The 133,940-nt window shown below is 40.0% G+C and overlaps 1 protein-coding gene and 2 pseudogenes across 3 annotated transcripts; 1 reads left to right on the top strand and 2 right to left on the bottom strand.

The window, feature by feature from the left end:
* Positions 1–12,173: 12,173 nt before the first annotated feature.
* On the bottom strand, positions 12,174–12,787 carry LOC308427884 (ADP-ribosylation factor-like protein 6-interacting protein 1; annotated as a pseudogene). Its single transcript has one exon. The product of its transcript is annotated as an ADP-ribosylation factor-like protein 6-interacting protein 1 (transcript).
* Positions 12,788–31,290: 18,503 nt separating this feature from the next.
* MICU2 (mitochondrial calcium uptake 2) lies at positions 31,291–109,270 on the bottom strand. Its single transcript, XM_080926721.1, has 12 exons — positions 109,050–109,270; positions 81,684–81,822; positions 67,878–67,909; positions 67,044–67,119; positions 58,838–58,885; positions 57,072–57,154; positions 48,840–48,905; positions 44,271–44,368; positions 40,758–40,929; positions 34,021–34,129; positions 33,525–33,682; positions 31,291–32,422 (listed from the first exon to the last, which is right to left on the bottom strand). Exons 1-12 carry the CDS (start codon positions 109,257–109,259, stop codon positions 32,318–32,320), a joined length of 1,296 nt encoding a protein of 431 aa, XP_080782847.1. The 5' UTR covers positions 109,260–109,270; the 3' UTR covers positions 31,291–32,317.
* On the top strand, positions 39,479–40,154 carry LOC308428007 (eukaryotic translation initiation factor 5A-1-like; annotated as a pseudogene). Its single transcript has 2 exons — positions 39,479–39,482; positions 39,634–40,154. The product of its transcript is annotated as a eukaryotic translation initiation factor 5A-1-like (transcript).
* Positions 109,271–133,940: the final 24,670 nt, after the last annotated feature.

Raw genomic sequence — 133,940 nt, 5'->3', positions numbered from 1 at the left:
AGGGAGAAGCACATACGGGCTTTGCCATGATTGGTTGTCACCAGTCTGCTGACACCAGAGGCCTTGGGATTGGCCGGAGATAGGTTATGTACTGCGCATGCGCAGGGTGCAGCACCTTAGCTGACAAGAGCATTACTATATATGGAGTTGTTTACCTCAAACCATGAGGGAGCCAGTGCCATCTTGTAATGGCGTCCTCATTCGGCTCCCCACACAGTTGTGGCAATAGGTTCCGTCCCAGTGAGGTGTGGGTAGCTGGGTGGATTATGACAGAATTAGGATTGACAGAAAAACTGGTATTAGGAATGCTGTCTTGGGACTGGGGGGGTGACTCAGAGGTTAAGATCACTAACTGCTCTTTCAGAGGTCCTGAATTCACTTCCCAGCAACCACATGGTGGCTCACAACCATCTGTAATGGGATCCAATGCCTTCTGTTGTGTCTAAGGACAGCTACAGTGTTCTCATATATGTAAATTAAATAAGTATTAAAAAAAAAGACTGTCTTTTTTAACAAAATGAATGGAACAAGTGAAGAGAAGAGAATTCATATTCTGAACTAAAGCAGAACTCCAAAACATATAAAGAAATCTAATATTGAGAAAGGATGCAAGTAAAAGGCAGCAGCATAGACGGGCAGCTATGGTGGAGCATGGCGCCTGCCTTTTGAATCCCAGCAGCGGGAGATCTTTGTGTGTTAGAGGCCAACCTGGTCTACAGAGCAAGCTCCAGAACCGCCAAGGCTACACAAAGAAACCCTATGTCAGAAAAACCAAAGAGGAGTTGGGAGGTGGGGTGAGGGAACTGGGGGCAGGGGGTGAGGAGTAGGGAAGTGGGGGGAGCAGAGGATGCTGGGCGCCTAGGGGGTTGGCTAGTGGTAGAACATACAACCCACACACTAGAGGGCCCTCCTTAAACTCCAGGAAAAGAACCATTATTAGCCCAGGAACCGTGAAGTTGCCATGAAGCCTCTGAACAAACAGGCCTTGCTAAGCTTCTGTTTTATTACCATTAAATCATACCTTTCCTCCTCCAATCACATCCACAAAAACAGATGGCCTTCCCTGTTTGTATCTTCATTTCTAAAGGCTCCAAGTCACATAAAATATAATAATAAATACATCTGGATGCTCTCCTGTTGCTAACCTTTTATTATAAGCGCCTCCATGATGGAATTCACAATGCATGAGGAATCATTTCTCAACACACTACCCACATAAAAAAATTTTTTTTGAGACCTGCAGGAGGGCCCTGTCTTGCTTTAGGAACAAATGGCTCTGTAGAATCTGTAAACCTAAAAAGGCAAGTTGAGGTGTGTGGAGTATGAGAATATAGAGTCAAAGGCAATTCACAGATGCTCACTGAGGAACCATGTTTTAGATTCCCAGAACACCTCACTGGTGTTTGTGTAGGGGTGGAGGGGAGGGGGTGGGAGACGGGGAGTGGGGGGCAGGAGTTCTTGTGCTTTTTGAGTTATTGTATGTGTGCTAGGGAGTTTATGTAGGGCCTCAAGAAAGCATGTGTTCCAGTCCTGTACCCTACTTTACCTTCAGCCTGTGTATAATAAATCCACAACAGAAAGATACAGATAACTACACTGATTAAACCAATATATGTATTGTATTGTACAATACAGTACCTGATGGTCAGAGTAACCTTACAACATTTGTTTTGACAGGACTACATTAGTTAGTTTTCAGTTTCAGATACAACATGACAATTAATTTTGACGTATGCCTTCCTCAGTTACTTTAGTTTTTTTTCTAAATATTATTTTGGTTAATACATCTGGACCGTGGTCAGGGTTATGAAACTTTCAAATGTGTTGTCAAGGCCAACATGACTGTTGGGGAAGTAGAGAGCTGAGAACTATCTAAGCAACCACAAAATGAGTCAGGACAAGATGGTGTTATGTCAGTCACTTCACATGGATGGGTTATCATAGATTAAAAAAAGAAAAAGTGTATAATAATTAAAGTGTTTGAAGAAGACAGTGCTGGATGGTGATTAGCCCTGGCTCAAAAGTAATACATCCACAGAGAGAATTGTGATAATCACAGGGTATGGCCCCAAGGCTGCCACATTTCCTACCTTCCAGGTCCTGAGTTCTGTAACAGAGTCCCAGATCTTAACACAATTGACTCCATGATGGAAGTGTCATTCAGGCCATAAAACAGCACACAGACAGTACCACCGGCCAATAATGAAAGCAAAGTCCTAGCCCATTAAAGTTAGTAGTTTTGGGAAAGTCCCTAAATGTACTACTAACCTTGCTTTCTGGCTTCTGTAGATCTGCTCCTGGCTAATGACTCTTGCTAACTGAGTTGTGTCAACCCAGGACATGGTTTTTTTGCACTTAAAAGCTCACCTTGAGAAAGGCTTGGTGCTGTACTGAGATCCCAAACACCCAGTGTAGTCACCAACTGGCTAATAATAACTTTCTATTGGCTTAAATATGTATCTGAGCAGTCTTCTCTGGTGGATACCCCACAACAAGCTCCTATGTTAGGGTTCCCTAAAGGAACAGAAGCAATGAAAACTGCATATACACATACATACATACATACATACATACATACATACATACACACACATATACATATTTGACAACTTAGAATCCTTGAGGTTTATGTGGTCCTTGAGGCTGTGTGTCCCAGTGATCAGAGAAGTTCCAACAGTATCGGTCTCTCACTAGGCTTCCACCTTATAGGCCCTTAGCTGCTTGGTCCACAAGGCAGGGAGCCACAGAAGTGCTGGTGTGGTGCCAGAAGCCTAGAAGGTTTCTAAGGGTTGGTGGATCCCTAACTGGTGTTGAAAGCTTGCAGAAGCTGGTTGTGAAGTCAGTGATGGGAGCTGTAGTGACAACAGAAAGAACTAGCAGCAAGAGGGAAGGTCAAGGTAAGATGATCTTTCTTCTTCCCAAGTCAGTCATGCCAATCAGGAATACTGTTTGGGTGATGATCCACACTCAAGTGATTCTAATCTGTGCCAAGCTGACATTAAAACTACATCCTATCTTTAGCACCACAAAACCAAACAGCACAAGTGGCAGAGTCTATTCTGAAGTTGCTTTATTATTATTATTTATTTTGTGTCTGTCTGGTTATTTTGGAGGGGGTATGTAGGTCAGTCTAGTCCTGAACTTTCTATCTTCCTGGGTTGTTCTAGGCAGTGTTGAAGTTACAGCCATGTGCCAGCAAGCCTCCCTGTATATGTGATCTTTATATAGATGGGCTTCCAGAAAACTGCAGGGTTAGATACTTCTTGGTCATTTGAGATTCATTTGTGGAGAATTCTTTATTTAGCTCTGCACCCCATTTTTATTTTGGATCATTTGATTTGTTGGTGTCTAACTTCTTGAGTTCTTTATATATTTTGGATATCAGACCTCTGTCAGAGGTAGGATTGGTAAAAAATCTTTTCCCAATCTGTATGCTGTAGTTTTGTCCTATTTATCGACAGTGTCCTTCACCTTACTAAAGTTTCATGAGTCCCATTATTAATTGTTGACCTTAGGGGCCTAAGCCACTGCTGTCCTGTTCAGGAAGTTGTCTCCTGTACTGATGAATTCAAGACTATTACCCACTTTCTGTTCTATTAGATTTAGTGTATCTGGTTTATGTTGAGGTCTTTGATCCATTTGGACTTGAGTTTCGTGCAGGGTTATAAATATGGATCTATTTGCATTCTTCTACATGCATACATCCAGTTAGACCAGCACCATTTGTTGAAAATGGTTTCCTTTTTCCATTTTATGATATTAGCTTCTTTGTCAAAAATCAAGTGTCCATAGGTATGTGATTTTTTTCTGTGTCTTCAATTTGATTCCATTGATTAACCTGTCGGTTTCTATACCAATACCATGTAGTTTTTATTACTATTGCTCTGTAGTACAGCTTGAGATCAGGAATAGTAATACCTCCAGAAGTTCTTTTATTGTTCAGGATTGTTTTAGCTATCCTGAGTTTTTTGTTTTTTCATATGAAGTTGAGAATTGTTCTGTCAAGATCTGTAAAGAATGGTGTTGGAATTTTGATGGGAATTGCATTGAATTTGTAAATTGCTTTTGATAAGATGGCCATTTTCACTCTGATGGTCCCACCAATCCATGAGCATGGAAGATATTTCCATCTTCTGATGTCTTCCTCGATCTCTTTCTTCAAGGACTTGAAGCTCTCGTTATACAGCTCTTTCACTTGCTTGGTTAGAGTCACACCATGGTATTTTATATTATTTGTAGCTTTTGTGAAGGGTACTGTCTCCCTAACTTCATTCTCAGCCCATTTATTGCTTGCATAGAGGAAGACTACTGATTTCTTTGAGTTAATTTTGTATCCAGCCACTTTGCTGCAGTTGTTTATCAGCTGTAGGAGATCTCTGGTAGAAATTTTGAGGTCACTTAAGTATACCATCATATTACTTGTGAAGAGCAATACTTGGACTTCTTTCTTTCCAATTTGTATCCCCATGATCTCCTTTAGTTGTCTTATTGCTCTAGCTAGAACTTCAAGTGCTATATTGAAGAAATAGAGAGAGAGAGAGGATAGCCTTATCTTGTACCTGGTTTTGGTGGAAATGCTTTAATTTCTCTCTATTTAATTTGATGTTGGCTATTACCTTTATTGTATTTAGGTGTGTTCCTTGTATCCCTGATCGCTCCAAGACTTTTAATATGAAGACTGTTGAATTTTGTCAAAGACCTTTTCTACATCTAATGTTTTGATCATGAGATTTTTTTTCCTTTCAGTTTGTTTATATGGCAGATTATAATGATCAATTTTCATATATTGAACCCTGCATCCGTCAGATAAAACCTACTTGATCATGGTGGATGATGTCGTTAATGTATTCCTGGATTTGGTCTGCTAGTATTTTATTGAGTAATTTTGCATCAAAGCTACTGTTTGTATTAGTTAGGGTTTTACTGCTAACTGCGAACAGACACCATGACCAAGGCAACTCTTATAAGGACAATATTTAATTGGAGCTGGCTTACAGGTTCAGAAGTTCAGTCCATTATTGTCAAGGCAAGAGCATGGCAACATCTAGGCAGGCATGGAGCAGGAGGAGCTGAGAGTCTTCATCTGAAGGCTGCTAGTAAAAGACAGTAAAAGACAGATTTCTAGGCAGCTAGGATGAAGGTCTTAAAGCCCACACCCACAGTGACATACCTCCAACAAGGTCACACCTCCTAATAATGCTACTCCCTTGGCCAAGTATATACAAACTATCACATTATTCTATTGCTATTGCTGTGAAGAGACACCATGACCAAGGGATTGCTTACTGTTTCAGAGGTTTAGTCCATTATCATCAAGATGGAAAGAAGACAGGCATAGAGCAGTAGCTGAGAAGTTTACACTGATCGTAAGGGAGGGAGGGAGGGAGGGAGGGAGGGAGGGAGGAAGGGAGGGAGGGAGGGAGGGAGGGAGGAAGGGAGAGAGAGAGAGAGAGAGAGAGAGAGAGAGAGAGAGAGAGAGAGAGAGAGAGAGAGAGATTGCCTGCCTAAAAGCCCAAGAACAGCAACACACCTACAAGGCCACACCTCCTAATCCTTCTAAACTGTGAACTAAGCCCACAAATGTCTGAGCCTATAGGGGTGGGGCATCCTCACTCAAACTATCAAAGTGACTGTGGGCTCAGCTCTTCTTCCCTGTATATAGGGATTTGTAAACCCCTCCACTCTGTGTGTGTGTGTGAGAGAGAGAGAGAGAGTGAAAAAGAGAGAGAGAGAGAGAGAGAGAGAGAGAGAGAGAGAGAGAGAGAGATGGAGGGAGATCCTTTATCAGTTTAAGTGTAAGTCATCATTCTTTAGTGAAGGACTTGGGTGGAGCCATGGAGAGCAGGAACAGACTTTGGTGGTGAATTAGTTAGCATCCTCATTGTTGGGACAAAGTACTTGTCCCAAAGCAAATTAAGGAAAGAGATGTTTATTTGGCTGACAGTTTTAGGGTACAGTCCTTCTCACACAGTGCAGCATAGCTGTAGGAGCTCAAGTGTGTTCCTGGCTCCCTCTCCCCTTTTGAGTTCAGGCCCACGGAGCGGTTGCATCCGCATTCAAATAGATCCTTTTCGCTTCAATTAATCTAATATAGATAATCCTTCACAGCCATGCTCACAGACTTGTCTCCTTGGTGACTATGTGTTGACAATAAACATTAATCATAACAGGTGGTGTTGAAACAAAAATGGGACTTTTATCTCAAAGGGAATAGAGATAATTTAATCCAGGGTCATATGTAAATATGGACCAGTAACAGATTCCTGTTGCCCATTTAGCAGCCCCCACTCCCCACATGGTAACAGTTTTATATTGTTTTTACAGTAATAGAACAAAGAGAATTATAAGTCAATGAATTTAAAATAAACACACACACGTTGGTGGAAATATCAGGTAGGCATTTTACAGCACATTGGGAAAATATGCTCTAGGTTTCCAATGTGATCTAATAAAAATTGTCAACCTTTGTGTTGGTGGAAGATTTACCAAACAGTCACAAGGATTTTAGATAATACATAGAGGTGGGTTAAAAAATGGTCACTGACAGAGCCAAGGATAACCGAAGATAATAATTGGATTCCCAACCTGTAACATCCCCTCCCAATCATTAGTCAGGGAGGTTTGAAGAATTTATAATGTAAATGGAATAGTCAGTTCTCAGCAGGATGAAGGGAGGTGCAGAGAGACAGCTGAGAACACAGAGGCAGCACCACTGGCAGAGGTCCTCTCTTCCTCAGCCAAGCTTCTCGGCTGCTGTCTGCTCAGGTTTCCCACTCACCCTGCCCACAGCCACACTCACCTACCCCTGGTCTGTTCCACAGTGTGATGTCCATTCTTGCTTGTTGACTTAACGACATCTGGAATTAACTAAAACTTTCACATCTGTGAGGGATTTCTGTTAAATTTTAATTGAAAAGATCTACTTCTAGTCTGGATTTTTGAGGCAGGAAGACACACCATTAACCTGGGCCACATCTTCTGCTGGGAGTATATGGAAGTATGTCCCTACATGGAAGAAAAAAAGCTTTTGCTGTTTGTGTGGGGTCTGAAAGTCTTTCCATTCTACCAGCCCAGGGATACCACCACCCACAATGGGCTGGGCCCTCCCCCCTTGATCACTAGTTGAGGAAATGCCTTAGAGCTGGATCTCATGGAGGCATTTCCCCAACTGAAGCTCCTTTCTCTATGATAACTCCAGCTTGTGTCAAGTTGACACAAAACCAGCCAGTATACCTGGGTTCTATAAGAAAGCAGGCTGAGCAAGCCAGGGAAAGCAAGCCAGTAAGTAATATCCCTCCATGGCCTCTGCATCAGCTTCTGCTTCCTGACCTGCTTAAGTTCCAGTCCTGAATTCCTCTGGTGATGAACAGCAATGTGGAAGTGAAAGCTGAATAAATCTTTTCCTCCCCAATTTGCTTATTGTTCATGATGTTTTGTGCAGGAATAGAAACCCTGACTAAGACAATGACCCTACTCTGAGTCAAGTTATTTTTCTCTGTCAATGACTGGCAGGCATGTTATAACACCACTATGAAATAGCTGGCAGGCCTGGTGCAATGGCTACAGCTATGCTGGGCTGGGGAGCAGACGTCAATACTTTGCCTGCTTGCTCTCACTGGTAAGTTCATTCCCTCACTGGAATTTAGAGTCTACTTCTTCAGGATTCCAGCATATACCAAAGACCAGCTGAGACATCCAGCCTCATGGACTGAGAAACTACTGGATTCCTGGGTCTTCTGTTCATAGGCAGTCATTGTTAGAATAGCTAGACCACAGCCTATAAATACACATACATACATACATACATACATACATGAGATTCCAATAAATCTCATGTATGTATGTATGTATGTATGTGTATATATGTGCACATGTATACACATATATGGGATATATTTTGAACTATATATTTTATATGTGGGGCATATATATATCCATCCCTGATTAAAACACACAGTTCGTTGCCACATTCACTCAACAATAGAGTCTCATTCCCTGAACAAGTGGAGAGAGGAGTCTTTGCTTGTCAAAGCCTTTATTTACTTTGCTCTTCTTTTGTTTGTGTAAGACAAGGTTTCTCTATGTAGCCATGGTTATGGAATTCTGGAACTTCTGAAACTCTGTAGACCAGGCTACCCTCCAACTCAGACATTCTCCTGCCTTTGCCTCCCAAGTGCTAGGAGTTAAGGCATGCACCACTAGCACCTGGCTGCTTTTGCTCTTCTTGATCCCTTGGTCAGACTGAGCTTTTAGAAAACAAGCTAAGCATGTTGGGGGTTTGAGGTGATTCTCCACTACATAGTTTGAGGGTAAGCTGGGCTACATAAAACCCTCAGGCCATTAAAAACAGAAAAGATCATCTGGTTTACCTGACACACTTGAGACTTTGGTTTTGGTTTTGTGGTACTAGATTGAATCAAGGGTGGCACACACCTTGGACACCTGAGCTGCACTCCGGCCTTCTCTATACTTGTTATTTTGAGACTGGGTATCACAAGATTGCCCAGGCTAGCCACAAACTCATTTTGTAGCCAGGCAGGCCTAGAACTTGCGATCCTCCTGCTTCAAGCTTCTAGCATGGTTTGGATAGGAGGCCTATGGTACCAGAACTGTCAACTTGATTAATTTTAATGGTTTGGCACTGTTGTAAAGCCCCTTATAACAGCTCTTCATCCCTTCCAATGGTCTGGGGCTCACTCCACAGCTTTTATTTTTGAAGCTCAGCATCTACTTGCTCAGGTATACTCTTCTCACTCCTTCCCATTCGCTAGGCCTGGCTGTTGGGGAGTTCTTATGACCTGACAGTGATGGGTCATAGCCTGGACCCGTCATGGGCCCTGGCAGCCCTATCAAGATAGGTTGAGCCACCCATCCTCAATTAAAAAGGCAAACAACAGTGAGAAGCAGAGAAATGAGATTTATCCACATGGTTACAACAGGAAGAGAAACAAAATGGCTCAACGACTACGTGTCCTGGAGGGAGCAAGGGTGGCCTAACTATGAGCCAGCCCCAGGGAGTAGGAGCTGGAGAACTAACTGTTCCAGTCCTTCAAAGGCAGAAGCACTTGGGAGAGTGGGCCCTGTGCTTCTCCCAGGCCCAGATCCAGGGCTCTGAGTTGGTCCACCCCATAGTATCTATATTATCTGTGCTGGTGAATTTTTACACAGTGGATGAAAACACGCTTCAGTAAACAGTTTTAGCTTCTGGTGGTTTTTATTTTCTCCCCCTTAAAAACATTTGTTTTTTTAACTTCCGAGTCCATCTTTTACAGGTTAGTTGGAAAATATTACAGAGAATTTCTGTAGAGGCTTCACCCAGCTTTCCCAAATGTTAGCTTATATAACTGCCGAATATTTATCCACACTCAAAAATTAGCTTGTCCAACAGTATAACCTAAGCCACACACTTCACCAGGATGTCACAGTTCCCATCAAGGCCCATTTTCTGTCCCAGGACTTCTCACATGTGTGTGGGCCTTGGGCCTTTTTAGTCAGCTCTAGTCTGAATGTGGTTTTTCAGTCTTTGTTTTGCATGATAAACACTTTGGAAAAGTACTGGCCAAGAGGACCACAAAAGACAAGGTAGTATTCTCACTTGTGTGTGGATTCAGAACAATCACATTCACAGGATCAGAGAGGGGAATGGTGTTTACTGGAGGGTGTGTGTCTGTGTGTGTATGTGAAGAACATTGGTACAATCTTTCCAAGAGGCAGAATGGATGCATTTTAGTTCTTCATGACAGCACAATGATCAAGTCAGTATTTTGCATGTTTCACATTGTCCCAAATGCTCTACCTATAAAAACAGGATGTGAGGTAACAGGTGTAGTAATTTGATTCAACAGTTATTTTTTTGTGCATATATACATATACACACATACACATTTACACATACATACATACACATGCATATGCACACACACACACACACACACACACGGCCCCTCAGTACCATAATATATGCTTAACATTTATTTTGGCCCATTTGCTATACTTAATTTATTATTACTGTGTATGTGCATGTATACGTACTTAAAGGATAATTTTGTGGAATCAGTTTTCTCTTTCAACCTTCAAGTGCATCCCAGGGATTGAATTCAAATCACCTGCCTTTCAAGGCAGGTGCCCCTTCCTGAGGTGCCTCTCACAGGCCCCTGTCTATTTATTGTAAAGATTTATAAAGTGACTCAAATGCCAACACTCTTTTATTTAAAAGAAGAAAGAAATGAAAAAGAGGGGGAAAAAAGTCATTCTTGAAAGGAATGAGCCACTTTAGAATTTGAGGACAAGTCCTGAGTGGAAAGAAAGAAGCTGATGCTCATGGAGGCAGAGGCAGATTAAGCTCTGTGAATTGAAAGTCATCTTGGTGTACATGTAAAGTTCCAGGCCAGCAAAGGCTATAAGGAAACCTGCAGCCCTGGGACACCAACCCCAATCCAAAATAAACAAAATGAAACATGCTGTTAGGTATTTTATAAAAAGTCCCTGAATTTGGGTTCATTTGGTGATGATTTCTCACGACTACACTGAGGGTGTGGATTTTTTTCCTTTTTTAAAGATTTATTTTATTGGTATATGTATATGTGTACCTATGTGAGTTTTTATGTGCACTGTCAGAGTGAAGGTGCTCACAGAAGCCAGTGAGTATGGGATTCCCCGGAACTGGAGTTACAAGTAGCTGTGAGGTGACTGACATGGGTATTGGGAACTATTGTTTTAAAAAATAAAATCCCAAACATTCAATTTACTAAATGAAGACTCAGGATGCTGTGGTGAAAGCCTGCTAGCTCAGAGAGGCAGAGAAAGAAATCAGCTGACTGACCTTCCTACTTTATGATGTCCCAGAAGGAACATGTACTAGTCACACATACACATGCAGGTAGGAAGGCAGGTTTATTAACAAGAAAACATGTAAAATCAAAGTGAGTATCCTGAAACGTTAAAAACCAAACTCACATGCTACAACAGGTGTCACTGCTTACAGTGTGAGGGAGGTGAGTGAACAGAGGCAGACACACAGACAGGTCCAGGCCCCACAGCATCAGTGCAATGGAGCCACAAACTGTGTTACAGCTACTTCATGGGCTAAGGAGTTGTTCCCAAAGGTGTCCTATTTTGGTCCTCAGAGGTTTGGTTCTGCAGATTTCAACTGCTCTAAAAGCCTACCTACTGAGAGGGCAGGAGATCACAACAAACTTAAGGAGTTGCAAAAGCTATGCAGACCAGGGTCACTGATAAGCAGTGTGCTCTCAGCTGCAGCCCTGCATTTTTCTGAGAAATGTCAAGGGGGAAAGTCAAACACCAGTAAACACTGTTTCTCAAGTGCAAAGCTGGAGTGACTGAAATAAAGCCAATAGTACGAAAACAAATGAGATTTTTCCAGGCTTACTTTTATAGCCTTTTTCTTCTGGTTTTAAATAATAGATAATCTAGTTTTCTACTCAGCGAACAAAAGATACTTTTATCCCTGGCTGGCTTACAGTAAAGTCACAAGCATTTTAAGTCAGCTGAAAATCTGGAACAAAGACACTGCTAAAATCCCCAAATACAATCTTCTGGAAGCTTGTTTCTCAAAGGCCATTATGGACTAAGGAATGAGATGTCAGTCAAAGCCTGTCAGATTTCTCATAGGAACAAAGGGGCAATGCTCCCCGAAACTGCTGTGTTTTGTACAAGAGGAGCTTACACACACTAGGGTGTAGAATTAATCTTATTTCATGGGTATTCTCCCACAGTGGAAAATCAGGAATGACTCTTAAGTGGTCTCTTCATCAGAAGTGGTAAACCTGATCTTTGTACTTACAGGACAGTTGGTGAAGCAGACTGTGGAAGCAAACAGCAGAACCGGTTCCTGTAGCCACAGACCACTACCTAGAATACAGCTAAAGCAAACATCAAAAATCATGCAAAGTCACAGTTCACTACAAAACAGTAAAGCTCACCACTTTAGTATCTTAAAGGAAGTTGTCAAAAATAAAAATTCAATAAAACAAGTCATTCTGATGGGGATGTACCCAGATTCACTGACGCTAGACACAGCACAAAGCCTGGCCTGTGAGAATCCCAATTAACAAGGGCAGAGTGAGGGGAGGAAAAAGCCACTGTAACATTTCAGTGTCCAGACAGCACTGGACAACTGTTCTCAGGGCCAGGCACACTCCCGGGCAGACACACTATTCATTCTTCTTTTCTTTTTGCTTGAGAGGCTTGTTTATCTCCCTTTTGGCCACTCCAATGTACTTCAAAATGATTCCATGTTGGTTTAGTCCAGGAAGCAACAGCACAAAAGTCACAATCAGGTAGCCGAGAAGCAGGTTGTGAACTTGCTGTCCTACCCAAGCAACCACAGCAAGAGAAATGATCATGGTCATGAAGTACATTTTAGGCTTTTTTTTTCCTTTAGCGAAAAGAGGCATTTCCACCAGCCCACAGCTCTGCATGGAGTTTTTACTAGATTACTGCAGATTTCAGGGAATCTCTGCTGCTGTTCAGTGGCCCATTTTTTAGAGCCAAAAATCCTTGGTGCTAGAATGGGAACGAGGTAGTCAGCCAGGCACAAAAACATAACAAAACAGGAAACACTGGACAGCACAGATAGATGGAGATAATAAATAATCGGGAACAGCAGGGAGGGCACACTCATGATGGCAGGTGGAAACCAGGCTCTTTCTCATCAAAGGACTTTGTTAGCCATCACCATCACCTCTCCCCAACCTTGCAGCTGCTCTTCAAGACTTGCAGTCTCCACAGCCAGCAGGTTGCTGCTGTGGTTATCCCCCTCTACCATCATTCTAGACGCATGGTTATCAATGAGCACAAACACACTACCCAGACACCACCAAGGCAACCTGAGCCAAGGCCTTACTTCCTAATAGCACCACCCCCTATGGACCATTTTTATTCAAACCACCAAAGGGAGGAAAGGATTTATTCTGCTTATAGTTAAAAAATACAGTGCATTATCTAAGTCAGTGCAGGGACGCAGAGCAGGAACCTCGGGGCAGGAACCGCAGTAGAGGCCATGGAGGAGTGCTGGTTATTGGGTTGCTCCAAATGGGCTTGCTCAGCCTGCTTTCTTATTGTACCCAAGACCACCAGTTTAGGTGTAGCACCATCCACAGCAGGCTGGGTCCTCTCATATCAATTATCAATCGAGAAAATGTACCAGGATTCTGACAGGACTGTAACAACATGAAGTGCCCATGAACAAATCAGGGGGAACCCCATCTTTTGCACATATGCTAGAACTGTGAATACAAACAGGAAGCTGACAGCAGCTGTGATAGATCAACAAAACCATGTGCAAAGTGAGTGACCTGATCATTCATGCAGAAGTGCAACTACAAAATAGGTAATGTTCTTCATATGAAGGAAGGAAGGAAAAGAAGGGAGAGAAGGAAGACGAGGAAGGAAGGAAGGAAAAGAAGGGAGGGAAGGAAGACAAGGAAGGAAGGAAGGAAAAGAAGGGAGGGAAGGAAGACGAGGAAGGAAGGAAGGAAGGAAAAGAAGGAAGGGAAGGAAGAGAAAGGAAAAAGAAAAAAAATGTTATCACAGGATAGCTCACAGCCCAGTCTGGTAGGACATTTTCTCAACTGAGGTTTCCTCTTCCAAAGTGACTCTAGTTTGTGCCAAGTTGACATAAAATCTAGGCAGCACAATGGCAAAAGCAGTTTATGCCTTCCTCAACCACCATCACCTGGGGAGAGTGTTTTTCTCACTATAAAGTTACAAAGAAATTATCCACAGTGTCTGGGCAAGCTAGAGGGAGAGGAACTGGACTATAAATTTGAAGGAGAAACCTGTTCACACCAGGATCAGTCAACACTCAGGAAGGAGGTAGTGGAGTTTACAGAACCATATTTCTCTATTAAATCTCCACTAGTGACTTCAGGACCAACGAACCTGAGCGTGTCTCTTCTTTTTTCCCCTCTCTGCCCAGTTTCCCACGCTCCCTTTCTTTTTCCTTCCCCTCTCCTGTCCTCTCTTCTCTCTCCTCCACTATTCACACTCTTCTGTCCTTTTTCTCCATAGTCCCCAAAGATCTGTCTCCACCATACCAGCTAACTCTGCATTGCTTCCTGAAGTTGGTAGATTCCCACCTTCAGTTGCTACATTTATTTCTGGTTGTAGCCCAACTTTTCCTGGGGAAATGTGTGTGTTTCTGGGAGTTGGGAATGATGGGAAATTTATCCACTTAAGATAGGGCAATGATGATAAACCAAAGAAATGATTCCTCTCAAGTCTAGTGTGGGCTTTGCTCTTGGAAGCATTTGAGAGGGGTTTCTTACCCCAGCGCTGGTGACTTAAAGATAGCTGAGATCATCAAGAGTGCTGGTGGTGATTCAGGCAGCAGTGTCCTTGCAACTCCCTGAACAACTCCTGAGGCAGCAACCAGAAAGCTTTATCTTCCCAGCAATTATCACTGCTTCTAGAACCAAGGGGCGGTCTCTGTGAACCTCACATTATAACTTCCTAAGGTTTCTGAGTCTCTAAATTGCATGCTTGCTTTCTTCTTTCCAGAAGAGAATGTTTCAGTCCAGGGAGAATTGGTTACACATCTCTAGTTTGGTGAGATGTGTTGTGTCTGACTTTCTGGAAATCTAAATAGCTTGTGGTCACTTGTTCATTGATCAGTCCAGGCACTAGGTATTGATGGCCTGTGAGCCATAAAGAAAGTCTGGACTCAATTTCTGTCATGGTTAGCATGGATTGATGTCACAGGTCATGCAAAAGGCTTAGAGTTCCATGATCAGAAAGAATTAGGCCTTTGGGAACATAGAGATTCATCATCTCTGTGGCTTGACATTTCTATAAGGTCACTCAGATTCACAAGTCTCTGAAAGCAAAGCAGAGTGAACCTGTTGTCATGGATACTGAGAGGTGCAGGTGGGGAGTGCTTCAGGAGGTGGCAGAAGAGGCTATTGAAATGGCCCAAGTAGCCCTATATCCTGTCTATGCTAACTCCCTTTGGGGGACACTTAGGTGGGATACAGATTCTGCTTTGTGTCATGATTCAGCTTAAAACAGTTTTCTTGCCTAGATCATAGGATTCTGAAAAAGGGATTATATCTGGTTTGCTTACCACTGTGACCTTGCACAATGTCAGGCACATAAAAGATACCATATGATAGTCATTGAATAGTGCAAGTAAATTCATAAGTGATATGGAATTAGAAAGGTTCATGCTTTCCTTATGAAAAATGTTAATCTTATGATTTCAATCATTGAGGTCTTGAATATGATGGTTAGATTTAGTTATCATCTTGATATATAATGTATGATCACCTGGGAAGAGAGTCTCTGAATAATTGCTAGATTGGATCAGCCTGTGGGCATGTCTATGAAAACTGTCTTAATTTATGTGAGAAGACCCAGCCTACAATGAGCAGCACCATTCCCTTGGCAGAGGGTCCTGCACTGAGTAAGAGGGGATAAGTGGAGCTAAATACAATCAGTCAAGCAACAGCATGCATACACTCATCTCTCCCTGCCTTTGACTGTGGATGTGATGTGAACCAGTGACTTCCCTGAGATGAACTGTAACATGGAATTGTGGGCAAAAAGGTTTTTTGTTTTTTTTCCTCCCCAGGTCATTTTATCACAGCAACAGAAATGAAACTAGGACCATTATCCTCCATTGTGTTATTAAATTACTACTGGGCTTACTTTACATTTTCAAATACAAGAGACATTTGTGACTAGAGATTGAACTACACTGTAGAAACTGATAAGGTTTGTTTTTGTTGTTTGTGGTGCTGGTGGGGGGTACCCGAAACCTTGAACATGCTGAGCAAGTACTTTACAATTAAACTTCATTCCCAGCCCTAGAACACAGTGAAGGTTAAACTGACTTTGAAGTCTGTGTTCGGATTTTTAGTTGCCTTACTGAGGCATAAGGAGCTGGAGGCTTCGGTCTTGGAAATGGGGAGCCCAGGGATAATTCTCCTAGCTACATCACTGCAGAGGGCATCATGGAAGGAATGTATATAAAAGGGAGATCCAGTAGCCAGGCAGTATGCCTGAGTGCTTTAGACTCTAGACACACTGTCTTGTAACTATTCACCATCACAAGGAATCCATCAGTGAACCATAAGAATATTTTAGTTCTTTCTGAAGGCTCCAGCACCCCACTTCACCTCAGTGATCTAGCTATCTCCTGTTAGTCTCAGTTCTTCTGAATCCTACCACCTTTAGACATCACCCCACTGGGGGGGGCAATATGCATTTTTTGGGTTGTCAAATGACTTCCAAACCATAACAAGGTCTTTTAAGTGCATGGTAGGAAAAATACAAATTGTAGAATCAGATATTTGGGCTCAAGTCTTAACTTCATCTTTTATTAGCTATGAGATGTTGCAGAATTTGTCTGTCACCCTCAGACTCAGTTCTCCAACTCTATAATAAGGATAGGTGCCATTTTCATGGCATTTGCTATGGGGATTAAGTGAAACTTTATGCATAATACATGTATATATGGGTACAGTAAGACATAAGTAGCTGAGAGTGGTATAAACATTTAATTCCAGTTCTCAGGAGACAGAGGCAGGCAGACCTGCCAGTTCAAGGCCTGGTCTACAAGAGTGCTAGAGCAGTTAGGGCTATAAAGACCCTATCTCAACAACAAAAACAAAATAAAAATTCTTTCACATAGAATTCACAGCAAAGCACAGAATATTTCAAAGGCCAACTGAAAGAGAAGAATACTTCAGGTGGGTTTGGACTTGCCACACCTTGCTGACAAGTGCTCAGAAGAAAGAGCAGCTTCGGCTGGGTGAAGAGGAGGGAAATGACCTGTGGCCTTTGTTCTGTGCGGTGGTTTGAGTGAGAATGGTCCCCAAATGCTCCTGGAACTATTTGAAAATAATAAGGGGACATGGTCTCATTGAATTAGATGTGTTACTGGGGTCTGGCTTTGAGGTTTCAAAAGCTAGCCCATTCTGAGTGTTTTCTTTCTCCCTTTGTCATGGCTGTGTCTCAAGATGTGAGCTCTCAGCTACTGCTCCTAGGCCACGCCTGCCTGTCTGCTGCTGCCATGCTTCTCACCCTGGTGGTCATGGACTCTAACCCTATCAAAGTTTAAGCCCCAAACAAAAATTTCTTTTTTGCAAGTTGCCTTGTCATGGTGTCTTATCACAGAAATAGAAAAGTAACTAAAACAGCCCGCCCTCTGTTTTTATTTCCTAGCACAGGGTCATTGTATCAAAGTCTACATTAAGTACTATAATAGAGGGGCTGGAGAGATGGCTCAGTGGTTAAGGCTGCTCTTCCAGAGGATTTGGCTTCAATTCTTAGCACCCACATGGCATCTCACAGCTGTCTGTAACTCCAGACTTCAACAAACGAAGGCAAAACACCAATGCACATAAAATAAATAATTTAAAAAGCATAATATAAAATTTGATTTAAAAATGTTTAAAATAGGTATCAGGGAATTTTAATCAAAGAGAACACTGGAGTAACACAGAGAAATTTCTGCTGGTAGCAGCTACCATGTTCGGGGCCTGAGCATGAAGGCAAGAGGTTGGAGTTATTGCAATTTAGAAGCTTGAAGGAACAGTTAGTTCTACATGCTTAGGAAAGGATGCCCAGAGGCAGAGGCTAGTGCCTCGGGTGGGGTTGGGGAGAGAACAAACAATGAAGTTGGTTCTAGGCTTGCCAAAAAAAAAAAAAAAAAAAAAAAGGCAGCCAGAGACTGGTACTGCGGGATAAAGGCTGAAACTGGAGATATCACTGGGCTTGTCTTCCAATACCAGACCTGAAGCTTCCCTTGTACTGCTCACTGTGGACCTGTGGGCAGAGGTCAGGATGCTGCCAGCAGGTAAAGGCAACCAGCATCCCCAGGTCACTGCCTAGCATCACACAGCCCAGTGTGTGTGGAAACGGGATGCTGAAACAGTGAGACAATGCGTTTGCCCTCTGCAGGATCCTGAAACTTAATTTGTATACTATCTTAATGAGGGTTTCTATTGCTGCAATGGCACATCATGACCAAAAGCAAGCTGGGGAGGAAACGGTTTATTCAGCTTATGCTTTCACATTGCTGTTCATCACCAAGGAAGTCAGGACAGAACTCAAACAGGGCACGAATCTGGAGGCAGGAGCTGATGCCGAGGCTATGGAGGAGTGCTGCTTTCTTGCTTACTCTGCTTTCTTATAAAACCCAGACTCACCTGCCCAAGGATGGCACAACCTACCATGGGCTGGGCACTTCCCCATGATCATTAATTGAGGAAACACCTTACAGTTGTATCTTAAGGAGGCATTTTCTCATTTGAAACTCCCTTCTGTCAGGTGACTCAAGCTTGTGTCAAGTTGACATAAGATTAACCCAGCACACCCTCTCACACTAAGTGGTTGACAAGAATTCAATCATATAATCTACCTACCCATTATCATGGTGCTAGATACTCATGTGGTTTTCAGTATCTGAAATGATGCTGCAACAAACCATCTTTTCCTTCTTGTTGGATCATAAACTTTTGTAGTTGGGGCTAGTGACACAATTATGACTCATATATTTGAGAAGATACTGTTTTTCTTTTTCTGGGCCTTAGAATTAGTGTTTTTGTCACCATTAAACACTTCTCACATATAGTCTGCAAACTTGAGTGGTATAAGCAAAGCGTCGTCATCTCTTATTTCACTCCCTTGGAAGGAGACTGATTCTACCAAAACAAAGGTGGGTACCTAGCAGGCACATGGGTACACCATGTTTAGGAAAGCTTTGGTGCTGATGACTCTGAAGTAATTTCACAAGGCCAAGCTTCCTTTCCTCTTCAAATACAGCCTGTTGCTGACAGCAGGCACACATTTTTTTCTGAGCACATTCTTGCCTCACCAGGGTGTGGCAGTCCACGGCTGCCTGCAGTGTTTCCTTTCAGACAGCCTTTGAGACAGTCTGTGCCTTGCTCTACATTCTCCTGTGCTAGTGCCTAGGCATGGTTTTGGATTGCAAGGGTGCCATCTTGTGGAAATTTTGTATTGAATTCTATTTCTTTGAAAGTCACTGCGGTGATTCCTGCTATCACTTTTCTCTGTCTCATTTATCCTATGACACTGACCTGGTTGTACCTTCAATTTGCACTCTACATTTTGAGAACATGCATTCTTTTTTTCATGATGATTATTAATGTGCCTACATTAAAAAGTAATTTCAATTAGAAGTTTTTAACTTATTTATTTTTTTACTTATGGGTGCAAGGGCCATGTGGAGCTTACAAGGCAACTTTTGGGAGTCAAGTTGTTTCTTTTCAATATGTGGATCCTGAGCACTGTAACCAGGTCATTAACCTTGGCAGCAAGGGTCTTTAATCACTAAACCATCTCATAGGCTCCTGAAATTTTATTTAGTTTTGAGACAGGGTTTCTCTCTGTAGTCCTGGCTGTCCTGGAGCTCTCTACGGAGACCATGATGGCCTTGAATGTAAAGAGATCCATAATGCATATGTATGTGGTTGTTAGAAAATAACTTGTGGGAGTTTAGTTTATCCTCCCACTAGGTGGGTTCCAGGGCTCAAACTCATATTGTCAAGCATGGTGGTAAGCACCTCTACTGTTTCTGATTTATATAAACTATGGTTGTTATAGGTCTCACTCCTTATGTCTTCAGCTTATTGTGTGGACACATCCCTGCTCTTTCAGTTCTAACTCAATACCGTCTTCCTTGACACAATTTATTTCCTTGGTGGATACTGGGTCAGGCAGTCGACAGGAAGCCCCTTGCAGCTACCCTTGTGCATATTAGCATGCTTCTCTGGGGACATTTGTGCAAGAGGCAGGCTTGCTCTAAGTTTCCTTAAGATAGCCAGAGTGTAGTCAGCACACACAGGGATCTTGTTTTCCTGAGTCCATGCTAACATTCATACATCACATTTCTATTTTTTGTCAATCTGATAAGTATGAATTGGTGTCTTGTCTTAATGTGCATGCTGCTCACTAACGTGCTCAGAGCTTTTGTGGGGACTCAGGTCAATCTTTGTGCTCCCTCTCCTCCCAAGGTGAGTATAGTCATTAGATACTTTACCTCTTCTTCTTTTCTCCCCACTCCTTTTCTCCTCCCTCCCCTCCCTCCGTACCTCCCTGTCTATCCCTCCATCCTGCTGCTGCTCCTCTGTTTCTCTTCCCCTCCTTTCTGACACAGCATCTCACTTTTTCCCAGGATTGCCTTAAACCCTCAAACACAGTGTATCTTCTTCCCAGCTTCCTACATAGCTGAAATTATAGGAGCCTCCCACTGTGCCCAGCCTTTTGGCTTGTTTTTCTACAAAATTGCTAGATATTCTAGAGGTCATTTACTCAAGGGTATCTCAAAAATGTTAATTTATCTGGGGGCATATTTCCAATACAATTGTGCCTGAACTACTGGTTACATGTTACTTTATTATTATTTTTTTTGCAATTCATTTGTATTAGTGTTTTATGCTAAAAAAAAAAACCAAATGTGTGGCATGAGCCTTTAATCCTAGCACCCGGAGGCAGAGGCAGATGGATCTCTGTGAAATTGAAACCAGCCTAGTCCAGATACTGAGTTTTAGGACACCCAGAACTACCTAGTGAGACCCTGCCTCAAAAACAAAGCACAAACAAACCACATATGTAGGAGCCAGTTCTCTCCTTCACTATCTTACAAATGTGAAGTCCTGTCTTTGCTTCCTGTCTCAAGGAGGAATGTGGCATAACAGAGATGAGCCACCATATCCAGTCCTACATGTGGGTTCCAGAGAGTAAACCCATGGCACCAAGCTTATGCAACAAATGCTTTTACCTGCTAAGCTGCCTCACTTGTTCCTATACTTAGGATTGGTCATCATCCTGATGCTGTTAGGATGTAGTGAAGCCTTTAGAAACTTTACTCATGATGGACTGTGTGATCTGCAGGACATGTAAGCTGAATTCAACCCTTTCCTCTCCAAGCTGATTTCAGTCATGCTGTTTGTCACAGCACAGGAAACAAACTAGAAGAGAGATTAGCACCAGGATCAGGGAATACTTTTCTCACAGAACTAACCATGGTGCTTTTGGAAGGACTGTGGAAGAAATTTGGGGTTTTGAGCTATAAAACAATTCAGTGCTCAGAGCTCAATGAGCTGTCATGGGAGCCTGGAGCCTGGAAGGTAGGAATATGGAGAACAGACTACAAGAGATGGAAGAGAGAATCTCAGGGGCCAAAGACAACATTGAAAACATAGACAAAACATTCAGAGAAGATGCAAAAACCAAAAACCTCCTAACCCAAAATGTCTAGGAGATCCAGGACAAAATGAGAAGAGCAAACCTAAGGATAATAGGAATAGAAGAGAGTGGAGAATATCAATTAAAAGGCAAAATATCTTCAGCAAAATCGTAGAAGAAAACTTCCCTACCCTTAAGAATGAGATGACCATGAGCATAAAAGAAGCCTACAGAACTGCAAATAGAATGGACCAGAAAAGAAATTCTTTCCTACACATAATAGTCAAAACACCAAATGTTCAAAATAAAGAAAGAATACTAAAAGCAGTAAGGGAAAAAGGACACGTAACATATAAAGGCAGACCAATTAGAATTACACCTGATTTCTTAACAGAGACTATAAAAGCTAAAAGACCCTGGACAGATATCATACAGACTCTAAGAGAACACAAATGCCAGCCCAGGTTACTATATCCAGCAAAACTCTCAACTACATTAGATGGAGAGACCAAAATATTCAAGAACAAAACTAAATTTATACAGTATCTGACCACAAATCCAGCCCTACAAAGGATAATAGAAAACTCAATACAAGGAGGGAAACTACACCCTAGGAAAAGCAAAAAAATAACTAAGCAAAAAAAAAAAAAAAAAAAAAAAAAGCAAAACAAACAAACAAACAAACAAAAAAACCAAAAGAAGACACACAAACATAATCCTACCTCTAACAACAAAAATAACAGGAAACAACAATCACTATTCCTTAATATCTGTTAACATAAATGGACTCAACTCTCCAATAAAGAGATATAGACTATCAGACTGGATATATAAATAGAAAACAGCATTTTGCTGCATACAGGAAATTCATCTCAGAGACAAAGACAGACACTATCTCAGAGTAAAAGGCTGGGAAAGAAAAAAAAAAAACCTTTCAAGCAAACAGCCCCAAGAAACAAGATGGAGTAGCCATTCTAATATCGAATAAAGTAGATTTTCAACCAAAAGTTATTAAAAAAAAGATAAGGAAGGACACTTTTTACTCATTACAGGGAAAATTTATCAGCAAAAATGCTCAATTCTTAACATATATGCTCCAAATACAAGAGCACCCATATTCATAAAAGAAACTCTAAAAAAGCTCAAAACATACGTTGCACCACACACAATAATAGTGGGAGACTTCAACCACCACTCTCATCAATGGACAAATCATGGAAACAGAAACTGAACAGAGATGCAGTGAAACTACCAGAGGTTATGAACCAATTGGAATTAACAGACATCTACAGAACATTTCATCCTAAACAAAAGAATACACCTTCTTCTCAGCACCTCACGGTATATCCTCCAAAACTGACCATATAGTCGGTCACAAAACAAGCCTCAAAAGATATAAGAAGGCTGAAATACTCCCATGCATCCTATCAGATCACCATGGACTAAGGCTGGTCTTTAATAACAACAAAGACAACAAAAAGCCCACATACACATGGAAGCTGAACAACGCTTTACTCAATGATAGCATGGTCAAAAAAGAAATAAAGAAAGAAATTAAGGATTTTCTAGAATTTAATGAAAATGAAAGTACAACATACCCAAACCTATGGATGTAATGAAAGCAGTACTAAGAGGAAAACTCATAGCTCTGAGTGCCTCCAAAAGAAAACTGGAGAAAGCATACACTAGCAGCTTGACAGCACAACTGAAAGTTCTAGAAAAAAAAGAAGCAGATACACCCAAGAAGAGTAGACAGGAGGAAATAATCAAACTCAGAGCAGAAATCAACTAAGTAGAAACAAAAAGAACCATACAAAGAATCAACAAAAAACCAGGTGCTGGTTCTTTGAGAAAATCAACAAGATCAATAAACCTTTAGCCAGACTAACTAGAGGGCACAGAGAGAGTATCCAAATTAATAAAATCAGAAATGAAAGGCAAAACATAACAACAGAAACTGAGGAAATTCAAAAAATCATCAGATCCTATTACAAAAGCCTATACTCAACAAAACTGAAAAAATCTGGAGGAAATAGATAAATTTCTAGACAGATACCAGATACCAAAGTTAAACCAGGACCAGATAAACCATCTAAACAATTCCATAACACTTAAAAAAATAGAAGCAGTCATCAAAAGCCTCAAAAAGAAAAAAAAGAAAAAAAAAAAAAAAGAAAAGAAAAGAAAAGAAAAGAAAACAAAAAAACCCACCAGGACCAGATGGGTTCAGCGCAGAATTCTATCAGACATTTATTGACGACTTAATACCAATACTCTCCTAACTATTCTGCAAAATAAAGTCAGAAGAAACACTACCCAACACATTCTTTGAAGCCACAATAATTCTCATTCCTAAACCAAACAAAGACCCTACAAGAGAACTTCAGACCAATCTCCCTTAATAAAATTCTTGCAAACTGAATCCAAGAACACATCAAAATGATCATTCACCATGATCAAGTAGGCTTCATCCCTAGGATGCAGGGATGGTTCAATATATGGAAATCCATCAATGTAATCCACTATATAAACAAACTCAAAGAAAAAAAAAACCCACATGATCATCTCACTAGATGCTGAGAAAGCATTTGACAAAATTCAACACCCTTTCATGCTAAAAGTCTTGGAAAGAGCAGGAATCCAAGACCCATAACTAAACATAGTAAAAGCAATATACAGCAAACCAACAGCCAACATCAAACTAAATGGTGAGAAACTTGAAGCAACAACACTAAAATCAGGGACTAGACAAGGCTGCCCACTCTCCCCCCTACCTACTCAATATAGTACTGGAAGACATGGCCAGAGCAATTAGACAGCAAAAGGAAATCAAAGGGATATAAATTGGAAAGGAAGAAGTAAAAAATATCACTATTTGCTGATGACATGATGGCATACTTAAGTAACCCCAAAAATTCCACCAGAGAACTTTTACAGCCAATAAATAACTTCAGGAAAGTGGCTGGATATAAAATTAATTCAAACAAATCAGTAGCCTTCCTCTACTCAAAGGACAAACATGTTGAGAAAGAAATTAGGGAAAAGATACCCTTCACAATAGTCACAAACAATATCAAATACCTTGGTGTGACCCTAACTAAGCAAGTGAAGGATCTGTATGACAAGAAATTCATATCTCTAAAGAAGAAAATTGAAGAAGATCTCAGAAGATGGAAAGATCTCACATGCTCATGGATTGGAAGGATCAACATTATAAAAATGGCCATCTTACCAAAAGCAATCTACAGATTCAATGCAATCGCCATCAAAATTCCAACTCAATTCTTTATAGAGTTGGAAAGAGCAATTTTCAAATTCATCTGGATAACAGAAAACTTAGAATAGTGAAATCTATTCTCAACAACAAGAAAACTTCTGTGGGAGCCACCATCCCTGACCTCAAGCTATATTACAAAGCAATTGAATTAAAAACCACCTCTGGTATTGGTACAGAGATAGGCAGGTAGATCAATAGAGCAGAATAGAAGATCCAGAAATGAACTCTCACATATATGGTCACTTGATCTTTGACAAAGGAGCTGAAAACATTCAATGGAAAAAGGACAGCCTCTTCAACAAATGGTGTTGGTTCAACTGGCAGTAAGCATGCAGAAGAATGAAAATAGATCCTTTCTTATCTCCTTGTACAGAGCTCAAGTGCAAATGGATCAAAGATCTCCACATTAAATCAGGTACACTGAAACTATTGGAAGAGAAAGTGGGGGAGAATTTAGAACACATAGGCACAGGGGAAAATTTCCTAAACAGAACACTAATGGCTTATGCTCTAAGATCAAGAATTGATAAATGGGACTTAATGAGATTACAAAGTTTCTGTAAGGCTAAGGACACTGTCAAGAAAACAAAATGGCAGCCAACAGACTGGGAAAGGATCTTTACCAATTCTATATCTGATAGAGGTCTAATGTCCAATATATGCAAAGAACTCAAGAAGTTAGACTCCAGAGAATCAAACAATCCTCTTAAAAAATGGGGTAGAGAGCTAAACACAGAATTCTCAACTGAGGAATATTGAATGTCTGAGAAGCACCTAAGGAAATGCTCAACATCCCTAGTCATCAGGGAAATGCAAATCAAAACATCCCTAAGATTCCACTTCACATCAGTCAGAATAGCTAAGATCAAAAATTCAGATGACAGTAGATGCTTATGAGGATGAGGAGAAAGAGGAACACTCTTTGAGTGTTAATGGGGTTGTAAGCTGGTACAACCACTCTGGAAATCAGTCTGGTGGTTCCTCAGAAAATTGTACTACCTGAACACATAGTACTACCTGAAGACCCAGTTATTCCACTTCTGGGCATATACCCCAGAGATGCTCCAACACATAATAAGAACATAAGCTCTACAAGGACACTGTAAAACTAACAGACTATGAACCAACTGGAATTAATAGATATCTATAGAACACATCATCCTAAAACTAAAGAATACACCTTCTTCTCAGCACCTCACGGCACCTTCTCGAAAACTGACCACATAATTGGACACAGAATGAGCCTCAATCGATACAAGAAGATCGAAATACTCCCATGCATCCTTTCAGATCACCATGGTCTAAGGCTGGTCTTTAATAACAACAAAGACAACAAAAAGCCCATATACACATGGAAACTAAACAATGCTCTATTAAACGATAGCCAGGTCAAAGAAGAAATAAAGAAAGAAATTAGGGATTTTATAGAATTCAATGAAAATGAAAACACAACATACCCAAACCTATGGGATGCAATGAAAGCAGTACTGAGAGGAAAACTCATAGCTCTGAGTGCTTCCAAAAAGAAACTGGAGAGAGCATACACTAGCATCCTGATAGCACAGTTAAAAGCTCTAGAACAAAAGGAAGCAGGTACACCCAAGAGGAGTAGACGGCAAGAAATAATCAAACTTAGGGCAGAAATAGACCAAACAGAAACAAAAAGAACCATTGAAAGAATCAACAAAACCAAGAGCTGGTTCTTTGAGAAAATTAACAAGATTGATAAACCCTTAGCCAGACTAACTAGAGGGCAAAGGGAGAGTATCCAAATTAACAAAATCAGAAAGGAAAGTGGAGAAATAATGACTGAAACTGAGAAAATTCAAGAAATCATCAGATCCTACTACAAAAGCCTATACTCAACAAAGCTGGAAAATCTGGAGGAAATGGATGAATTCCTAGACAGATACAAGATACCAAAGTTAAACAAGGACAAGGTAAACCAGCTAAATAATCCCATAACAACTCAAGAAATAGAAGCAGTCATCAAAAGCCTCCCAACCAAAAAAAGCCCAGGTCCAGATGGGTTCAGTGCAGTTTTATCAGACATTTATTGACGACATAATACGAATACTCTCCAAACTATTCCAAAAATAGAATCCGAGGGAACACTACCTAACTCATTTTTTGAGGCTACAATAATCCTTGTTCTTAAACCACACAAACACCCTACAAGGATAGAGAACTTCAGACAAATCTCACTTATAAACATTGATGCAAAAATACTCAACAAAATCCTTGCAAACCGAATCCAAGAACACATCAAAACGATCATTCAACATGATCAAGTAGGCTTCATCCCTGGGATGCAGGGATGGTTTAATATATAGAAATCCATCAATGTAATCCACCATATAAACAAACTCAAAGGAAAAAAACCACATGGTTATCTCACTAGACGCTGAGAAAGCATTTGACAAAATCCAACACCCCTTCATGTTAAAAGTCTTGGAAAGAACAGGAATCCAAGGCCCATACCTAAACATAATAAAAGCAATATACAGTAAACCAACAGCCAACATCAAACTTAATGGTGGGAAACTTGAAGCAATCCCACTAAAATCAGGGACTAGACAAGGCTGCTTACTCTTCTCCTACCTATTCAACATAGTACTGGAAGTCCTGGCTGGAGCAATTATACAGCAAAAGGAAATCAAAGGGATACAAATTGGAAAGGAAGAAGTTAAAAACATCACTATTTGCAGATGACATGATAGTGTATTTAAGCGACCCCACAACTTCCACCAGAGAACTCATACAGCTGATAAACAAGTTCAGCAAAGTGGCTGGATATAAAATTAACTCAAACAAATCAGTAGCATTCCTATATTCAAAGGACAAACATGTGGAGAAAGAAATTAGGGAAAAGATACCCTTCACAATAGTCACAAACAATATGAAATACCTTGGTATGACTAACTAAGCAAGTGAAGGACCTGCATGACAAGAACTTCAAACCTCTAAAGAAGGAAATTGAGGAAGATCTCAGAAAATGGAAAGATCTCACATGCTCATGGATTGGAAGGATCAACATTTTAAAAATGACCATCTTACCAAAAGCAATCTACAGATTCAATGCAATCTCCATTAAAATTCCTACCCAGTTCTTCACTGAGTTGGAAAGCTCAATGTGCAATTTCATATGGAATAACAAAAGACCTAGAATAGGGAAATCCATCCTCAACAACAAGAAAACATCTGCGGGAATCACTACCCCTGACCTCAAGCTACATTCAAGGCTATTGTGCTGAAAACTGCATGGTACTGGTACAGAAATAGGCACGTGGATCAATGGAATAGAATAGAAGATCCAGAAATGAGCCCTCATGTATATGGTCACCTGATTTTTGACAAAGGAGTTGTAAACATTCAATGGAAAAAGGACAGCCTATTCAACAAATGGTGTTGGTTCAACTGGCACTCAGCATGCAGAAGAATGAAAATAGACCCTTTCTTATCTCCTTGTACAAAGCTCAAGTGTAAGTGGATCAAAGGTCTCCACATTAAACCAGGTACACTGAAACTATTGGAAGAGAAAGTAGGGAAAACCTTAGAACTCCTAGGCACAGGAGAAAATTTCCTGAACAGAACACCAATGGCTCGAGCTCTAAGGTCAAAGATTGACAAATGGGATTTAATGAGATTGCAAAGTTTCTGTAAGGCTAAAGATACTGTCAATAAAACAAAATGGCAGCCAACAGAGTGGAAAAAGATCTTTACTAACATATCAGATAGAGGCCTAATATCCAAGGTATACAAAGAACTCAAAAAGCTAGACACAAGAGAATTAAACAACCCTATTAAAAAATGGGGTACAGACTTAAACAAAAAGTTCTCAATCGAGGAATATCGAATGGCTGAGAAACATCTAAGGAAGTGCTCAACATCCTTAGCCATCAGGGAAATGCAAATCAAAACAACCCTGAGGTTCCACCTCACACCAGTCAGATTGGCCAAGATCCAAAACTCAGATGACAACAGATGCTGGCGAGGATGTGGAGAAAGAGGAACACTTCTCCACTGCTGGTGAGGTTGTAAACTGATACAACCACTCTGGAATTCAGTCTGGTGGTTCCTCATAAAAATGGACATAGGACTACCTGAGGACCCAGTTATTCCACTTCTGCGCATTTACCCCAGAGACGCTTCAACACACAACAAAGATACATGCACCACAATGTTCATTGCAGCTCTATTTATAATAGCCAGAAGCTGGAAAGGACCCAGATGTCCTTCAGTAGATGAATGGATACAAAAATTGTGGTACATTTACACTACTCCACTATCAGAAACAATGACTTAACAAAATTCTTAAGAAAATGAATGCATCTAGAGAATATCATCCTAAGTGAGATAACCCAGTCACAAAAGAACAGACATAATATGCAGTCACTGATAATGGGATACTAATCCCAGAAAGCTCTGAACACCCCAGAAACAACTCACAGACGGTGTGAAGCTCAAAAAAGAAAAACAAAACAAAACATATATTTTAATTAAAATAGAACTGTATCACATCCCCCTTTCCTTCCTACAGCCCTTCCTAGTCTCTCTCCTATCCCCTCAAATTAAAAGCCTCTTTTCCTATATTATTGTTACATACATATATATGTGTATATATATGTACCCACAATAGTACAACCTTAAAAATGTATCTGAAATAAATAATAAAAAAAGACAAGATAACCATATTTCCTATTAGAGATATATTTAAAGATATTTAATTTATTTATAAGGTATAATTGTTCTTAGTTTTAAGAATATTTAATTCAAAAGTACCTGGGTGAATGATAGTATGGTATAAAATTGAATTATCTTTCCCCAAGATGATCAAACTCACCAATTTATAAGAAAGGTAATTCTGCTAGAAGCTGGTTGAAATGATAATCTAATGGTAAACAGAAGTCATAGTTTAATGCCCAGAGAAAATAAAAAGAATGTGGAAAGTGGAGACATAATTTTAGCATTAAGGAATAAGATACAGATGCATTCTAACATTGTTTCTGTCAGCAAAAGGTGATTATAACAGCTTATATTGGTGAAAGTTTATTTTAGAAACTTCCATCATAAATTAGTATGATAGAAATAATCATTTCTTGTGTTTTCTATGGAGCTAAGTTTCTGTTTCCTGGAAAACTTGTCTCTATGTGTTGCATAGTTCATTCTTTGTGTTGCAGGTTTCCTTCTACCAATTTGTAGCGATTATGTTTCTAATAGGGGGACTTGAAACTTCTGGAAATCAAAAATTGTTTTGTTGTTGATTTGTTTTGTTTTCTGTTAAAACCTCCATGTCTCTTTCTTTGAAAAATAAAAACAAGGAGATTGAACTGCAAAAAAAAAAAAAAAAAATCTGTACATTTATCTGTTTTTTTAAAAATAAAGTTGTTTAAATAAAAAGGAAGAATTTGGGGTTTCTAATTTGCTGGGGTTGTGATTAGTAAGAGACCAGCACCACTGAGGTGTAATCTGGGAATTGTTTCCTCAGGGTAAGCACACAAAAGCTGTGGTCAGAGAGGGACTAAAGCTGCATCTCAATTGGGGGCACAATTTCAGAGTCTTCTGTGTAGCACTTGGTTTGGTGGTGTGAGAGCGGCAGGGCAGGTGTCTATAGAGAGGTTTGGCACCATGAAACGCCAAGGGTGCCATCATGTCTTCTCAGGTGTGTGGTTCCACTTATACAACTTCCAAAAATCATCTGTCCTCATCTTTTGCATTTTGCATGTGTGTGCATGACTTGTTCTTGCTGCTTTCTAATCCAACTCTGAGGAAGATCACTTTGCATAATTTTTGTCTTGTTTTCTATTGTCTTTTCATGTGCTTTTGGCATTGTATCTTAGAAACCAGAAATTGTTCCAGTGACATGAAGCTTTCTGTTTTCTTCCATTTAGTGCATTGATGCACTTGGAGTTGATTTTTTTTTTTTTAAGATTTATTTATTTTATATATGTGAGTACACTGTAGCTGTCTTCAGACACACCAGAAGAGGGCACTGGATCCCAATACAGATGGTTGTGAGTCACCATGTGGTTGTTTGGAATTGAACTCAGGACCTCTGGAAGAGCAGTCAGTCCTCTTAACCATTGAGCCATCTCTCCAGCCTTGGAGCTGATTTTTTGTCTATAGTAGAAGGTAAAGATTCAATCTCCCTCTTTTTCATGTGGATATCAAGATTTCCTAGCACAATTTGTTGAAAAAAAGTAATTTCTTTACTTAATATTCTGGGCAGCTTTATTGAAAATTATCTGACCATGTCTGTGAGGGGTCTCTACTGTAGTCCATTGGTTTTGCACTTGTGCCCAACCTTTTGGTACTGAGATACATCACTGCCATGTCTTTAGTCCCAGCACTTGGGAGACAGAGGTAGGTGGATTTCTGTGAATTCAATGGAGATCCTAAACTATATATTAAGGTCTAGGCCAGGCAGAGTAACATAGTGAGACCCTGTTTCAAAACAACCCAAGACTCAATCTACAACAGGACCAAAAACAAAACAACAAAAAAAAAAGTCATGGTTTATGATTTTTGGGTTGTCGTGACACTGTTTCCATAGAGACATGGATAAACATTTCACCAGATAAAGGACAGGGTGCTGGAGAGAGATGGCTCAAAAACTTAAAACACTTGCTGTTCTTGCAAAGGACCTGGGTTTGGTTCCTAGCACCCACATGGTGTCTCACCATTCATTGGTACACACACACACAAGGTATACATACCTATGTGTTGGTAAGACACTTATACACATAAAATAAAATAATATGAAAAAAACAAAACGAATGAATGACAGACCAAAATAGCAATAACACCCAAGTCTAGCTTGGTGAACCAATGGGTTTATTGGGATTACTTAAGAAACATGGGGTTATTTACAGGAGCACAGGCTTCCACATACACATGTGTTTCTACCTGTATACACATATATAAACATGTACATACATCTCCACATAACATTATTTCATATTTATTTTATTGCAAACTACTTTATAGTGCCACACTGAATGTTTCCCATAACCCAAGACACCTTACTTTATGAAACCTTGATATTATGATCATTGTGTGTGTGTGTGTGAATGTGTGTATCTGTGTGTGCAAGAGTAGCTGGAGATGGAACTGTCTGTTGCTTGTTAGGGAAATACAGTACACAGCTGTGTCCTATGCTGGCTGAGCCTCTGCACCTATGTGTCTGGGAGAAGACACTATACTTATATTTCACAAGCATGGAAAATTTAAAAAAGAAATAATTTTTTTGTATCAATGTAAATACTTTATCCTGCTTCCAGATAGGACATTGACACATGTTATTTTCAAGGCAGGGAGCAAAGAAACACTGGAGCAAGCATTTAACTGCAATTACTCCCTAGGCCACCATGGCTTCTGGGATTGATACCTGCTCGGGAACGATGTCCATTCCCTGATGGACTTGTTTGGCCCTCCAGAAAGCAATCCACATTCTCATATCTAAGCCCTCAGTGCCAACCTCGGCCTTCAGCTTCCTAAAGCATCACTTTGCATACAGGCTTTTAACAGAGCTGTGTAAAAGAATACTTTGTGTAATAAAAATTCACCAAGACATTACTGAATCAGAGCTAGTGAGATGGCTTATCAGGTAAAGGCACTTGCCTAACTCTTGACCTGAGTTCAACCTCTGGGACTTCCATGGTAGATGGAGAGACCGGGCTCCCACAGGTTGGCCTCTGACTTCCCACTATAGCACACACTTATTCACCTCCCCTCATCCCTCCAAAATTCCCAAATCAGAAAATGAGTACATGGCATCTTCACACTTCAAAGCAACTCAATGAAGACTTACAGAAAAACAGCCAATTCTTTGACAAAATATTTCTGGCACCTTGAGTTGTATTCTATCTTCTAAAAAGGGCCCCTTCCAGCTTGTTTCCAGGCTTCCTTTACTCCCTTAATGCTTTCCTTCTTCACACACTTCCAGTACTCTTGCACACTCTGCTGCTGTGACACCTGTCATCCAGAGAGAAAGATCAGCAGTCACTGGTGTGGCTAGGCACAGCTGCACAACCTTACAGCACTGTGGACTGCCTTCCCACACTTCTCTAAAGAAAGCTGAAGTTCTTACATGCATAGGCCAAATGCATGTAATGAAAACCGTAGTTATTAACTTCCCCCAGACTGCATGTGCTGTGGGAATTCTTGTAGATGAATTTTTTTCTAAGTTGTTATGAATACAAGTATTGCATTCTCGATAACTCCTCTTTCCTGTCTCTCTCTGATCCTAATTCTTTATTATCTGTGTAGATGCTAATACAAACAAAATTCTGGGCTTTACTTGTCCCTCAGAGTCCAGCACATGACTATGAGCAGCCATGATGGATGCTGAGAGTTGTCTGTGTTTTCTAGTTAGTTCCTAATGTAGATACTGTTGGCAGAATCTATTAGTTTTCTTAATTATATAGATGAGGTATCTGAGGCACAGTAAAACAAATTGGCTTTTCAAAATTCATTAGTTAATACATGGCAGAATAGTATTTGAACCTGGAGATGGGTAGGGAGTCCAAGGTCAGACCCAAGGTCAGATCCAAAGTCAGAGCCTAGGCTGATGTCTGAATTTAAATTCAGATTTTTGTATGTTTATGTGTACAATGAACGTGTAAGTTTGTGCATATGCATATATGTCCAAAGTGTATGTGCAATGCATGTGTGCAAATACGTACAGTGACAGAGGTGGGAGGACAGCCTTGGGTGTCATTCACTGGCTTGAAGTTCAAAAAAGAGGCTAGTCTGGCTAGATGACAACTCCATAGCCCCACAGTCTTTGTCTCCCCAGAACTGAGAATCTAAGCACTTGCCACCATGCCTAGCATATGCATGGAATCTGGGGGTTGAACCCAGGTCCTTACTAACTGATGTTTCCCCAGACTCAGGTTATTTTTAAAGCAAAGAAAATACTAAATACCATTTTTTGTAAAAGAAAGTTCAGTGTTTTGGTTATAGTTTATAATCTGTGTATTAACTTCCACTTAACATTTTGCATTTTCCCTAATTCTAGGTTTAATATCCTTGTTGCTAACATGTTGAAAACAAAACAAAACTCAAGATGTTTTACCCATAAACCTCGATGCATTCTGTTTTTCAGTACTCCAAGAAACTCCCCATGGCTGAGGCATTCGTCCCCATCCAGGTCAAAGATCTTGAAGACAGTGTCCAGAAGATTGTTTGAGAGCTCTTGCCCAGTTGCCACTTTCACAGCTCTCTTGAATTCCGCTGAAAAACAAGACAAGAAACTGCCAATAAACCAGGTGATTTAGTTCAAGTGGATCTAACGTATACTTCCATCATTTGAGAATTAAACACAAAAATACCCACACGAGTGTATGCAAATTCTGCATTCAGCTAAGACATATCACAAAAGCAAAGGAGTCATTTTACTTTAATCATGGCTCCCAGTAACATGGTCAATTCCACTCCCTTCCCACTCCTGAGACTAAGAAAATAAAAGCAAATAAAGTAATCCTTGAGTAAGTGCTTACTGCTAATCACCATCACCTACTGAACAGTGAAACTACATACAGACAACAGAAATTAAATGATTTGTATCTTACCCAGCCTCACGGGGCGATGAGCTAAACTAAACATTTGCATGGCGATAGCAAAGTCTTCCAAATGCGTTGCAAAATGGCAAAAGGACTTGAACTCATCCAAACTAATGCTCTAATAAAAAAAAGTTTTAAAATTACCATTTTGTATATACATCAAAATTATATTAATGGATAGTTTTCTACCCTAAAGCCTATGAATTTGTCTCTAGGCAGGTTGATAAATATTGAAGACACAGAATAAGAACTAGATTCTAGAGTCAAGGTGGGTCCCTGTGTGGATCACCCCTAGTTGCCTTCCCATTTTCATTTTGAAGATGAGGATCTTCTAGCCCTCTTATAAGGAGGCTGAGCAGTAAAGGGAGGTCATGGGTGGGCTGTTTTCCTGAAAGGCTGACATCTAAGGGACATTAGTATTCATTGCTGTTCTGTGGACATGTGCACACACTCACAGAGCAGCAGTCACACAAGGACATAGGACACTATGTGTAAACTGTGAGACATTTCATCAAAAACAATCTAAATCCAGCCTTGCCATTACTTTGATCTTAGAACAGAGAGAAGGTAGGTTTCTGGCTTTGTGACTATGACCAAGGAGACTAACACCCTGTTCAGCAGGCCTATTTAACGAGTGTGCAGGGCACTGAGAAGAGGGCCTATACTGAAACTGCAGCTCTGCCATCTACAAGGTGTATGATCTTACCCTAAATCTCAGGTAGGCAACTCTTATGTTCCTTATCCAAGGTCTATGAAATAGAACAACTTCAATGTGAATGTTGGTTTATTTAATTTTGTTATCTATGTACTTAAAACCAAACGAACCCAAGTTAAAAAGCTACTTTTTCCAGTAAAAACATATCAGAGAGGGCTGGAGAGATGGCTCAATGGTTAAGAACACTGACTTCTTCCAGAGGTTCTGAGTTCAATTCCAAGCAACCACATGGTGGCTCACAACCATCTGTAATGAGATCTGATGCTCTCTTTGGCAAGTCTGAAGAAAGTGACAGTTGTATTCACATACATAGAATAAATAAATAAACCTTAAAAAAAATCAGAGAGAAAAATTTCTCCTTCAAATGATGTTGCCCAGATTTCAAACTCTTCACCCTTCTCGCCTCAGTCTTAGGAGTAGCTGGGTTACAGGTACTCGTGAGCCACACTGACAGTTCTTAATCTGAAGGTAAATTCTTCTGGGTTTTGTCTCTGTGGGTGGGCCTTGGCGCCCTCCTCTGTGCACGTGAGTCTACCTAGTCTGCACTGCTCTCAGCCTCTGTGGGTCTTTGTGGAATAACCAAAGATTTATTTGTAAAACTGCAACAAATTAAAAAAATGTTTTTTCTTATATTTATGATGCTGTTTGTGCACCACTTGCATTCTGGGTGTTCACGGAGGCCAGAAGGCATCAGATTCCCTGGATGGGGTTCTAGACAGTTAAGAGCCACCATGTGGGAACAGAAATCGAGCTGGGTTCTCTGCAAGGGCAGCTGGTGTTCTTAACCACTGAGTCATCTCTGCAGTTCCAAAAAAAAAAAAAAAAAAAAAAAAAAAAAAACCCCAAAAAAAAAAACCAAAAAACAAAAACAAAAACAAACCAAAACAAAAAAACCATAAAGAATATATGTTTGAGGTAAAGACCTCTAGGGGTAGGAAGGGTAAGGAGTCTTTCTTCCTCCTCTGACCCCACTGCACAAGCACTGATGGTGCCTGTGTGCTTCCATAAATGCATGGCTCTTACAAAAGTGGCTGTGCACCCTACCACACAAACTGCCCATCTCAACCCCATCTCAACTCGGGAACAACCTTACCAAACATTTCTGCACTTTGCGTTCTTTTTTCCCTCCCTTAGTGAGTTTGTCACCACAGTTGGGAAACAAGGAGCATTTCTTTGTATATCATGTCATACCATGATCTTAAAACAGGCTTGGAGTACAACCCTTGTGACGTCCTCTTCTCTCTTTTCATCATTCTGAGGTTGAACTCAGGACCTTGTGCAAGCTGGGCTCTTCTGATCAGTAAAAATGGCATCTTTCTCGTTACCATCTGAACTTGTACAACCTCACAATGAGGCTTTACACTGTTAATGTGTGATTTCTCTCCTCGTGACTTTATGTCCTCTCCTGGTGAGGGTTATTGTTGCTGTGATGCAACACCACAACCAAAGCAACTTGAGGAGGAAAGGGCCTGGTTCAAACTTTCACATCACTGCTCAGCATACAAGGAAGCCAGGACAGAAACTCACACAGGGCAGGAACCCAAAGGCAGAAGCTGATACAGAGACCATGGAGGGATGCTGCTTACTGACTTCGTTCTCATGGCTTTACTCAACATGTTTTCTTATAGAACCCAGGAATACCAGCCCAAGGATGGTACGACCCATAGTGGGCTGGGCCCTTTCCCAACAATCACTAAGAAAGTGCACTACAGGCTTGCCCACAGCCTGATCTTACGGAGACATTTTCTTTCTTGAGGCTCTCTCCTAGATGACTTTAGTTTGTGTCGAGCTGATATAAAATCATCCACCATAGGTCCTTTCCCTACATATCTTGTGGGATGCTGGGTGGCCTATTGCTGTGGGAGACAACACTTCTTAAATATCTTTTCAACAAGGGCACTACTGCCTCTTTTGGCTCTTGAACATTTTTCCAAGGATGTATGTATCACGGACAGCCTTGAATAGTGTTTTCCCCAGATAGACCACAACTTTGCTTCCTGCCACATGCTGAAACCAATCCTTCCTTCTGCAGCAAAGGTCAGGACACCTTGCTTCCTGCCTCTTCTAAAGGACTGATTGGTTGGGCTGTGTATGACCACACAGAAGCTTTCCTCTGGGACTCTCAGAGTAGCTATTATGGGCAAGGGGAAACTAACCAAAACAGGATGCTCATGCTATTGCTGTGTTATGAGTATTAGTTTTTGTTGTTGTTTTTTGGCTCTGACCCAATAATCTTGTATCGTCTGTAAACATCCATTCAATTGAGCAGGGTAATTTGGAAACAGATAAAGGTTTCAGATACTTTATAGTGATATTTTTAAAGCTCTCAGATACTAAAAAGAGAAGTCTGGGCTGGAGAGATGGCTCAGCCATTAAAGGCTAGGCTCACAACCAAAAATATAAGTCTCAGATCCTTATAAGTGTTTTATAGTTACAGATTTTAAAAGAATTCATTACATCCTAATTTGCTCTAGCTGTCAAACTGTTAACCTGCCACAGCCCAGGAGAAACATTTATGTGTATAACATCTGAGTTCCTATTCTCAAATACTAGGAACAATTCTAGGATTACATCGTTTTCTTTGTATCTAAAGCAAGGTTGTAAATTTTCCTTGTTTTGAATTTTTAAATTTTTGGTTTTTTGAGATAAGGTTTCTCTGTGTAACTCTGGCTGTCCTGGAACTTGTTCTGTAGACCAGGCTAGCATTGAACTCAAGATCTATCTGTCTCTGGAATGCTGAGATTAAAGAAATGCACCATCATTGTAAACATTTTTTTAATTTTAAAATTAAATTCATTTGTAATTATGTATTTCTTTCTACTGCAATTACAAATGGCATTGCTTTTCTTGGCATGGTGGCATATTGGAGACTGAGGCAGGAGATAGGAATTTAAGGCCCGAGTGGAGAACATGTGAGACCTTGTTTTCAGAAGATAAAAAGGATCACTCATATTTTATCTTTTCCTTTTGTTAGAAATAGCTTCTAAATGCTAGAGAAATGGCCTGGTAGCTACCAACATTGGCTGCTCTTGCAGAGGAGCAGTATTCAGTTTCTAACAACTACAAAGAACGGGCTGCATTCTCCTGAAACCCCAGTTCCGAGAGACCTACACCTTCCTCTGACCTCTGTGAGTGTTTGTACACGTTATTCATACATATACACACTCAGACATACACATGGACATACACATAAATAAATAAAAAACAAAGACAAAGGGGTTCATAATTAAAAAAATAGAAATAGTTTTTAAGACCTTATATAAACATACTGTTCACACCAAAACCATTTTGCTTACATAAAATTACAAAGGGGAAAATGACAGTGTGGCAATACATGCCTGAGGTCCCAGCTGCTTTGGGAAGCTCAGTATGGCAGTATCTAATTAAATATTTAAATTGATCCAGGAGAGGGGCATTCCTTGCTATCTGCCCTGTTCTAGGTTCTCGAATAAAAGACACACACATAGCCTTTATATTTTGACATGTCTAAAACAGCTCAATGACTGGGCCATTTCCTAACTTCCATTTGGCTAATCCACCTCCCTCTGATAATCTCAAGTTATTACTTATTAAATCCTACATTTCATCTTTGCTGCCCTGGACCCAGATGGACAGCTCCCCCCACCCCAACCATTGGCTGCAGGCATCTTTATTTACCAGTCAGAACCAACTTGGGGCAGGGTCCCTCAATGTTTTATGTATAGATGTGCAGATTCCCATGCAAACAATTTTGGGGACCCAAATTAACATAAGAATAGAAAAAGCCACAGCTGAGGTGAAAAATGACTTAAGTTCCCTAGTATAAGATCAGTCCATGCAATATGGCAAAGCACTTACTCAAAACAAACAAACAAAAATCAAACAAACACACATCACTTAAAATCCACAGTTTGTAGAACTGTTTGAGAAGGGTTAGGAGGTGTAGCTATTGGAGGAGGCCTGTCATACTTTGAGGTTTCAAAAGACTGCCATTCCCAGTATCCTCCTTTGCCTCCTGCCTGTGAATAAAGATGTGAACTCTCAGCTGTTCCTGCCCCCATGCCTTTGTTTTGTTGTCAGGAGTCATTCTGACTGCTCCTGTGAAAGCCTGCCTGTCAGGCAGAGTCTGCTGGCAGAGTTCCTGTTCTGCTAACACATGGAACAATAAGAGGGATACACTTAAAGATCAAGGCAAGGAGCTGAATGGTCTGTTAATCTTAGAGGAAGGAACAGGGAGGAATAGGGAGGCCTCTGGATAAGTACAGATGTCAAATGTACATCAGCCACTGTCTCTGCTGGCTTGTGACTTTGCTTCTCATGATACTGTAAAGGATATAAAGCTTAGGAGAATTAAACTCAGGGCTGCCAATGTACTGACCAAACAGCCCTCCTGATTTCTAACCTTTGTCTCTGGGTCTTCTTTTCTGTCTTTCCTATAATCTTGACTGGGCTGCTCTACTACTTCGTACCATCTGGACTAGTACACTTTGTCACCATAGACTCTAATTCTCTGAAATCATAAGCCCAAATTAAATGCTTTCCTTTATAAGTTGCCTTAGGCATGGTGTTTTATCACAGCAACAGTAAGACATGTACAAAACCCAGGATTGCTAGCTTGGTCATTATCATTTTGTATCATGCATGTATCATGTTTTCTCACTTAAAATGTGTACACAGGATAGTCTGAGTTACTTTAGAAGTTAATTTACTTGGCTATATGAAATTTCTAATTTGTTTCATTTCTATCACACTTGTAAGATAAAACATACCGGGATGGGTAGGTGAGAGGGAGGGTCCGTGCACTTGCACAGTGTAGGGGGTGGGGATGGAAGGTGGTGGGAACACCCAGCACACTTGCACTGCTATCATAGGGCTGCTTGGTTGGTCAGTGGGGGAGTCGGCGCCTGTGTACTAAGACCCATGTGCAGCCTTGGTGGCACTGCAGTGGCAGCGCAGTAGTGAGTGTGAGTTGGAATTGAAGCCTCTTAAACTGTCAGATGATTTGGTCTTCGAGACAGGAGATACAGGGGCCCCAGCCACCTTCCCAATGCAGTGCTCAGCATTACATAAGAATGGTTTTGTGGTGCTCAAAGGCCAGCCATGTGAGATTGTCAAGATATCTACTTCGAAGACTGGCAAGCATGGCCATGCCAAGGTCTATCTGGTTGGTACTGATATTTTTACTGGGAAGAAATATAAAGATATCTGCCTGTTGACTCATAATATGGATGTCCCCAACATCAAAAGGAATGACTTCCAGCTGACTGGCATCCAGGATGGGTACCTATCCCTGCTCCAGGACAGTGGAGAGGTATGAGAGGACATTCGTCTGCCTGAGGGAGACCTTGGCAAGGAGACTGAACAGAAGTATGACTGTAGCGAAGAGATCACAGTGCTGTCTGCCATGACAGAGGAGGCAGCTGTTGCAATCAAGACCATGGCAAAATAACTGGCTTCCAGCAGAGATCCATGAGCCTATAGAGGCCCCTCCCCCAGCCATGTTCTGCTCTGGCTGGGCCCTTGGCTGGACTCCTATTCAATTTATTTGACATTTTACTTTGGTTTTTGTCACCCCTTTAAACTGTTGGGGAGACCCTGCCCTTCACATAGCTCCCTTGGCCAGGAATGAGGGAGCCATGGCCTTGGTGAGGCTACCTGCCTCTTCTCTCGCAGCCCTGATGTGGGAGAAAGGGAGTTGGGTACTGCTTGTGATTTAGGTTCCCCTCTCTTTTTTTCTTTTTAATTCAATTTGGAATCAGAAAGTGTGGATTCTGGCAAATGGTCTTGTGCCCTTTATCCCACTCATCTTCTATCTGGTTCCCTGTTCTCCACAGTCCTTCACCCCCAAGCACCACTGTACAGACTGGGGACCAGCCCCCTTTCCTGCCCATGTCTCTTCCCAAACCCCTTTAGGGGTGGTATGAAGGGGGAAGAGGGGACGTGATCCTTCCTATTCCCTGTGGGCTTTCTCCCTGACACATTTGTTAAAAATCAAACCTGAATAAAACTACAAGTTTAATATGGAAAAAAAAGAAAAAAAAAGCATACCAACCTCTCCTACTGACAACTTTTCTCTCACATTTTTCCAGTAAATGTCTTTATTTTCAGTGTTAGTGAAGAAAAGTAGCCACTCTGCAAAGTCTTCTTTTCTCATGAAATTCAGACCTTTAGAAAACTGAAGGAATTCCATTTCCTGAACTTCTGTTTGTAAATTTTCCATAAATCTAAATATTAAAATAAGAAATTAGTATAAGCAGCTAGTGGCATTTAGTGGCATTCTATCTTAAAATTATAAGCAGGTCTGCAAGTCTGCTCATTCTTCTGCACCAAGTGGCTGGCCTCTGGCAGGTAGGAAAAGAAAGCATCAGGGCTGTGGGAGAGAGAAAAGCTGGCCAAGTCCAGTTCCTGCCCACTCTATCCAGCAAGTTTGTGCAGATCTCTTCTGGCAACCAAAGCTGTATTCAATGTGAAAATAATTATGCAAAATGTTGCTTTAATAAAACCAGAGAATAAGATCTTGTGGAAAGTATTTTTTTCCAATGTAGCAATATTATCAGTAACTGGAAAAATTAAAAATTAGGAGAGGACACTACCTTTAGAATCTTAATAATTAACAGCTCCTATTGTTTTACAGACACTAGAATAGAAACAATGACTGAATCAAAAGCTTAGATCTACATGCGATTATCTGTAGTCTTTTGGGCAACAGTGTGAATTTATAGACTCAACATCCCCCTGCACTTTTTAAAAATAGAGAATATAGCCCTTTGATTAAAGACACAGCAATAGCTCTGTGGGAAGGTACAAGTTGGACAGACATAAAGGCGACTTTGACTTTTGTGAACAAGAATCTAGAAAGGTAACACCAGGATTTATTACCTGAGTCATATGGAAGCATTATGAGAATCCTAACTGCAATCTCCTTTAAATATATACATGCATTTTATTTTATTTTTGTGTGTTGTATCACAGTTTAAAATGGTTGTAATATTTACATGGATTTTCTCTAGGAGAAGTAAACCACCATTGTTACTAGTTTGCTTTAATGTCTGTACTTTCTCCATAAACTTCAGAAGTGCAAAGGGGTGAATGGGCTTCTGTCTCTGTAAAGATCCTGTTACCTACAACACTGACTAAATGGACTGATGCAGACTTTTCTGATGTGTTTCTTTTTGGGTCAAAGCAGAGTTCTGCCTAAAACTTGATGCATTTTGGGTTGAATTAATATGGATAAAGAGATATTTTACTGATATATTTTGCCTTTTATTTGACTGCATTTTATTATATTGTGTATTATGATAATAGTAATGATTTTTTGGGTGTTGCATGTGCATATGTGTTAGTGTGTATATGTGCATGTGTGTGTTAGTGTGCATGTGTGTTAGTATGTGAGTATGGATGTGTTAGTATGTGTGTATGGGTGCATGTGTGTTAGTGTGTATATATGAGTGCATGTGTATTAGTTCATGTGTGGGGGGTATGTGTGTGTGTTAGTGTGCATGTATGGGTATATGTGTGTTAGTGAGTGTATATGGGTGTGTGTTAGTGTGCATATGGGTATATGTGTGTGTTTGAATGCTTGTGAAAAGAACAGGTTGAAGTTTGTTGTCTACCTCAATCACTTTTCCACCTTATTTTTGAGACAGCATCTGTCTCTGTTGATTTTGTGGGTTTGGTTGGCAGTAAGCTCCAGGACCCTTCTGTTTCTGCCTCCCCAGCACTGGAGTTACAGAAATGTCCTGCCATGTTTGCTTTCTACACATGGTTGCTGGCAAGCAAACTCAGGTCCTCATGTTTATAGTGCAAACATTTAGCTGACTGGGCATCTCCTCAGTCTCTCAACCAATTCATATTAGGGTTATCAAAAGAATGTTTTATGTGTAAACGAGTATGTAGCAAATAGAGACCCGACACAACAAGCTGTGCCATGCACCCAAATAACTTCATGGACTATACACCTTCAGCTGTGCCTTTCTCTTCTATCTACTCTCAGCTTCTCACATGGGGTAAAGCCATCGAGTACTCACCTCACTGACAGAAGCACTCAGTGTAATGCAGCTGGATGGGTGCATGTTTACTACGAAGCTTGCAAAAGGGACCACACTTTGCAATTGAGACACAGCCTAACATACAACAATAACAACAACAACAAAACACTCACACACATTTGGGAAATCTTAGCAAAAATGTAGTGAGTTGAGGAAGGTGCATGGCCTCTGCCTTCCAAGTCCATATTTTCCTGCTGTTCTAATCTTTTTAGTACCTGTTTTAAGACTGTGTTTAAGAGTGCTGCAGGGAGGCACTCTCTTATAATCTTAGTGAGGAGAGGGCAAGCAAGTCTCCACTATATTGATAACTACAATAATTAGATAATTTATGTATTACTGGCCCAATTTTATAAAGAAATGAGTTGAGGGAAGTTAAATAAACTGCTTAAGTTGAGTGTTAGCATCAAGCTTTACCTGAGACATGAAGTCTGCTTTCCAGGGTCCTTACTGTTCTGGTGCTTTTACAGTATGGCTGTTGGAATGTGCACATTTACTGCTGGACCGCTGTACACCAGAGCTGAGTCCCCAAATCTCAAATTGGTTTCAATGCAGAGTAAATCCAGCTGAGACCAGCCAGTGCTGGCCCCAGTAAGTTGTACTCAGGAACATAGTGCATGACCCTTGTTGGGCTGGTTTGTTGTGTATTAAGAACAAAGTGGTAGGGTGGTGGTGGTGACACACCTTTAATCCCAGCACTCAGGCAGGAGGCTGAGGCAGGTGTCTGTGAGCTCAAGGCTAGCCTGGTCTACAGAGTGAGTTCTAGGACTTCCAGGGTACACAAAAAAAATCCTGCCTCAAAAAAACAACTAACCAACCAAAACCAAAGTGAAACTAGGGCATGTCTCTTTTTTTGTTATCAAAAAGGAGCCATTACATTTATAAATCAGTCATTATGTTTTAAAATAGGCTAGAAGAGAATAGGAACTTTATGTTTTAGAGGTTAAGCTCTTAATGATAAATAGTTTAAATATCCAATAAATAATAGGTACTTCATGTTTATAGGTTAAATTCTTTCTAAAAAAAGTTCTTGTTTTTAATGTATGTGAGTACACTGTCGCTGTCTTCAGACACACCAGAAGAGGGCACTGGATCCCTTTATAGATGGTTGTTAGCCACCATGTAGTTGCTAGGAATTGAACTCAGGATTTCTGGAAAAGCAGCCAGTGAGCCATCTCTCTAGCCCAGGTTAAGTTCTTAATGATAAATGGCTTAAAGATCCAATAAATAGTATCCAGGTTTACAGCACTGGTTCTCAACCTTCCTGATGCTGTGACCCCTTAATACAGTTCCTTATGTTGTGGTGACTCCCAACCTTAGAATTATTTTTGTCACTTTATAACTGTATTTTTGCTACTGTTATGAGTCACAATGTAAATATTTTTGAAGCTAGGTTTATCAAAAGGTTGTCACAGGTTGAGAACAGCTGGATTACAGTCTGCAGGTCTGAGAAATAACTGTATTTAGTTTTCTCATTGCTTATATATAAAAATTTCCCAAATAAATAACTTTATGTTTACCTTCGAAATTCTTTATAATGAAGTTTTTTTTCTCCTCTTTTCCCAAAGAAACGCACTTGAAGGGTTGTGTTAACTCCAGGCTCTTTCACTGTTGGTTCCTATAAAGAAAAAAGACGAAAAGGAACCCTTGGGTGGGGACTTGGGGAAATAACCACAAGTGTGTCCTGTAGGACAAGATGGGAAAGAGGGCAGTCACCTTTCTGCTTATTACTTCTGCTTAACAGGACACCTTGCCTCTCTCTCTCCCTTCCACTTAATATCCTTTGTTACTAAGCCCCAAAGAAAGTAGAAACAGAAGGAATGAGCCTAACAGGACAAACCCAAATCAAGTAAATAGGTAGAAATACTAAATGGGTAAAAAATAAAAGTAAATACTAAATGGGTAGAAAAATAAAAAGTCTAGAAAGAGTCAAAGGTGCCCAACCCCTTTTGCTCATCCACAACAGCTTGGATTACAGGTGTGCATCACCTCACCTAGCTTTGTAAAGCCTCTTCTAATGCTCCTTGAAATGCTTCTGACACAGCTGTCCAGCAGCTCTCTCTCTGAAGCCCATGACACACTGGTCTGGAATCTAATGCCTAAGGCTCCTTCCATCTCTAACCCCGTCCTCCTGGCATCTCTGCTAATTTCTCCCCGAACTCAGTTGCCTTTCAGACAGGGTTATTATTGAGCTCTGTCAGTACCTCAGAAGACTTTTCTCCAAAACCCACCTGTTTAAACCCGGGCTGCCTAACTCAGGCAGATGAAAACCTGTAGGAAGCTCTCTGGTGCCTATTAGCAAAGGTCTGCATGTGCCCAGTATCCACATAGATGCCACTACCTGTGAAAGTATCTTCATTCTCTCAATTACTCAGTTTGGTTATGAACTAGAAATTTCTAGATTCAAATTTCCATAGTGCTAAGGTTCTCCAGACCTAATGAAGCTAAGGGTATCTGCCTCGGGAGTACAGAGGGAATCAAGTAAATAGGTAAATAGTGAGAGGCCAAATCAACTAATTAGTCAAATGTTCTCAAATTTAAGCTATGAAAAAAACTGTTTTATTCCAAAATTAGATGGTATTTACTAATGAACTATTTAGTAGTAGCTATCACAATTGTCCCAGGAACCTGAAATAACAACCCAACTTTGTAAGTATATGATGTTTCTAATTTTGAAGTCTGTAAGCAGTCTGTATTTAGACAGACTGCTATACTTCAGCATTTCCTTCAGGATAACTTCTATTTTTGACATTTACCAAAAATCAAACCGAATGTCAAAGAATAAATAATAAGTTTATTAATTCTTTGAGATTTTTTTTCTTTTCTTCCCTATTCTCCAAGACAGGTTTTGTATAACAGCCCTGGCTGTCCTGGAACTTGCATTATAAACCAGGCTAGCTTTGAATTCAGAGACCCACCTGCCTTGGCCTCCTGAGTGCTGGGACTAAAGGTGTGTGTACCACACCTGGCTTGAGAGTTCCACGCCACGTGTTTTGGTCATATTTGCCAGCTCCTCTCCTTGACACCTTGGTAATATTTTTCTAATTAGATTTAGATTTAAGTCAGTTTGACTCTGAATATACTTAGAGTCCCTGATTTCGGTACAAGTCTATTTTAGCTTTTGCTCTTTTAAGAGATTTCCTGTAGTGAGGGTAACTCAATGTGGGATTGCACACTATGCCTGCTTTCTGTGGGGCTTCAGACTGTTCTAGGAATGCCCTGTAAGTCCCACCATGAGCTGCATTTTCAGTCTCCTTGCTCATTTTCCTCTTTTGAAGATCATTTTATGTATATAAGTTTTCTAAATGCATGTATGACTGCATACCAGAAGAGGGCACTGACTCTCACAGGCCTATAGTTATGGTTATGATCCGTCATGTGGGTGCTGGGAATTGAACTCAGGACTCTGGAAGAGCAGCCAGTGCTTTTAACTACTGAGCTATCTCTCAAGTGCCCCCAGAGCCCCCTGTACCTCCTTGAGGTAAGGATCTCACCATAGCCCTAACTGGCCTTGAACTCACAAATCTACCTCAGAGTCCCAAGTTCTGAGATTTATGTAGTATAGTACTATTTTAACAATTTAAATATATTTTATTCTAAGCAAGCATATATTTCTAAGTTTTCACTCCTATTTCAAGTAGTGTTTTATTCATATATTAATACATATCTTTCTTTGGGTATGTGTGGTGTGTGCATGTGTATATGCACATTCACATGTGTGGACACAGGTGTATTTGCTGTGCATGTGTGGAAGCCTAAGGCTGATGCAGTAAGTCCTTTTTGATTACTCTTCACTGCACTGAGGTAGGGTCTTTAACTGGACCCTGAGCTGTCAGAACCTCTGTATCTACAAAGCTTTGATCACTGAGGGCCCTCCAGGCACCCAGCATTTGTATAAGTTCAGTTCTCAGGTTCACAAGTACTTTAGGCACGGAGCCATTTCCCCAGTTCTTAATTATTGGTGTTTTTAACAGTGTGTGTGTGTGTGTGTGTGTGTGTGAGTGAGAGAGACGGAGAGGGAGAGGGAGAGAGGGAGAGAGGGAGAGAGAGAGAGGGAGAGAGAGGGAGAGAGAGAGAGAGAGAGAGAGAGAGAGAGAGAGGGAGGGAGGGAGGGAGGGAGGGAGGGAGGGAGGGAGAGAGAGAGAGAGAGAGAGGAGAGAGAGGAGAGAGAGAGAGAGAGAGAGAGAGAGAGAGAGAGGGAGGGAGGGAGGGAGGGAGGGAGAGAGGAGAGAGAGAGAGAGAGAGAGAGAGAGAGGGAGGGAGGGAGGGAGGGAGAGAGAGAGAGGAGAGAGAAAGAGAGAGAGAGAGATATTGAGATATTGAGATCGTGTAGGCCAGGTGTTTCAGAACATGGTCCACCTCCTGTTTGGAAACAAGGTCTGTCACTGGCCCCAGCTTACTAACTAGCTTAGATAAGCTTGCCAAAGAACACCAAGGATACTCCTGTCTGCCTTTCCTTGCTGGGATTACAAGCATGCACTACCAATTCTAGCCTCTATACAGGTTCTGGGGACTGAGTTTATGTCCTTGGGTTTCCAATGCAAATGCTTTACCAAATGAGCAATCCTCTAGCCTGAACTAACTTAATTAAAATAAAAATTTCTTAAAAAAACAAACTTTGGTATCAGGGATTAAATCCTCTTCTATGGCCTGGAGAGATGGCTCAGCGGTTAAGAGCACTGACTGCTTTTTCAGAGGTCCTGAGTTCAATTCCTAGTAACCACACCATCTATACTGGAATCTGATTTCCAATTCTGGCATGTAGGCATATACACAGACAGAACCCTGTATAGATAATAAATAATAATAATTTATAAAACCTCTTCCATTGTGCTGTCTAGACATACAGTGTTCCAAATGCCACCTACGGAGGGGAGGTTGTTTTGGGGATCTCATTATCTAACCCTGGCTGGCCTAGAACTTGTTTTGTAGATCAGGCTAGCCTTGAACTCACAGAGACCTACCTGCCTTTGCCTCCTTCTGAGTGCTCCTGACAGAAGCTGTGATTTTTAATAATGTACACAATTTGAAATAGATATGTTCTAAAGATGGAGTGATTCAGAAGTTTAAGAAAGACTCACAAGATGGAGTTACAATTAACAGAATATTGTCAGTTGAAATCTATTGGTACACACCACTGGTAGGACTGAAATTCACTTGTGTCCCATATGACATCCTGGTTACTATTTGTTACAGTCTAACAGCCTTAGCAAGAGTCACACTCTTTGATCCAGCAATTGAATTTCTGATATGTCATCCCTAAAATATAGGAATATGAGTATAAAATAGTGTAATTCTAGTATTATTCCTTGCAGCGCTACGAACTATGAAATGACAGGTATATGTTAAATACTTCCCAAAAGATGAATGGCAGCATACAAATCATAGCCATACAACAATGTACTCTGAAGCTGTAGTGAGGAGACACTGGCTTAGTGTATAAAGCACTTGTCACACAAGTGTGAGGACTTGAGTTCTGATCCCCAGAACCTACACAGTCAGAAGTAGCAGCATCTGTTTGTAATCTCAGTGCTCCAGTGTGGAGGTGGGAGCTGGAGACAGGAGATCCTAACCAAGGCTGGCAAGGACAGACACCTGAAGTTGTATCTGACCTCCACACCTGTGCTGTGTACGCACATATCCCCACCCCTGCCATACAGGACTGTCGTCTTTAGATACACTGTGAAAATGAAAAATGAGGAAAAATATACAGTATACTATTGCTACAGAAGGACAAAAATCAAACTGGGTACATGGCTGTGACACAGATGTAATCCTTGCACTAGGGAGGCTGATGGAGGATTGCTACAAGCTCAAGGCTGGCCTGAGCTACACAGTGAGGTCTTGTCTTAAAGAAAAACAAAAGAAAACAGACCTCCACATATCCATAGGAACAGCCAGCACTCACTGCCCAGGGGCTGGGGTGAAGGTGGGACACTGGCAGGACAACTCGGTGCATCTATCTGCATATACCTTTGTACTTTAGTAGGTGTGTGCTGGGGCACCAAGGTCTTCATAAATCCCGCAATGACCTGGGAAGATGACAGCTATTACCACCACCATGTGTTTGAAAATGTTTACTTACGTACCTGGTATTCTGTCTCATTAGTCTTCACTGTCTTGAAGCCATCTTGCTTACTTATGATCTTCTGCAGCTGAAAAAATTACAGACATGACTTTACAAGTTTGTCTAATGGAGTTTTCAAAATAAGCAGAGAACAGATGCAAGGCTGTAATTACAGGACATCTGCTAGTTGTCTGTGGGCTGATTGGCCATGTAAGACAGGAGGAAAAGACGGAAGGGCCCACCATGGCCAGAGTATGCTTAGCAGCAGCTCCTCCAACACACAGGCTCTAAAGTCTGTGAGGTTTTATGCCTCATCTTCCTCTCAGTGATTTTTATTCAGGGTTGTTTCTTTTACTACTGAGAGTTTACATCCATAATACAAAGTGCATACTGCACACAAGGCTTTTCTGTACACACCCTTCCTTTTATCTGTACTACGTTGAAAGGCTTACATTTTTGTTAATTATAAAACTGTAACAGTTTCTTAAAACTGAGTATGTTAAATAACCTATCTATCTGCCTTTCAGAGTCATTTGTACCAGTCTTCAGATGGAAAGCAAATTAAAAGAAAAGGTGTAGGATGATGCCATTATACAAGGTGGGTCCAGCCTATCACTGGATGAAAAAGTAGGAGGGGAAAAGTCTAGGAAGGGGAGGAGGAGAAGTGGAGAATCAAGATGGAGCTGGATGACACCCTCTTCTGGTGTGTCTGAAGACAGCTACAGGGTACTTACATGTAATAATAATAATAATAATAATAATAATAATAATAATGATGATGATGATGATGATGATGATGATGATGATGATGATGATGGAGCCAGAGGAGGAGATCTAGATCCAGGTGGTCTTAATTGGTGATAGGTAGATTTGACTATTCTAAGGGTTTCTATGGGTCAATTTGTCTTATCTATGTAGGAGATTTATATCTTTGTCAAATGGTTTCAAGATATTGTGTGGATGGATTGTGGGTTGAGAATTTAACATATAAATCTGTTTGATAAATTATTAGTTGTTGAGTCACGATTTTACCGGGCTGTGGGGAATTTGAGCTAAGTTTCCAGCTGGCAGGGAGACAATTGAGAGAGGGCAGCTTGCAGATCACCTGGGTCTGAGAGTACTTGAGGGCAGTGTGGAGCATCTGAGATAGAAATACCCCACAGTGCTATGTGTCCCTAATGGCGGCCGCATTAGCATGGGATAAAAGGTTACCAAATATTAGTGTTTGCTGAAACAAAAAGGATTAAAAAAAATGAGATGTGCACAAAATCTCAAACTATGGCTTAAATCAATTAGGAAACAAACCATCAGGACTTTCCCTACGTGGTTTGTTAGTAATTTACAAACTGCTGATATTAAATCACAAATTATCAATTTATACTTGGAGCCTTATTCTATGTTTGTTTGGGCAAATGGTTCATGATGGGTTCTCTAAATCTCTTCCTCCCTCAGAGCTCATTGTCCCTCCGGACTTAAGAAAAACAACGGAAACCTCTACATTGGTTTCACCATTTGGGTCTACATTAAAAATCGAATTGCAATGACAGGTTTAACACTCACTTTTTCTATTCCTCCCTTTGCTCAACACCTTCATTTCTTTCATGCAAGAATGAGCATAATCCCACAAAGAGAAGAGCCTTCTATGACAGACTACCCAGTAAGCAGCACTTGGCTGTAGGCAGGAGCTTATCTATACTTCACCTGGCATTTACTGCTTGGTTACTATTTACAGGGCATCAGAAAAAAAAATGCATGTGTTAAAATGCAGATCCGGGCCTTGTCCACTTGTTAGCAGCTCTCTCTGTATTCCATCTGGTCTTTCCTGAATGTCTGTGAAAGCAATTCTAGTTTTTCCTCTAAATTAAGTCCACCTAGTTTTTAAGTGGAACTGGATAATGCATATTGTTTTTGCATGTGCCTTTTTTCTTCCAGTGCACTATCTCAAGATTCATCTCTGTGGCTTGCTTCTATTCACTGGTGAGTTGTGTCACACTGTCTGACTACACTATTCAACTATTTATCAGACAAGGACCCTGTGGTCCTTATCTGCTATTTTGGCTACTATGAGTCAAACTGTCAAGATCACTTTTTGTACAGTTTAATTTAATGGACACTGGTTTAATTTTCCCTTGGCTAGATATGAAGCAGGGTAACTGGACTGTTGAACTTTATTTAAAAACAAAACCAAAACAGTCAAAGTTTACTTTTCCAAAGTGAACTGAAGCCCTGAAATTTGCTCTGTAGACCAGGCTTGAATTCACAGAGATCCACCTGCCTCTGCCTCCCAAATGTGAGATTAAAGGCCTGCACGCCTGGCTTTCTGGAACATTTGCTGTCATGGACCTCCTTAAAAGCCACTATTCTCTTGGGAGTGTGGTATGTATCACCATGGCTTTTAAACTTGCATTTCCTTAATGTAAGGGATACCTTGCTCCATGCTTACCATTCATTCATGTACTTTTATTCTTGTAAAATGTCAACTATAGTCTTACCATAAAAAAGTTACTAACCTCTAAAATTCATTATATATTTTATATAAAGTTCCTTTGTTAGACAAGTGATTGGAAATATTCTATTCCCAATTTCTTCCCTGTCCATTTATTTTCTCACCATGTATCCCAGGCCTGAGATCCTCCTGCCTCAGCCTCTGAAGCATCAGTATTAGAAATATGCACCCATATGCCTGTCTATAATCCCCATGGCATTCTTCAGCACAAATTTTTCATTGTGGTGAAGACAAATCATCACGGCTGCCTTCGGTGCCCTAAGAGACTGCCTTGGGCTGGGGCTAAAGTTCAGTGGTAGAACATTTACCTATCATGGAGGAGACCTTGGGGTTACATTCCCCAAACTGTGAGCAAAAACACAATCACATCATACCACACCAAACCAAAGGACTCTGCCTCCCCTAGATTCTGAAGATATCTGATAATATTTCCAACCCAGAAGTTTAACTATTTTTGTGTCTGGCTAATTTTTTTAAAATACACATCAGTTGTTAGCAGCAACTCTAGCAGCTGTTATGTAGCTGGACAAACTCCTAACACTCCTATTTTAAGAGCACAGTGCTTTCCACCAGTGTGAAAGCAATGTGGAATGAAAGGACCACCTAAGGAGTGGTTTCTCCCAGCAAACAGACTGGTTATTAATCTACTGTCTGGAGGAGCTGCTTTAAAACTCTGGCACTTAGCCTACAAGCAGATGTAACATCTATCAAGGTGAAGATTACATGGATTAACTATTACTGGCTTTGATCACTGTCCACACTGTTTATCACACCTGACAGAGAGCAATTCATGTAGATGGTGACTCTTTCACCAGCTCTCAGGGGAAGAAGTAAGCACAGTACTTCCTAACTAACACAGTGTTTTCATCTAGATGTTAATAAAATGCAAACATTTACAAGTATCAAAGTCACAAACTGAGGCAACTTAAATTTTAGGACACTTTTAAAAGATATTACAGAAATGTATCTTATCACTGCATCATCATACCTGGCTCTTTCAAGAATGAATATATATATATATTCATATATATACATATATATGATATACTATACTTAGGTTTATTAATACAAGGACCATGAAAGTAAAACTGATAAAATTATTAATATAAAAGTAGTTTTCTTCCTTGAAACACTTCCTTCAAAAACGGACATACATGTAAGTCTCCTTGCTATCAAGTTCCAATTCTGTAGTCAGCACCAAGAACTCTTTATAGATGTACAAACTTTAAACAACTGGTGGTATTCTCATTCTCATTCTCATTTTCTCTCTCTCTCTCTCTCTCTCTCTCTCTCTCTCTCTCTCTCTCTCTCTCTCTCTCTCTCTCCCTCCCTCCCTCCCTCCCTCCCTCCCTCTCTCTCTCTCTCTCTCTCTCTCTCTCTCTCTGCATGTGGAAGTCACAGACCAACCTTGGGTATTCCTGTCAATAGTCTTATAGTCTTGAAGGCATCTTGAGTATCTATGATTTTCTGTAGCTGAAAAGATTCTATAGCTTTGTGATTTTGCCTCATGTTACTCCCAAACATTACTGAAATGCAACAAACTTTGAGCTTTGCAAGCCTGCTGGTGATACTTGCAGTGGCCCATGTTCAGTCTGTCTTAGAGAATCACCTCTAATTTCACTACTGTAAAGATACATACCCCATGACCACCAGGAATAAAACACAAAGTTTAACCAGGTCTCAGAGAATTACACATGTGTAAATTCTAACAGCTTGATTAACCCAACAGGATCAACTCTATACTTCACAGGTTCTCTACCTGAATGATGGTCATAAATCCATGTGTTTCTTGGCTCTATGGTAGATGACGTAGCCAGACAGCAATGGTATCTTGTAAACTACAGCACTGATACTCAGGTTCTGTGTGTGCAAACATATTTCCTTCCTTAGGGTTAAGTTTCTTTAATTATAAGCTATCTCAGAAGAGGTGCTAGTGAGATGGCTTGGAATACTAAAGACAAGCTTGATGACTGGAGTTTGAACTATGGGATCCATGCAGTGGAAGGAGAGAACTGACTCTGACATATACTCCAAGGGATCTGTATGCTCCATGTATACACATGCATGTATATACCTACACACAAAAATAAAAACAATCTCAAAATAATTTCTTAAATTTATTGATAGTAATTTTGTAATTCCTATTTATTCTCCATTCCCATTTCTCTTTAAAAATTAAAAATAATTTTTCTTTAAGAAAGTATTTTATATATATATATATATATATATATATATATATATATATATATATGACTACACTATGCTCTTAACCACTGAGCTATCTCTCATCCCTTTTTAAAAAAATTATATATATATATTTATTATATATATATGATGAGTATACTGTAGCTGTCTTCAGACACACCAGAAAAGGGCATCAGATCTCATTGCAGATGGTTGTGAGCCACCATGTGGTTGCTGGGAATTGAACTCCGGACCTCTGGAAGAACAGTCAGTGCTCTTAACTGCTAAGCCATTTCTCCAGCCCAATAATTTTCCTTTATGTATATGGATATTTTGTCTGCAGGTAAACATGTGCACCATATGTGTGCCTGTCACCTGTGAAGGTCAGAAGTGGGCACAGGATTCCTTGGAACTGGAGTCACAGATGGTTGAGAGCTACCATTAGCTGCGGAGTTGAACCTGGATCCATCTGCTAAGCCATCTATCCAGTCCACTCACCTCTCCTTTGAGATGTTTCTGTAATTCCTTCTGACCTACATAACTTCAGATGTCTCCAGTCAGTAATCTATTCAATTACTTTGTACACTCTGTTGGTGAACATTCCCTCTGTCACTCATTTCTTTCCAAGATTTACTTGCCTTTCTTTTGGGCTTTCTGGCTCTAGGACTCTGCTTATTGCTCTTGGCAAAACAACCACTTCCATCACTGGAAATGAGACTTAGGAAAACTATTTCTCTAAGATTTCTGAGCTGTGATAAAAGCATGCTGCTGATAAATTTGTTCCTAGTTACTCAGGGTAGGATTGTAACAGCTGGAAGTAAATCATAATCTATATCAAGGCTGCTTTGCCAAGTATCTTTACATATTTGCTGCCCTTTATTGTAAAACATCTTTTCTGGACAGAATCTTGCCATTTAGCCTGGGCTGCTGTGAACTTTGTGATCCTTCTGCTTTAGCCTCTGAGTGCAGTTTGCTGAACGTCAAAGAAAATGATACTGGGAACTGCAGAGGATACATACATTACATTACACACTTAGGCAAGAAAAGTAACAAGGAATTTAAATTAGTCTATCCAACTAAAAGAAAAGTCTTCATTCTAGATCAGACATTTAACACATTAATCATGTGTTGTTTTATAGGTATATTTGTTTACTGTCGGGCATTCGAGAGTGTGTGTGTTTATAGGCGTGTGTGTGTCTGTGTTCATGCAGAGGCCAGAACACTATAATGGGTGTCTTTTTCTATCACTCTCTGTCCTTGAGACAGGGTCTCTCACTTAATCTGAAGCTCCCTGGACATGCATGGCCTATGTGAGTGCTGGTGATCAGCATCTAAGTCCTCCCTATGTGGAGCTGGTGCTCTGCATCCAACTCCTCATGCTTATGCAGCAAGTGCTCCCAACCCTGGAGTCATTTCCCTAGTCTAGTGTCTTAATTTCTAAAAAGGTGTCACAACTCCTGGTGACTGCAGGTAAAACAGTCTGTGTACCTGAGCCCCAAGCACCCATCTGCCACTCTCCAGCCCACTCAGGGATCACATCATCTACCCTGTCTCCTCGTATGCTTAGGTGGACTCATCTATTCTGATCACTGCTAAACATGTGAAGCATTGGCAAGCCTACTTTTTGAGGGGTTCAGTTGTTTTATAGTTCATTCTCTATTTAAGATCTTTTCTGCTTTTTCTCTATTCTAAGGCTTTGTGATAGTTTCTTGTATAACACAAACCATTTTCAAAGCTATGGTACTGAACAGTGTCAAAAAGATTTACTGGGTGAATTTTTATTGAGAACAACATGCACCTTACAGAGCCATATAACCACAGTGATCAAGATGAAGTATTTTCAGTATTTCAGCCTTTCTTCTCTCCCACTCCCTTTTCTCTTGTAGGTAAGCAACCACTTATTCCTCCCGGGCTCTAGACAACCAATGGTCTGCTCTGTTTGAGTATCAACATGAAGAACTGTATATACACAGAATCACACAGCTTATAATTTTTTTTTGCTTTGATTCTTTGTCCCTTTTTGCTGCCGAGTAAAATTCTACTGCATATATAACATTTTTTAACCTAATCACTTATGACAAACATTTTGGTTGCTTCCAGATTGGAGCTATTATGGACAAAACTGTGATACACATGCATATCCAGCTCCTAACATAAGCTTTCTATCTTCAAGTTATTTCCTTGAGGCAGGGCCTTACTATGTAGCCTTGGCTGGCCAAAAACTTGGTGTATAGGTCAGCCTGGCCTTCAACGTACAGATTCACTTGCCAGATATTTTGTGTTTTTGAGACAGGGTCTCTCTGTGGCCCAGGTTATAGCCTTGGCTGGTCTAGAACTCATGGCAATCATCCAAACTATCCAAGTTTTGGGATTACAAGCTTGTGCCAATATACCCACCTATCTATTTTCTTTTCTTTGACTACAAATCTTGAAATAAAATTCCCAAATCATATGCTAGGTATGTATTTAACTTTGAAAGCAGATAGAAATTTGTTTTCAACTCAGCATCATCTTATTTTTAACACATATACACACATTTTAAAGAGAGTTACTTGTTTCATATGTTGAGGTTTAAAAAAAAATAGCCACAGCATTGGGAAGAGAAAGGCAGGTGAATCTCTGCGAGTTTGAGGCTAACCTGGTCTTCATAGTGACTTCAGGACAGCCAGAGCTACATAAAGACACCCTGTCTTGGAAAACAAAACCAAAAGTCCACCAAAACCTAACCAACCAACCAACCAAAATGCTATAAATTAGTCATTTATGTACGCATATGTCAGTTGAATATCCTCATTAGTTTACTAAGGGTGCCCACAATCAACTAGATTATGTACTATGCATCTACATACCCTCTGCTTGTAACTGCAGTGCATACCCAAGTTTACACTGAGGTATTTCCTTTATATCATTACCTACTTTTAAGAAACAGAATGGATTTCCCTGTTTGAAGATTCAGAAAACATATTATTAAACACTTCAGCCATATTTACATCTTTTCAAATATTAGCAGTATCCAGTTCCTAAAAAATTTGCACTAATTCATACTTTTTGGCTTTATTATTCTTCATGAAGGCATACATTTCTATTATTCATTTTTGATATGAGAATAATTTAAAACATATGGTTAACAGGCATTCTTTAAAAGCACATAGTCTATGAATCCCTTTTTACTTTATAATTATACATTGAAGTCATGAATGCAAAATCATGAAAATGCAGATCCTCAAAGCTCATTTCTCTTTTTCGAATTTTATGCTTTAGCTGCATGCATGTAGCTCTGTGCACTGTGTGTGTCTGGTGCTGCAGTGGTCAAAAGAGGGCATCAGATCTGGAGTTATGGTCAGTTGTAAGCTGTTACATGGATACTGGGAACTGAAGCCATGTCCTCTGTAAAAGCTGCAATCGATCTGAACTGTGAGCCATTAGAAAATAGTTTTGAACATGCAAATAGTTTGATGTTTCATATGTAAACAGTGAAGATGGGTTTGGTTTTTAAGTAAATGTACAATTACTACACAAGCACCAGGTGCTTTATAATAACCCCAACAGCAAGTATGTGCTCACCTTAACAAACTCCTTTCTCTCAATCATCTCATTACCATCTGCATCCAGCATTTTAAAAGCAACCTGGAAACCAGAGTGAGGCTCTGCAAGGAAATGAGCAAGGAACAATTATTTAGTTGTTGGCAAGAAGCTAAGTATTTGTAGCTAGAAAAGCCTTAACATTAGAAATAAATGACCAGAAACGATGTAAGCAAGAGCTGTACAGAGAAAAGAGGATCTGTTTCAGTTTTTCTTTTGTTTTTGAGACATGGTATGCACCATCACAGCACAGCCGAGGAGAAGTTCTCAAACTGTACTTGATGTTAAACTCCTGCACCTTGGCATCTCCCACAAGCTGTGGTTGTGCTGCTCACCCTTTATAACAAAATACTGTGAGAATTTGTTTCTTCACCTCCACCTCTAGCTTCCTGCTACTCTCACAGCACTCCTGTTGATTTCACAGCAATTATTATTATCATCATCATCTTTATTTACTTTCTTAGTTTTAAAAAAACTTTTCATTTTTCCATTTTTTATATTATAATAATGTTTGGTGGCAGACCCATATACTGATAACAGAATATGTAAAATCTTATACATCTACAGAACACTTAGCAAGACTAGGATAAACACTGGTACATCATTATAAACCATGAACAACAGATTCTATAATTTTCACTAATGCTGTGTTTTGTTTTAGAATGCAGCAAGGTATGCTACATTAAGTCACCAAGTCTACTTAGTGTCATCCATGTCTTGGAGTCACTTAGTCTTTTCCTAGTTTTCACCACTAGAATACTTGTGAAGGATAAGAATATTGTTCAATGTCAAATAAAGTTGTTTTAAAAAAATCCCTAAGAGGCAAAACATAGTGGCCCATCCTTTAATCCCAGATACAGAAGCATGTAGATCTCTGTGAGTTCAAGAGAGTTCCAAGTCAGTATGGTCACACTGTGAGACACTCTCTCAACAAAGCAAAATTATCCCCACCCCAATAAAACAACAATATATTCTCTTTATCTGAAGGGCTTTCTCTGAGAACATTAACTATGATTTTTTTTTCTATCCCATTTTCTCAGATAATACTAGCTATGATCTCTCTCCCTCTCCCTCTCTCTCTCTCTCTCTCTCTCTCTCTCTCTCTTTCTCCTCTCTCTCTCCCTCTCCCCGCCCCTCTCCTCTCCTCTCCCTCCCCCGCCCCCTCCCCTCCCCTCCCCCCCCCTCTCTCTTTCCACAACCCCTCTCTTTCTCAGAAAATGAACCATGATTTCTCTCACCCTGTTTTGTCTCAGACACAAAGTTTCTGGGTTTGGGGAGAGAGGAGATCTTGGAATACTCCAATGTAACATTATTTTGTTAATGTTTTTCTGTGTGTGTGTGTGTGCACGTGCGCGTGCACACATGCCTGTGGTGTATGTATCTGAATCCATCTGTGTGTGCACACACGGAAGCCAGTACTTTGGATGGCTTCTGTTATTTACTTCCACCTTATTGCCCTCACAGAATCTGTAGCTTTTCCCACTGTTTCACTAGACTGGCTAGCCAGTGAGCCTTCCTCTCTCACCTGGGACTACCTTCATGCCTGGCTTTTCCAGGGCTGGGGATCTGAACTCATGCTTTCATGCTTGTGTAGTAAGCACTTTACTTTAACCCACTGAGCCATCTCACCAGCCCTATTATCAATGTTTTTAGTAATACAGAGACAAATACTGAATTTTAAAAGTCCTGCTTGTTAAGGCTACGAGTGCACATGCTGGCTGTAAGGAGAAGTGGGATGATGTACTTACTTGTAAGGATTGTAAGCAAGAAAAGATATTCGGTATATGAAATTACCCCTGGAGAAGAAAAAATAAGAACAAATTAGGAGATAAATTTTAGATGAGAACCACAAAATAACTAATACTGTAACATCACCTCTGTAAAAATAGACATTTTTACTCTACATCTCTTTGGTACAGTGGAAACCATTGTATAACAAGAACTGAAATACAGCCTGGGTTTAAAAAGAAAGAACCATGCTTCATCGAGTTTTAGGAGGTCAAGATAGTGAATCTTCTGTGCCAGTCTGACTGGACCAAGGATTGGACATTATTTTTGGGTATGTCTAGGAGGGTTCTCCAGTTGAAATCAACCTGTGAATGGGTATATAGCAGTATAGCAGACTTATCTCTCACATGTGGACATCAACTAGTCTGTCCAGCAAGATGCTGAGGAAAGTGGAATTCTCTCTTCTCCCTTTCCTTACCTGCTAGGCATCTCACTTCATCCTCTACCCTGACACCGGGGCTTCCATTCCTGGTTCAATTAAAACTCCCTCTTCCTGAATGATTCTAGCTCGTGTCAAGTTGATAAAACACTAGCCAGCACAGATGGGCAAGTGGCTTGAGCCCAAGCTGGTGAATAGGCTGTAGGGATGTAGCTCTAGACACTGGTTCAGGGACAATTCATGACTGAAATTGGGCAACTACTGAGAATGATGGGTCACTGACTTCTTTTGAGGTGAGGGTGTGTGTGGACTTGGTGATTTCAGAGTTATACTTAGAAACATGAGGCCATGAACAAAGTGACTGGAGTTGACACAAGGCAGTATTTAGAGCCCGAGAGCCCATATTTAACTGTGGGGCTTGAAAAAAATGGGTATAGGGTATGTCTGAGCTTCAAATCAAGTTAGCTTTGGAATTAGCTCTATATTTGGTCACTTAATAAACTTTCTTGTTGAGTTTTCTGCTGTTGCAATTAGATCAACAGTAAACACACACTGTAGTATGAACAATTCAATGACAGACAAAATGACACTGACTTATATATTATTATGTTAGATAATGAAAGTCAACTCATTATTAACTCATGAATCTTATTTTGTTTATCGATCCTTACCCCTCATGGTATTATTTTGAAACAAATCCTTCATATCATATCACCCCAAAGCCTCACAAGTAAATGCTCCAAATGCTGGGTACTGACTTCCTAGTCAATTGCCAGCTTTCTATTTTCTTGACTTCAGAGCAGTGTGCTTTCTCAGAGTGAGGACATGCAGTAAGTCTTCAGACACTCTCCAAGACTATTCAGCATTTAGATGAAGGGAGAATAAGTTCTATGTGTTTGTCATGTCTTGCTCCTAGCAGAACTGCTCTGTTAGTTTGGATCAAAGCATTTCATCCCTTGGCAGCCTGGAAAAAAGTGAAAAATAGTGTTTTTCTATATTTCAAAGGACTAGAGCAAAGAAAGAAAAAAATTAAAGGAAAAAAAAAAAAAAAAAGCCCGACTTGTAGATAGTACTGGGCTTGGTGCCAAAGGAGATCTCTTTTTAAACACAGGTAAGTGTCCTTTAAGCATAGACAATTTTTGAAAAGGAAAATTCCAGTGTCTTTTTCTGAAACACTGACTTAGAAGTAAAAGGTTTAAATAAACACTGTTGAGAAGGTATAAAACCATGAGCTTGTGCACATGATACATTACAAACATCAAAGAGCCAGCAGCGGCCAGCATCTGCCTCAGAATGTGGCTCCATGAGCCGGCACCCGAGGGCACTCAGGAAAGCTGTGCAGTACCTGTCTGTTACCCTGGACAGTAAACTGAATGCTGCTAATTGGCAATAAACAGGGAAATACCTTTTTTATTATTTATTGATTTAACATATATCAGTGGTTTGCCTGCACATGTCTTTTGCACGAGTTACAGACAGGTGTGAGCACTGAGAACTGAACCCAGGTCCTCTAGACATGCTCTCGACCACCAAGCCATCCCTCCAGCCCAAGTAGAGAAATGTTTTTTGTTTTCTTTTAAAATATTGTTAAAATTTTAATAAAGATTTTAAAAAGGTACTGGGAGAGATAAGCAAACAGTTCTTACACTTCCAGAAACACTTTGAAGTTGGAACCATACTCAAACATGAGTATGTTCCGTTAACAGCATTTTGAGAACCTTGTTTCCCAAGGAGGCTGGATTATCCCCTTTCCATGGGGATCTAGTTATATCTTACAATATGTCTCCAAATTAATGATCAATACATCCTTGAGGAAAGTGTGATAGTGAGAATCTAGCTGAGTTAAAAAATGCAGACTAATTATAACTTATAATTTACTTTTCTTTGTAGTGCATAGTAAATTATTTTTATTTTACCTCAAGAACATTCTACCTTTTTATGGTTATGTTATAAATTCTGATAAATCTTATATGGGGTAAAATGAAGCAATGTAAATTGTAATTTACAGTTTTATTAACATTGACAATGAGGTACAGGTGAATAAAACTGCTGTTGAATCTTCTTCCTTGGAAATTTATATTTTAATGGAAAACTAAAACCAACAAACAAACAAACAAAATTTCCTGATAATTCTTCCTCAAAGTTTTTCTAATTGTTAAGCTCCATTATTAATTAGCTTGACTGACTTTGGAATTCCTGTTAAGGTAACACCTTGGTATGGCAGGAGGGCATTCACAGAGAGGTGTATCTGAGAGGGATTGCCCTCTCCAGTGCTGGGGTCCTGGACTGTCTAAAAAAGGATAATGGAGAACACATGACTGCTAGAACTGATCTCTCTCTGCCTCTTCCTCATCATAAATACAGGGAATGTTGAGTCTATCACCTTCACAACACATACATTCCTGCAAATTCCCAATATAAAAATTGTAATTATCATCTCTTAAAGCACATAGGTTTAGTCTGGTGTTTTGGTTTGGAAGGATCCAATAGAGGTTCTCCACCTTACCCATGCTGCAACTCTTTAATACATACAGTTCCTCATGTTGTGGTGACCTCCAACCATAGAATTATTTTGTTGTTACTTCATAACTAATTTGCTACTGTTGTGAATCATAACATAAATGTCTAATATGCATGATAGCTGATATGGGACTCTTGTGAGGCACAGGTTGAGAACCCTTGCTATAGGGGTTACTGCAGTATAAAGACCATTGGGTAATTCAGTATATGTAACATAATGAAATTCTGTGCTCTCTACTATATATTAACATGCTGAGGGGTGAACAGAAATCGACAAAACAACTATTGATTCATATTTACTAATATGTAGAATTATGTGTCTATATGTATTTATTTGGAATAGACCCTGGAGATCAAACTTAGGATCTTACCTCTTAGTCAGCGGTTCTATACCACTGAGCCATCCCCTTAGAGCTATTTTGAAGTTTCCTAAATGCTTGTTTTTCAAACCAACCACTCTTTCCCCACCATCTATGCTTTCCAATGTTACTGTCAGCTTTCTCTTAACTTTGTTTTTTTTTTATCTTTCTTCCTATCTGACTTCCTTCTCTACTGTCCTGTTTATGATCCATGAATAGTGAAACTTTTTCTAAGTAGTCAATATTCTTAATTGCTTCCTCTAGGACTGTCCTCTACTTGCCTAACATAATCCTAGCTTAATTCAACTGCAGCATTCTACTGCTCCATGTGAAATGCAGGAGGATAATCAACAGCTGACCAGTGACTCTATGTTTCATGAACTACATTTCTGCTTAAGGCTTCTCCATATTCTTTTATTATTTCCTTACCATAGAAACTTCTTCCAACCTCCTCCTTCTACACATAAGCCCTACTAATCTGTTTTGTCTAGGCTGTTTCCAAATACTTGCTATTAATTTGCAAACACAGTATGCCAGATAGCCATCATCTATTCATTCTTCCTTCCTGGCATATCAGAAAACAGCAGCTGGTGGCATGACAGTCCTTTCGGCTTTCAGAGAATCCCGTTTTCCCCACTTTCCAGGATTTTGTCCTGCTAGAGCCTCCAACCCTTTCTCTCTATAATCAGTAAGAAATATGCCCACATCTCTCCATCCTAACTACCTAACACTCTCAACTATCTGTCTTCATCCTCAGCTTCCTCCTTCCAACTCCTCTGCTTGTGTAAAGGTCTCTCAACCAGGTTTCATATACTTTTCTCATGATGGCACCCATTTCTCAAAAATTTGCAACATGGGTACAGATTTCATTCCCTCACTAAGCTATATCACCGTAAGCATCAGGTACTCAGGACAAAAATGGCAGGCTAGTAGCTGGTTCATGTGAATGACAGAGGAGAAGAGCCAGGATCAAACACAGTAGACTTGATTCCAGAGGGAGAAAGGGACCAGCATTAGAAATCACAAAGGAGTGGCAGGACAACTTGGAGAAGCCCACAGGGAACTCAAAGACAAACAGCTTTGAGTACAGCTCCAGTGTGTGGTGGTGGGGAGCAAAATCCTATCTACAAGGAAACACAGGTGGTCAAGAGCAATGCTGCTCAGCATACAAGCTCATAGTTGTACAAAACCTCAATCTAATTTAGTTTGGGTTTTGGTGAGAAATCATGGTTCACAGTGCTGAGCAGTTCAATACTGTCATTTATCATGACTTGGAAGGCTGTAGCTGGGTGCCATCTTGACCAGGAACCTACTGTTTAAGACTGATACCTTGGGAGCTTGAGAACAAGAGAATTACAAATCAAGGACTCTGAAATCAACTGGCCACAGAGCCAGGGTGAGGTAGCTGTGAAGAATTTGCAGGTGGCTAGAAGCTGGTGTCAGGCAGTGAGGAAGGCACCCTGCTCTTGGTGGCTAGGGGCAGATATTTTCAACTATAACATGGAGTCTGATAGCCCTAAGCTTGAGGCCAGTGGGTAGGTCATCCTTAAGAGGCATCTATTTGCCGGGAAGATCCTGTTGTAAAGACTCAGGATTCTGAAGCTATAGGGAACTATCCCTCCACTGCTGTAGCCCTCCAGCAGGTTCACTTAGTGAGTTTTGAAAATAAAGGAATAGGCCTATCTGCAAAAATCTCTGTGCTGTGTTTTTCTTCCCTTACTCCCAACACATTTGGGAGCTGCCCCTAAGTCTCTGGAGGATGAGAAAACCTGTCACGCCCACAGTCTGCAAAGCTAACTGTGGCCAACAGAGGGCCCCAATAATCAAAGGGAAGCTACTCAAGTGGAGACTGCTTTGGCCTACTTCTATCCCATGTCCAGTCCAGGCTGACAGCAATGTGAATCATAACAGGACACAAGCCTGCAAGTTCAACCGACAGTGCTCCCACTGTACCCACTGCAGAATCTAATCCTAGAATACTCAGAAAGAGCTTCTCTGACCTTCATCTTGTTACCGCCATTTCTCCTTTCTTCCTTTATACTATTTTATTAGTATCTTGCCTTTATCCTAGTACTTTTAAATTTTTATGTGTATGAGTGTTTTGTCTGCATATATAAATACATGTATACCACTTGCATGGCTGGGGCCCTCAGAGGTCAGAAAAGGGTACTGGTTCCTCTGGAACTGGAGTTATGAATAGGTGCTGGGAATGGAAGCCTGGTTATCTGCAAAAGCAAATTAATTATGAAGTTTTTAAAAATGGATTTCAAGCATCACAGATCAAATGGACTCAATAAGACAGGTACAGAGTACTCTATCTAACATTTGTCTGAGTACTTCTCTAAAATAGATCCCATCATAGGCCAGAAAGCAACTCTTAATAAATATAGAAAGAAATGAAATAATTCCTTATCTCTTCAGATCTTACTCAGTAAAAGCAGAAATCAACATTAAAGAACCCATTGAAACCAAACATGTATTTCTATATTGTATAATGCATTCTTTTAAAAAAAAAGATTTATTTATTTTTATGAGTATGAGGTAGCTACACCAGAAGAGGGCATCAGATATCATTACAGGTGGTTATGATACCATGTGGTTGCTGGGAATTGAACTCAGGACTTCTGGAAGAGCAGTTCTGGAAGGGCTGAGCCACCTCTCCAAGCCCCCGTGTAATGCAGTTTTATATTGTGTAATGCACCGAGTCAAAGCAGAAACTGACAACTTTTTCAAATCAAACAAAAGTGGAAGCACAACTTATTGGTACCTTTGAGATACAGGTAAGACATCTGTTATGTTTATAACTATGACTGCCATGGTAAATATGACAGCCATGGTAAAACAAAGAGGGGCTAGAGTTGGAGACCCCTGCTAGTAAAGGTTGTAGTCCACCATGTCTGGAGAACTCTCTCAGCTTGGAGCAAAATGGAGGACTCCTTTTCTCAGTGGGGCTTCCCTCTCTCTCCCAAACCTTACTTGGAGAGTGTCTCTGGGCACAGATGCCTGACCTTTTCTGAAGACTGACCCTATGCACAGCTCTCTGACTCAGCACACAAGTACCTCTCTAGCTTTCCACCCTTATGATAATTAGTAACTATGTTATAACCAATCAGCCCTTTCCTTTCCACCCTTACCCCTAAGAGCCCTTATATACCCTAACCCTGGAACAATAAACTAGGCCTGTCTCACGGAAGCTGTCTCCAACTGTCCTTCTATCATATTAACTCATCTGAACCCTGCTCTTGCTACTGCTCCCTCTGACCTGGTGGTCTGGTAGCCACCAGGAGAAGGGAGAGTCACAGGCTGGGGATGGCTCAGTTAGTAAAGTATCTTCTTTGCAAGCACAAGGACCCGAGTTCAAATACTATCATTCACATAAAAACCCAAGCTGGAGGGGCATGATCTAACTGAAGCACTGGGGTCTTGGTGAAGAGGACCACTGGGATTCACAGACTAGTCTAGACTAATTGGTAAGATCCAGGACCATGAGAAATCCTGTATGAAAGGGGGTGGGTAGTGTTCATGAGATGGCATCATGGGTTGTTTTCAGGTCTTCACATGGAACTGCACCTATCAGCATATGCACATATATTGAAAAACACTGATCTCATATTTGAATAACTGAAAGGTACATCTAAGTGTTAGAAAAACAAGAACAAGGCAAACCTCAAAGCAGAAGACAGCAAGAAAAATGAGGGCAGAAATTATGAATTAATGAATTGGACATTAAAAGAACAATATAAAGATTTAATGAAACAAAGACAGTAAGTTTTTAGAAAATGAACAAGACAGAAAAACTGTTAGTCAAATGAGAGATAAAAATGGTGACATTATAGCAGACCCCAATGAGGTCCAGAGGATCATTTGAAAATTTATATTCAACACCCCCCAGAAAATCCCAAAGAAGAGGATTCACTGACACAGGTACCCTACCAAAGTTAAACCAAGAGGGCATAATTTAATTTAAACATGTCTACAATGAACAATGAGATTAAAGTAGTAAGGGTCTCACACTAACAGCACCAAGACCAGATTCCTTCCCTCATTCTACCAAACCAACCCAGGAAGAGGCAATGCTAATGTTCTTCAAACTACTGCATAAAATAAAAAGGTAAGAACTCAAACTCAAAAAATAAAAAAAGTACAAACTCATTGTGAGAAGCTGGATTAACTCTGATACAAAAACCACATAAGAATACAGCAGCAGCAGCAGAAAACTGCAGACCGAGTTTCCCGATAAACAGACACAAAAATTCTCAGTAGTTGGCAAATTAAATTTAAGAATGCATTAAGGAGCACAAGAACTATGACCATGTTGGTTATGTTCCAGGAATACCAAGATAGTTTACTATATGTAAATGGAAAGATGTAATACAGACTCACGGACTGATACTACATGACCATTTCAATCTGTAATGAAAAAGTTGCATAGGCATAGGGGCACAGCCTTCCAAAAGCAAGGATTCCAGGGTTGTCCTGCATGCCCACCTAAATCTCCTCTTTAACATGTTCTTTCAGCCTCTGTGAAGCATTCTCTCATGGTTTTCCTCTGCTTCTCTGGTTTTTCTGCCTGGCCTCTTTATGGGTCTTCATCTAGTCTACTTCCTCAGGGTTCTCTGACCCTTGTCAACTCATCACTTCACACACCCCCTCACTCCTTCTCTAGGACGTCATCACTGATGTTTTAGTAATTTATCTGTAATTGCTTAAAAACTTGAGAAAGTTATCTCTTACACAATGAATCCTTTATTATGCCATGAAACACCTATTAAGTCACATGGCTCAATATCTCAGCTTAATTATTAACACTGCTTAGTTAAAAAGAATGTACACATAGAAACACACACACACACACACACACACACACACACACACACACACACACGTCTAACATTGACTGAAAATTACCTTTATCGCCCAGGTCTCTAAAAAACGTTGATCCACAACGTGCTGTTTGGATTCCTGACAGTACATCCTCAATATCCTTTGAATACACAAATTAAAATCTTTCAATGTAAGTATACAAAATCATCTTCCATGTCAACCCAAACAAATAAAAGTCCCTGTAGGGGGAGGCACTGATACTAAAGGCTGGTTCCCTAACTGGTTCTTGATTTGGTTAATAAAGGAGGCTGGGAGCCAACTGCTGGGCAGAAGGGACTTCTGGGTCCCAGGAGGGAAAGGAGCTGAAGGGAAAGAAGGGTGGTGTGGTGTGAGGTGCGGTGTGGTATGGCATTTTTTCTGGTCAGGTTTTGGAACGCAGCATGCAGCTATTATGTAAGATCTCTCTGGGGAAGATAGAACCAGTGGATAGGCAAGATCAGTGGAGGCTGGATGATCCAGGCTAGCTGATAAGTTTAGGAAATTCTGTGCCTAGCAATTGTGCTTGCTAGTAGGCACATTTTAAAGTAGTAAAACTATCTTGAGTATTTTTCATCCATGGAGCAAAAGTGGGTAGAGAGAGAGTCTGGGTTGGGGATGCTGGCTTGTCAAAGCTAAGCCAGGAGGAACAAAAGGAAACTGGGAGGGGCCAGAGCATGGGCAGCAACTCCAGGGTAGCAGCTCCTGGGCAAAGGTGGTAGGGCTTGGCGAAGTTAAGCTGGAGGAAGAAAAGAGAAACCAGGAGTGGGGCCTGGCAGCAACTGATCTGAGTAAGGAGGGGTCAGAGCATGGGCCAGGGTCACGTACAAAGGCAAAGTGTGTCTTTTAAAATTACACACAGCAAGTCCCCACATTGCTTACCTTTTGTGCCAGCTTCTTGACTAGTGTTTTACCTACAACAAAGAAGAGCCATGACTTAGTATTCACATTTTCCCCCAAAACTCAGGCTGCACTAAGGAAGAAAACCCTTTCTAAGACAAACAACTCAATTTAGGTAAGAAATAAAGTTGGCAGTTTTAGTCTGTATCTTGTATGTAAAACTAGGAGTGAAAGAATTCTGAATCTGAGCACAAAGATACTATAGTTTCTGCAATATCAATTTTCAGTTATATACACTTGAATTCTTACAGTCCTCCTTCCTTGTGGGCACTGGACATTGGTTTGTGTCACATGGTTTATTTCTGTTTTGTTTGTTAAATTCAGCTTTGGTTCTACTGATTTAAAGATGTTTCATCCATGTTTGGAAAGCTGAACCCAAAACTCTCTCAGCTCTCCATTTCCAGCCTCGTTTGAGAGGTGATTAAGACTGTTCATTCTGAGGTGAAACTCCCTTCTCTTCCTCGTCGTCCTCCTCCTCATTTTGTTTTGGCCTGTGCAGGTCACAGTATGTGTAGGACAATCAACTTTTAAGAGTCCTTTCTCTTTTCCACCTTATTTAGGAGGCAGGTCTCTCATGTTTTTGCTAGGCTAGCTGGCCTGAAAGTTTCTGGTAATTCTCCTGTCTCTGTTTCTCATCTGAATGTAGAAGTGCTGGGATTACAGATGTGTGCCGCTGCATTTGGCTTCTTACATGGATTTCAGGGACTGAACTAAGATCCTCAGGCTTGTGCAAAAGTGTTTTTACCTCCTAAGCCATCTTGCTGGCCCCTGAACCTACTTTTTTTCTTACATGTTTTTCTTACTGTTCACTATAATTCTAAAGCAATAATATTGCTTCTTTTGTTAGAATTTATTGATAAAAGCTTCAAGCTACTTTACAGACAGAATAATGCTAAATGGTTTTTTTTTTTCCCTTAAATCAATCATGAGCAGCACAAACTTTACTTCTTGCTCTACAAACAATCTCATGAAGTAAACTCCTTGTATAACTACATGGATGGTCTGTGAGAATCCTGGGACACACTGAAAAGCTGAGTGCTCTCAGATAAGCTTTTTTGTGCTCTGTGGCTCTTAAGTCAGGCTATATAAGCTGATCAGGCACAAATTCTATTACTTGTTCATGAAATGTCAAGATTAAAAAGTATTAATGGAAAGTTAATTGTGATTACTGATTTCTTAATTGCTTTGGGGAAATTTTTATTAATTTTACTTTATAGCTGAAGTTCTCAACACTGACAGTACTTTAAAAAAAAGTTTACTTGAGCCCAATTCTAGAGATTCCCTTTAGTTATATAAAAGTGGGTTTCACATGTAACTTTTTAAAAGCACCAGTTTTCCACCTCTATCCTGTACTGTGCAGAAAGGGCTGAGAACCACAAAACTAAGAGAATCACTAATTCGAGCTAAAGCAATACTTGTTAATTAGTTTTATTCTAATTTTGTTATGTTATTGGCTTTGTCATAACAAAGTTATTGTGTTACTATTACTATTTTATTGTTTAAAAAAAGGAGAACAACTTTTGAGTCGACACACAATTTTTGGTAGACAATATGTTTGTGTTATACATCAATCACTAATTATTTTTGTATTGCATGTTGGCTTTGAACTGAATAATTTATTCCTAGTTGTATATTTTTAACATTAAACCCTAAATTTTAAAAAGATAATAAATGTCAATGAGAGGGGAAAAAAAAACTAGAAATAATAAATAGTATCTAAGGCTGGAGAAATGGCTCAGTGGTTAGAGCATTGACTGCTCTTCCAGAGGTCCTGAGTTCAATTCCCAGCAACCACATGGTGGCCCACAACCATCAGTAATGGGATCCAATGCCCTCTTCTGGTGTGTCTGAAGATAGCTACAGTGTGCTCATATATAACAAATAAAGTATCTACCTTACTATTAGTGATGAATATTACTGTGCAGTTGTAGAAATGCTGCAATCAGATCTGGAAGGTTACTTGCTACTATCCTGATTTTTCATTGAATTTTATGTGCCTGTAGTTCTTGATTATTGGTGCCATCATAGGTGATACCAGAAAGGTAAGTGACTATATGATTTACAATTATATAGTAATATAATGCTGATTACTTGCTCTAGAAAATGGTGTAACATATATATTTTAACTTTGGTTTGTTTTTTAGACAGGCTATGTTATGTAGTACAGTTTTAGTATATGTGCTGCTGAAGCAAGCACATGTTATATAGTTCAGACTGTCCTAGAACTTGCTTTGTAGTACAGGTACACCTGAGACCAGCCATCCATCTGCTTTAGTTCTTGAGTTTGTGTGGCAACGTGCCTAGGAGTATTTTAACTCTTTAATCTAACAGCTTAATTATGTATGTAATTGTGAAGGCAGTTTTATCACTTTTAATTAAAATTCAAAATAGGTTAGGTTAAATGTTGATCATATTATAAGTTTATCATAATGCTTTTTGTTTGTTTGTTTGTTTCTTGAGGGTAGTTTTGCTATGCATCTCAGGCTGCCCTGAGGCTCGTGACCCTCCTCCCGTAGTGTGTGCCATCACACTTGGTCTCTACTAATGGCTTTCTAATGTTTATGCAACAAATTTCATTGCATGTATCTTTCTACTTTTAGACATTAAGGCTAGCCCTACCAGTTTCTGAAAGAGATTGTACTCCAACAGAAAGCATGTCAGGTAGCAATAACTCAGAGTGTGAAGGTAGAAGAGGACCAAGAAGCTGAGGCAGTGTCTTATATGTCATGGTTACATCCTGTGTTTAGACTTAAAAAAAAAAAATAGGGCAATGTCTGCTTGCTTGCAGCTAAGAGTCGGGCTGCCAACCTGCTATCCCAGGAACATTCAACACCAGAGAAATGGCAATAAACAAAACAATAGGAGGGTCATGATTATAAATCTAAGCAATATGCTACCAGAAATACAGGTAAGCAATACATTATAAAACCTCCTGAAGAAGGGATGCCTCAGATCTACTTAACTGTGTAGGTGAGTGCTTAGCACAGAAGTGTAGAATTAATAACTGAGTACAAAGTTAGATTTCATAGTATTTTTTCCAGATCCTGTGCTTTTGAATATAGTATTATTCTCTTCTTATATACAAAACTAACAAGCAAGAGAACATAGGCTATCATACTGGCCCTGGAAAATTTACATTCTCAATCAGGTTTTTAAAAAATCAGGTACTGGACAACTTGAGCCAAGTGAAGAGAGTAGTGGGAACAGTGGACTCTTCACAGAACCAATTAATCACATAATGTATGACTGTGAAGGCAGTTTTGTTGTGAATAAAAATTAAAATAGAAACACTTTCGTAATTACAAAGTCTGTCAATTTGTATATAGGAATCTGATCATGAAAGTGGAGTGGGTGTTATCAGACTGACTTGGTGGCTTCTGTGTCAGGAAGGAGCCAATGTCTAATACATTACTCAGCAGTCACAGGAGCATGGAGGTGGGACCTGGTTCCAGCCTTAGCTTTAGATACCTGATAGAATTAACATGGGAACTGAGCAAAATTGTCAAAGAGGGGAGGTATGTTCTGAGCACTAAGTAAGTTTTGTGGGCTAATGCTTCTTGCTGTCATATTCCAGAACAGCACAAACTGATGCTGAGAAAGGAGCTTTAAAAATAAATAATTAAGGGCTGGAGAGATAGCTCAGCAGTTAGGAGTCCTGACTGCTCTTCCAGAGGTTCTGAGTTCAATTTCCAGCAACCACATGGTGGCTTACAACCATCTATAGTGGGATCTGATGCCCTCTTCTGGTGTGTCTGAAGACAGCTACAGTGTACTCAAATAAATAAAAAAAAATAATAAATCTTTAAAAAATGAAGTCAAAACTTCTTTTAGTTTCTCATTAAAATAAACACAAAAGTGAAACAGAAATCGTGTGTGTGCGCACGTGTGTGCTTGTACGTGTGAGTGTGCTTTTTATGCAGTCTGAGAGACATTAGTGGGTGCAACAATGAGTAAACTGACAAGCAGAAGAAATGTCTGCAGAACTTAGGAGAGAAGGGTGGCAAGTTTTCTCCATCTGAGTGGGGAGCTGCAGTCTGTTCAAAAGATTACAGTAGACAAGTAGGAAATGCAGTCATTCCCCAGTGCGGGTGACGAATCAGAAACAAGTAACTTTTAAGGTATTTGCTACCTTGCAGGGTGACAATTACGAATATCCTTGTTGGGCTCTATCTCAAGTAGGGGTGTGTGTGTGTGTGTGTGTGTGTGTGTGTATCTATCTAGACTGAGTGACAGTAATACTAGCTACTCTTTGTGTGTGTGTATGTGTGTGTGTGTGTCTGGGTGTCTGGGTGTGTGTGTATCTATCTAGACTGAGTGACAGTAATACTAGCTACTCTTGTACCATTCTCAAATGCCTTGAGAATACTGATTTGCGGTTCAGGTGGAGTTCAGCTTAGAGTCCTTGGAGTATTCACAGATGATATACTTTTGAATAGTGACTTTAGTATCCTCCTGTGCTCTGAAAACTTTCAAATTTCCATGTTCAACATTGTGTTACAGTACAGAATCAGCATAGGTGTCCAGACCAGAATAAAGAAAAAGGAAATGTGCCCTGCACATACAATGCCATTTTATTCAGCCATAAATAAGTTGTATGATCTGCAGGAAAATGGAAGGAACTGGACATATTAGGTCAATAGAGCAGGTTCAGAAAGACAAACACATCTCTCATATGCAGAACCTTAATGAAGAGACATAAAAGAAAGGGAGAGGATGGCATGGGGGAAGAAGAGAGAAGGATGAGGGTTAGCATGCTCAAGCACCATGACATGCTGACATGGAAATGCCCTGCTGTAACTCACTACCTGCACACTGAATACGCTATACAGAAAGGAGATGACAATGTTCTCAGTCCATCTTTATAACTCGAGCACTAAATTTTGCTCTTGCAATTTAAAAATAGTGCTTCCTGATAAATGTAATAAAATAAAACAATTTATTATTGAAAAACTTATGAGAAAATTTCCAGTTAGGCAGGAAGTTGAAATCATTAGATTTTTTTGTTTTAGCAAACAATTTGATAATAGTCTTAAGAAGTCTTTGTTTTTATATTTCATGATTACAAGTTCAGAAAATCATTTTAGAATCAGTTAAGCAAAAACTTATAAAAACTATGAAATTATTCATATTAGTAAAATAACTGTAAGAAAATTTATAGCATACTAATGAAACAATCAAAATATTTTCAGACAGCATCAGAAAAGGAAACTACTTACTATGCATTGAATAGAAAACGTTAGGCTATAAAGCACAAGGTAGACAATGTGCAGTACAAAATGTCTTATATCTAAGTAAGAGTGTGTTTTAAAGGGCAAACGTATGGCATATGTATTATATATCTGTATATATGTGTGATAATAATGCTAGTGACTACTAGGTGGTGGCCACTGGACTCTAGTGACTGCATTCTCTACTCTACAAATTGTAATGCTTTAGTGTTTGAAATGTACAGACTTTTTCTCATGCTTCCTAACTTCATCTTCCCCACAACAGTATTTTCTAATGAACTAGAAACAGTCAGGAGAGGCTTTGGCACTAACCAGTGACACAATGGGATTAACTCCTCTTGCAGGATATTTGATTATGGTTCACAGAAAACCCAATTGTTAGCAAAATATAAAAACTTAAATAGGTATTTTTGTGTGTCAGATGAAGTTAGGTGTGCCCTATAGAGATACAGCTTGGTTGTCCCTCTAAAAGCCATCATAGATAAGAATGCAAAAAAGAATGGAAAGTTCTTGCCTATTTTAAGGCAAGTTGCTTGAGAGGGTCTTGTGGTCTTTGCTCTATGATCCTAGGCAAAGTCAGTTGGATGGCTCTGGGCTGCCTCACCATGAAGTTAAAATGATTTGGGTCTACTAGCTTGGCTTGTTGCTCCCTACTATGATGGTGGTTCAGTTCAGCCTGCTAAGGATGTTGGGGAGGACCTAGAGACTTCTTTTATAGAAATGAACTTTTAAGGTCTCTTGGGTTTTGTTTTCTTTGTAGCCACTCTCTTTGGGCTTGAAAGAGCTTTGGTTTGGAAGGAGTTCTGGGTATGAGATAGGAATTTTGTTTTTTCTTAGGGCTTGCAGGAATTACAGAGAAGCAGCTAGCAGGACACAGGTAAAATAGTATTCTAGGAAAGAGCTAAGAAATGCTCTTGGTTTTGGAAGAGCTCAAGAGAAAGGTAGACTAGCTCTGCAGAATGACACAGTAGGAAGAGATTTCTACAGAGCTCACAGCTCTGTCATTATTGGTGTGAATAGAAGATAAAATAAAAGGACAAATATTATAGGCTCCAGGTCTGTGTGACTCCCATATACTACCCTTTGCCCTAGCAAAATGACACAGGCTGTGGTAAGTTACCTTACACATGTTCAGATACTTCTCAAACTTAACTGATCTTGATAAAAATACATGGGCAGAAAAACTTGTACCCAGAGGGAAAGGAGTGATGAATACCTGAAGCTCAAATAGCCTAACAAGAGGTAGAACACATTTTCGGCAGGTGGGAGTAGTACCATCTTTGTTTCCCTGAGATCCATCCACAGTGACTGAAGTTCAGTTTCATTCACAGTGCTACAGACACCTGCTTGCTCTGCTGCAGAAAAGTTAAGAATACACTCCATCATTGTAGTTTTCTAAACCTACATTGAATAACCTGTTTTTCAGTTTAAACCCCTGACAAAGGTTGAGCTGATCTTAGAAATGCTTCTTGTATGTATCCTCCTTCTTTGTAAGATCTTTTAAAACCATAGAAAGCACTGAAAATTTCCCCTAAAGTCACTAAAACAAACAAACAAACAAGAACAACAAAATCCTGGAAGGTTCAAATGTAACAAGTGTCAATATTTTTGCATTTTTCCTAACAGGAGCTGATATATGCCAAAGTGGCTACTATTGCAGAGTTTCCCACATGCTGGGCTCTCCATGTATATGACTGACTCTTTACTACTAGTAGTCTCAACTTGCTGAGGTGGGAACAGAAGCCTATGGGATTAGTGGTGAAACCAATATTTAAAGTCAGATATTGACTTACTCTCCCAGCATCCTGTGTGAACTGCCTGTGTCCATTCTTTGGTTCTGGTGAGCCCTACAATCAGACTCTTCCATCTTCCCATCATTCCTCATTTACATGTGTATGACTTTCCACCAGGCTCAGCATCCACCATTAACCATCAGAGCTGGTCTGCCAGTCACATATAGCAGCCCCCTCTTCTTTCACTTTATCATAGGTTCTTGGGGATCCCCAGCCCTGATGAGATCTGATTCTACTTAATCCACACCAGAACATGTAGGGTTCAGTAGAGAAAAATAGTCATACTCTTTCTGTAAGACTCAGTTCAAATCCACTGTTAATACCCACAGGCATGACTTTGTTCTTAAATTTTAAAAAGCACATTTTACCCCTGTGCTTTACATGTGTGAGCACATATGCAGGAAGGCTGGAAGACAGCACTGGGGAGTCAGTTCTCTCCTCACAGCACAGAGGCTTAGGGGACTCAATGCAGGCAGTCAGGCTTGGTGGCAGGCACCTTTATCTGTTGAGTCATGTCACTGCCACTACACAGAACTCTATAAGGACACTGGCAATTACACAGTCTTTCTTATTCCATTATCTCTTACCATTGAGGCTACTTCTATAAGTCTCCAATATTCTCCCTTTTCTTACAACTTGAAACTGCATTCTTATTCAGAGAACAGAGAAAGGGGGTGGGGTGGGGAGCGAACACTAATCCTTTCCTGCTGTTATGGAGGGCCTTTCCAAGATTCTGGTTAATGCCAGCTTCCTCTCAGGGCCTTGTTTCTAGAAGACTCCTCTGCTCTACACCACTGTGCCTCCACTGTCCCCCTCAGTCCAAGGTTAGAGCTCTTCTTTTGGGCACACTTCTTTTCCCATCTTTCCTTCCCTTTTAGGCAAGGACCTCAGTGTTCACTTCTCCTTTATGCACCCCCACCTACTGTATTTAGACTCCTGTGTTAACACCACTCCACTGAAACGGTTCTTAGAAAATACACCAACACCCCTCATGCTGCCAGCCAGTGATGATCTAACTCTTGGTCCTCATCTTGCTTGCTTCCATTTAAACTCACTCCTTTTCCTCCTAGTTCTGAGCTGCTGCTCTCACTCCTCTGGGTTCCCATCTCTCTATTTCTAAATGTTCAAGTGGTCTGGAGTTCAGTTCCCTGACTTGTCTTTCTTGCTTGAATGTACATTTGAGATCTTCCAATAATCCTGTACACTCTTATGCTGGTATTTCTAATGTCTAAGTATCATGGTGAACATGAGACTATCTGAAGGTTTTAAAATGGAGACATCAGAGACCAAGAGCAACAGAACACAAAGGGTGTAGGTGCCAGCTAAAGGGAGATGCACCCCTCCTGGCAGAATAGGAGAGGGAGGGAAGGGGCTCCAGCTAGGGCAATATTAGAGGGATCTAAAAGGTTCTTTGACTATCAATCAGCCTTCATACCATCAGTTAAAAATGGATACAATCTTATCATCAGAGAGAAGGAAGGGTCTGACAAGAGGGAGAGCTAAGAAGGTGAGGGGTTTGGGCAGGTGGAGAGCATGAACTGACATACGACACCTGTGACTTGGAGGATTAGGCGAGACTTCAATCTGTACATGTGGGTATCTTCCCAGCAGTTTGGGGAGAGACAAAAGAGATACAGGTAAGTAGTTATCAGAGTGATAGTCAAACCCTGTGACTATAGGGAAAAAGGAGAAGGGGACCTTAGGATGATAGAACAGTGGATACTAGACATTTTTATGAGGTTTCAGAATAAACATACTGGGTAGCAGGTACAGTGGAGGATAATGAATTAGTTGTCAGAGATGGAGGTTCTGAAATCTGAGATTGTGAAATTGGGACAATTCCAGATAGTAGTGTGTGATGTGAATGGTGAAGTCCAAGTCACTGAAAGGAGTGCAGCAGGAGAGAATCTAGAAAGGGGAGATGGTACGCGGGCTGGATCACCTGTGCTGCAAAGGAGTGTACAGTAGAGACCCAGCTAGATATAGGGAACCAGACACAGGGAGTTGCCAGGGTCTATTTGGAAGTCCTATGAAGAGATGCTTACATAAGTCTCATCAATTGCTATTAATAAAGTGTAGTATTTACCAAAAAGCCAAAAAGATTATGCCAGGTAAATGAGTTTTAAAAAATCTAATAAATCTTAGATTGCTTCATATTATTTCATTTACCCAGAGAGCACACGGGTCAGTGGTTTGGCTTAATTTTTCTTTGTTTTGCTGTTCATGATGATCTGTAGGAATGTAACCAAAATGATCTTATCCATGATGAAAAATGAGGATGAAGGACATCATATGCATAAAGGATGTATTATCTGGCCTGCAAAATTACTAAACTCTTGATTTGGCTCAGTGCCTTCCTATTATTTAGCTGCATTCCAATGAATAATAAAAGTGGAAATGTCAGTCTTTAATTATAGTATACTGTAGTTCTTTGAACATATTTTAGGAGCTATTTTGGTGTCTTTTTCTGTTAAATCTGTTATCTGGTTGCAATTCACAAACAATTTCTGTTGCTAATTTTGTCCAGTGATGCTATATATTCTTGCTTTTTGTAGTCTTTGAATTTTGCTGTTGGGCTCTGGATATTTTAGGTAATATATTACAGAGATCTGGTACTAGTTGCTTTCCCATGGTGTGTTATTTCAGAGGACATACTGGGGAGAAGACCATGCGTCACCCTGCCCTAAAACACTGTTCTACAGGTCACCTTTACAGTTTAGGTTCCCATAAAAAAGCAGTTCCCACTAGGGTGATTAATATTTGCTAGGACCCCTGGCAGCTCCCCATTTTTTTTTCTTTCCTATGTAGCCAGCACATAGTTTAGCATGTTTTCTTCACTGACTCTATTCATGACCCCTCGACTCCCTTTTTAAAATTAATTTATTTATTTTATAAAGTATTGTTATAGCTCACAAAATCTGTTATATTATAATATAATGATGAATACAAATTTTTTCTTCTTTTTTTTTCTCCTTTTACCACAACCTACACCTATTTATTTATTTATGGAGATGAGATTTTGCTTGCTATGGAGTTCATCTGCTCTCACACTAGCAATCCTCCAGCCTCAACCTCCAGAGTGTTGAGATTATAAGCATGTGCTAGTATGCCTAGCTTACCTGCACTCGTTTCTGACAGTGTTTGAAAGTCTCTACTTTAAAGTAAGGTTACTATCTTCAGAAAGAGACCAGAAGTTACTTTTTAAACCAAGGCCAGTGTTAAAGTACTCTAGATTTGAATATTTTCTTATCCATTTTAGTAGCTTTACTTGAAGAGGTATTTCTAGATTTCCTATAAAAACCTCAGACTCATTTCCAAACACATTTTTCTATTAGTTTCAGTAAACAGTGGATCTAAGGGTCCTTCCCATGGCCATACAGACACTGTTTATTCACTCTTACTGAACAGAATTCCCCAGTGGGAACATACCCTGGTTTATCCATTCTCTCCAGTGGACATGTGGGTGATCTTCAGCTTTTCTGCTAACCTAACACAGCTGCTATAAACACTCTTTTGCATATATCTTATGGCATACCAGTAAGTGTTTTCTGTTAGGTATATATACCTAGAAATGCAAGTTTTGGTAAAAAATTAAGCTTAATTTTCCAAGGTAATTAATAGTTGTTTTCCAAAGCAGTTGGAGTTTTCCATTTCCAATTATAACCAAGAGTGTGTAAATGTAAAAGTCCTGGGAACCCTCCACCTCTGATCTATAGCCCCCTCAACCTCTGTGATGAGACTTGCCCATACAGCAAATGTAAACTTTTCTCTCACCACAGTTACAAACAAGGGAAGTATTTATGTTTATTTGTTTGCTTCTTCTGTGAATATCTGTTGTTCCATTTGTAACAGTTGTACAGAGGGAGAGGTGGAGAGGAAAAGACCAAGAGGTAAAGCTCTCTTCCCTGCTTAGTCTCTTGTAGCAGTTCTAGGGATGGAAGCTGGGGCCTCACACAGCCTCAGTAAGAACACTGCCACTTTCAGCCTTTGCAGGCTCTTGAGTGTTAAACTCTAATGAGTGTTAAAAAGAGCCTGTTTTATTAAACTGGTGTGTGTGTGTGTGTGTGTGTGTGTAGAACCTCACCAGAAAGTAAAGCCAGAAGAACAATGAAAGCAAGCTGCTTTGATATTTAGACAACAATCAATTTGTGAAGACAGACAGGACAAATGGATCTGTGGACTACAGCAAATTCTAGGGACATCACTAAGAGATATTTGGGGCTGAGGGACTGGGGAGGGGAGAGAAGCTAATGGAAGCTAAAGGTTACTTCAAAGAACTTGTTAATTGGGACTGTGATAAATTACTGCAGTCACCAGTCTGTGATCAAGGCTGTTTTTCTGTCTTTGCTTTGTGAAGGATGTCCCTCTCAAAAGAATCTTTATGACTTGCTGCATTGAGGAAGACAGGCCAAATGGCCCTTTCTGAAGTGACAGTTTCTCCAGTGATTTCACTTTGTAGAAATTACCATGTCACTTGGCATACCAGATGACCCAGTCCTCACTCTTCCATGAGCATATCCTCCTTTAAAACTGTAGTTTCACATGTAAATATTAACTCTTGTCCAGTTTATGTGTTTCAAATAAATTCTTCCAGTTTTTTTCCTTGTCATTAAATTTCTTTAAGGCAACGTTTGAGAACAAAGTTCTATTTTAATATGGCTGAATCTCATTCCTTTTGTTAGTACTTTTATCTTGTTTAAGACATGTCTCTATCTCAGGGAAACACACACAGAAGCATACACTACCATAAGAAGGAATGTTTCACATGTGCATCTCTGGAGACTCAGATGTCCCTGGCATCAGTTATGAATGGTCGATGGAGCAGGGTGCAGCTGGGCAGAACAGTACCCACAGTGAAATCGATTAACTAACTCTCATAAGAAATTAATCTTTTCTGAGAGCAAACCCTCTTTGGCTGCAACAGTCTATTAAATAGAGGCAGGCTTTTTAAAAAGAAGTATTTGTTTTATGTTATGTGTGAGTATCCTGTCTGCATGCATATGTATATACCACATGTGTGCTTAGTGCCTGTGGAGGTCAGACGAGGGTATGGATCCCCTGGAACAGCATTAGAGATAGTCGGTGAGCTGCTCTGTAGTTGCTGGGACTTGAACCTGGGTCTTCTAAAAGCGCATCAAATGATCTTAACTTCTGAGCCATTTCTTCAACCCTGAGCCCAACACCTATGCTTGGGTAGCTTATAACCATGGGGAATCTGCACTCAGGTGCACATCTCCACACAGAGACATATAAACATATTGTGTGTGCCCACACATGCCATGGCACACATATGGGAGTCAGGGAACAACTTCTCTCACACGCCTTCAAGGCATTGAAGGTCTGAGTACTCTTGCCTCTGAGCCATATCACCTCCTCTTCAGGAGTTTTCACCTCTTAGATTGGTTTATACTTAAATTCTGGCAGCTAACCAGTTATTCTTTAAAATATTTTTGACATAGGATCCTGGTAGATGCTGAGTGGCTTCTGATCCAAGCAAGTCCTGACTGACCTTCTGCCTCTACTTGACTCTAGTTTTTAGGAAAAGTATCCCATGACCCTAATTCTGTTGTGACCCTTGATGGACCTGAACTGATGATTTTATACTTTTCACCATTTTTTCTTTTCCCTTTTTCTGAGGACAGGAGTGAGAATGTCCAAGTTATCTTCATGTCAGAAGTTAAACGACTCTATTTATTTTGGTTTTTTGAGTTTAACTATATAGCCCTGGATGTCTTGGAACTATGCAGATCACAAAGATCCCTCTGCCTCTGCCTTCTGAGTGTTGGGATTAAAGGTGTGCACCACCACATCTGGACCAAACTACTGTACCAATGTAGGTCAACATTTTAAAAGTTTTGCTAAATTCCCCTCCATGGGGTTAGATTAAAGTAATCTAACACGTTTTTATTTACTTTCTAATTCTCACACCTTCATTGTTCCCTCAAGATGAAGTCCACACAGCTCTGCCAAGTAAACATTCCTTGGGTGGGTGAGCCAGGCACTAAGATCTTTTGTACCATCTAGCCCTTATTTATTCTTCAGTATGTTCTCCAAGACTGCTCCAAGCTCTCAGTCTCCAGTGTCCCGTGGACATCCTGCCCCTGGGATGCTCCCTCACGTTCATGTTGCTTTTGCTCTGCTCAGCCATTCCCAGTGCCCTGCATCCTGCTCTGATCACTTGCCTTGCCCTCGGCCTTCTGCAGTACTTAAGTTACAGTGAACAGCATCGTAGAGTGTCAGCATGACAGGCCTTATGGCACTTGGTATCACATATCTGTTTCACAGTGAGAAGGGCTTTTAAACCTGGGGGTTCCTGCCATCATGGGATAATTGTGAGTTTGCAATTTATAAAGTAATTGTACTTTGTTACATTAATTTTTGGTTACATTGTTTCCTTTGAGATTTTTCTACTTAAAACAAAATAATATAATAACATTATGATTCTAATAAATGTTTCTCTTTAATAATTAATCTACTATATTTTTCTTCTCAATTTAAAACCTCAATTTCACTACAAACTAATATCCAGTCAAATAATGTTTTTAGGTATCTTAAAAACAGTTTTTTTTCTTATTTAGAAAAATCCATACAAAATAACTACTTTTAAACAGATACACTGTTTCATTATAACAAGAAAATGCCTAATACAAGGAATAATGATAATTTATATCAAAAAATCTGTCACAAATTTTGAAAACAAGTTTTTCAATCCTCATATTTAAGCTTAAAAAAAAAAACAAAACAATATGAAACAACACAACACTCACGCTCCACTTGCTCAAACATTACTGAGAAGAGGAAGTCTCGGGGTGTCATGTAATATTCTCCATCATGCTCCAGTGATGAAAACTGCATGAACCGTTGTTTGCGGAGAGAATGTTTTTCTATTGGTCCCAAGTCATTTTTCTAAAAGAAAAAGAAATCATAACTTAAGATTTTTTTCAGTATGATTTCCAAACTTAAGTACCTCCAGAAATATCTTTAAAGAGTAAGTTAGGTCTGACAACTACCAAAATTTACATTATTCACGTAACAAATATCAACTAAGTCTCTATGTTTTTTGGCACCAATTATGACTAATTGGAGCAAAGTTACCTTCAAGTGGGGAGAATGACATTCACAAATATGTGAAGTCACAGAGACGGGGGAACTGACAAAGAGCACAGATGGGAGAAGGTGGTGGCAGGTCTCCTAGGTAAGACAGGACCATTTTTTTGAAGGGATGACACTCACAGAGGCCATTTCAGGGTTTAGTAAGTTGTGCTCTCCTAAGAAAGGTAGGAACAAGGAGTGGAAAGTCACCGCCACCACAGGGCAGTAGGGCATGCACAGCTGTGCTCTAACAATGAGTTCTGCTCATACAACTGAGAAGGGATGTGCACGGGTCAAACACTGTTGGTGCTGGAGTTTCTCAGGCTTTAGGACAAAGCTTTCCCAACAGCTGGATGATAGTGCTGACATCTCTTAAACTTTCTGCTCCACTAAAGGCACAGTCTCTACACATCAACAGGCCTGTGGCTGCACAGACTGTGACACAGCAGTAGAAAACAGCACTGAAGCCAAGGTGGATCTCTTTCCATATGCCTCTATGAACCTCTAGCTCATACAGAACCACATTTCTTAAGAGAGAGGATGCTCCTACCTCACATCTTACTACCAATCCTCTCTTTCTTTATTGTTGCATTATCTTCTCTGAACTAATCATTTAATTGAGCATGTGCCAACTTCAGAAAAACACTAGAAGAGTGAGAATGCAAATGAACCAAGTGCATGATTATGTAGCAGAAAATATCCGCACCAATTAAGTCGGTTAAGTGAATGGTATGTATAGAGCAGGCTGTGAGCATCATAAGCATGTTCTCTCTAATCCTCAGACTGCCCAGTTGCAACCTAATTTAAAAAAGAAGGACTATAGGCTTGTTAAGGTCAACACACTTAGAGAGATTCTAGGGACTCACAAAGAAAAGGATTAGAATCAGCTATTCTCCAAGCCCCAGGCTAAATGCTGCCCATTTCCTAACTACCATGTATTACTTTTCTGGTTGTATCAAATTTGAGCAGAATGTCCTGAATTGATTGGTTTGCTGTTACACATTTAAGCAGAGGGGAAAGAAGGACTTAAAATGATCATTTTACAAGTTAATGTACCAACACAGTTTTGTTTGGAATTTATCAAAAAGTAGTCAATTTTTAAAAGTACAATTTGAAGGTTCACAGTGGCAGTCAGTGTGCACTGCACATTTATAGCTATTTTACATAAGTTGGATTGACTTGCCAATGCCAGATTTAGTGCTTTAGTCTTTTAGTTGCTAGGCTTTACTCAGGTTCATAACTATTTTGATCAGATCTCAAACCTACTACAAGGTTTCAATAGTCAAGAAAGCAACACTCAACCATGTTATTACTAAGAGGAGACTTTAAATAAATGCTTTATTTGGGACTTTCTAAGGATGTACTATTGCAACTTCCAAGTTCCTTCTGCCTAGCTTTCAAGTAGACCATTGGGCTGAAGTGATGCTTCAGCCTGTTTCGATCTGATGAGTAGCATATTAGCAGTGTATCCAGGAGTACAGTTCTGTATAGCCCAGAATTTCTTTATAGATTGTATTAAACTTGTTCTTTAACAGTTTCACAAATGCACAATAAATTATGGCTCCTCTTTCCCCATTTTTTTTCTCTCATACCTCCAGCCTGTGCTCCCCCTCTCTACAAGTCCCTTTCTCATGCCCCCTGTCCCTTTGCCTTGGTACTTACTGAGTTTAACCAGCATCATCTGTGAGACAGGGGTTTCAAATTATCCAAATGAGCCTAGTGGGCTCACCTTTGGGCACATAATTGAACACAATGACTGCTCCTCCCTAGAATTTACTAGAAGCCAAAAGTTCAGCTGCGTGGGGTTTGCCTGCATGAACCCTCTCTATCCATGACTGACTGAAGACAGGCTTAGTCTTGTACAGATAGCCTCTGCTGTCATGGAATCATATTTGCAATGGCTGTGTCATACTCAAAAGACAGCATTTTGCAGCCTTTTTAATACTCTGATAGTTTTTTCTTGTTCTCTGAGCCATGAGGGGGGTAGTACAGATGTTCTGTTAAAGACTGAATGTTGAGTCATCCCTTATTCGATGGACATTGAGCAGTCTCTACATTGACCACAGTTCTTTGTCAAGAGAAGCCTCTCTGACTGAGTGTAGTATCTGTCTATGCATATAAATAAAATACTTAGAAGGCAGTTTGATGCCATGTCAATCTATGCCAGTAACTGTAGTGAGTTTTCTAGGAACTCGTAGCCACAGGGTGGCTGTGACTGTTCAGAGTGTCAGGCACGAGCACTTGTGAAGCAGGCCTCAAATCTAGTCAGAGAGCAAATGATTACCACCACAGTGGTTTGTGTAATTGTTATACTGGAGGGCATGTCTTGCCTGGCAAATTGGCATTATAGCTTGTAAGGCTCCTAGACCATTGGTACCTTTTCTCCTCTAGTAGTAAGCATAGTTCCTTTAGGTAATGTCAAAGTTTCTGGCCCAGTTCTAGTTTAATTTCACATTTTGCAACAAAGGTAGGTATGTGATCTTTAGCAATAGAATAACCCAGAAATTTAAGACTTAAAAGGGACCTAGAGAGCATCTAGTACGAGCTTTGTGCAAATGCCAGCATCACAGTTTTTGAGTTCCAGACCATGTTTGGTTATACAGTGTATGGCACAGGACAAGATGCCAAGCCATGCTCTAGTGCCTTGAACAAATTTGCAACAGGCTTTGGTGTGAATCCAAACTCTTCCCTTCTGGCTCTTTTGTTTCTTCATTTTGGCTGGTCCCATGTGCCCATTGTCTCTTTACCTTTTTTTTTTTTTTTTTTTTTTTTTGTTCCTCTTCATCTTAAGCATGAGGTCGCTTTGTTGCTGTTGTTATTATCATTGTTGATTTCAAAACCATAAACTAACCTATTTTGGGCACTAATTTCCTTTCTATATTTTCTGTCTTCTCTCCGATTGGTGTGCATTTGCAGCATAGCAGACTTCATAAAAGAACTGACTTGCAAATCCAGAAAGTACAGTCAGAGCATTAGTTTGGATAAAGGAAGAGGAGGTATATAACAAAGGCCAAAACTGTATCTGAGAAAAAGATGCCTAGTGTAGTACTGCTACATAATAGTCATAAATGTTCACAAATCGTGCTCATGTATTTCAGAGCTTGCTGAATGGTGATGTTCTGAGGCACATGACCAAAATGTATAGGAAAAAAAAAAGGGAGCCATATTGCAAAGATCATATTTTTTTTCCTCTGTGTATATGTATATAAGCATGATTATATGTGCATGTCAGGAAACCTCAGGTATTATTCCTTAGTTTATCTTGGTTTTTGAGACAGGGTGTCTTATTGGTCTGAGGACCACCAATTCTGCTAGGCAGATTGCCCAGTAAGCCCCAGGGATCAGAGTTGAGATTGTAAGCACACGCTATAAAGGGATTGCCTATTTTCCTAGAGTTGAGATTGTAAGCTCTCAGTATCAAGGGCTCACCTGTCTTCCCAGTGTTGGGATTGTAAGCTTGCACTATAAAGGGATTGTCTGTCTCCCCAGTGTTGAGATTATAACACCACACTACCAAGCCCAGCGTTTCAATTGTGGGCTCTGGACCTGAACTCAAGTCAATTCTTCTACAGCACACACATTATCACCTGAGTTGTCTCTAATAGCCACCATATATAAAATACTAGGGCTTATAAAGAAATTCAGAAGTAGAATGTCTCATACCAAAACCCTGCTCTTACACTTAATCCTCATATCTAATGAACATGGTTATTTAGTTCTAAAAACATTCTATAATAAATTCTTATTTTATTCTGGGCTTCACACAAACATGAACATCCACAGACTCATATTCATAAAAATAGAAATGTGCCATGGCATCTGAAACAAGCCAGTGTTCTAGCAAGTCTATCACTAATAAAAAGGCAGGAAAAAGTCATAAAAGCATTAAAGATAAAATTCTGTTTTTTCTGTATACATAAAAGAAGCAATATTAGTATTTCCTTATTTTATCTTTGAGATAATGCAATTACATTTCTCCCTTCCCTTTCCTACCCTACAAACCCTCCGTTAAACCCTTTCCCTTGGGTTCTTTGAAGAAAAGAGGAGACAGGACAAATGTCTTAAGTGCCCTGTCAGTGACCCTCAGGGCCAGAGTTCCAGGAGAAGTTCATCCTCAAGACATAAAGGTTAGCTGCAAAACCAAGAGCAAACAAAAACTAGTAACAACTCTGTGAGTAGTTCTTCATTGGCTGAGCTATGGGGTGTCTTGAAGTCTGCCTCTGCTGATGTAAAGGTCTGTCTCAAGTAAGGCATGCATAGTGACATATGCCTGTGACCCCAGCTCTAGAAAGGCTGACACAAGACTATGAACCTGTCTGAGGAACCACGGATAGGAAGTCCTATAACAAAGTGAATGCTCACAGTTGTTCATATACAAACACTAGGAATGGTGAGGAATAGTGCATTCAATTACACACACACACACACACACACACATACACACTCCACATGGGTTAGTAAGCCCAGAGTTTCCTAGCCACACAAAGCTTACCACAATGGCTCTGATTTTCCAAAATGGTAGATAAAATTAGTGACTAAACAGTTGGCATTCTAACTGCCTCTTTACTTTTGGGTAGCCTACCTGAGTCTGGCTGTGTGTGTGTGCGCAAGCATGCACATTCACTCTCATGTGCAGTGATAAAAAGAAGTACATTCTCAGTATTAAGACTGTAGTGATTATAACTGCCCCCAGATTTCTAGTTTTGTGATATTCTCAATTCAGTTATTCTACATATAATTTCTAGACAAACACTCAATCTTTAAGAAGTTCCCATAAGTGGGTACCTGGGACGTTAAAAGGCAGAGTGATGTTGAGACACTGTTAATTTTACAAGAAGACAGACTAAGCCAGAGTGACAGCACATCATATTTGAGGTAGATAAGAAGCCAGTGGAAAATTTTAATTGTTTGGACTTTATATAAAGTCTAATTCCATACTTTTTATTTTGATAAGGTTGTGACAAGTTTGTAAATCCTTTTAAACTTCTAAATTCAATTAAAGTGTGAATACTTAAACATTCCTTACACACTTAAGTTTGAACCATTTGCAAAGTATTTCCTATTAATATTATCTATCATTTTAAGATATCTTTTTATCTTTTTATCACATTTTAAGCTTCTGTAAAATTTTATTCTGTTGTAATTATTTTAAAACCTTATTATAAAAACACTGCAAATACAAAAATCATACAAAGACTAAACAATATATGTGTAAATACCACAAATACCTGTTGGGTCACAGTCTTATCAGCATGATACAGTTCATTTTTACTAAGCACAATGCATCTTTGAATGGATCACTCCAAATTTTTTCTCATTTGTTTGTTTTAATACTGTATTTTGCCCTGAAAAACTATATAAATGCCAGAGTTCAGTACACTAAACAGCTGTAGGGAGGCCAGTGAGGTAGGAAAAACATATAAAACACATATCTGAAAAGTTTTGGGCCAACCAAGGTTACCACAGCTAACCAATGGCCCCTATGTGTACATACATGAATACATTTCAGAAGTCACTTACACATAGAAAATGCTGCTCGAAATGTGGGCAGATGAAGTATCACTTAAAAGCATTTAATGTAAATCTTTTATGAGAAAAATACCTTCTAATAAATGCAACCTGAAATATCTGGAAGACTCATGGACATGACAGACCTCACACTTGACTGTGCTGTGTAAGTCAGCATTACCGTCCGACCCACCAGACATCCCAAGTACTTTGTAGAATGTACACTACAGACAAATACCAGGGCTCTGTTTATATAAACTACAAATGATTAGAGCTATGAGTGAAAACAGAACATCTTTTGGAGAAGTACAAGTAGACAAAGTTCTACGTCGCCATGAACATTGTTACATGTCAAATAAAACTACATCACAAAGTTCACATGCTTTCATCTTCCCAATAATGTCAACACACACGTTTTAAGAGCTCACTACTCGTTCATTCTTTGTTATAACGAGGCACCAGGAAAAGAATCTATGTGAACAAAATTCAGTTCACTGACACACTGATTTGGGATTTTAAGAAATCAAGAAAAATGTGACCGAAATCATATTCTAAGATTAAATCAATTGCTTACAAAACTAATAAGCATCACAGGGCAAACTCTTGTACTTCGCATGCAAATTTTACTATTTTAAAGTTTTATTTATTAAAAATTTATTTATTTCATGTATGTGAACCACTGTCGCCATCTTCAGACACCCCAGAAGAAGGCATTGAATCCCCATTACAGATGGTTGTGAGCCAGCATGTGTTTGCTGGGAATTGAACCTCAGGACCTCTGGAAGAGCATCTGAGCCATCTCTATTAAGGCTGCTGCTCATGCCTAAAATCCTAGAAAGCACCAGGGATGCTTCAGTGCTAATGGTCCTGATTAGCATAGGAAGGAAGCTGGTTGCTTCAGGTGTATTGGCCCCACTTCCTATCTACTTTGGCTTTCATATTTTACTCTCATTTTACAGAAGAATCAGGAAATAAAATCTGGGGCCATTGGATCAGAATGCTAGTTTTCTTCAACCCAAACAAAACAAAAAACAGCACAATGAACCTTTCTGAAGACTATTACTTACTTAAACTTACTTAACTCTTACTTAAACTTACTTAACTTTTACTTAAAGCAAAAAAAAAAAAAAAAATCATTTAAAAGATTTACAAATTCATGAGATCAGTAAACAAAAGTTCTTAATTATTTCTAACTTACCAAAAAACAAAATCCCAACATTCAACAGCCAGTCTAAAATTTAAGATTTTAAATTTGCCTTAAAGGACTTTCAGACAGTAAAACGGTGTCTGAAACTTCAGGATAACTCAGGCAGAAGTAGTCTCTTCTTGCAGGGAGAACAATGTGGTGCATTTGCACCAGTGAGATCCTGAGCTACCTCAGATGGTGGAGCTGCCAGGCACAGGCTACCCACTGCATGACTCTGAGGGACAGGTGAAGGGGTGTCTGCCTCTGGTTTATAGAAATCCAAGGACAGACAAGTACTTCCTATTCCTACTTCATGTCCCCATCACAGTGCCTACCAAAGGCCCAAAGTCAGCTTTTTCCTTCCATGTCCTGTCTGGGAAGGACCAGCATCACTGTAGCCAGAAAAACTGTGACCTTGGAACTATGAAGCTAAACTGGCAGGTACCACAAAATGAGAGAATAAATGAAACAAAGGCACCCCATACTGGATATAACCCCAACTTGAGCATAGGAAGAACTTCCAAACATATTTAGGCCACAGGACATGTCCCACCTCAGCCAGCCACCTTTTAAATGCTCCCAATTACTATATAGCAGATGCTACCAGCACTGCTGTGTTCTTCAACTGCTATTATTTTTTTTTAAAGATTTATTTATTTATTACATAAATACAGTATACTGTAGCTAGACACACCAGAAGAGGGCATCAGATCTCATTACAGATGGTTGTGAGCCATGTGGTTGCTGGGATTTGAACTCAGGACTTCTGGAAGAACAGGCAGTGAGTGCTCTTAACCACTGAACCATCTCTCCAGCCCTTCAACTGCTATTATAATGCAAAGAGAAAAGTACCTAGGTCAAGATGGATAGGATCAGGAAATATAGTCACATCATTTTTGGCAAACAAAATTCTATGGCGAAAAGCTAAGGTAAAGGCAGCAGCAAACAATGAAAGCCATATTCCAAAAGAAAATAGGAGAGATTCTGAAGTCAGTGAGGCACTGGATGTTAAGAGAGCACAGGTAAGATGCAGTCACACTGGAAAATGGATCTGGTCAAGCTAAATAAAAACAGAAAAAGACAACTATAAATCAAACAGGAAAATATTTTTTCTCACTGCCCTGTAATGTGTGCATTCATATTTCAGTAAGTTTACATCTCTTGGGAGACTGATCAATTTTAGTCTTTTAAAATAGGCTTTCAAATATGATATCCTTATTGTTGAATCCAACCTTTTAAAGCTTGTTTAAACACATACACACACACATATATCCCACATACATACCCCTCAAAAAGCTATGGCACAGAGTTAGATAGAATTAGTTCTAAGATGATTCTTAAAATGGCCAGCAAGAGGGTTGTAAAGGCAAAAATCTTGCTGCCACCTCGTTATGACCCGATTAAATCTGCAGAGCGTACACTGCTGAGGGAAAAAGCTGTCTCCCTACTAGCTGTCCTCTGGCCTCCATGAGAGTATGTCCCTCTCAAATCCTATAAAACAAAATTTAAACAAACAAACAGATAAACCAGAGCCACTTTGTCTTTGTACTGTAATATGGAACACTGGGGGCAGCAGCAGGTGTGGCCTGTCTGCACACCTACCCTTTATGTATCAGCACTGAACTTATTTAACCTGGGAGACTGGAATTTTTGTCTCTTTTTACTTCAACCTGTTTGTTATAAACAGAACTATTCCAGAAGGAATGGAAAAACACTACTAATCTTACCCTTTATCTGAACAAGATTTCATAAGGTGCTTCTACAAATCGACTCTGTTGGCCAGTGTATACAGTTACATAAAATTAGAGGAGTCTACTGCAAAGCAGCTGCCTGGGAGCCAGCTCCTAGAGAAGGATGAGGGAGGGATAGAGCGCAGGGTTGAGATCAAAGGGCTGCTCAGGGCCTGCTGGAGGCTGTTACCCTAAACCTGAGGAGAATGTTCAGAGACTTTCTAGATGGAAGCTGGCGAGTGGGGGTGAAATTCTTCCTATTACTCCCATGACTGCTTCTCAAACCTGCATCTAAGACTAAATATGTGGGAAAGGAGGAACAACAACAAAAAAAAAAAAATGTTGGGATTTGAGGCTATACTGAACATGTGAAAACTGTCCACATGGTTCTAGTTATATATAAAATGCTCCATGGATTTCAAGGATTACTTGTAATGCAGTAAAAAATGTGACAAATGAATTAAGAGCAGTGAGTGATGGGAACTGGATAAAAGAGGTCTTTGAAAGCTGATGACTTCTGTTAAAACATTTCACTCATTTATTGCCTTTAAAGCAACAGGTGCTTCACCCTTCTGTCTCTACTTTTTATCCATGAAGTGACAAATTACAAAAAGTAAGTTCTCTGTTCTTTGTTGAACATTCTTTGGTCTTGGCTTTTCTCAAGAATAAAGTGGGAACAAAAAGGGCCTTTCTTACAATATTACAGCTTTCAGAATGTACAATACACACACACTGCATTAGACAAAATATAGTAAGTAAGACCTATTCATTTGGGGCCTTTATTTTGGAATTGGTAATAATCGGGATGAAATAAAATTGCTTTGCCTCTGAACATTCTGTGCTGTGACTGAATGTCTTCTCTTAAAGAAAACTTTACGATTGGAAATTTTCACTCATTACAAATTTTCTACTTTGTTCCGGATGAAGGGGATTTTATTGTATATGAAACAAAATACTCCAGACTAAATTAGAAATCTTCACTTCATGAGTTATGTCTCATGGTAAATTCTACAGTGACAGAGCCTTGGCCAAGGAGACAAAGCTCTTCTTAGAACCCCTGGGCACTGGGACAGCCGCTCTGGTGTTTCACTGTTGATTGTCTAGTGATGGTACTCCAGCCTCCTCTTGAAGCAGGAGAGTGAAGGTGGCTTTCCGTGGACAAGCACAGTAAGAAGAAATGGCATATGTGCATGTGTTATATGTTACTATATTTTATTCTTATTGGTGTAGCATGCACATTCTCATGTACTCCATCCCCACCCTACAGAATGGTCTTGTGTCTAGGGAAGAAAGGCACTAATAAAAACAAAACAAAACAAAATACTACACACCTTCTCTTTATTGATTTTTCTCTACAAAACAGACTACTTAGCACAATATTCATTTTTCCTTTTTTACTACTGCCTTCTAAGAGCCACTTTGTAACTTCTGTGATCTAAACAAAAAGTTTAACTTAGAACTCTACTCTTCACACATGTGTACACACACACACACACACACACACACACATACATACACACACACATTAAAATCTCAACATGACCTTAAAATATTACCAGTGTCACTCACTTCAATTTAATTAAATAACATTTTTCTTAAGAAATAATTACTTTGGTTTCTCCCCTATATAGTAGAAGATAAACACTAATGAGTGAACTTTTCCTACCATTACTAATATCAACCTATTTAACAAATAGCACACCTCCTGTGACAGCATCAAGCAGAGATGTAGAAGAGTCTGTTTCCTAGTGAGTGCAGCTGGAACGGGAAAGCAGCAGCATTTACCCAGTGGGTACGCACCATAAAAGGAACAGTTAAGGTCCAATCATTATTTTTGCAGGTAATTAATCATGGCATTTGGTTTTTTGTTTTTTATAATAAGATAAGCACCAGCCTAGTATATTTAAAGATTTTTGCAATTAGATTTATACATAAAGCTAGTAACAGGTTTGGTATCAGGACATCTGTCTGAGGTGTGAGCCCTTCTCCCTAGGCAGCTAAGAAGATGCTGAACAGTTAAGAAGGAACTTTTGTGACAGAGATAATGGACAAACCACAAGGAGCCATGTGAAAAGCTCTTGGAAAGTAGAGCTTTAGGGGAGCTGTGGGGGCTGAGTGAGGAACAGAAGCTGCAGGCAGGGACCACAGCACTCAGGATAGTGTATCCTGCAGTATGTGACACAGTTGGGAGCAAGGAAGGGCTGGATTAAAGGATTCCCTTCCTCCTCCCACCCCTTCCTGGAACAGCTGCAGTCTGTGGCCATGGCATCTCATAGTTGGGGCTGCAGAAGGAGAATGATTCATCCCGAGATTATTTTGCCACGTGTTCCCCATGCTCCCACATTCTCAGTACTCCTCATACCTCACATTCTGACCCTTGGCTTCATTTTCTCCCTTAAGAGGAAAAAAGTGTGGTGGCTTTTCAGTGTTCACTGCTGATTAGTGACAGCGATCTCTCAGTCCCCACACCTAATTCCATAAAAACCTTTAATTATTAAAAAAACAACAAACCTGACATGTATGATGACTGCATGTAAGTGAGAACTTCCAAGTTCTAAAACAGCTTTCAGGTAAACGGTAAGATTATGAAAGCTTAAATGTATTCAGTCCTAAGTTTCACTAAAGAAGCACACACATGAAGGAAAAAAAAGAAAACAAAGGGACAGATTTGCAATTTAATCAAAGACAAAACCCATGTTTTCACTGATAGTGCATCCTTTAATGAGTTGGCTTCTGTAAGAAGCAAACCTATACCCAACACTGTTGGTTGTCGAAGTCCTGACTGCTGCTGTCAGGACGGTTTGATAACTGATCTGGATTGCTGGCATATCCTTTGCTAACACCCATTCTGCTGCCTTTGATTGACCTCAGTGACCCTTTCCAGAAGATACATTGACCATTTATTTGCTTCTAACTAATGAAACAGGAGACAAAGTTCGGCATGCAACAGTCTGTTGTTCCTCGTCCTTCCCCACACTAGGTAACTTCCTTGTTAAGAATGAATTTATCTCCTCCAAGAGTCCCTCCAGGTGTAAGCTCCTGGGCGAGTGTCCTCCTTGTGAGGACATTTTTATCAGTACTCCAGTGCCCTACGTTGGAACTTTCTGCCCTCACTGGGTACTCCCAGAACAGGAAATGCCTTGTTTCTCTTGTCCTCCACTGCCCAGTACATAGTTAACACTGTTGTGCTTTGAAGAAAGACACATACCACAAACCAATGGATCTTTGTGAATTGTAAATTGTTAAATTTAAGGTGTGCTATTAAAAAAAAACTTTAAGAAATAGTTTAGTCTTAGAACAAACCTGTCTTTATGTATATATCTCAACATTAATAATGTATTAAAAAATTTTAGATACCTTGTGTGCTCTGCCATGTGGAATTTCACTAAATAACTACACACATGAAGAGAAATAAAGGCCCTTTGTATTAAAGAAGAAAGGAAGCCATGGACAGGTGGTGGCTGTGCTGACTACACAGAGGTTCTGCCTTGGTTCTACTTAGCACAGAAGCCATGAAATGACCCTCTCAGAAACAGGATGCTCTGAATCTGGATTACACCAGCTGTCTCACACTCCTGTAAATCTCAATGAATGATCTGATGCATTTCGGGACTGTTGCCATGGTTAGTTTAGGTCTTAATGGATTTTCCCTACTACTTCATCTCTGAATCCTAGGAGCCTGAAATACAATATTTCTGAAACATGAGGATATATCTTCAGGAAATGAGCAGATGAGCCAATGAACAGGCGGCAGCAGCAGTAGCAGCAAGGGTACCAAGATGCTGTCCACATACAAAGTCACCAGTAACTCAAAGGATACAGGAACCATAGGCTATACATGTGCAAATCAAATAGAAAATCACAGGATTTTATAGCCCTTTGGCAAATTAATTTCTTGTTCAAAGGCTTCTTGGGACCCACTGTGCACAAATGTAGTAAAATCACCTAAGCCCAGGATCTGCCAATATTCCCTTTCTACTTTCTTATCATTCCTTCAACAGAATTCATGATGACATATGCATGCTCATAGTAATTTTGAAGATACTTTGATAAGCACTTGCTGTATAATCCCTGAAAGGAAAACAATTATTTTTTGGCTTTAAGCAAAACAAAACCAAAACTGCTAAGAAAGTGAACCAGCTTCCTTTAACAGGCACTAACCCCGCTAGTACTCAGTTTCTGCAGCTTCTGTAAGTGGGCTCACAGGCAGATACAAGACAGCAGCAGCATAACCTGCTAGAGAAGCTGAGTGGACATGGTGGCTCACACCATCTCTAGTACTTGGGATACTGAAATAGTTGGTCAGCCATGAATTCCAAACCAAGCTGGGCTACCATGAGATCCTGTTTCAAACCAAAGTAACCCCCAACAACACACACACACATAGAACAAAACAAAACAAAAACCTGCCAGTGAGTCAAGAACCAAGTTTGGGGATCTGGTCACATGCAGTCAGGAGCCTGTGCCAGATGAAGTTCTTCAGAGATATGTCAGTCAAACAGAAAATAAGGACAAGCTCCCAAAATGCTTGAACATTTAAAATAATTTTTATTAACCCCCTCTTTCTTTGTTTTTGGGACAGGGTTTTTCTGTGTAACAGCCCTGATTGTCCTGGAATTCGATTTATAGTCTAGGCTGGCCTTGAACTCACAGAGACCTGCCTGTTTCTGCCTCTGCTTCCCAAGTGCTGGGAGGCATGCCAGCATGGACCACAACTGCCTAGCTAAAAAGAAACTATATATTTTTTTAACAGCTTATTTTTAATCACATGTATGTTTGTCTCTGTGTGTGGAGGCACATATAACTTGAGTACAGGTATAGGTCCCTAAAATCTTACGTAAGATACAAAACCAGTGGGGTAGAAAGATGGCTCAGTAGCTAAGAGCTCTTACTGCTTACTGCATATATATGTATAATGTATATGTATATGTATATGTATATGTATATGTATATGTATATGACCTGTCTCAAAAAACCAACACTAAAAAGAAGTGAAAACAAACATGTAAGTTGTTACAAATTGAAAGGGTAGAATGTGAACAGAGGTCCAGTATGCACCACAGTAACACATTTGAGGTTCAAAGTTTCTGCTATGAACCCATGGGACATACCTTTGTAAGGTTTTAAACAAACTTAAAGAGATTTTTTTATTTAAGGTATAGCCCTAACGTTCAAGAGTAACTGTTCTTTTCAAGTCATGGGAAAAGGCAGAATTTATTTCTTTTTTATTTCCCCTAAATTTTCTATAATATATACATATTCCAATAAAAAAGGAAATGTAAATAATTTTTAAAGAACCCAACATTTCTAGGTCTTTTCCAAACATATTTCAAGAATTTCAGTAATTATAGTATTATTTTAGTGTTCCAAGAAATAACTGTTACAGCTGTAACATAAATCTACCTAATCACTGCTAATGGTCAAATCTATTGACAAAACACAAAGCCCTAATTTAAAAAGAAAAAAGCTGAAGTGTTGAATATCACTGATATGACAAAACAGTAAAGAGTTTCTGAGAAAGTGTCTTTCTGGAACATATTATACTGATTGTTCTTGTCACCCCACTCCATGTTGTTTCTTTTGCATGAAGGGGTGTCTCCATCCACTGGAACTGGAGTTACAGGTAGAACTGTGGGCGCTGAGAACTAAGCCCAGACCCTGTGTAAGAGCTCCTGACTGCTGACCCATCTCTCTAGCCTCTTGACTGTTCTCTCTTGATCCCAGTGGTTTGTAGCCAAATTCCAATGCTTTCTTCTTACTTTTTTGGTTGCCACTACACTATCTTTTACACCTAGTACATCTGGGTGACACCTATCAGAAGGGCTAAGGAAGCCTTTCTACACATTTGGGATGCTGGCTCAGCTAACTATGTGATGCTAATCAGATGAGCCTTTAGACACTCAGCTGGTCACTGCTTTCCTTGGTAGTACAGCAGTTACAGCTCCACCTCTGGGGCACCCACTAAGCCACAGATAGAGAGAGGAGTGGTACTATACCATCAAATAACAGTACACGGATCCGACTTCAATTCTGGAGCAATTCCTAGCATCCCACAAACCCCAGGGCTGTGGGTTTAAACACGACAGAGATGCCTTCCTAAGGATCTGATTTTGATTTAAGCTGGTTTCTTACTTAGGTGATTATGGCTAAATGAAACTGGAAAAGACTTTGTTTTAAAAATACAAAAAGATCTGATTTAACCTCTTGATATCTACACTACATAAAAAAAAAAAAAAAAAAAAAAAAAAAAAAAACCCACAGAAAGCAACTCATGTACAGCTTCTTGTATATAATGCCTGAGTAGACAGCCAAGCTCTGGCACATCTGGAGCAATGTGTTGACATGCACCTATTCTTTTCACTTATATTTACATAACTTAAAAGGTGATTTTCACTTCCCAGGTATATATCGACTAAGAGATTGAGGACAAAGATTCCTGGGATCTTAAGGCATGACACTCCTAGTATATAACATATGGAGCATATAATGTGGATAAAGATAGGATTGGATAAGGCCTTATTCATAGTGATCCCAACTTTTACTCTACCCATTGTACACTTGTGGAACTTTCATAGATGGAAATGAGCATTTCTATATCACCAGATGTACTAAAATAAAATCCACAAAATATTAATTTAAAGTTGTGCTGAAACCCAGAAACATTAATAATGTTACACATGGAATTGGGTTATTATACATTTGTTATTCCTATTATAACAAGCACATGACCCTTAAGCTCCTACACTATTATCATTAGGTTCAGCATATGTTTATGCACTGTAGTCATTCTCAAAATGTCAAAGAGCTCAGAACTGGAAGCCTTTATATATACAGCCCAGGGAACTTGTCATAGCACAAGCAAAAGCAACTTCTTCCTTGGGATCAGTGTAACAAACTGAGCTTCGAAAGAGAGGATATCTTTTGTTTCTATCAGTATCATTTGCTTTTCTTTTCTCCTTAGCCCTACAAAAAATCTCCACAGATTTACAGTAAGACAAACAAGTATGGTTCTGTGTTGATGATGATGAAGGGAAGACAGGCTTTTTTTATTCATGCAGGGCAAATAGCCAAATCACAAATTACCTCTAATTACAGGAATAGCTGTGCTATCTTTCTTTTCATAGTCTAGCCATTTACACTGTGATTTTCTTTTTTGACTTTCATTTGGGTTTATTAACATCAAAGGTTGTCAGCATTTATCTGTTTCCAGGCATTCTTACCTGAGGCAGTAAAATCAAAACAAAAAATAAAAACCACCCCAAACTTCTCTGCACTCTTGTTAGAAAGATTTATATATTCGTTGGTCTTGTAATGTTTCATGGTTATCAAGCTTCTATATGTTGCTGTAAATTTTATCACTAGTGGCACAGTAGTTTAAATGAACACAAATACACTCTAGCACAGGGCAGCAAGCCTCAGTTTTATGCACTGTTAACGGCTTACTATCTTTTTACTCCTTTGCACAGAAGCAAACACCACAAATATAAGCACTCCCTTACTCTTATTGTCCTGAGACTATGCTGACTGCATGCCTGTGGCCACTGACCTCTTTGGTTAGATAAACATTCTGCTTCAGGAAGGAATGGAGACTGTCACATGGACGAGCACTGTTACTTATTAGAGGAACAAGATGGTAAACTCCAGTCACAGGATCAGCTATGCTTCTACGTGAAGTGTATAACAAGTGCTTCTCTCTCACCTTCCTGAGTTAAATCAAACGTATGGCTCACTTGAAGCATAACCCAGGATCTCAGAGCATAACCCGCTTGGCCTGTATTTCTCCTGCTACCAATTTGTTCTCCCTCAGAAGCCCGTACCCAACAGCAGCACTTTTCTAAGTCACTGAGGATTAAGGCAGTATAAGCAATGTCTAAACTTAGTGGAAGGAAAGGGCAGCATCAGCACCAGTGGGATAATGCTTACTACTGCTTTCTAAGATATGAAGGGATCTTTCGTTGACAAAAGTAAATTGGATCTCTCTTAATTTTAATGCCCAATGAAGCCTTAAAGTAGCTCCCCATAGAACTTTACCATCTAATGAGAATGCAATAATTTAAAAAATTTTCATTTTATATGTGTGTGTAGTATGTATGTATATATATGTATACATATATATACATACACACACATACATATATATAAATACTGTGGCTGTCTTCAGACACACCAGAAGAGGGCATTAGATCTCATTACAGATGGTTGTGAGCCATCATGTGGTTGCTGAGAATTGAACTCAGGATCTCTGGAAGAGCAGTCAGTGCTCTTAACCGCTGAGTCATCTCTCCATCCTGAGAATGTAATACTTTTTAATTCTACAGTAAAGAAACTTGACAAATACTACCTCACTATAGAATAAATATTACCAGTAGACAGCTATGTCCTGTACTGCCTTATCTGAGGCATTGTTAGGACAGTGTGGTTTAGTGGTATTCCTGACAAAACTATGTTAACCACAAAAAAAAAAAAAAAAAAAAAAAAAAAAAAAAAAAAAAAAAAAAAAAACAGTGACCAATTCTAAGGGACATTCTACCAAGCATTACCCACCATTCAATGACAGGAGAAAATGCTTGAAGAACAGAGGAGGACTGAAGCTAGAAGGCTGGCACACTAATTTTGAACTAAGTATAGCCTTTTTTGTTCTTCTTGTTTGTTTTACAAGACAGGGTTTGAAGCCAGGTTTCTGGTTGTTCTCAAACTCATTCTGTAGACCAGGCTATCTGCAAACTCAAAGATCCACCTGCCTCTGCCTCCTGAGTGCTGGGATTACAAACATATACCACCATACCCAGCTGAAGTTTAGACATTCTAAGTATAGTGTAAGCAAGGCACTCTACCTATCTAGCTACTTATTGTATCTATTTAACAAGTATTTATTAAATTCCTACTATTAATCAGGGTATCCTCTAAGTATTGTTAGTAAAATGTTAGTAAAAAGGTAGTTATATGTACATATTGTTGTGGTATGGCTCCCAAGTATTCTGCACAAAGCTCAGATGCTAAAGGCTTCGTTGTCAACTGATGGGTTTTGAGAAGAAATTACCTGAATCCATTGACAAGTTCATAGAAAATTGGGGTATTAGAAAATGGAGCCTAGGGGCTGGAGAAATGGTTCAGCAGTTAAAATCACTGACTGCTCTTCCAGAGGTCCTGAGTTCAATTCCCACTAACAACAAGATGGCTCACAACCATCTGTAATGGCATCTGAGATACTACTCTCTTGGTGTGTCTGAAGACAGTTACAGTGTACTTACATACACAAATTAAATAAACCTTAAAAAAAAAAAAAAAAAAAAGAAAGAAAATGGAGCCTAAGTAGAGGAAGTAAGTTTCTGGAGGTGTGGCTTTAGTTTTTCCTTCGTTATCAAATCCAGTCTGTATTGCCCAGCTAGTTTTGGCATTGGGGGCATGTGGTCAGCCTACCAGAGGTCATAGGATTAAAGAAAAACGACTCCCTATAAACTGCCAATAGTTCTTAGTTATGGGTAGGATTTTCTGTCTACAGCCAGCTCTGCCCTCCCAACCTCCCACTGGGATATTTGTCTGGGTGGAACTTGCTTAGGTCTTGTGTATGCTGTTACAACTGCTGTAAAGTCTTTTGTTCAATTGTCCTATTATTTCAGAAAAGCATTGTTTCTTTGATATTTTCTACCATCTCTGGCTCTTACAATCTTTTGAACCCCTCTTATGAGAAGATTCCTTAGCCTTCCAGGGAGGGATGTGTCATTCATGTGCAATTAAGGACTTAGAACTTCACTATCTCTTATTCTTTGTACACTGGGTCAAGGGTCTCTGAAATCTACTGCAAGAAGCTCCTTTGGTGAAAGTTGAGAAAGGATGACTTATAGGTATGACAATAAATCATTAGGAGCCATTTTAATACTATCCATACAGCATAATAATAGTATTGGGTTCTTCCCTAGAACCTATCTAGCCAGATTCCTGGTCCCTTTCAGGGCCACATATGAGTTTTATCTCATGGAGTGGATCACAGACCCAACCAGAGAAGCAGTGGTTACTACATAACCCTGTACCACTATTGCACCACTGGACATATCCAGTCAGGCTGATTGTAAGAAAAATTAAAAGGGAAAATCCTGTTATCACATTGAGCTAGACTAGCAGGTCATTCTTCAATGACAGATTCCTGAGGGTGGACCAGGTGATGAGAAACAAAGAAGACAGGAAAGGAGGTCTTAACAAGCTAAATTTTATGCCAAGCAAGTTAATTAAGAAGGACATTTTATAGTTTCCATGGGGGAAAATGGGACAGAATCAGCAGAAAGCTACCATACAATGGGACCAAGTCAGCAGGAAGCTAATCAAACAATGTTCTATGAAGGGAACATAGGATAACTACAGCTCTCTCAAAGCTCTGGCCCCAGGCCATCACTAACTTTCCAAGCATGCTCCCAGTTTTAGACAAGGTTCTTTCTCCATAAATCAGGGTATCAGTAAAGGCCTTGGATCCCAACATCAAACTTGCTCTTGTCACATGTTCCCATCACTACAGTGTTCTGCCTCACTATAGGCCCATGGCAATGGAGTCAACTGACCAGAGTGAAACCTCTTAAAACTGTGAGCCAAGATAAATTCCAGTGACAAACACTGATGGATACACTTTGGAGGATAATAAGTAAATGAGGGTTTAGAGTAGATAGAATTTTAGCAAGTCTTGGATCTTGACTTTCTTTTTTGAGACAGGCTGACTTGAAATCTAAGATCCTCCTAAGTTCTCTGACTCCCAATTTCTGGTATTACAGACATGGACCACCACATTCAACTTGGTTTACCTCCCCGACCCCCTCTAGTTTTAGCAGTCCTTAACTTGCTATGTAGACCTGGCTAACCTCTAATTCACAGAATTCCTCCTGCCTGTGCCTCCTGAGTGCTGGGCAGGAGACCCTCTTGACAGACAACAGTGAGAAGAACTGATACAAACATAAACTAAGTGTCACTGTGGGTGCCAACATTTTAAAATTAGAAGCCAGGTGGTAGGGTTTTATATCTTTAAGCCCAGTAATCTCAAGACAAAGGCAGGAGGATCTCTGAGTTCAAGGTCAACCTGGTCTACAAAGAGAGTTCCAGGATAGCCAGGGCTACACAAACAAATCCTGTCTTGGAAAAAACAAACAAAAAATTAAGAGTAATCCAAGCTTCCTACTACTACTGCAGCCCATAAAATGCCACTAAAATGCTCAATCACAATAAAGAGTGAGGTGACAGTGAAAGTTAAAATACATGTTTAAAGATGTGAGTCATAGAGGTGGCTGTTGGGGCATAGATGCAAGATCATACTAGTCTATCACTTCTAAGGGATGCTGACATATTGGGTAATTTTATTATGCCTGCCAGACATTTACAAAGATCTACCTTAAAGGTGTTTGTTGCAGTATGTAAGAGGACAACTGCACATATAAACTCAGTGATTGCTACAGTATGCATAAGAACCATGCAAGCTCAAGCCAGACCATATCCTTGAATAGAAGGGGAAGAGGCATAGAGTCTATTGGAATCTGACTGCTGTTGGAAGAGGGAGGGTCAGTTTTCTTTACCGCTTTTGTTTTTTAGACAGTCTCTTTATATAACCCTGCTTGTTCTGGAACTATGTAGCCCAGCCTCTATGAGTCCTAGAACTCAGAGAAGCCTCTGCCTTCTGTGTGTCACCATGCTTGGTGACAGTTTTCTTTACTGGTGTGACATTTTATCTAACAACTACACTCCAATACAGGTCCCATAGCTCAGCCATTGCTATCTGAAGCAGAGCAGCTGTGACATCCTGTCTTATGAGACCCTCATAAGACTGAGCCTATTGAGTTCTCTTATGGGAAAGGAAGATAGCAGACTCTGCCCTGGGACTCCAGCCATTTCCTCCCACCTAAACCTCACAGGCTAGCTATGTTTGATTTAGTTCCAGCTGTACCTGGCCTTGGGAGATGCTTAGGGTGTATGTATACAGGTGGGAAGTTAACTGAAGTGGGAAACTCCATCTATGCATCCTTTAGAGGTTGATGCCCACGCCAAGGTAGGACCTCTCATCGACATAGCCATTCTGCCATCACCAGTGCTTCTGCAAGTGAGCAAAACAAATTTACTAACTCTTTAGGCTAGACTGATGGAACTCTTCCTTTGGTTATCCAGGGTGAATAGGCACTTGTTCACATCTCTCCATAAGTTCACATATTAAATCCTTTGCTGAAAGTAGTCAAGTAAGAGTTTCCTTCTTTGCTAAAACCCAGTGGCACTGTCTTCATTCTGTATCAGTTATTCATGCATTGTTTCCCAGCTCCTCAGCCACTCTTCTCAGGTCTGCTCCATGACACTGGAGCTGGAGTTTGTGAATTCCTCTCCTTTGCCAGCTGGAAAAACTTTAGCCTGTCAACAGAGGACAGTGCACTGATATTGAAAGACACCAGAAATAGAAAGGCATTTGTTCCTATGTCCCAGTTGATCTTATTTATTCAGAGATGGACCCAAAGGCCCACATCAAAGGTCAAGGCCACTTCAGATGGGTAGGTACAAGGGCTTTGGCTGCATCTTCAGGAAAACATCCTTCACACCCTGGCATTTCCAAACAGCTCTACTGAGCAGCTTCTACAATTACAGAGACACCATAAGCTACACACAATTCAACATGTACAGATCAGTCAGCCCATTCATCCTTTCTAGAAATGGCAAACTCCTATGGGTAGAAGGCTTTACATTGCTGTGGCATCTATCCACAACTGCTGCAAAGAGGCCGACTTTCAGCTTTATGGATCCCAACACCTTCCTTCCTTTTGTGTCCATTCTTTCTTGCCAAGAAGTCAGTAGCTATTTTCTGGCCCTGCTACTTTTCTGGGTTTCTTTTTCCTAACAATTTTTTAAGGGCATTGCAAGAATATAGACATTATTTCATAACCTTCAGTTGAGGTGAGCAGTTTCACAGAAATATAAGCATTTAACAAAAAAAAAAAAAAAAAAAAAAAAAAAAAAAAAGAGAGAGAGAGAGAGAGAGAAAGAGAGAGAGAGAGAGAGAGAGAGAGAGAGAGACAAAAAAGCACATTTATTGTGTTGTTTGTGTATCTATGTGTATGTCTGTGAAGGTCAGAGAATAACTTGCAGGAATTGATTGTCTTCTTTTGCCATGTAGGTCTCAGGGATTGAGTTCAGGTTGTTAGGCTTGGTAAATGTTCCTTTACCCAGAGCCATCTTGCCAGTTTCCAGTATTTAACCATTATATGACACCAAAATATACTATTCAGTTGGCTTTTGCCATGTGCCAGGACTATTTAAATGAAAAAGTGCCAGTTGTGGTGGAAGACTTGCTGGAGAAGGCAGAGGCCAGTCTAGGCTACACATGGGCTAGGAAGATGGCTCATTGGTGAAGAGTACTAACTGCTCTTCCAGAGGTTCTGCATCCAATTCCTAGCAACCACATGGTGGCTCACAACCATCTGTAATGAGATGCCCTCTTCTGATGTACACACATATATAAAATAACTAATCTTTTTTAAAAATTAAAAAGTAATCTAATTGGTATGAAGTTTATCAGAGGAAGCCTTTTGATTTAGTTGGAGTAAAATCACTGATATTACTTAAATTCTTTAGTTGATATTTGCTATGTTAAATGTGATAGCAAAAGACAAAATCTTGTTGTATAAAGACATAAATGCTAATAATATTACATATGTTATTTCATATATTATACTTATATAATATTTAATAAGTATTAAAATCTCAATTTTCTATGGATAGGTAAAAGATGATTTTAAACTTTTGAGGAATTAACATAGCTATTTATTAGAAGTAAGGCTTTATCAATTTATTTCTTCACTCAGTTAAGTATTTGTAGCATTTCTATTCCACTTACACTATAGCATGTTCTAGAGTTCCAAGAGTGTAAGTGAATTTATCTGGGACAATGGGGAATTGCTCTATGCTGCTGTCTGAATTTTCTGTCAATGCTAGCCAAACCAAAGCCACTTTATTAAGCAGCACAGTTCAGTTCATTTCATCACCATTCTATGCATCAATATGCAGAGATGAAACAGACAAATGGCCATTCCACTAGAAGACAAAATGCATAAAATAATTCCAAAAGGAAGAAAAGAAAAACCTGATTAATGGAGCAGAAGTTTGGAAGGATTCATAAATTCAAATACAACTAAATCTACAAAGGGGAATAAAACACCAATGAATTTATATAATAAGGTATGTGAACTTACTTTTACTTAGAATAGAAATGAGTAAAGTCCACGTTAAACCAAATAACTTGACTATTTAAATAGCAAAAAAACAAATCTGAAGTGAAGCTAAGGAAAGGTCTAGTATTAATCTTCTATACAACCTTTCCTGAAGAGCCCTACAGCAAAGTCCACTGCAAACCCCTGGCAGCACTGCTACCCTACTGTACTCACTGTATGCTCTCAAACAGCTCCATCACACTTACATAAGACACATGCAGTTCAGACTCTGTACGGCTTCTCCTGAAAATCAGTCTCCTGATTAAGATGCCACTATTTCCCAATTACTGTGAGAACTTTGTAACTCATTTTTGGTTCACTCATTTTTCTAAGGTCTTGATACTCTTCCCGCAGAGGCAACCAAATAGTATATAGCTTGAGAATACAGTGGGCATAACAGAAATTGCAAAATGATACCCTGAGATGCTGTAACACTTATAATAGGAAAGTAACATTTCTATTCATGACAGAGTTGGATACTGTAAAATGCTCCTGATAGGCTTTTTAAGCTTTTCCAGGACCTAACCCTTTTTCACTCAATTTTTTTTACAAGATCCTAGTTAGAGTGGTATGTAAAATAGGTATATAAACCATCTACTGACAATAAGTTATCAAGCTGTCTTATAACAACTGTTTTTTATACATCCTTTTTACTATTAAAGAGGAAAGTGACTTTTGGGTAGGGATGGGAAGATGACTCGGCTGTTAGAAGTACTTGCAGCAAGCAAGAGGACCACAGTTCAGATCCCGAGTCCATGCAAATGCCACAAATGCCAGTTGGGTGTGGCGGCCTGTACTTCCAGTTTGAAAGGCAGATGGGTTTCTCAGAGCAATCTGGCTAGCAAGACCAGACAGAATCTGCAATCTGCAAACTCTAGGTTTGACTGAGAGACCGCCCCCCAAAGAATAAGGTGTAAGAGTGACCGAGGATAATTCCTGACATCACCTCAGCCCTCCACATACACACCCATAAACACATGTACACCTAAATGCACATTACACATGCAGAAAAAAAGAAAAGAAATTTAAAATAATGGACCTTTGGAGATGGCTTGGTGGGTAAAGGAGCTTGCTACTTAGACTGAAGACTGGAGTTTTGATTACTAGACTCACCCGGTGAAGGAAAGAACAGACCTCCATACATGCAGAACAGCTGGACTCACACATATGAACACAAATAAATGAAATAAAAATTAAGAAGTACTTAATAAGATAGCTGTGGTCCTTAAATCTTGGCTGGAGATCTGACCCTAATGGATGTAGTGTGTTTTAAATGTTTTTCTGAAGTTGACTGATACTTTGCTTTTTTTAGTTATCAATGCAAATACACAATATACATAGAGACACATTAAGTATTTAGGGGTGCTTCAGAAATTGTTGGAAATTATGTCCTAATTCCAAGCAAGATTCATGTAATAACTTTCTAGGATCAGTAACTTAAATATTTCAAATCAAATATTTAAACATAATACAATGAATGATACAGTAATTTGATATACAAAGAGATATGGTAGGGTAGAAAGTGGGTTTTTTTTTTTGTTGTTGTTGTTGTTCTTAAACCACTATGTTTCTGTAAGAGCAGAAATCTTTGTATGTGCAGTGAAAAAAAAAAGCACTGCAATTCATTACACACAATTGTCTGAAATCAAAGCCAAAGTGATCAGTGTATATTCTGTGTTTAGAACAAGGTTCTAATGGAGTCACATGCTATAACACCAGTAAGTGCTGCTACAAACACCTGCTATTCATGGCACTTTATGTTATGTTTAACTTCCCCCCATCCCCTTTGGGTGCTTAGAAACCTTTTATTCTTGGCTTTTCCTTTTTTCTTTTCTTTCTTTCCTTTTTTTTTTTTTTTTTATTTTTTAAAAACAATCCCACATCCAGTTATGGCCTCATATGCAAGCCTTTATGAGGGCACCACCCACAGTTAAGCAGCTGGTCTAGTGTGTCTTGTTTGTACTAATTAGATAAGTTTAAAAACACTGGAAACAAAGTAACCTCTTCTACCTAAGATGCTTCCTAAGAGTGGGGTGGTGGTGGTGTGGGTTTCTAAGACTATAGAATACCTGCAATGGTGTCCTATAGTCCTTAAGATAAAAAGTCCTGTTTATATGGCTTAGGTGATTTAATGACATTCCAGGGCACTGCACATACTAGTCTCACAGCTCACACTTTTGCTGAGCTAAACTTTTTTGTAGATCTCTGGGCAGATATTCCAATTTTCTACACTCCTTTTTGGCCAAATGATTCCCAAGCAGCTACAGGATCACCATTTATTTCTCATCCCTTCAGGAAACCAGGAGTATGCTGGGTGATCTTCTAGGATCCTCCAACGATAGGTAGCCAGCTTTTACAACATTGCATTAAAATTGCCCTCTGCTGTCAGACTTAAGCTGTCTTTCTAACCCCACTCCTTGCACACGGCCTTGGTACACAGGATTTCAATAATTATGAAGGAAAGAAGGGTTACAACCTGTCAGTTGCTTTATGACCTGGATGTCTACTGTTGACCTGCACAAACCATAAGCTGTGGGTCACAAGAAAAAACAGAAGAGTAGGGCACCTTCTATAAACACAGGCTCTCTATTTTTACTGGAAAATGGTTTAGTGTGAGGGATGAAAATGAAGGCTATTCTCATTATTATACCAGATTCACATATATATAGTAAAATAAACAATGTAAAATAAAGCTGTATGCACTCATGACCAAATGGTGGAAGAGGACTAATAGGTCCCCCATTTTAGGAAAATACATTCAAATCATTGCTCTAGAGAGAGAGTTTTCAAAACATAGCAACACTGCATGTACTAGTTTTCAGCCATTGTGGAGGAAGGAATACTCACTGTAGGAGTAAAAGCATAAAAACCCAGGTTTTTAATTAGTCCAAAGAGTAGACCAAATCAACTTGTGCCAACAGAACTTAAAAAAAAAAAAAAGACTCTGTTTCATTAGTTAGTCAAAAGGTTACAAAGTTGCAGAGAATGAACAGGCTAAATTAGGGAAAGAATCAAAATTCAACATTGGTGTGAATCAACTTATAACTGCTGAGGGCATGCAGGCGGGGAATTAAACTTGGTTCCTAGACAGTGAGTGAGTCACTGGCTGAATTTGAGTTAATAATGTAACAGGTCATGGAATGTGACTAAGGTGATTCTATATTACAAAGTTTTAAAATGTGGAGGGCTGGGACGTAGTTCAGTAGTAGAGCACTTGCCTACTCACCACCAGAAAAAAAAAAGTAAATTTATTATTCTAGGCACTAGGATATTAAAGTGAAATACCACACAGGGTGGGGGGCCAACCTAAGGTTATGAATAAGATGGAATTGAATATGCAACCAGAAAAACCAACAATGAACAGTAAATTTGTCTGACATAGGATTAACAAAAATGCTGGGGCTGGAGAGATGGCTCAGTGGATAAGGGCACTTGATGGTCTTATAGAGACCAGGGTTAGATTCCAACACTCATGTGGTCCCTTAGGGTCACCTGTAACTCTAGTTCTACGGTCCCAATACAGTCTTATGGGCATCAGATTTGCATTCAGTGTACACACATATACACAGGCAAAATACTTATAAGATGAAAATAACTTGTAGAAAAAGTTAAGAAAAGTTTATATTTCATGAGATTTTTCCACCTCTAATCAGATGTAGTTGGAGTCAAGTTTGTATAAACTGTGATAACTTAATAATAACATTTACCAACCTTTAATATGTAAAGTATGCTTTTTTTTATTTTAATGTTTCTTGAGTTTTTCCACTAGAACTAACAGAAACCTAACAAATAAGGTAAATAAAATACTGCTGCTTTTAATTTAAAAAAAAAAAAACACTGAAATGCTTCCATCTATAAAAATCTTAGGAAGTACTTTCAAACTTTCCAATGTTTTACAAGACAGTATTTATCCTGAAGTAGGGTACTTAACATTTGCAGCCTAACAACCTTGCGGTTTAGGAAAAACTTGTTTTGCTGAGTAGGCGGGGACCACTAAAACATTAAGGTTTAGACTTAAGTAACAGTAGTCATTTGAACTGATAAAATCTGCAACAATCAACTGTTTAATTTTTAGAGTTGATATTTTCTAGACTGGAGGGGGTGAGGATCACACAGTAGGACGACTCCACCCTTCCCAACAAAGGAGCGATCAGGAAACCCTTTAACATTGAAGGTTATCTCCCGGGGAGGTAGGGGATGTCCTGTACCCGCAGATTTCGTGGTCCCTTCTCCGCCAGGTGGGCAGAGGCGTTCCCCAAGCCACGCCCACACGCACCCCCCGCGGGGCCTCCAGCCACCTTCCTCTCAGGCTCTCCCGGCTCGCACCAGCGGCCAGGGGTCTCAGGTGCCTCCGCCTCCCTCCCAGGGGCGGCTGAGGGCGGGGCTGGGCCGTACCTGCGCCAACACCGTAAGGGTGCCCTCGCGCGCAGCTGCTTTCACGCGGCCGTGATGCCATGCCGCTCCTGCGCCTGCCAGGACCACGCCGGCCACAGCCGCTGCCAGAGGGCCGCGACTCGGCACAGCTTGTCGGCCGACTGCGAACCCGCGCCGCAGCCTTCTGCCCCAGGCCGCCAGCCGAGCGCTCCTTCCCGCAGCTGCCGCCATCTTTGCGGAAGCTCCCGAACGCCGCGCCCCGCCCCGCCCCCACCTTCTTTTGCCCGAGAACTCCACAGAGTTGGGCTCTCGCGAGAGCTCATCAACTTCCACCACCCTCTGCGCGTGTGTTGCTAGGTGTGGCTCCTTTCTCGACGTTCAAAGGTTTCGAGGTGACCCTCGGCTCGGGTGACAGGTTCCAAGGCAAAGGACAAGAGTGAGCTGGTAAACTGTCCAAATAGGTCAGGGCACCACCGTGGTCCAAGAAAGGGGCAGTAGAGATGGCTCAGGGGTTAGGGGTGCTTGCTGCCCTTCCAGAGGACCACAGTTGTAGTGTAGAAACTTAAGGCCACATGTAACTCCAACTCCAGGGCATCCAGCGCCCTCTTCTGGCCTCTAAATCACCTCCAATGAAATTAAAATAAAAGAAGGGTAATAGGTACTTGGTGGAATATATCAGACAAACTAGATTAAACATAAGGAATAAATCAGAAGGGTGTTTGATGATAAATGCGGAGTCAGATTAGATGTAGCATGACTTTTCCGTCGATAGACTTAAACATAGCACCTTTAGCTCTCTTGGGAAAGCCCATGTCAGTCTTAAGTGGGCACTTTTAGACCTGGAGAGGGAAATACTTCTAACAATAAGCAGCAAAGAGTGCTAATTATAATCACTGTGGGCATGATGCAACAGTAGAATTCCATCTTCAAAGAGGCTTGGGTAAGAGGCTGGAAAGTTCTACATTTTTTGACAATATTATATGCGCCTTAAATGCCAAATGCCTGGCTATATTGAGTCACTTGAGACAGTTCAGTGGACAAAGGCACTTCCATGTCAAACCCGACTACCTGAATTGGAAGTCAGAGAAGAGACTCCTATAAGTTGTTTTCTGACCTCTGTTCTGTGCAGTGAGTTCCTGGCCACCCATGGGCACACAGTGAAATCCTGTGTCAAAAGAAAAAAAGGAAATAAAGAGTATGTGTACATGCTCATCCTTACAGGTCTCCATTTTCACACCTAAGTGAGCTTTACATTTATTTATTAAGACTTATTTTTTATGAACATGTATGTGTGTATGTATACTACATATTGGTGGGTGCCCTCAGAGTCCAGAAAGGGTGTTAGATCTCCTGTAGCTGGAGATAGAGGCCGTTGTGATCAACCTGATATAGGTGTTAGAAATGGAACTCAGGTCCTCTTAATATTGAGCTGTCTATTCAGCCCCTAAAATTTGGTTTTTAATTGAAGTAAAATGTTCACAATGCTAGTATTTTAACAATGTTTAAGTGTAAAGGTCAGTGGTGTTAAGTCCTATGCACGTTATTTCGGAAAAACTATTATTTACATTTGGATTTTTTTTTTTTTTTTTTTTTTTTTGATCTTGCAAATCTGGCAAACACTTTTCAAGGGCCTGTCTCTGTTTGTCTGCTCCTCCTAAGATCCTGGCCTTTCATTTCTATTAAATAATATCTGATCCAGACTTCTGACAATGATTTTCTTCAAATCTTCCAGACAAAGCCACAGGATTGTAAACAGTTGCTATTTACTGTATGTTTCCTTTAACGTTTGTTCTTATAAAACTTTTTTTTTTTTTTTTTTTTTTTTTTTTTTTGTTGTTCTTACAATGACTGATAGCTATGAGCCTACCTGGGACTAACAGTAGGTATACACTGGCCCCATCCCCCTGTCACCAGGGCTTCACTTGTCTTCTCTATGGCAGATGTTGAACAGGACCTCAAGGCTGGTTGTTCTTTTGGTGGTAGAAAGGATTTCAACCTGGCAGAAAACTTGGCTTTGTTATGTAGCCCAGGATTCTCAATTCTTACTCACCCCTGCTGAGTAAACTTAATTATCCTCTTGTTCAACCTCTGAACTGGCCTCAGTCATTAGAACCTTTATTTGGGTGTGTAGCAATTCGATGCCCATGTCAAAGGTGCCAGAACTCCTGATGTACAATAATGGCCACTTTGAAGGGTTAACGAAATAAAAATAAAGACAATAGTGAAAGCTGCCATACCTAATCTAATTTGACAAGTTAAAGGAAGCCACTTGAGTTGTTGTTATCCATCTCCAGTCTTTGCTTGCTCCATCCCAGCCAATATGTTCTTTCTCCCAGGTGCTGAAACCTTTCCACGTGCCTTCCTAGCAGGGAAGTAAGCAGACTTAATGGGCATAGACCTGGAAGCCAGGCCTTACTGCTTGTGTTTAGGCCCTGCCAGTAACATCACTGTGATTTAGGGCATCAAGGCTTAGTTTCCCATCTGTAAGCAACCCTCTCAGTTTCAGATGGGAAATGAAATGGGATGACTTACAGGAAGTGATTAGCCAAATGCCTGGCACATGGTGTACTCTCGACAGATGGGAGTTTGTCTTCCTTATGATTTGGCTTACTGTTGCTCCGTGATCACAAATGAGCTTGATTGCATGCCCATGATTCCAGATCACTAACCCATATTAATCTGAGACTTCCTGCCTGTTCATATCTCGCCTGATGTGTTTCCTCAGGCTCATTCACACACACCACTGCTAGGTTTACTAGTTCTTGACATGCGTCCTGTTGTTCTAGATTGCTGATGTATGGCTCGTTTCTGACTCTGGGTGATTCAGTGAATTTCTAGGACATGTTGAGACACAATGGATATCTTAGTCCCACTTTCCAGAAACCTCTTCTTTATCTGCTTAAAGCTGTCTAATTTGCATAGCTCTCCCACCTACTTAGTGGAGTCAATATCTACTACTCAGTCATAACCCCAAGCCCAAGATAGGTGCATACTCCTGTTATATCACTCAACATATTAAACACATCGTTCCCCCTACATTTTGACATCCTCATAATTGAGAATGTTTTCATTTCTTTGTTTTCCTGGCACATAGTGAACTGTCCAGCACACACTAGTCATTCAGTTAATAGACATGGGGAATGGATATGAACGGCGCTGATGAAATGTCGGGGCACCCATTTCTGAGTCTGGGGTGCATTCAGACAGTCTATCACTCCTTTGCTCTATTTTTTAAAACAAAGACTTGTTAGATTTGCAGATTTTACTTTAAGGTGGAAATCTTTGACCTTGCTTGGAAAACTGCCTTGTAATTAGTTTGTTTTCATGTTATAGATCCAGCCCCCTAAAGCTCCCAGTTAAGAATTAATGTATTCAAACTTTCCTTTTGCAGAGGAAACAAAGTCTTTTAATAGACCCGATCTTTAGCCAGCAAACCATTCTAAGTATGACACTGTCCCTGGCAGCTGCTGACTATATTGGTCTTTTGGGGCCCTGGCTTTGTTCATTTCTTCAGCCCCAGCTATAGAAAAAGCCCTGAGCTTGGATGTATTTTCAACCATGCAGTTTATAAACCAATCCCCAAATAAGGAACTGCTGCTTCTTCAGCTTTAACACCCAGTCTGTTTTAAAATGATAATTGGAGAGAAACAGAATGGTAGCATGGATGGTTTTAAAATATTGTTCTTAACTCACTCGGGACTCTTTCTCTGGAGGAGGGACAAAAGTGATATGGCAGAAAAGACTATCATGGGGGCCCTTTGCTTGCACCACTAGCAAGACTAGGTAGATTCTACAACAGTGCCAGATGGTCCTTAACCATTGTGCTGCATGCAGAGGAAGGGTGAGGGGCAAATTGTAGAGATGACTACATACAATGTATGTTTATGAGGCTTGCAGTAGAAGTGGCTGGGATAGGGTGGAGGGGGATGCAACAGTTTCCATAGTGTTTACATTTATGTGCCACTTTAAAAAATTTGACAGATCTAGGGACTGGAGAGATAGCTCAGTGGTTAAGAGCACAGGGTACTCTTGCAAAGCACCTGGGTTCAATTTGCATGAAGGCTCACACTTTTCTATAATGTCAGTTCTTCTTCTGGACTCTGCAGGCATGGTATACATGTGTTACCCAGACATACCTACAGGCAAAACACCCATAAACAAAAACACACCCCCCCAAATTAAAAATATGACACATTCCCAAAGGCAGTTCCACTGACTGAGTCTCCTGAATACTGGTATCACAGACTTGTGCCACCATGCTCAATGTCATTATAAGCTTAAATGACCATGGTTATACATGTGACCACTTAAGTCTGCAGTGTTTTCATTCTGCTCTTGGCCTCATGGGGAGCAGTTGTCAGCCCCCTTGACCTTATGCACGTTGGACTATGGCTACATGTCTGTTTCCTGTATTCTTACCTGCCCTGAAGCTGACCTCTGCAGCTCACACTTTTCACCTTATGCCTGTCTATTGCCTGCCCAGGCCACGCTGACTTTTCTCACCAATGGCTTTCTGTAAATTATCTTTCTAACTCCTAAGGGCAGGTAATGTAACTTCCTATGAATTGCTGGTCTTGAACAGAGAAATCAACCAGTTCTTCTGAGGAGGGCATTGTACTTCTGTAACATCTTAAAAGAAACTATGAAGTCAAGTGTTGCTTTGATCTTAGCATGCTTGGGATAAATAAAGATTGTGATCTGATTCTGCAAGGCTGTTTACTGTTACATTACAGAAGAATGTGCATTAAGATTGATTATCTTTGGTGGAGGAGAAAAATATGGGGGATTCTTAAAAGATAAGTTAAAGAGGTTGGGCTCAGTCCAGTGTTAATGGAGAAACCAGTCCTTGAACGGACGTTATAAAGAACTATTGCTTAGAATAGTTGGAGGTTGAACTATGTTTATGGTAGATAATTGGGTGATGGAGGGTATGATTCACTCCCAGAGGCCCTAGATGAGTCAAAAGGATTGCTAATTATGTCTTCTGTGCAGTTTGGGGCATGGGTAAAAATATCTGGGGATCATGATTGATACCAGCATGTGTAGAAATAGGTCAAGATGACATCTCACTGACAGCAAGACAGCCCTGCTGAGAGGAGCCTTTTCTGTGTCTTTCAGGTCCTCCCCTGGTTCTCATTCCATTCCCATCATCCCAGCTTACACTCTCATTACCTCGTGCTGTGATGATTGCAAGCATCTCTTAACGCATGCCTTTGCTCCCAGTCTTTCTCTCCTCCCCAGCATTCCATAGATGGACGTCAGCTCAATCTCCCTGAAACACTTCTTTCAGCATGCATCCATTAGCCATGTGCTTTAACCTCCTGGGCCTCCATCTCCTTGTCAGAAAGAGAGAAGATGGGTTTCAGTTTATTTTTCTAGTTCGAAAATTTGTGTTCTGTGCTACTCCAAAGGGCAATTTGTTTTTCATTTGACAAGTTGTATTGAGTGTGAAATATGTGCCAGGCATGGTACCATGCCCCAGGGGGTGAAAAGAAAATTAAGGCTGAACTCTCTTTGTGGTGCCCAGGCCTCTCACAATGGGCTGTGCCTTCTGTGCTCAAGACTTTTTAAATATCTCACCCCCATCTATGTGTGTTTGTTAATTTCTTAAGTCTACACATTTATAACTTAAAGTTTAAAATTACACACAAAACAATTTAAGTTTGAGTGCTGAGAAGACTGTATTGGAGAAGTACCTGTTGAACAAGCTTGAGGACTTGAGTTTGGTACCCAGAACCTATGTTTTTACTGCGGTATTTGACACATTAAGCTTTAGGGGGCAGATCTCTGAAGCTTATTGGCTAGCCAGATTAGCCAGTCAGTGACCTCTGAGTTTAGTGAGATACCCTGTCTCAAAAGGTAAGGTGCATAGGGGCTGAGAAACACACTTTAGCCTCCATACTGATGAGCATACATATATACATTTCCGTATGCACACACATACACACTCACACTCACATATATACTGCACATACATTAAAAGATCAAAAATTTAAATTTTGATATAAAGATGAAATCATTTATACAAAGTAAAATTTAAATTTTATTCTGAGGTTCAACAAATATTTGCTTTGTCTAAAAATGTTAATACTATTTAATGAAATGAAATTGGCTTGAGGTTTTTTTTTTTGTATGTGTGTGTACTGTATGTGCATGTTTATGTGTGTTAAGTTAGTTCAGGTGCATTCATGTCACAGTGTATGTGTGTTAGAGGTTAGAGGAAAACTTCAGGTCATAGGTTTTACCTTGTTATGTCAGGTATGGTGGTTTAAATGAAGATGGCTCCCATAGGCTTATGTTTGAATACTTGGTCCCCAGTTTTTGGAACTATTTGGGAAGGATTAGGAGGTGTGGCCTTGTTGGAGGAGGTATGTCACTGCAGGTAGGCTCTGAGGTTTGTGCCATTCCTAATGTCCTCTCTCTCTCTCTCTCTCTCTCTCTCTCTCTCTCTCTCTCTCTCTCTCTTTCTCTCTGCCTCCTGCTTGTAGATCAAGATGTGAACTCTCAGATGTTCCTATTGCCATAAGTTTGCTCCACCATCTTGAACTCTAAACCTTTTGAAACCAAAAGCCCAGTCATATGCTTTCTTTTACAGGTTGTCTTGGTCATGTAGAAAGCAACTTAGAGGCCAGGCTAGCTGATAAGGCACCTTCTAAATATTCTTCTGTCTCTACCTCCCACCTCACTGTAGGAAGGCTTGGATTACAGATGCATGGAATGGTATTTGACTTTACATGGCTTTTGAGGGAATCTCACCTCAGGTCTTTATATCTGCGCATCAAGTGCTGTAAAACTGAACCATCTTCTAAGCCCAGTTTGTAAGTTTCTGGTTCAGGCTTTCTGTGATAAAGACACACATTCTGATATGATGCTCAACTAATTTAGTTACTGCTTTAGAATTGCTGTCATAGCTCAAGAAAGCATCACACAGAACTATATTAATTCAAAAGGAAGGGGCGACTATTGTTAGCTAAAGTAGCAAAGTCATGATACTATGTCTTTTCAGCTTCTTATAATGGACTGAAATCTAAATATGGACAAAATTAGAGATAATAAGGTGTTGAGAGTCTGTATATAGTACCTCTGGCTCTTCTTTGTCAATTACCAACTCATTGCCAATTTTGTTTTACCTTCTTTTTCTTGGATTAGATTATATTTGCACAGTTGTTAGGCTCACTGTATTCATTATTTATTTGTTGTTGCAGCAAAATACCCAAAATAAAAGCAACTTAAGAGATGGTTTCATTTGACTCATGGTTAGAGGGTATAAATAGTCCATACTAGTGGGGAAGTCACAGTGGCAGGAGCCTGAAGCAGCTGGTCACATTGCACTAGCAACCAGAAAGCAGGAGGAGAGGAATGTTACTGCTTGGGTTACTTTCTCTTTTTATGTAGTCCTGGACCCCACCATGGAATGGTGCAGCCCACAGCCAAGAAGGCTCTTCCTACCTCACTTTCTGAATCTATACAATCCCTCAGGTATGCCCAGAGGCCCATCTCTTAGGTGATTAAAGATCCTGCTCAAATTGGTAATATTAGCCATCCCACTCACATAACCTTACTTTTGTTTTTGGTGACAACATCTCATGTAGGTTGGCCTGAACTAGTTTTGTAGCTGAGGATGACCTTGAACTTTTGGTCCTTATTCTTCAGATTAAAATATGAAGTCTCAGAAAAATTCATATAGCATTTCTTTCCTTTATGTTTCCTTATAGCACTTTGCAATTCAATGGGTACACATATCTTTTGGAGGGAAAAGTTGTAAAAATTGTATTAAATGCTAGGAAGGTGAAGAGATACCAAAGTTTAGAAGTCCAGTTTGGGGGCTGGAAAGATGGTTCAGTGGTTAGGAACATTTGCTACTCCTGCAGAAGACCCAGGTTTGGTTCTTAGAATTCATATGGTGACTCTCAAGCCTCTATGATTCGGTTTCAGTGATCCAGTGCCACCTTCTGACCTCTCTTCCTTTCTGCTCCCCTCTCCTTCCCTCCCCTCCACTTTTGAAGGTAGTAACCACCAGCATATTGGCAAACCCTCCACTATCTGAAGAGATGCCCCTGCTGGGTGCAAAGTGGGTCTCATTGCTGCCCACCAAACTGGACATGGAACCAAAACTGTACAGGAAAAGAAGAACCAGAGTTCAGTAGCTAATAAAGTATGTCCTTTGGTTGAAAAAATTTATTTTTATACTCACTTTTCATCCCGTTCACAGCCCCTCTCCCTCCTCTCCTCCCAGTCCCACACTTACAGATCTTTCCCCCAATTACTCCCTCCCCTTCTTCTCAGAGAAGGAAAGCCACCCCTTGGGTAGCATCCCACCTTGGGATATCTAGTCCCAGCAGGACTAAACACATTCTCTCCCACTGAAGCCTAACCAGGCAGTCCAGGTAGGGGGAAGAGGTCCAATGTCAGGGAACAGAGATTGACACAGCTCCCCTCCAATTGTTAGGGGACCCACTTGAAGACCAAGCTGCACATCTGGTACAAATGTGTAAGGGGTCTAGGTTCAGCTCCCACATGCTCCCTGGTTGGTGGCCCATGCTCTGTCTTCCCCCATGTTTCTAGGTTAGTTGACTCTATGGTCCTTCTTGTGGTGACCTTAACTCCTCCAATTTGCTCACTTCTATCCTCAATTCTTCCACAAGACTCCTTCAGCTCTGCCAGATGTTTGGCTGTGGCTCTGTACATCTGCCTCTATCTGATGCTGTATGAAGTCTCTCGGGAGACAACAGTGCTAGGTTTCTGTCTGCAAACATAGCAGATTATCATTAATAGTGCCAGGGGATGGCTGTATGGCATATTCTTTTCTTTTTTTTTAATTTAACAACTTTATTTTAAAAAACAAAGATAAATGTACAGCTTTTAAAAGCATTTTTGCATCAAAGTTTATGAATACATTATTGTCAGTACTTGATGTTTTTAAAGGTTTGATAGTATGCATCAAAATCTTACTAGTTGCAATGAGCATAAAGTACATATAAAACAAGATGTAACCTGGAAATAGTCAATGTTTTCATGGTGTGTAAAGATTAAGCGTAATGATTTTTCATTTTTTTTTTGGCCTTTGTTTTTCTTGAACTTCATATAGTCTGTGAGTTGTTTCTGGGGTGTTCAGAGCTTTCTGGGGTTAGTATCCAATTATCAGTGACTGCATATAATGTCTGTTCTTTTGTGACTGGGTTACCTCACTCAGGATGATATTCTTTAGATGCATCCATTTTCTTAAGGATTTCATAAAGTCATTGTTTCTGATAGCTGAGTAGTACTCCATTGTGTAAATATACCACAATTTTTGTATCCATTCATCTACTGAAGGACATCTGTGTTCTTTCCAGCTTCTGGCTATTATACATAGGGCTGCTATGAACATTGTGGTGCATGTCTCTTGTTGCATGTTGGAGCGTCTCTGGGGTATATGCCCAGAAGTGGACTAACTGGTCTTCAGGTTATGTCCAATTTTCTGAGGAACCGCCAGACTGATTTCCAGAGTGGTTGTACCAGTTTACAACCCCACCAACAGTGGAGAAGTGTTCCTCTTTCTCCGCATCCTTGCCAGCATCTGCTGTCATCTGAATTTTTTATCTTAGCCATTTTGACTGGTGTGAGGTAGAATCTCAGGGTTGTTTTGATTTGCATTTCCATGATGACTAAGGATTTTGAGTACTTCCTTAGATGCTTCTCAGCCATTCGATATTCCTCAATTGAGAACATATTGTTTAGCACTGTACCCCAGTTTTTATAGGGTTGTTTGATTCTCTGGTGTCTAACTTCTTAAGTTTTTGTATACCTTGGATATTAGGCCTCTATCAGATGTGGGGTTAGTAAAGATCTTTTCCCAATCTGTTCGCTGTCGTTTTGTTTTCTTGACAGTGTCCTTAGCTTTAGAGAAACTTTGCAATCTCATTAAGTCCCATTTGTTAATCTTTGACCTTAGAGCATGAGCCATTAGTGTTCTGTTCAGGAAATTTTCTCCTGTGCCTATGTATTCTAAGATTTTTCCCACTTTCTCTTCTAATAATTTCAGTGTACCTGGTTTAATGTGAAGATCTTTGATCCTCTTGCACTTGAGCATTGTACAAGGAGATAAGAAAGGATCTATTTTCGTTCTTCTGCATGCTGAGTGCCAGTTGGACCAACACCATTTGTTGAAGAGGTTGTCCTTTTTGCATTGAATGTTTATAGCTCCTTTGTCAAAAATCAGGTGACCATCTATGTGAGGTCTTATTTCTGGATCTTCTATTCTATTCCATTGATCCACGTGCCTATCTCTGTACCAGTACCATGCAGTTTTAAACACAATTGCCTTGTAATATAGCTTGAGGTCAAGGATGGTGATTCCCGCAGATGTTTTCCTCTTGTTGTTGATGGATTTTGCTATTCTAGGTCTTTTGTTATTCCAGATGAAATTGCACATTGCTCTTTCCAACTCTATGAAGAAATGGGTTGGTATTTTGATGGGGATTGCATTGAATCTATAGATTGCTTTTGGTAAGATGACCATTTTTATAATGTTGATCCTTCCAATCCATGAGCATGGGAGATCTTTCCATTTTCTGAGATCTTCCTCTATTTCCTTCTTCAGAAATTTGAAGTTCTTGTCCTACAGGTCCTTCACTTGCTTAGTTAGAGTCACACCAAGGTATTTGATATTGTTTGTGATTATTGTAAAGGGTATCTTTTTTCTAATTTCTTTCTCTGCATGTTTGTCCTTTGAGTAGAGGAAGGCTACTAATTTGTTTGAGTTAATTTTATATCCAGCCACTTTGCTGAACTTGTTTATCAGCTATAGAATTTCTCTGGTGGAATTATTGGGGTCACTTACGTACACTATCATGTCATCTGCAAACAGTGATGTTTTTACTTCTTCCTTTCCAATTTGTATCCCTCTAATTTTCTTTTTCTGTCTAATTGCTCTGGCCAGGACTTCCAGTACTATGTTGAATAGGTAGGGGGAGAGTGGGCAGCCTTGTCTAATCCCTGATTTTAGTGGGATTGCTTCAAGTTTCTCACTGTTAAGTTTGATGTTGGCTATTGGTTTGCTGTATAATGCTTTTATTTTGTTTAGGTATGGGCCTTGGATTCCTGTTCTTTCCAAGACTTTTAACATGAAGGGGTGTTGAATTTTTGTCAAATGCTTTCTCAACATCTAGTGAGATGACCATGTGGTTTTTTTCTTTAAGTTTGTTTATATGGTGGATTACATTGATGGATTTCCATATATTAAACCATCCCTGCATCCCAAGGATGAAGCCTACTTGATCATGGTGAATGATCATTTTGATGTGTTCTTGGATTTGGTTTGCAAGGATTTTGTTGAGTATTTTTGCATCAATGTTCATAAGTGAGATTGGTCTGAAGTTCTCTTTCCTTGTTGGGTCTTTGTGTGGTTTAGGAACGAGAGTTATTGTGGCCTCGAGAAATGAGTTAGGTAGTGTTCCATCTGACTCTATTTTGTGGAATAGTTTGGAGAGTATTGGTATTAGGTTGTCAATAAATGTCTGATAGAATTCTGCACTGAGCCCATCTGGACCTGGGCTTTTTTTGGTTGGGAGGCTTTTGATGACTGCTTCTATTTCTTTAGGTGTTATGGGATTATTGAGATGGTTTATCTGGTTCTGGTTTAACTTTGGTATTTGGTATCTGTCTAGGAATTCATCCATTTCCTTCAGATTTTTCAGCTTTGTTGAATATAGGCTTTTGTAGTAGGATCTGATGATTTCTTGAATTTCCTCAGTTTCAATTGTTATGTCTCCACTTTCATTTCTGATTTTGCTAATTTGAATACTCTCTTTGTCCTCTAGTTAGTCTATCTAAGGGTTTATAAATCTTATTAATTTTCTCAAAGAACTAGCTCTTGATTTTGTTGATTCTTTGAGTGGTTCTTTTTGTTTCTATTTGGTCAATTTCTGCTCTGAGTTTGATTATTTATTGCCGACTATTCCGCTTGGGTGTATGTGCTTCCTTTTGTTCTAGAGCTCTCAACTGTGCTGTCAAATTGCTAGTGTATGCTCTCTCCAGTTTCTTTTTGGAAGCACTCAGAACTATGAGTTTTCCTCTCAGTGATGCTTTCATTTTATTCCATAGGTTTGGGTATTTTGTGTTTTCATTTTCATTAAATTCTAGAAAATCCTTAATTTCTCTCTTTATTTCTTCTTTGACCATGCTATCATTTAATAGAGCATTGTTTAGTTTCTCTGTGTATATGGGCTTTTTGTTGTCTTTGTTGTTATTAAAGACCAGCTTTAGACCATGGTGATCTGATAGGATGCTTGGGGGTATTTCAATCTTCTTATATCTATTGAGGTGTCTTTTGTGAGAAGATGCCGTGAGGTGCTAAGAAGAAGGTTTTTTTTTTTTTTTTTTTTTTTTACAATGAAATGTTCTGTAGATGTCTATTAATTCCAATTGGTTCTTAACCTATGCTAGTTTCACTGTGTCCTTGTTCAGTTTCTGTTTCCATGATCTGTCCATTGTTGAGAATGGAGTGTTGAGGTCTCCCACTATAATTGTGTGGGGTGCAATGTATCTTTTGAGCTTTAGTAGGGTTTCTTTTATGAATATGTGTGCTCTCTATTTGGAGCATATATGTCAAGGATTGAGAGTTCCTCCTGACAAATTTCCCCTATAATGAGTTAAAAGTGTCCTTCCTTATCTTTTTTGATAACTGTTGGTTGAAAATCTACTTTATTTGATATTAGATATTAGAATGGCTGCTCCAGCTTGTTTCTTGGGGCCATTTACTTGGAAGGTTTTTTTCCCCAACCTTTTACTCTGAGATAGTGTCTGTCTTTGTCTCTGAGATGAGTTTCCTGAATGCAGCAAAATGCTGGATTCTGTTTATGTATCCAGTCTGATAGCCTTATCTTTTTATTGGGGAATTAAGTCCATTTATGTTAACAGATATTAAGGAATAGTGGTTGCTGTTTCCTGCTATTTTTGCTTTTAGAGGTAGAGTTGTGCTTGTGTATCTTTCTTCTTTTGGTTTCTTGCTTAGGTATTTTCTTGTTTTTACTATGATGTAGTTTCCCTCCTTGTATTGGGTTTTCCACCTATAATTCGTTGTAGTGCTGGGTTTGTGGTCATATATTGTGTAAATTTAATTTTGTCCTGAAATATCCTGGTCTCTCCATCTATGGTGATTGAGTCGGGTGTGATTCTGATTGGTCTGCCTTTATATGTTACATGACCTTTTTCCCTTACTGCTTTTAGTATTCTTTCTTTGCTTTGGGCACTTGGCATTTTGACTATTATGTGTCGGGAGGAATTTCTTTTCTGGTCCACTCTATTTGGAGTTCTGTAGGCTTCTTTTCTGCTCATGGCCATCTCATTTTTAAGGGTAGGGAAATTTTCTTCTACGATTTTTTTGAAGATATTTACTGTGCCTATTAGTTGATATTCTTCGCCCTCTTCTATTCCTATTATCCTTAGGTTTGGTCTTCTCATTGTGTCCTGGATCTCCTGGACATTTTGGGTTAGGAGCTTTTTGGCTTTTGCATCTTCTCTGACTGTTTTGTGTATGTTTTCAATGTTGTCTTTGGCTTCTGAGATTCTCTCTTCTATCTCTTGTAGTCTTTTGGAGATGACTCCTTATCTCTCTTTTAGGTCCTGATCTGTGACTCCTGATTTCTTTTTTAGGTTTTCTACCTCTAGGATTGTCTCCTTTAGTGTTTTCTTTATTGTTTCCATTTCCATTTTAAATTCCTTCTTCAATTCCTTCATCTCTTTGGTTCTGTTTTCTTCTAGTTCTTTGATTTCTTTGAGTGTTTTTCGTGTTTCCTCTTTAAAAGCTTCTATTTCTTTATGCTTTTCCTTCCGTTCTTGTTTAAGGATCTCCATCATCATCTTGAGGTATGATTTCTGGTCTGAGTCTTTTTTTTTTCTGTAGTGTTTGGCATTCTTCTGTTTGCTGTGATAGGAGAGCTGGGTTCTGATGTTGCCAGGTTGTCTTGGTTTCCATTGGGTAAGTTCTTTTGCTTTCCTCTTGTTATCTTGTTGTTTGTGATTATACATGGTCTTGTCAGTGATTGGTTTCCATCTCTCCCGTGTACCTGGCCTGTGTCCCTGGATCTCTGCTGTTTCCGGTGGCAAATGGCCTGAGTGTTTGGTCTGCACACACGGGCCCTCCGGGTGGAAACTGAGTCCCTACTGCAGAGTTCCTGCTCCCCTGAATCAATGGGGGTGGGGGAGGTGTGCTTTCCGTGCGCTTGGCCCAGACTTCTCTGTGCCTAGGCTCCTCGCAGCACAGCCTCACCAGGCCTGTGTCCCTGGATCTCTGCTGTTCCCGGTGGCAAATGGCCTGAGCGCTTGGTCGGCATTTTCTTGATTAGTGATTATGTTGGAGGGCCCAGCTCACTGTAGGTGGTGCCACCTCTGGGTATGTGTCCTGAATGGCATAAGAAAGTAGGTCAAAGCAAGTCATGGGGGAGAAGACCAGTGAATAGCATTCTCTCAGGCCTCTGTTTCATTTCCTGCCTCCAGATGCCTATCTATAATCCTTTCTCTGACTTTCTCCAGTGGTGAACTTTCTTCAGAAGTGTAAGTGAGATAAACCCTTTCTTGTCTGTGTTGTTTATCACAGCATAAAACCAAGACACTTATTGTAACTAAGTCATATTGTATCCCACATAAAAGCCCAGAGGGGAACTTTCTTTTAGTTTCAGTAGAAAAAAGATTTCATACCTGAGTGTGCTGTTTACACTTGTCTTTTGTTACACAGTAAGCTTTTCTGTATTTCAGTTCAGGGGACCTATGTACATTTTGCATTGTTTTGGCAGAAATATTAATTAAAAATAGATTTATTTTATTTGTGAGTGCTTTGCCTGTATGTATCTCTGCATACCACATGCAGGCTGGGTTTCTTGGAGGTCAGAAGTGCTGGATTCTATGGTACTAGAGTTGTGGGTGTTTGGGAGCTACCATGTGAGTGCTGGGAACCAAAACTAGATTCTCTGTAAGAGCAATATGTACTCTTAACCACTGAGCCAGCTCTCCAGCTCCATCTTTAAAGTTTTGTTTAAAATTAGATCAGATTATTCATTTTATTTTATGCGTGAATGTTTTTGCCAGAAGACAAGTTCCTACTCTGTTGGCCATGCCAGGCTCTAACTCCTGGACTCAAGTCATTCTTAAGCCAGCCTTGCAAACAGCTGTGTGTAGCTATGAACCAACTACAAGAAGATTGTGGTTTTTACATAAGTGTAGTTATGGAGAAATATAATTATTAATCATTTAGGCAGAAAACAATTACAATTAGTGTTCTCTGTCCTGGTTCTGAATGCACATATACATTTCCAACTATCAGTCTAAATTATTTGAGGGGTGGGGAGATGGCTCATTCAGTAAATCACATTTAGTATGAGGACCTGAGTTTGGGTCCTTAGTACCTGTGTAGAAAGCCAGCTGTGGAGGCACAGACTTGCAATCCTAGTGCAGGGGAGAGAGAGACAGGAAGACTCCTGGGCATCCAGCTTCTGCTCTCAGTATGCCTACGGTCACTGAGAGACCTTGTGTCAAAAGCCAAGGTGGAGAGTAAGTAAGAAAGGCATCTGATTTTGAATTGTGGCCTCCACATACATGCATGCATATACACATACATATAAAAACACACAAGAAAATAATTGAAAAAAAGTGTGTTTCTTTGTGAATGTGTACAGACTTTTGGGGGATATTCTTTCTTAATAATATAATATTACAATATGTGTATATATATATATATATATATATATGTATATATATTCAAGTATTGTAAGTAATTTAAAGATACTTTAAAATATATAGGAGGATGTGTACAGATTTTATGAAAATAATGTTATTTTATATAGGAGACTTGAGCAGCTTCAGTGTTTGGTACACATAGTGAAATGAACACCTGGGACCACTCCACTGTGGGTGGTTGTAGAGTGTTTATAAATTTCATTGAAAGTCTTATAATGAATCCAAAATAGAACAAAACAAAACCCCAGTGAGATAGCAATGTGGCCTAAAAAATTAAATATAAGAATTACTTGTTTTGAGACCGAGGAGATGGCTTAGTGGGCAAGCTTGCTTGCTGTGCACGCTCAAGTACCTCAGCTAATATCTCTAGCTCCCATCTAAAAAGTTGGGTATATCTGTAACCCCAGCACTGGGAGATAGATTGACAAATGGATCTCAGGATCTCAATAAATCTTTTTTAAAAAATCACAGTGGCACTGGGTCCTGATTAGCAAACACCTCAAAGGGATGGATCCAACTTGAGAAAGACACGCTGAGTTTGCAAGCCTTGAAATTATGGGTGACTAGTCAGAAAACAAATATATATGACCAAGCATATCTATATGTGTGATATTATATGTGCAAAGGTAAGTGTTCACTTGAGTCTATATAAGATGTCTTTTGTCTATGGTAAAATGAGATGCCTGGGAGGGTGCAGGAAGAAAATGCCACTAATCCATATAGTTATACAAAGTAGATTGCTAGTGTAGATCTGAGGCATTCTTATGAAGGGGGTTTGTTAAAGTTTCACAATGTTTCCTGTTTGTTGGAGCTTAAGCAAAGGTTTAAGTTCTTTTATTTTTAGCAGGTGTGAGACTCTTCCAAAACTTGCACTTTCCAAATGTTTTCTTCTGAGATCAAAATTCCAAATTTCAGATTGGGTTCAATACATTTTATAATTCACCCCACAGCTGTTGGAGCTATAATGGAGTAAAATGAGAATGGCTTTGTAGGGCCTGTGTCTCCACAGAGCAGTTTTGAAAATGAAACCAAATCTTCATGCTCCACTTGACATGGGGATTTCAAGTCATTTTTACAGGCTCCATTGTAGTTGCCATGTGTAACACCAAAAGCGTGTTAGGATTCAGCAAGTTTATAGTTAAAACAGAATTTCTCCCAACAGCTTGTTCAATAAATAATTGGTAATACAAATTATATCTTGTCATCCCCTTTTTCAGATTTCATATTTGTGCTTTAATCAAAGAATACATTTTTCTTGTATAAAGTGTCTCCTCTCTTAAATTCAGCCAGGTCTGCTTCCATGGCTGGTAGAGCTTTTATGATACAGGAAAGCATATTTAGTGTAAGCAGGGGATGGGCAGGGGGCATGCTCTTAAATGGGAATCAGATTTTCCCTAAGACATGTTTGGTATTTAATGTCTACTAAGTCTTTAGAATTTTGAGAGACTGGAAAATTCTCAGGTGTCCCTCCTAAGGACAGATCTGCTCTCTAGTTTTACAAAGAAGTGACTGTCTGAAGTCTCTAAAGGCAGATAGAAAATCAGCTGGGGAATTGGGGTGGAGGGGGGATAGAGGGCCGAACTTAAGACTTGGGGCTCTGTTCCCAGGGCTGAAAACCACAAGCATCTTCATAGCAGAGAGAAGAAAGAAACTGAACAGGAATGTAAGCACAGGACCTATCCTTTGGCCCTAGACTGGGAGGTGGATCCCCTAAGTGAAATTATGTTTCCTTCCTCACACCATCCTTCTCCACACTTCTGGGACTTTATTAGCTATTCTCCACAGAGTCTATGGACAAGTCTCTTTAGAAAGCAGTGACTCACTGTCCCTAAGCCACCAGGCTATGAGGTTCATTTTCAGTCAAGTCTGCGAACTATCAGTTTCGTGTTAATTCTGGAAGTTATGAGAGTTTTTTTTTTTTTTTCTATGCTTGAGACAGCTTTGTCCGCTACTGTAATCTGGGGACACAGCGAAAATACAGTAGCTAAAAAAGACATCCCGAGCAGTATTTTTGTGGTTAAGTGACTAATGCTGATGTTTAATATTTTTTGAATTCTTCTTGTCATCCTTTGTGAAATTCTAAAGAGCCCCAGTTTGGGAGAAACAGGTGGAAAACACTCATTTGATATAGTTAGATGACTAGCAATCTAAAAAGTAAAAAACAAAACAGCTGAAAACAAAATCAGCAACTTGCCCTAAGTCCTATCAATAGTAACAGATGGGAAAAGTAGAAAACTCAGTGTCTACTTTTGGGTTTCCAATCTCAGTGTCTTCCCACAATACTATAGAATTTCTCAAATTTAAACCACTGGAGAACTGGAAAATCACTTTGCTCTGCTAATGAGGTAGCCTAAGGTTATAGACTCCTCTCCTTGAATGCCTTTCCAGAGAACCAGAGTCCAATGAAAAGGTTTAGGGGCCCTTAATGAAAGCAGTGTACGGGGGAGGAGGTCTTGAAAGGGGAGGAAAGGTGGTTAAACCTGCAAAGCCAAAAACCAATCAACCAAACAACCAGGCTCATGGAGTCTCTCAGGATGACGTGAACCTGGGTACAAACCTGCCCTCTGCCTCCTTAGGCTAACTGAGGGAAAAGCAATTAACCCAGTGAATTTCAGATAGTCTTAACTTTGAAGACCCTCTGATTTGTGTGGCTCCCAAACTCAAGATGGACATTTGACATAGGAAGTAGCTAACTGGAGTTTAATATTTTGAGTTTACATTTTTGTAGCTTTGACCCAGAAAATATATATAATTATATAATTATATAATATAACTTTATCCTTTAGACCTGTGGCCACTGCTTTTCTGATTCACTTTCTCACCAAGCAGTAAGAAGACTGCTTCCTGAAATGTTAGCATAGAAAGGTTTGGAGTTGCCTCCTCTCCTTCTTCCTCTAATTCCTTAGCATCTATCCCACTGTAACAATTAATTAGATAACTGGTGAGCTTTCTGCAAATATCTAAATATCTCATAAAATATAATACTGGCCAAAGACCAGTCTATTATATCTCTCACTGAAGTCAGTGTGGACAACTTTGTTTAGACTAGTTTCGACACTATGAATATGTAAACACAAGACCTGGGAAGGTTGTTCAAAGGCAAGTTCAGGGTTGGTAGGGACCATGTAGGGGTCTGTTTCTAAGATTTCCAAAGTGCCCTTGATATAACTCACTGAGAACCATATTAAGTAGCAAGGTCCCAGACTGAGATGGACTAGTTTTTGTGTCCTAGGAAAGGCACAGAATCTTCTTCTAAGAAGCGTAAAGTTTGGAAGCTAGAGAGATAGTTCAGCAGTTAAGAATACTTGCTGTTTTTGCAGAGGACTGGGATTCAGTTTCTACTACCCACATGGCATATCATCATCTTTGGTCTTCAAGGTCATTAGACACATAACAGAGTCAAAACACTCACACACAGACAAACATACACACACACAAACACCACATAGACACACAAACACACACAGATACACACACACACCACACACAGACAGACACACACACAAAGTAAGTCTTCTAAAAAAGAAAAACTTCCATTTTGCACCAGGACATGAAATAAATAAGCAAAAGTTAGACAACAAATACATATGTCCTGAATATCTAATTTTAATACCACCAGTTAGAAGAAAGACAATGTCACAGTATAGAAAACCATTCTGTACACAGTGGCTGTTAGGAAATGCTGAATAACTGCCATATAGGTTACTTGAACTATCAGATAAAAATCAGAGTGGAGCTAGATTCACTAATGTGATTAAGTTCCTTTTTAGCAACAAATTATCCAATGGCTGGATGCTGGAGTCTTGTGATTTCACCCATTTGCAAAATGTTTGTTATTCCACAGTCAGAACAGGAATAGCACATTTTTACCTCTCAATGCCCAGGAGAGTGTGCTAATTTTAGGTCCAATGGTGAGGGTATGAAGATGTATGTTCATCAGCTGTCTGGGTTAGAAGGCAGAAGAAGGTAGATGCAACAAAAATGGTCAGTTTCCTTAAAAATCATCTGACACTGGCTGGTCTGCTAAAATAGGACCTGTGGTGAACAACTGTTTAACTTTCAGTTAATTAAGCCAAAAGTTTAAAGCGAGTTCTCCAGTTCCAGTCACTGTATTTCAAGTAGGTACATGTCTGGGCAGCTAGAATACTCTGCTATTTCAGAAGTTCAGTTGTGCAGTACTACTCAAGGAACACCGAGGAAATGGGAGCTTGGCTCCTGTGCTGTCTAGTGGTCTTCAGGCATGGGGAGTCAGGCAGCAACTGCTCTGAGGATTGCATTTAAAGGGAAGGAAGAGGGATGTGGGATGCTGATGTAGCTGGGGTGGAGTGGAGTTGGGGAAAGAGAGAGTCTCATGGATTTTCAAGGAGGAGAGAACATGGCCAGCATCTCAATAGAACTTCTGACAGTTGCTCCTGCTTTCTGCAAGAGACAATGTATAGATAGATGTTGAAGAGTAAACTCTGGTGGCAAAGAAAGATGAAGCATTCTTTGCTTGCATCATGACCAATTCTTTTGCCTCACTACATGTTTTATGAGCCATGCATATATGCTCCATTACCTCTCAGATTATCCTATAATCCATCCATTCTGTTTGTCCGATTGGACAGCTCTTTCGGCAATGCTTTAGCATATTGCTCTATACACATTTTATTCCAGGCTCACTCCTCTTGAGTTTTGGGGCTCCCCTGTGACTCTTGAGTTTCTCAGCTCAGACCATGAAAGCTCCATCTTCCGGGGGATAGGATTAGACATTCTGCTTTTATGTCCTATGACATTTTAATTCTATTTCCTTGTATTTATTCAGCAAGTACTTATTAAGTACCTACTGGATACCAAGAGTTGGCTAACTCCCCTGTTTTCTTCTCCTCAGCAGGAGCTTCTTTGTTCTGATTGAGGTTTCAAATCTTAATAAACTGAAATTCCCTGGCCAGAACTTAATGTTACAAAATATTTTCTAAGTAGTGTGGACCAAATTGTTTAGTGACACGAGCCGGATGGACTAGCTTCTGTCTTGGGAGGGGAGAACTTTCATAGCTTTCTCCTTGCTCTAAGGTCTCTGATTACTCAATATTCTTAGTCCTTAGGGGATACTGTGCAAATGCCCACAAGCGGAATGGCTTGAAACAACAGAAGTGCTTTCTCTCACAGGTGTGGAGGCTCGAATTAAACACCAGCAAAGCCATGCCTGTTTTGAAGGCTCTGGGGAGAATCCCTCCTTACCTCCTCTAAGCTTCTGGTGGGGGCTGGTGTCCCTATTCCATGTCTTGCAGCTGCATTGTTCTGGTCCCTGTTTCCATTGTCACATAGCTGCTGCTGGTGGTGGTACATGTATGGTGTGGAGTGCTGCAATCATCCCCATAAAGACACTGTGCTGTTGGGTCCCACTTTAATCCAGTATGACCTCATGTTCACTTAACTACACCTGCAAATTCAGTGTTATTTGACCTATTTTTCCATACAGGGCCACATTCATTGGTATCTGGGGGTCATTATTCAAATATATCATTTTGGGGAACATAATTAGACTGACAATAACCCCCCCTTCAGTCTAGTCCATAGTCTGGGGCCTTTCTCATGCTAGGGAAGCTCTTTGACATTGAACTAGAGTCTTCTCTAGATAATGTGTATATCCATGCAAACCACCGACTAGCCATGACTCTAGGGATAAGGAAGTAAAACTGCAGATAGAGGTTGTAGTTCAGCAAAGGAAGAAGTAGCAGCATTCCACTTTTGGTCCTTCCAACAAGGAGGCAGATGGGATGCATTTAGAGGAAGATCAAAGACCAGCAGGGGCCTGAGGGCAGAGGGAGGCACTAGTCAGACACCCCGGACATTATCAATCACCTCCAGCCCTTTTAACTTGCTCCTTGGACCTTTCATTTTTCTTGATCCACTCTTTTCTGCCACTTGCTTCTTCTCTGTCTCCTCTGTCATCCTCATTCTCTGAGCCCCAAAGCAAGGAAGAAATATATTAACGTGATCAAAGGACTTCCGAGGGACATTGGCATGCTCCCATTAGGTTATCAGTACTTTATGAAATGTTATGTTCATGATCAGGACAACCTCCATGCAGCACTCTGAGTACTAGTTGAGAAGCAGAGTCTGCAAAGTCTCTTGTGATCAATGTCCTCAGATCCTCCCTTCCTGTCCCATCCATTTTATAATGTACAGTAGAATGTCCAACATGTTACTAGTGGCAAGGAGACATACAGCAAATGAGGAGAGCAGGGGGACATCTCAGTATCCTAGAGTTTTCTCACATGGTAGGTTAACACATTCTTATTTCAGGGAAACACTTGGTCACATTGATTACAGATATTTATAAAGTGCCCACCAGGAATGAAGGGTCTTGCTAGAATATGTGGAAATGATTCAGATGCACAGTTCTTGCCCTCGAGAAGTTTATAATTTATGGGGAGAAACGCTGTATGCAAGTAATTTCTGTATGTGCTCCAAAGGTCCCAGAAGAAGTTTGTAGTGCTTGGGGGAGGACAGTTGTGATGGGAGAGTCACCTGAAGACATACAAGCATTTGTTTAGGAATGGGAACTGCTCACTAATAGCTTTCCTGTGAAGGACTGGCCCACCACCCAGTTACCCGAATCAAAGCATTGTTATTTGATACAGCTGGGACACATTTGGGGGGAACCTCTACCTGGGTAAGATACGGGGAGTATGGTGGAAATGAGGCTGAAAAGCTCATGAAACCAAGAATAATGGGGTTCGGGTTCACTTCAGATACTAGGGTGTTAAGGGATTGAGGTAGACTCAAGAAAATCTGGCAGATGACAGGTTGCTGCTGATGGTAAACATGGAGCAGCTAAAGTCTTGGTGTCATCATGAAAAGGGAATGGAAGACCAAGGGGAGATTCAGGCAGGGAGATGAGATGAAGTACAGAATGGGACTTGTGGTGTCTACAGTCCAGCAGAGAGTGGAATTGGAGGGCAGGCAGGCACACCTAGGTTATTGAGCTACAAGGTGAAGATTATTAACCATAGGGTGGATTCAAAAGAGAAAAGGACACTTAACTCTTTCTATAGAATAGAAATACCATATTATCTACATCTAAAGCTACATAGAATTTACATTACATTAGTCATTCTGTCATCTAAAGGCAACTGAAGGGACTTGAATATTTACAAGTTTTAGAATCCAAGGATTGGGAGCTATGTGTGTTCTGGAAGCAATTCTCTGTAGATACGGAGTGACACCTAGGTTGGTTGGTTGGAAGAATTCTTGTTGGGCGTCTGAGGGGGCTGCAGAGATATCACAGCTGTTAAGTGAGTCTACTGCTCTTCCAGAGAACTGGAGTTTGGGTCTTATCAAACATCTGGCTGCTCACAAGCATCTATAACTCCAGCTTCAGGAGATCCAATACTCTCTTCTGGCTCCTACAGGACACTGCATTCATGTGCACACACAGACACATAGACACACACCAAAAATTAAATAAATCTTTTAAAAATTGAAGATGATTTTTCTAACAGTTATAGATGGACTAATAATAAGGTGCTAAAGATGGCTCAGCAGGTAAAGTGCCTGCCCAAAAAGCTGACAATTTGAGTTCTATCTGCCGAGTTCACAAAAATGTGGATGGATCAAATAGACCCCATAAACACACACACACACACACACACACACACACACACACACACACACCCACACCCACCAAAGTTTTATTAATGATCAGTAATGGAATCCTTTAGAGCATTAGTTCTCATCCTATGGTTCTCAACCCCTTTGGGGGCCAAATTACCCTTTCACAGGGCTCATGCAAGACAATCGGGAAACAGATATTTACTTTGTGATTCATTACAGTAACAAAATTATAGTTATGAAGTAGCAATGAAATAATTTTATGGTTGGGGTCACCACAGCATGAGGGGCTGTATTAAAGGGTTAATGTGTTAGGAAGGTTGAGAACCACTGCTTTAGAGGCAGTAAGCTTCTTGCTTTAATTTGGGCCAAATTTGGCTGAAAACTAATGTTGTAAATGGGGAGAGATGCCTCCTTCCTGGTTTCCTTCAATCTCAACCCCAGAAGCAGTCTTGGTTCTTGATGACTCTGTGGTGCAGGTGGAATAAACAGTCAAGGTTTATTCAATGATGAGAAAGTAAAGACACCCAGAGGAGCGGGCAGGTGGGCCAAGTGCAACAGCCAAAGGCTGCCATTAGTATCCAGACCTCTAGGACCAGGGCAACCATTTCTGCTCCTGTGGCTATCCCTGGGGTTGTCTAGTGTGGTCTCCTTTCTGGAATAGGTAGAGGCTTTCCTAGAAGCAGTTCTTAGCAAAGATTTAATTCATTAAAATTCCATATATTAGATATATATATAGCTGAGAGATCTGCTAGGGAAAGGGAAATGTAGAATGTGATGCTGTAAACTGTACCCACTATACAATTCACTATTCTATATAAGTTAGCAGTTCTGAACTGGTGGGTTAAGACTCTATTGGGAGTTTCAAATGACTGTTTTTTTTTTTTTTTATGTTATTTATTTTTATGTATGTGAGTACACTGTTGCTCTCTTCAGACACACCAGAAGAGGGCATCAGACCCCATTACAAATGGTTGTGAGCCACCATGTGATTTCTGGGAATTGAACTCAGGACCTCCTGAAGAGCAGTCAGGACTAGTAACTGCTGAGCTGTCTCTTCAGCCCGCAAATGACTGTTTTACAGGGGTCACCTTAAGACCACCTGCATAGGAGATATTTATATTATGATTCGTAACAGTAGCAAAATTACAGTTAGAAAGTAGCAACACAAATAATTTTGTGGTTGGGGGTTAACACAACATGAGGAGTATATTAGGGGATCACAGCATTAGGAAGGTTGGGAACTACTGGTCTAACTTATCTATCATACCTGAAACTTATTTCTGTGACCAACATCTTTGCATTTCTCCCATTTCCTGGGTGCCACAGCCACTGCTGTCTCTGATCCTGTGAGCCTGGCTTTTTTAGATTTCACACAGTGATGAGACTTTGTAGTACTTTGTGCAGAGGAATGTTCTGGTCCTCTGGTCCCAGGGACATCTGTTGTTGACTTTCTGAGATCTCAGGGTCTAAAGGATCATAAGAGATGCCAAAAAACCTCAGTGTTGTCTCTTTTTCTCTGTGATTCTGATTTTCCAGACACAGTATACCTCCAGCTTCTGGGTGGGGGAAAATAGAAACGGATATAACATTTGAACTTTG

Source organism: Micromys minutus (genome assembly GCF_963924665.1).
Source record: "Micromys minutus genome assembly, chromosome: 12".
Taxonomy (NCBI): domain Eukaryota; kingdom Metazoa; phylum Chordata; class Mammalia; order Rodentia; family Muridae; genus Micromys; species Micromys minutus.
The sequence above is the reverse complement of the archived record's forward strand: the minus strand, read 5'-3'. Positions and strand labels throughout refer to the sequence as shown.

Coding starts and splice junctions, on each gene's coding strand:
- MICU2 (XM_080926721.1), bottom strand. CDS start 109,259: ATGGCGGCAGCTGCGGGAAGGAGCGCTCGGCTGGCGGCCTGGGGCAGA. Junction 34,130..40,757: donor AAAAGTTGTCAGTAGGAGAG/GTTGGTATGCTT, acceptor TTTTTTTATTAG/AGCATTAGTTTGGATGAGTT. Junction 33,683..34,020: donor TCATCGCCCCGTGAGGCTGG/GTAAGATACAAA, acceptor CTTGTTTTTCAG/CGGAATTCAAGAGAGCTGTG.